Source organism: Lethenteron reissneri, chromosome 28 (assembly GCF_015708825.2).
Source record: "Lethenteron reissneri isolate LAM-NWPU_2019-01 chromosome 28, ASM1570882v1, whole genome shotgun sequence".
Lineage (NCBI taxonomy): Eukaryota > Metazoa > Chordata > Hyperoartia > Petromyzontiformes > Petromyzontidae > Lethenteron > Lethenteron reissneri.
In genome coordinates this window covers 9,316,668-9,460,846 of record NC_083806.1, presented here as the reverse complement: position 1 = coordinate 9,460,846, position 144,179 = coordinate 9,316,668, and the positions used below count along the sequence as shown (strand labels likewise).

The window sequence follows — 144,179 nt, the reverse complement described above, 5'->3', positions numbered from 1 at the left end:
GAATGCCGCTACCAAGGACAGTATCACGAGAACATGATGGGAGACTACATTTGGGGGCTGATTCGTGAAAGTGATTTACAGTATAATCGTAAATCTCGATAAACAACTCACTTCTATATATTTTGTAGTAATTTTTGTATTATTTTAGTATAAATACATGTTGTTTTTATCTGACTTTATGTGAACGACAAGACACAAATTAGCTCGTTTTCTCATTGAAAATAAGTAAATTTCTAAATATCACTGTCCTGGTCACAAAAGCAAAGTTTGTGGGGAATAATAGCCATTTTCTATACTTTTTAGGCATAAGCAATTAGGATATAACACTTAGTACCCAGGAAAAAAAATGGTGTTACATCGTGTTATGATCGGGCGGGAGAGGGGATGCCTGATTGTTAAAAATCGCCGGGTGATCACGACATCGTCATTGTTTAAGGTGGCTTATTTTTGCACATTCTTGTATGACATTAAGTCATATATGGTCAAAAATTAATAACCTACTATAAAAGTTATTGTTTTTACTGTACCCTACTTACCATTCCAAACTCGAAGACTCTGCATGGGATGATGTATATACGTGTAGTATGTTCATTGCTTAAGTAGTTGTACGTAGTGTATAATGTACTGTCTATAATATTTGACAATGAAATCAAGCGTAGCTCCTTCTTTTTGTCACGCACACGGTGCTGATAGCCGGACCTGGTTACAGCATTTGTAGCGATTTTGCCGTCGGATAAATGTTTGAAGCAGCTGGATAATTCGATAATCGATGATTGACTGTCGTAAAAGAGGCGGTCAGGTGATGACGAGGTCAGACCACTGAACTGTCACCGCTGAGATCCTGGGCCACGGCACATCCAGTCAGCCAATGGTGGAGCCAGGATTTCAGGTAAGGCCTGAGCCACTTGGTAACATTCGAGATGTGATAGGATTAGGCATCCTGCATTATGGCTCGCAGACGAATATCCGCAGGAAGACTTAACAGGGAGTATCGACTACGCTGGGATTAAACGGACCCTTCGCAGCGCGGCAGATAAACTGCGTGCGCGGATCAGCGATGGGAAGTTACAAAAAAAAGAAACAAATACAGTTTCGATTTAAAGCTTTCGTGACTGCAGGGATTCATCTTCTTGGTTCTTTCGGTAAAGTCACGTAGAATGGAAGTAATAAAATAATAAAAATAAAACATAATAAAATAAATCTCACGACGTTTCGGCCACAACGCAAGCAGCCGTCCTCAGGTGATGGTGTTTCATTTTTCACCTGAGGACGGCTGCTTGCGTTGTGGCCGAAACGTCGTGAGAATTATTTTATTATGTTTTATTTTAATTATTTTATTACTTCCCTTCTACGTGACTTTACCGAAAGAACCAAGAAGATGAAACAAATACAGCTTAGGAAACTCTTCTGAGCTTGCTAGAGTGTATTGTGTTTTTTTCAAATAGGTTTTATTCAATCTTGATTTGAAGCTTTCGTGACTGCAGGAATCCACACTCTTTGGTTCTTTCGGTGAAGTCACGTAGGTATAAAAAAAAAATCACGACGTTTCGGGCGCAACACAAGCGTCCATCATCAGGTAGGAAAGCATGGTCTGCTGCTGAGGCAGACTGTTTTATTTTATACCTACGTGACTTTACCGAAAGAACCAAAGAGTATAGGTGGTATTCAGAGACCCCCCCCCGCCCCCCCAAGTTGCTGTGTTTACGTGAATACAGTAAGCGAGTAAAGCATTTATTAGATCGACTTCCGATGTGTAGGCATGGTCGAATGCTAAAAATATATATTTTAAGAGCTAAAAAAACACGCTCAAAATTGATTTACAGAATGCCACAGGCAGTGACATTCTTGAATGTGCATGCCGTGTACGCGTCTCTCGCGAGCGCGCTCTGATGCAATAGAAACGGAGCTTCCGTGACTGCAAGGATTCATATTCTTAGGTTTTTTTCGGTAAAGTCACGTAGGTAAAAATGTTAAATTAATAATATAAAAATAAAATAAAATCACGACGAAGACGGAAGCTTGTGTTGCCTCCGAAACTTCGTGATTTTTATTTTATTTTTAATTTTACTTTTATTAATTTTAATGTTTTACCTACGTGACTTTACCGAAAAAATCTAAGAATATAGTAAGGCCAATTCAAAACACAAATAAAAAAAGGGCGGCGATTTTATTAGTAACGCAGGGCACATGACCTCTGTGCGAATGCATCGTGGGTGGTTGCTCATTCATGCGGTATCTTTCTCGACGGGCATCTGCTCCGCTACTCTGTCTGCCAGCATCATTGTTTGGGACACTGCTTGCCGTGCGGTTATCTTAATTTACCCGAATTGCTCTCAGTGTGTGTGCGCGTGTGCGTTTAGTGACCACTCCTTTATCTGCGGCCACAGGTTTCGGAGTGCAGCCTTGCTCTTCATAAAAAGTATTTGTCCCTACTTGAGTACGTGGAATGTTGAACTTCTTTCGCACCTTACGTAATTAACTGTGGTCATCGGAGTGCGGGTGGTGGTCAAGGAGATACACTGAGGTTGAGTGAAGTGATTCGTTTGATCGATGCTAATACATTACCTTTTTGGTGATGAGTACGATGAGATTTAGATTTGCGTCTTTTTGTGTGCGGCTATTGGCGGTTAGTGGACAGGCGTGGAAGAGAAATTTCGCGGAACTGCTTCTGAAATATTTGCAAGTGACTTCTTAATCCACACCAGGAGGCTCCGCACTAGTCCACGTGGTTTGCTGTAAAGGTTGTTTTATTTATTTATCACATTGCATTCAAAACGAGCATTTTTTCACGTTCATTCTCGAAGGGATTTTTTCTTCAAATTTAAGTTTTAAAAAAAGATTGTGTTTGTTTTGTTTACAGTCATTGGTGACTGTAGATTTAACAACGCATAAATATGTGCATTGCACGTACAAAAGCTCCCAACCCCTATGCAGACCACGACACAAAACGAACTGCACGCATGGATCGTTTTGTGGTATGAGACCACCAACTCTAAAAATGTAGAAAATGTGGCCCAAAATCTCACAACCTGCAGTTCATCTTGAGCCAGTGGTCTGCATAGGGCTGACAGTTTTTTGTGCGTGCCCACGTAGTAGCCCACGAGAGGAGGGGAGAACATTTAAATTGCGGGTGGGGGTGTTGGATAGTTCTGGAAGGATGCTCTAGCTGGTGGGAGTCCTAAAGAAGACAGAGGGTTAGTGTAGGGATATAGTTGAAAGCAGTGGCGGCTCCTGCAAAATCTCTCAGGGGGCGCAAATGTCTGGATGATTGATAAGGATAAGGTCCACCCATGCAATGGATAAATTAACAGCTTAAGCATGTAAAGGCAACTTCACTTCTTTAATATTAATGAAAAATAAAGTGACTCTTACAATACATCTTGTTTGTTTCTATACTCACTATTATTACAATCCACTCAGTTTCTTTCATTAAAGTTTCACTAGGTGGCGACAAATAATATTGTTGACTGAAACGTGCTTACGTATGATGACGTAAGCACGTTAGTGCGAGCCCTCCCGGAAGCCATAGATAATGCATTGGAGCGCCCGCCATTCGAAAAAAAACATCTTTCAATGTAAGTCTATGGGAACACTCTGGGCGATTCTCAGCCAGAGTGAAATCGCCCAAAAAGAGGCGGTACTCCACAGAACGTGACATGACGCTGATTGGACTATATCCAGAGGCACAGTAACGGCGAGCGTAACTCTGTGGTTGAATGACATTGGTGGTGCGTCGCCCAATCGCCCTAATGAAGAAACCGCCCCTGGTTGAAAGGTCTAAGGTGCGAGGTCTGTTGTTGCGTGTGGACGTGACTAATGGCGGACATGAGGGTGGTCTTCACCGTCTTGATCGTCTCTAAGTTCTCACGGAATTCCCACAAAATTTCTCGAATAAATCCCTTATGTAAAATGAGATTTAGGACAATTCTAAGCTTATGCACATTTCTAAAATAGTTGTAACTGCTTGGGCACTCGAGCCCCTGTTTTCTAAGCATGCAGAGTTACCCCACTGTGGTTCAATGTTCATCATGCTCTGTTGGTCTCAGACGAGGGCGGTGGTTAATTTAGCATGAGGCTGTTCACGTGACCAAAACTTGTTCATTGTGCGGCAAAAGGCCAAGACCAGATCACATTTAGAAATAAATTGAGTCTTTATAACACATATATCATCTGCGACTATAACTCAATGCATTTTACACTATGGGCACCTCATTTGCCAGTAAAAATATGATAATTGGTTCTTTACCCTTCTATCTGGCAACAAAACTGACACCTTTTTACTCTGATGGTGCATTGTCCTTGAGTTGTGCGCCTTTTGGCGTCATCTGGTCCAACCCATATGAGACTAGGCTCGAAGGAAAGCTGTCTCGGGTGTGGACCAATCAACTTCAAGGACAGTGCACATTATCAGAGTTATGTTCTTTTGTTTGTATTATGACTGCAGGTATTGCGGTCTATGCAAACATGACTCCTTGCAAAAAGGTGTCAGTTTTGTTGCCAGATAGAAGGGTAAAGAACCAATTATCATATTTTTACTGGCAAATGAGGTGCCCATAGTGTAGATGCTTGCCCCGAGCTCTCATACTCTGATGGTGCATTGTCCTTGAGTTGTGCGCCTTTTGGCGTCATCTGGTCCAACCCATATGAGACTAGGCTCGAAGGAAAGCTGTCTCGGGTGTGGACCAATCAACTTCAAGGACAGTGCACATTATCAGAGTTATGTTCTTTTGTTTGTATTATGACTGCAGGTATTGCGGTCTATGCAAACATGACTCCTTGCAAAAAGGTGTCAGTTTTGTTGCCAGATAGAAGGGTAAAGAACCAATTATCAATGCATTTTAATCAAGACAATGGTAACTGCTCCCTACAAAAACAAAGCAAGCATGTATTTATGTTGGAGAGGCAACAAAAAAAACATTGCTATTTATCCTAGCCACTGGTAAGTTTTCTCACAAACAAGCACAAACAATATGTTGCATTCCGAGGTATTAAAGTAATATTTATGACGCTGTCAAATTGAGGACTCCAATTTGGCCCGAGCTGGGAGATCTACCACGGTTAAGATATATCACGAAAGCCATTATTCACATTCCCACCTATTTACTTAAGACATTCTGTTCGTGCGGACAGCCATTAATCACAGCGAAGGGGTGGTTTTTAAAATAGAGCCATAAATAAATACAGAAAAGAGAATTATATATTTTTTTAATCTAAAGGGGGGGTTATGTTGGCATCCAGAGCATTTACCTTTGTCTCGGTTACGAGTGATTTACAAAGATAGAGAGATCGTTTAAAGCAGCAGTGGGCTCCGTTATGGGACCCACGTGAGCCACGGTACAGATGAAAAGCTACCTGAGCTCAGGTTATCATTCACACATCCAGCTCGCTCGAGCCGCTCACGTCCAGAGCCGTATTTCTTCACTCCAGTCCTCACGAACCTCTCTTACAATCCACCTTAAAAAAAATGATTATCACTCTTTTCTGTTCGTACGCAATTGAAGCCACTGTCAGTTGAATGCACCTGCTGGATGGTTGGAGATCGCTGAATGTATATGTACGCTGGCGGAGCCAGTAGGGGGGGTGGCACGTGCCCCCACAATGATCCGATCGAAATCCCTAATTTCGATCGTATCATTGGGGTTTATTAGTAATAAATCGGCATTTTGCGACCCCCACTGCCACTGTGTAGCCTATTATTACGTGACCAGGGACTCTATGAGATGATAGGACAGTAGTCTGAGTCCATAATTGGCAATAAGTAACGGCAAAGCAGTTATAAGTAACTCACAGAATTGTGCGCAGTTGCGTATACAGTACACGACTACCCTGAAGCATCAACACCTTCAGCGAGCGCTTGTGTTGCAGTCGAAACGTCGTGAACATTTTATTGTTTTATATTTTTATAATGTTATTGTTGCCCTTCTACGTGATTTTACCGAAACAACCAAGAATATAGTAGTATGTTTGCTAGTTCTTTGTCAATCAACTACTGGACGAGCGTCTTCCCGGTCGCGATGGGTTTGGTGAAGGGGGGTTGGGTGGAGAAGCGCGCGTCCAAATCAGATATCACCCGTCAACGATGTCAGCCATGGGCGGTAGTGGAACTCAGTTTTTGGCAGGGTAAGAGCGCAGTGCGTTTGAGGACTGAGCCACACCCCATCGTGTACACTTTATGTTCTAGATTTGAAGCTTTCGTGACTGCAAGGATTCATATTCTTAGGTTTTTTCGGTAAAGTCACGTAGGTAAAAAATAATTAATAAAAGTAAAAAAAAAATCAGCTATCGTGCTGACGGCTCCACCTGAAGACGGAGGCTTGTGTTGCCTCCGAAACGTCGTGATTTTTATTTTTTATTTTTATTTTACTTTTATTAATTTAAATGTTTACCTACGTACACTCTATGTGTTCATTTTTGTCAGGCCAGGTCACTCGGGGGGTAAAGTGAACGACTCACAATCGAAAGGCTGCGAGTTCAATCATGGTTGGGGGATGGCTCAGCCTATCATCCCATCCGGGGTCGATAAAAATTAACCCGTAAAAACAAAGTTTTTCACTCTAAATCCTTTATATGCGTGGCGGCTAGAGTCCTCTCGTCCTCTGGCTTGAGATGGCTGCCACCTATGGGTCAGATGATTGTCTGCCAGCATTAAGCAATTGGTAATTAAATATTTTAAAAAAATTCCCTAAACAGTGTAAAATTTTGGAAAAAAAATTTTCACGAAAATAAATTGTCAGCAACAACGAGTCTGTGTGGAAAATGTCAGCTCGATTGGATCACGGGAAGTGGGTTAAAAAACGACCGAAAGATTTGCACGGTCGTAAGCAAGCAAGCACGCAAGCACGCAAGCAAGCGAACTTAATATAAAGGATTTAAAAAGAACTCTCACTTCGTGGGGAAGTCAACAGCGGCTTAGTCTATGGATTAAAATTAGCGCCACCCACCAAGGGATTGTGGAATTGTCCACCGCTGTCTCAGGCTTGTACACAGGACGTAGGAGGCACCGCATCAATGCTCATTTGAGCGAGGGAATCTCTATGGTACACATTCAACACTTTCAGAGCTGAACTGCACTCTCGTGTCCGTAAGTGTGGCAATTCATCCAGCAGGGCAATTAACTAACAGCAGTGGCCTGCCAGTTTTCTAATAATAAATCACTCTTGTCTTTGAGTTTTTTTTCTTGGAACCGAGTAGGGCAGCAGGGGAAGTTGCCCGCTGTTGACCGTGAAGCGATTAACTGTAAGCGGTCATTCTTGGTACTCAGATCGCTTCGCACGGATCTGTTTATTGTGAGTGGGTAATTATATTGTTATCCTCGACCGTATGTTGTTCATCTGGTGGGTTGATTGCAACACTTCTCTGTTTTTGCGAGAGAAAAAAATGCACGTGGCATGAGAAACAAAAAAGCCCAAATTAGATTGGCCGAAATAAAAAAAAATTGCGTATTATTTTTATTGCATGTTTTAAAGTTGAACGTTTGTTTCAGATGTTTGATGGAAACAGCACCATTTTCACGTGTAGATGCACACACTGATATCGCATTCACTTTCGGACGTCAATTGTTGATTGGTGATGAAGGGTGACGAAAGAGTCCCGCGTTTCTCTCGCGTCTATTACACGAGCGGCATCATTCATCAAGGCTCTTGCTGCACGAACGTGGCTGGGTATCATCTTCCCATTACAGTCGAACAATTCACTTTATGGCGACTGCCAAAGCCAGCACCAGTATACAAGGTTACACCGCTGTTACAGTGTGTTGAGTAGTTCCGACGGACGTACTCGGAGAAAGAGGTGAGTTAGGGGCTTCCGCCAGGGTTTATTAACACATATCACTATCCCAGGTTACCTCTTACCCCTTCTACTATCCCCGTTCCTCCAGCGACCCCACGTCCCGTGAGGTCACCGCACCGGACAGCGCACACGACGCCACCACTCTCCTCTACTCCTCTACACGTGGCCTCTCGTGGCTAGCAGACCTTGACCTTGGCATTTAACATATTGCTGCCACCCCACGCGCAAGAATGAACATTTACATATTTTCTATCAACGCCATATCACTGTGCAAGCAGTACAATTACGTTAACCGAATAGCGTTTTAATTATGGTTCTTTTTAATTGGCTGAAACATTAGCCCACTCGAGACTTTGGTGAAAGGTGCCTAATAATTCTAAATTATTCTGATTGTGTTTTTTTAATGTAACAGAATAAGGGCAGCGTTGATTACAAATGTGGCCCCTTTATTTTATTTGTCCTTGTGTACAACTTCCAATGCAGTGCCCTTCATATTTGAACTTCAATTACCGATGTGACGGAGGGAGATTTAGCATTTCATTTAAGAATCGTTATCTGAAAAGCTTACACGTAATGCCGTGTATATTTTTCAGCTTGCATTTCTACAAACGTGCGGGAAACACTAAGGGTGATACAGAATTTGTGGATAATTTATAGAAAAATTAACGAGGAATTGGTGAGAGTGGATATAGTGTACTCTTATAACACCCTATTTAACACCCTATCATATATACAGGGTGCTTCAAAGAAAATGTTAACACTTATATGGGACTATAGTTTTTAATGGAAAATAAACGGATAATACACTTGTAACATGAGAACAAATTTCGATTTAAAGCTTTCCTGACTACAGGGATTCATCTTCTTGGTTCTTTCAGTAAAGTCACGTAGAATGGAAATAATAAAATAATAAAAATAAAACATAATAAAATAATTTTCACGACGTTTCGGCCACAACGCAAGCAGTCGTCCTCAGGTGGAGAACAGATCTGTCGAGAAGACAGAGTCTGAATGTTTGGGGTGTGTCATTCAGACTCTGTCCAACCATTATATAAACGGAGTGGTAGCTCCTGCAATCTCTCATTTACTTGATACAGCTGTCGTGGCTGTGACGGTTCCACCTGAAGACGGAAGCTTGTGTTGCCTCCGAAACGTCGTGATTTTTATTTTATTTTACTTTTATTAATTTTAATGTTTTACCTTCGTGACTTTACCGAAAAAACCTAAGAATATGAATCCTTGCAGTCACGAAAGCTTCAAATCTAGAAGACTCTGTCTTCTCGACAGACCTGTTCTCCACCTGAGGACGGCTGCTTGCGTTGTGGCCGAAACGTCGTGAGAATTATTTTATAATGTTTTATTTTTATTATTTTATTATTTCCATTCTACGTGACTTTACCGAAAGAACCAAGAAGATGATAACAAATGTCATGTTAATAGCTTTATAAAGTCAACGAGTCTCCACGTGTTCGCCATCGTTGTCAACGCGTGCCTGGAATCTTCTCCAGGTGGTCTCTCCAGAGCACATTTCTTGTGGTGGTGTTGCAAATTCTCAGAAGTGTTAAAAAAATTGTAAGCACCCTGTACTTTCTGGATTTGAAGCTTTCGTGACTGCAGGAATTACTCTTTGGTTCTTTCGGTAAAGTCCTCAGGTGAAGACGCTGTCTCCCCGACAGACCTGGTCTTCACCTGAGGACGGCTGCTTGCGTTGTGGCCGAAACGTCGTGAGAATTATTTTATTATGTTTTATTTGTATTATTTTATTATTTCCATTCTACGTGACTTTACCGAAAGAACCAAGAAGATGAATCCCTGCAGTCACGAAAGCTTTAAATCGAAATATTTGTTTGTGTTTCTCTCCTTGCGATGGGACTTTGTAAGATGAATGTCTGAATTTGTCAATAATAAGGTAAGGGCAAGGGGTTGACAGGTATGTAAACGTCGTACTAGAATTGTAAATGTCCATGGGTTTACTCTCCAACACACAACCGGTGTGCTCAACTCGTAACGAATCGGCACGTTCTGTTTACGTGACGAACCTTAGTAATTGGCTGTGTCCGGTGGTGTAGGATTTAACGACACATTTATATTTACGCGATCTAACCTTCCCCCCCCCCCAATAAAAAAACCGTATATTAATTCACAAATTAAGCCACTGTCAAATGAATGCGCCCGCTGGATGGTTGGTGACCGTGGAATGTATACGCACGCGTGTTGAACTTCTTTCGCACCGTACGTAGCCGACCGCCGCTAATCGGAGGTGCGGCGTGGTGTGGGGGTGGGGGTGGAACAACGAGTGAGAAACGCAACAGGGGAGAGAACAGGTCGGGGGATGCTGCAACTGTGTCCTCTCGAAAACGCCGCGTGGACTGCCCCTCGACACATTAGCATTCCGCAAAGAGTGCCCGCCCGCCCGTCCGCGCGCCCTGCAATGCCCATGGTGGTATCTGCCGGTGAGGATGCTGATGAGATTTCGGGCAGCAATTTATAATCGAGCGTACCGGTTAAAGCATTTTTTTTTATTGTCTCACAACCCCCACCCCTCCTCCCCCTCGAACCCCCTGCCGCACATCTCAACGTCGTGTGTGGATATTCAGCATCATTGCTTGAAATGCTGGAGAGGGAAACTAAAAATAATAATCATAATAACGTGGTTTCATTCGAAACAAAATACACATTTAAGTGACGTTAGTGCGCAGAGGGTAAGTGCACGAAAACCAAATGTACACAGGGCATGCGTCATAAACCACGAGCCTCGCTCGGTTGCATCGACACGCATCCCCTGTCGAGATCCCAGATGGAGTGGCTGGCTGCTGTCACGATGGCTTCATTCTCTCAATTGCCTGGTGCGTGGTGTTGTTTTTTGGGGGGCCAGTCGAGGGACAGCATGGCCATGAAGTGGGGGGGAGCAGGTAGGGTGCAGAAAAATCCCAAACTTGGTAGGGGATGTGGCATAGGGCCTTGGAAGGAAATGTGTACCGCACCGAACCTCACAATGGCTCCTCCCACCCTCAACCAGTATATAAACAAGGACTGTTTTCTTGGAATTTCTCTTACTTGATGCAGCTATCGTGCTGTGACGGTTCCACCTGAAGACGGAAGCTTGTGTTGCCTCCGAAACGTCGTGATTTTTTATTTTATTTTTATTTTACTTTTATTAATTTTAATTTTTTTACCTACGTGACTTTACCGAAAAAAACCTAAGAATATGTGGGGAGTTGTTTGCACCTCCAGACATGTACAGGACTCCAGTGCAGGATCTCTGCTGGGGTGGGCTTGCCCGCAGGTGCGCATCATTAAGTAATCTATCAAGTTCATGAATTAATTACCTTAATGAATGCAGTCATTAGTTACTTTTAATTAGGGTAATTGTAATTGCGTTTTGAGGCAGGAAAGGACGGATGGTTCGCAGCAGCCTCTCTAACTCTTGGGTGGTCTCCTGCGCGAACAGTTTCAGTTGTATTTATTTGCTATAGCCCTGTGAGCCATTCGGCTCTTGAATCGGGTGCAACCGCAACAAACAAAAGATAAAAACATGAACAAGAAAACATTAACAAGAAAACAAAATAGGGCGCTGCAGTGAATGATAGTGGCACAGTGTAGGGCAGAGTGTTCGAGGTTGTGTATCCACCTTCGCGTGAGATTGAATCTCCAATGGTGTTAAATAAAGTGTCATCACCTTCACTGTCACCATGGGTCGTTGCCTATTCGCTGCTGGACGCAGCGACAGTGCTGCACTCAGTTTTGACCACACGTGGCTTCATATCCTCGATTGTAGATTGGAACGCGAACTTTGGATGTGCAGGGATGTGCAGGGATGAGCAATATTACGTAGGCGATATTCACCGGCTCAGCATGCTTATTTTAAAGAATGCTACCGAATTTGCTTTGATATAAAAGTAGTTTCGGGGAGGGATGGGGGATCCATTTTGAATGCGGCATTTTGGGAAACGGTGCACCCGTTTGTGCCGAGAATGCGGTCTGAGATTTCGATGCTAATGTCTTCCGCGCCCCTCCCCCATTGAAATGTGTCAGCTGTTATTTATCAGCTGCAGTGACCGGATGCAGAGTTGAGATGCTGTGCCTGAGACCACGACGACGACGATGATGGAGGTTCCACTCTTATATCCGCAATGCCAGCGACGTTTTTGTTTTGTTTATGCGTGGTGCCACTATCCTGCATTTTGTGTGTGTGTGTCTGCAATGCCTTGTTATTCATGCTGGCGACTGGCTGGACGGCCCGCTGGATTGGTTCACGACATGCTACATGCTGTCTGTGACAATTCTCCTTTCAGCGGCGGGCGAGACAACCTCTGCGATGAAACTGCGCGGTGGAGCGCAGGACACGATGTGGGCCCCCCAGGGGTTGGTTTTTGGGGTGAAGGCCGAACCCACGGACAAGCCTTGCGCGCCGATAATTATCTTTCCGTCACTGCATGAAGCGCTGCAATCATCGTCTGCGGCAACCCCAAATACTTTTTGGTGGAAATCGGTGTCTTCGTGTTCTCGGCTCGTGTCCCTGTGGGATGTTCGTGTTTGCCTGACACGTGGAGTCGATATGCATCTTTGTGCTGTGATATGTGCCTCTGTGTCCTGATAGGTGACACCACTGCTATTCTTAACAGATGCATTCTACAACCTCGGTGTTGGCCCACCGATGCATGACCTCACTGCTGCTGCTGCTGCTGTGTCTTTCACGCACACACACAACGCACGCGCCCACGTTACCACCATTCATCGACTTTAGTGGGTGCTGGGACAAAATAAAAAAAACAAATAGGAACTGTAAACCTGACATTAGGAATTGGGATATGAATACTTTAAGGACATGCATTTATCAGGAATAATACTATTGGCATGTTGATGGAGTTGAGAAAGTGAGTGTGCTCACTTCAACACCTGCTAAAGGCAGGCAAATATTCGAATGGTGTGTCACGCCCAAACGCCATGCCATGTTGGCGATCGTTTTCCGAGACACCGAGAAAAAAAAGACATCGCAAATGAATGGGGTGCAACATCAACTGGGACCAACGCATCGGATGAAGGCTTTAGTTGTCCATAGTTTGTTTTGCCCCACTGATCCACGTGACGCTATTCTCTGGCCTGATAATAATGCACACTTTATAACGCGCACGCACACGCAATGTTTTTGTTTACGGACTGAAAAATGTACCCGTAACTAGTGAGGTGTGGAGCCAAAGCCCAGTTTCACTCGAAAGCCTCGGCGAAAGAGACCGGGAGACCTTAATCGTCGCTTAAAGGTAGACACAGAATTACTGCTGCGCGTGTATGCGGCGGTGCAGTGTTCCAGCCGGAGAGGACTGCAACAACAACAACAACAAAATCAACGTCTGACAGTGACGGTCTTGGTCCATGCTGTAGAGATTGTGTTGTGAGTTGCGCTGTGGAGAGTTCCACCATGAACTGTGGCAGCAGGGTGGCGGACATGGTGGATATTGTGGACAACCGAAAATAAATACAGCCGACTCTCGATTATCCGTGTGCGGTTTATCCGATTTGCGGATTGACCACGTACCTGAGATTTTGAAATAAATTAATAACTCGTGGGTTTTTTCCATCAGCCCAAATTTATAATCTAAAAACAGTTGTGCATTCGTATTCTTGGAAATGTTTTATTACAAGTTACATGATTAAACCAAAACAAATATGATTCTCCGGTTAAACCGAAATCCACGCGATCGCCTCTACAGTACAGTAGTTGCATATCTTTACAACAGTGGGCGGAGTTTGATTGTGATTGGCGTGGCTCTGCTATCCACTTAGATTCTTCTTGCGCGGGAGCAGGAAAGTGTTTCCACTGAGCACGTTAAAAAATGATTATGTTTGGTTTATCCGCGATTCTAAATTGTCCGTGGCTGTCCTCCCGGTCATTAGCGCGGATAATCGAGAGTCGATTGTGCACAGAACCGGCCCTAGACCTTTGGGGGCCCTAAGCAAAATTTGGTTGGAGGCCCCTTTGATGTATGATTATTTTCACCCACTAGCTAGCAGTGACTCTAGGGGGCCCTCTGCTGGCCACGGGGCCCTTTGCAATTGCAAGGCTCGCTTAGTGGCTGGGCCGGCTCTGATTGTGCATGTGTAGTGCTGAGCCTTGCTGGCAACGTGAATTTAACCGAGGATGACAGGTGCCGAGGTCAATGGGGACGAGATGGTTTCTCGAGGCTACTCGATGAAGATCGACCCACGCCGGGAGTTGCGGTAGTCGAGGCAACACCCGACGATTGCTACAGGCGAAGGATGTCGGCGATTCCGGTGGTGACGAGTGGACGTCAAAAACAGAAGTAGCAGCGTGGTGGAAGATGCGAGATGTGAAGATCTGTTTTAATCTCCTCCCAACTTCTTTGTCTTAACCGGATAATGGAAGGGCCCCGTGGTGGAATGGCGAGATGTGTTTGCATTCCGACGGCAGGTATTGTGGTCTATGCAAACATGACTCCTTGTATAAAAAGGTGTCAGTTTTGTTGCCAGATAAAAGGGTAAAAAAACAATTATCATATTTTGATACTGGCAAATGAGGTTCCAATGGTGTAAATGCTTTCCCCGAGCTCTCATACTCTGATGGTGCATTGTCTTTGAGTTGTGCGCCTTTTGGCGTCATCTGGTCCAACACCATGTGAGACTAGGCTCTAAGGAAAGCTGTCTCGGGTGTGGATCAATCAACTTCAAGGACAGTGCATACATGATCAGAGTTATGTTTTTTGTTTGCATTCCGACTGCAGGTATAGTGGTCTATGCAAACATGACTCCTTGTAAAAAAAGGGTGTCAGTTTTGTTGCCAGATAAAAGGGTAAAAAAACAATTATCATATTTTGATACTGGCAAATGAGGTTCCAATGATGTGAAGATCTGCTTTGATTTCCTCCCAACTTATCTTTGTCTTCCCACCCTCCTGCCCACTGCCCCCCTCCCCCTATCAGACTCTGCAGTTTTCATTGTGTCACAGGCCTGTTTACTAAGCAGGACATGATTTCTGGGCAGGCCCAACTCCTTTCACGTGGGGAGGGAGCAAGCAAAGGAGATGTTTTGTGTAGGGGAGGGCATCGAAACTGGAGAGTGACCTTGGGTGGCCCAACAGGACAGTGGCGAAGGGCCCCGCTCCAGCACCCAGCTCGCACCGCTCCTCCGTCAGCCTCTAGCCAACAACGCTTCACCAACTTCTTGGTTCTTTCGGTAAAGTCACGTAGAATGGAAATAATAAAATAATACAAATACAACAGAATAAATAATTCTCACGACGTTTCGGCCACAACGCAAGCAGCCGTCCTCAGGTGAAGAACAGGTCTGTCGAGACGACAGAGTCTGAATGACACACCCCAGGCTTGGAGCGTATATTTAAGCTGGGAGGGAGGAGGAAGAGCGCCTTGACAAAAGAATTTGCATATCAAGAGGAATTTTAGCATTTTTCCCCATAAATATGCTAAATTCCTCTTGATATGCATATTCTTTTGTCAAGGCGCTCTTTCCCCCCCCCTTCCAACCCAGCTTATATATATGCTCCAAGCACGTGTGCTATTTCATTCAGACGCTGTCGCCTCGACAGACCTGGTTTTCACCTGAGGACTGCTGCTTGCGTTGTGGCCGAAACGTCGTGAGAAGATGAATTTTAGCATATTTATGGGAAATGCAAATATGCGATTTAACGCTTCACCAACATCGTCGACATCAGCCATGATCAATCCACGACTGAATTGAAGACCTCCCCAAGTCGCCGCCATCTACTATAGTACGGTCGGCATTAAGCCTGCTTCACTCAGCTTTAAATGCACGTGTATGCATCTGATGCTTCATTGGCAGTCACGGCAACTACGCACCGTGAATGACTGCGTGGACTTTTTGAGATGTTGTTTGGTATCAAGGTTGTGGGACTGTTGCGACCGTCATATGCAGTGTTCGTTCAACGACCGCTTTTAATGTTTTTCTCCCTCTCACCAGAATGTGATCATAATAATAAGAATACAAATTCACAGCCACGTTGTCACTGCTGGATGAAGGTCTCCCCATGCCATGTCAGTCAGTCCTGGGGGTGGTTGGATCATATTTCATGATACGAGTCAGCTGGGACTGGTCAGGAGGAGGAGGAGGAGGGGGCCTCAAGACAACTTCGGGCATGACTCACCGTTGACATTTGCCACGGATGGAAATCACCAGGTTCACAGTGCCATGTGCGAACTACTGCAACCACTGCTCCCGCTGTCAACCCCATATGACATATAAAATACAAACCCCCACAAAAAAGGTCTGCATAATTCAGACACTGCTGCAATGGGTGTCCCTTGAAACAATGGCACGCAGTTCGGAAGGAGCCAGTCCATGAATGATGATCTCGACACACAAAGAACTCTGTGCCCCCTTAAAGGTATTCCTCTGGTAATACCCGTCATTTGTTGCCATCTGGTATATGCCCCGTGACACACGTGTGTAAGTGTGTGTGTGTGTCAGCCGTGACGTGCGTGCTTTAGGATGCGTTGCAAACATTTGGCGCACCTCTTGCAGTGTCTACGCTCAGGGCAGCCATGCTGGTCAACAAGCTCACGCCGGGCGAAGTCAAGGGACACATCTCTGAAATTCATAATAATGAGTGAATTTCGATTTAAAGCTTTCGTGACTGCAGGGATTCATCTTCTTGTCTCCCCGACAGACCTGGTCTTCACCTGAGGACAGGCTGCTTGCGTTGTGGCCGAAACGTCGTGAGAATTATTTTACTATGTTTTATTTTTATTATTTTATTACTTCCCTTCTACGTGACTTTACCGAAAGAACCAAGAAAATGAGTGAATCCTAATGTACACCAAAATTACCGCACGCATGCTCCCCTTGTTCAATGCAACTGAATGATTTGTTTGAATGCGGATAATTCTGACCACTGATGGAAATGGTAAAAAAAACACTTTTAAATGAGTGACTGTATGAAGTTAATTATAATTTCATCCCCATGTCATTCCAGTGTCGGATGACATCCGCTCGCCTGTGCCATGGCAGTCATGGAAATTGACCATACCTCACCCTGCTGGTCAAATCAGTCTGGTGTTAAATATCAATTTAAAATTCAGACAATTTATAGAAAATATAGCATATCTATATGCAAAGCAGGTACAACAATTGCAAGTATGAACAGTAATGAGGAGATAAAATGTAGACTTTGACAAGTCGGTAATATATTAAAATTCATGCCTGTCCCGTGTCTAAATTTAGGTTCTCGTACAGTAATCAGCATATAGTTATGTTTTATCCTAATTCTCCATGCCCAGCATGTTCAATAAACCAAAATGTAATAGCTTGTAGAGCAATTCGTTTTTATTTTAACTCACACTCATCGAGCATGGCGGAATAAAAAAAAAACTGCCAGCAGCAAATCAATTCCAAGGATCTAAATGGAGTTCAAAGATCTTGCTGTACACGCGCATACCAAAGACCTAACACAACTGTCAGAATAACCGAGCAGTGTTGGGGGGGGGGGGGTGTGAACGTTCCATTGTAAGTATAAATAACACGATGTCCCGCAGATTTTAGTTTTCACATCTACCGTTTTGGGTTTTTGTTTTTATCCGCCAACAATTCTCCCGTTGCGTTTACGACGGCAAAATACCGTCGACATTTTATACCGATAATGCGCCGGGTCTCGGCACGTTTTTCGAGCTTGAAACGATTCTTGAGCGAGTCGTTGCTATGCGCGCCTGCCGCAATGACACATTTGAACTCGACTGTGGTGAGAACAGGGGTCGCGCAAAACCCATCGCATGCAAGCTACGATCGTAAAACAACAGCAACTAAAAATCCCATTCTCGCGAGCACGACCCGATGCCCTGCGTCGCTAAGGCTTGATTTTGATAGACGAATCATTGAATCGTTACACTTTTGTATGCAATGTACGTTGACTTCTTTGGCACCAAACCGTACGTAGTCAATCGTGCTAATCGGAGGTGCGGCGAAAAGACAACCAAAAAATGTCAAAGTTTTGTCGCGCTTTGAATTTGTGTGGCAGCAGTCAAACACAGGGGGACAGAGAATAATTTGTATCAATTAGGGATTAATAGTTCACTCCAAAATTAGGCTTTTTTCAAACCCAAGCAGAACAACTCGTTTACTGTGCATTCACCCCCCGAGAAACCACATTCAAAACAAATGTGTGTCACCCATAAACTCAATCATCAACACGTCATTATTGCAATCTTATAAAGATGCACTAATATCCATCGGTTCCTGCAGTTCACATTTATTTCTTAGCCCTAGGCTTTTCCACAGGACGGATAGCGGTTGGCTTGTGAAAAGACTGTCCTCTGGTCACGTGATGGTTGAGGTGGTGTGGAAAGACTGTCCCGGCCACGTGATGGTTGAGGTGTTGTGGAAAGACTGTCCTGGTCACGTGATGGTTGAGGTGTTGTGAAAAGACTGTCCTGGTCACGTGATGGTTGAGGTGTTGTGGAAAGACTGTCCTGGTCACGTGATGGTTTGAGGTGTTGTATAACGACTGTCCTGGTCACGTGATTGTTGAGGTGTTGTGGAAAGACTGTCCTGGTCACGTGATGGTTTGAGGTGTTTTGGAAAGACTGTCCTGGTCACGTGATGGTTGAGGTGTTGTGGAAAGACTGTCCAGGCCACGTGATTGTTGAGGTGTTGTGGAAAGACTGCCCTGGTCACGTGATGGTTTGAGGTGTTGTGGAAAGACTGTCCTGGTCACGTGATGGTTTGAGGTGTTGTATAACGACTGTCCTGGTCACGTGATTGTTGAGGTGTTGTGGAAAGACTGTCCTGGTCACGTGATGGTTTGAGGTGTTTTGGAAAGACTGTCCTGGTCACGTGATGGTTGAGGTGTTGTGGAAAGACTGTCCAGGCCACGTGATTGTTGAGGTGTTGTGGAAAGACTGCCCTGGTCACGTGATGGTTTGAGGTGTTGTGGAAAGACTGTCCTGGTCATGGGGCGGTTTGGGGTGTGACGTTGCAGAGAGTGAACTAATTTCCCGTTCGTAGCAAGAATTTGCAGTTCAATGCCCAGCAATCACGCTGCAGGTGAATATTGTGGGCGTATTTATCAAAACAATGATTCACCGGCCGCTCCACGGCGGATGTCAATGATCCAGTGGCGTTCAAAAAGAGTCGGCAATGTTTGTCGGCATCACGGTCCAAATTTGCCAAATTCGAAAGTAACTCGCAAATGACATAGCGTGTCCGTCCACTCCCGTGAAACCCGCTGCAGATTATACTCGTCCGTGGAACATAGCGCCCTTGTGACGGCTATAAGAATCGTGCAAATACCAGATATAGAAACGATTTTTTTCATGAGAAAATTGAATTTCCAGCAGTGGCTCAAAGCAACCAGCGGAATTGAAGTCCACTCCATTTGTTCGCTTGACTCTTGCGATCAACGTATCTACTGCTAGACTGTTATATTAGCTTCAACACGCAGTGAACGATTATGAACGTTTTCTTTATTTGTTTTTCAGTGGACTCTTTAGTGGAGATATACATGTAGACCCCCCACCCCCCACAACCTCCTTCATACGCGATTGCTTATTGTTAATAATGCACGTAGCAAAACAAGGATATCTTTGGAAATATAACAATGTACTGTAATGCCCATAAATGAAGGTCACGATGAAACTATATAGTTATTGTACTGTACATCGTATGGTAAATACACACACAAAACACAAAACCACCGACGTGTTACAGCAATTGCATATTCAGTTAACCACCGACACGTTATTAATGTGCTCTGTCTCAGATCCCCGGAACACGAGATATGGATATGATGCTGATTGAGTCGCTCTGTATGATTTGGTCAATGCATTTTAATGTTTTAATGCACCAGGACAATATGTTCTCTCCCGCTCATTCTGGGCTTTCCAGGTCAGCGAATTAATCGTTGTGTTCAATGCCCCCCCCCCACCCCGTTACAGCCGATAGATTGTTACTTGTTAGACACGCATACGGCTGACACAAGTGCCCAGTGGGAGAACTGCAGTTGAAGAAATTGTCTCAAAGTTTCACGAATCGGGCCACGCGCACGAGGCCGCCCTGATTTTATCTTGCGGCCAGATTGCTCGCGATTGCCTACATTGTTGCAAATATTGATGGACATTTCATAATTGATCTATCGAGTGAAATGTGTATCGTAACCCTCCGCCATCCGACTCAGCCAATTTAATAAAGTTGTCACGTGATGAACAAGACGTGCCAATTCATGACTGCTTCAGCACGTGACCAACCGTACTGATCGCACTGATCGCACCTGCGATATGCACCAACATGGGAGCAGGCAGTGACAGGAAGTGATATCGAGAGTGTAAATGTATTCACGTGAATTATGTCACGCTATTTTAACAATAAATTATGTTCGGTATGTTAATGTGACGGTATATAATATATACTTACGTGGTGAAACAGATTAGTCGAAGTTAATTATATGTATAAGATGGTTCTGTTATATTCCCGCAATACACGGGAGTTTAATTGTTTTGATTACTTTTCATTTTCATCGTTTATATTAATTTCGTTTTGTTCGTTTTTCAATCTGCTTGCGCTGGTGAGGGTCGTGGTGGCAGCGTGTTGAGTAGTGACGGTCCAGACCTCTTCCTGGGGAATTCCCAGGTTTTCCCAGGCCAGCTGAGCGACATAGTCCCACCAGCGTGTACTGGATCGGCCCTGGGGTCTTCGCCTAGTTCTTTTGCGTTAATTGCATTTTTTTTAAAGGCACCAAGACTGGATGACTTTTTACATACTCTTAGTTTTTTCGGTAAAGTCACGTAGGTAAAAAAAATGAAATTAAAATTAATAAAAAAAAATATAGTAGCCACATTCTGATAAGCTCCCCCCCCCTCTCCTCCCCCTTAACTTGTATTTAAGAACTTGCATCTTGGAATCCCTGCCTCACTTGATACAGCAAATCTGGCTGTGACGGTCCCACCTGATGACGGAGACTTGTGTTGCCTCCGAAACGTCGTGATTTTTATTATTTTATCTTTTATTAATTTTAATTTCATTTTTTTTTACCTACGTGACTTTACCGAAAAAACTAAGAGTATGAATCCTTGCAGTCACGAAAGCTTCAAATCTAGACTGGATGACTTTTTCACAATTCTGGCAACTGCCTGATGGTGATGATGATGGCGCTGGTTGCAACTACCAGCCATAACGGTCCGTACCCAATTATTAAACGTAGTGGATTGCTCTCCAACATACTGGTGAGGAGCCGAAGCAGTAATATACTGGCCCCTTTGTTCATCACGTGATAGCTTCATTAATTGGCTGTGTCGGGTGGAGGAGGGTTTACGACACAACATTTTAGTCACGTGATCTGACCCCCCCCCCCCCCCCAAAAAAACTATTTTGGTTCTAATATCGGTCATGAAAGCCTCCGCATAAAATGTAGGCAAATGATTCTTGACACCATTCCTTGTGCATACATCATCTATGCTTTCCAATGGGTACGCGAATTGGGAATGTCAGTAAAATTGAAATGAAGAGTTGATTGAATGTAGCCTGATTAATTTTGTTTAGGGGACACCCAGTCATTTGTTTAGTGGTGCCCAAACACCAATACCTCATTGCAGCTTGCCTTTTTTTGCCTGCGACACACGAATACATTCGGTTTCTTTCTTGAACAGGTTGCTGAACGATTGAATACATTTTTGCAAGTAGCAGATTAAATAAATTGCGACTGGCTGTGCAGCTTTGGGGACCATCGTTGTAAAAGGCACGGCGCGCACACGTTCCATCCGTTAACCAATCGAACAAAGACGGCCACCACACCGCGCGCTCTCAGATGCGCTTCTGCGGCCGTCTGGAATGCTCTTCCTTCCGATATTAGGAAATCACTGGAGCCCATGCACTTTTATATCATTATCTAGATTGAAAGCTCATTTCTTTGGACCTGCTTTTTGTGTGTTAGTCCGTTGTCCCCGCCACCGCACCTCCGATTAGCACGTTTGGCTACGTACGGTGCGAAAGAAGTTCAGCACATCTTCTTGGTTCTTTCGGTAAAGTCACGTAGACGGGAAATAATAAAATAATAAAAATAAAACATAGTAAAATAATTCTCACGACGTTTCGGCCACAACGCAAGCAGCCGTCCTCAGGTGAAGAACAGGTCTGTCGGGAAGACAGCGTCTGAACATTTTATTATTTCCCCATTTACGTGACTTTACCGAAAGAACCAAGAAGATGAATCCCTGCAATCACGAAAGCTTTAAATCGAAAGAAGTTCAACACACATGCACACGTTACACAAGGGGCAATACACAGCCACTTTCTACCCGTGGTCTCTCTCAAACGCTGCTCCGCACGAGTCACATGCGGCACGCTCTCGTTTTCATCGATCGCAAGACGCGTGCATTGTTACAAAACTACACGTAAACGTGCAACAGCGTTGGCGAAAATGGTAACAATGAAGACTGCAGCAGGCTCACAGAGAATTGGGCTTGAGAACTCCAGGTTTTGCCGCCGGAATTTTTCCTCCCGTTTACAGAGCAGACATCGTACACGGCTTCAAAAAGAAAAATAGCCAACACGGAGAAATGTCTCGACATGTTCATTGGAACAAGATCATAAATAAAGAGATTTACGGCACGTAGCTGCTGGTGCTACTGCATAACATCAGACATGAAATTCAGTGGCTTGGATACATAATATTCATACACAGTTCATTCTGTGAGTGGAAACCCAGGTTTGAAGCTTTCGTGACTGCAAGGATTCATACTCTTAGGTCTTTTCGGTAAAGTCACGTAGGTAAAAAATAAATAATAATAATAATAAATAAAAGAAAAATAATATTAGAAATAATAGAAATAAACTAATAAATCACGACGTTTCGAAGGCAACACAAGCTTCCGTCTTCAGGTGGAACAGTCACAGCACAATTGCTGTATCAATCGTGCTGTGACTATTCCACCTAAAGACGGAAGCTTGTGTTGCCTCCGAAACGTCGTTATTTATTATTATTTTATATATATTTTTTATTATTATTTATTTTTTACCTACGTGACTTTACCGAAAAGACCTAAGAGTATGGGACCCCAGGGTTTCGGAGATGAAAAGACAACTCGCTGCGTGCAGAGTGCACGACTGCTCAGTCTGTCTCTCTTGACCAGCTGTGATGTTTCGCACAAGATTTCACATCCATCCGATGCTGCCAAGCTACTCTCCATCTGTGTTAAATGCGAGCTGTCACTTGATGTTGGAACAATTCGCTACCTCTCAGTGGATTCCATTACCCGCAATTCTGGTCTCTGATTCAATTCAGGAATCAATTGTTTTTAACATTACAGTGAATTCTAGTGCCTCTAGTAGCTGCAGAGATAAAGCATGCATTTTTTTTTGTCAACATCCATTCGTGTCTTTCAGACAGACCTGTTCTTCACCTGAGGACGGCTGCTTGCGTTGTGGCCAAAACGTCGTGAGAATTATTTTATTATGTTTTATTTTTATTATTTTATTATTTCCCTTCTACGTGACTTTACCGAAAGAACCAAGAAGATCCATTTGTACATATGTGAGTTGATGCAGAAATCGTGAGCTTCAGAATCGGTGTCTGTGTAAGAATTCATGTACTTGTATCGTTTCAACCCGGAATACTTCTTCCCGAAACAAACCGCATGTATGCCTGACTGCACGTCTTTATGTGTATTTAACGCATACATATATTATACATTTACAATTAACTCCTGGACACACTCTGCGAGTTTTCGTCTTCTGCGCCTGATCCTACACAGCAAGCCCCCATGGTTAATGATATATTGGGAATTCTTTTTTTTACACAAGTACATTAATTACGGGCAAACTTCTCAAAGGTCAAACAAAGTTCAGGAAGCAAGCAAACTTAAAGATAAACATCTGAAGCAGCGCTCATTAGCGCACTTGGATTGTGTTGTTGTTGTTTAAACAGGGCCAAGAACGCACAGGACACTGGCACAATAGATTCCCACTTGATCATGAATGATTAATGTGGCCCAATCCGAGGCCTGTCGGGAGATGCAATATTGATGCGAACGGCAAAAAATGGTTGTGGCCTCGTTACTTTGATTTTGTTTTATCTGCCTGCCCATAAATAATACTAATATAACACGAGTGTAGGGTCACCACCGAAAGTCATCACTGATACTTTTCAGCATCCGACAGTGGCTGTTATTTTTGTATCCTCTTGAAGGACGTTTGGCCAGTGATGTTACTGTAACGGGATACATAGATATGTATTCTTAGTTTTTTTCGGTAAAGTCACGTTGGTAAAAAATTAAAATTAATAAAAGTAAAATAAAAATCAAATAAAAATCACGACGTTTCGGAGGCAACACAAGCTTCCGTCTTCAGGTGGAACCGTCACAGCACGATAGCTGTATCAAGTGAGAGAAATTCCAAGAACATAGTCCTAGTATATATACTGGTTGAGAGTGGGAGGAACCAAGGTAGGCCCTGAATATAATTTTTGTGAGGCTCGGTGCGGCTGAAGCTGCTGTTAGGAATGAGCCTTTGTTGTGTAAACTAGGTGCGGATGATGTAAAGGTGCGTGTAAAAGGGACTGAGCCTTTTTGTTATGTAGAGGTGATGCGGCTGAAATCTCTGCCAGGAATGTAGTAGATATGTGTTTGATAATGAACCAAGACAAGAGTGGAATGAGTAAGCAAATTTGCGGGGCTACACGCTTGACTTTTGCGTGCACGGGAGGAAAGAGACTGATTTTTTTAAAAAAAAATGTAGGCTTTAATCTTTTTGCTGCTGCTGTTGTTTGACATTGTCGTGAATTTGAGTGCCTCTCGTGTCTTGCAGAGGTCACAACGTAGCACGGGAACTAGAGTAGAGTAATACAACTGCAATATCTTCTTGGTTCTTTCGGTAAAGTCACGTAGAATGGAAATAATAAAATAATAAAAATAAAACATAATAAAATAAATCTCACGACGTTTCGGGCACAACGCAAGCAGCTGTCCTCTTGCGTTGTGGCCGAAACGCCGTGATAATTATTTTATTATGTTTTATTTTTATTATTTTATAATTTCCATTCTACGTGACTTTACCGAAAGAACCAAGAAGATGAATCCCTGCAGTCACGAAAGCTTTAAATCGAGACTGCAATATCACCAGTTCTGACAGGCCCGATGCGATGCGCGTGTCGTGATCAACGTAAATCGTGAGCTTTAATCGAGACATCGATGCACATCACGTGTCTAAATGTACAGCATATGCATAAAGTATACACGCAGTATATACAACTGATGTACTGTATAAAACTATATTTTATGATGAACAAAGGAACGATACTGTTATTGTTTTACTATATTGATAAAAACACACTTGTGATTGAAGACAAGTCATTACGATCTACAACTGTATACAATTATCACTGATGACTTTACAACGTACTTTAAATAATGAGCGGATTTTTATTGCTTTATTGCTTTTGGAGACTCGGGGCATCTCGATGCACGTTTAACATCATCACCACCACCACCACCACCACCAACCAACCAGCCATCATCACAGCGACTTCTTCATGAAGAACATCTTTCCCGCAGCAGGGGAACCTCCCAGGACTTGTTAATTCTGCCCCAGACTATGCCGCGTGTTGACATTGCGGAGGAGCGGGGGCGCAGCGGTTAGCGCGCTGCGCTCACGGCCACCCAGCCACCGGTGACGATTTTTCCGAGCCGGTGCCTGGGTCGACTCGGCCTCAAGTGAGGAGCCGGTGCGGTGCGGTGCGTGTAAAACGTCGCCACTCGGGAGACAAACATGCGATCTGTTCGTGGTGTGTGGTAGGCGTTGGCCAACTCAAAAACCCACTCGTGTGCCGTTCTGGTGGTGTTCGAGCACGTGCCCCAACGCTCTGTTAAAGGATAAGAAGGATGGGGGGGGGGGGGGTCTTTGTACCTTTGGCCATGTCATCAGTGGCCTAACGTTTGTTATTCGTGTTGTCTCTGGGTGTTCAACGAGGTCTCAACTCGGCCAACTGGTTCAGTCTCAAATCACAGTGCTGGCAGACACGGTGACAAACCGTTGTGGCTTTGGTCTCCAGCACACAACCGGTGTAGTGCTGTGCTAGGAACGAATTGACACGTTCTGTTTACGTGACACACCATACTAATTGGCTGTGTTGGGTGGTGGTGGATTTAATGACACATATTTACGCGATCTAACCCCCCCCCCCCCAAAAAAAAAACTTGGATTATGGATATTGGTCGCAAAAGCCTACGTGTTAAAAAATTAACCCGTAAAAACGAAGTTTTTCACTATAAATCCTTTATATGCGTGGCGGCTAGAGTCCTCTCGTCCTCTGGCTTGAGATGGCTGCCACCTTATGGGTCAGATGATTGCCTGCCACCATTAAGCAATTGGTAATTAAATATAATTCTTTTTTGTTTCAAAAATGTTGAAAATTTAGGAAAATTTTCACGAAAATAAATTGTCACGCACAACGAGTCTGTGTGCAAAATGTCAGCTCGATTGGATCACGGGAAGTGGGTTAAGAAACGACCGAAAGATTTGCACGGTCGTAAGCGCGCAAGCAAGCAAGCAAGTGAACTTAATATAAAGGATTTAAATAAAGATGCCAATCTGTCAGCTGATAATTAATTGCCAATTCGCTTTGCCCAGAAACAGGACCAAAAACTCCCCGTATAGCCTTCACTGACCGTTGGGGCAAGTGCTGTTAGCGAGAAGCGCCTATGAAGGCCGGCACGTCACACGAACGGGGTGGGTGGCCCACACACCGCACTCGGCTACTCATTTGAGGCTGAGTCGACCTAGGGGAGGCCCAGGACCGCTTCAAATAATCGTCTTTGGTGTTGGTGGCCGCGAGCGGGAATCGAACTCGGACACACGCGCACACAGAGATACGTAATAATATATTAGCCTCGCGACGAAAAGCAGAACAACTAACGTAATAACCTCTCGAAACGGGTTTTTTGTTGTCAGAAGTCTTGCAAATTATACAGCAAACATCCGGTGGGATTGTTTGTTCAAAGAAAGACCCTTGATATGAACATTCCATTCTAAAACAATGCAAACGTGTCTCATCGTAGCACTGATGTATATTTATGTACTTGAAATAAAAGTGTGATCAGGTTCTTGATGTACGAATATATTTCCATTTTAATCGTCGCTATTGCACGGCGACCGTTCAGTGTCACCCAAGAGTTGTTTGTGTGGAAATTTCTGCACGCGTGTGACGTGAAACCTGTCGCTCGCCGTTATTGTGCCATCATCGTCGTTGTCACTCGGAATCTATTTAACTCAATGTTTTGTTTAAAAAAAAATAATAAAGTGAAAATCACGCTTGAAATTTCATTCGGGAGAAGTTGCACCGAAACGGACGTTTAAACGGTGCGATGCAAAGCCGAGCTCTTCTTAAGACGCCTCGCGAGAAATTGCGTTCATCTGGAGTTGTAATTGCTTCCCGAACGTTTTTCGACACAAAAAAGTTAAATTCGACTTTGTAGCCACATTCCCCCCCTCCCCAATTTGATGCAAGAATTGAGGATGTGAGAGTTGCCACCACCACCTGATTTTAACGAATTTCCACAGCAAGAGAAGATTTATAAAGTGGAAGTGCATCGACAGTGAATGCCAATTATGCTCACAAAAAGAAAATGGGCATTACTCCTTATTACTGTATTAGTACCAGTGCCCGATTATCCTCGTAGCAAAAGTAGCTACATATGCAACGGGCCCCGCACTTTCAAGGGCCCCGCGCTTAATGCTTTCAAGCTATCAATTCTGGTTCAGTGATTCTGCACTTGCTCTATTACTATAGTATTATACTGCCTTCAACTTTTATGAGCGACTGGGTGTTTATGGTTAGCGATTTGTCGTATTATCTGGCTGTATAGCAGATGAAAAAATACAATTACTTTACTGTGCAAGTAAAAAAAATTGTGTTTTAATATTTGTGCGTTTTCTTATTTAGAGCCCCTTTATAACATATGCTACAGGCCCCGCACTAGCTTAATCCGGCACTGATTAGTACCAATAGATGCTGCCCCTGGAACTCTACCGGGCAGCAGCAACGTCCCACTGGGCGAAGACCCCCAGGACACGCTGCTGCTGGCGGGACGACGTCGCTCGGCTGGCCTGGGCAACGCCTGGGAACTCCCCAGGAATAGAGCTAGAGTCTGTGTATGGTAGTGCATCGTGTAGTAATGTAGTGTATAGTGTGGTGTAATAGTATATAGTAATGTAGTGCTGGAGTCCGTCGCCGCGACCCTCACCAGGACAAGCGGATTGAGAAACGAACGAACGAAGGATGACATCGAAAGAAATGTATACAACAATTACTTTTAAAAATACATAGTGAAGTTATTGCTAACAAACCATGAATCGCCTTTTGACTCTACGAGTCAAACTACCCCTGACATTGCTCCAAACCTGACAGTTCACGGTGTCATCTATTCTGTTCGTTGTTTTTCAAACTTAATTTGCGTTAAAGTATGAATATCAAGAATAGGTTTTATTCTTTCTGGCAATACAACAAGTGTGTTAAGATGTTCAACTACCAAATGGATGCCTTTTTCAAGGAATCAAGTCTGCATTAACCACACGTAATTGTGGTAAACGTGCATTGTCTTTGAAACTGATTGGCCTACACCAGAGACAGCCTTCTTTGTGGCCTAGTTTCACCAGCTGTGTCAGAGCAGAGAACGACAAAATGTCAACAAAACAAAGACAATACCACTATCAGAAGATTTATAGCTCGGGGTGAGCAGCTACATCATGGGAGCTCTTTGCCATTTGTATCAGTTTCTTAAATTAAATACAATGTCAAATTATCTCAATGTAACACTGGATTTCGGGATGTCGAGCTCTCATGTCAAATAGACCACCACACTGGAACATATATAAACTGACCATTCCACATATTCTTGGTTCTGTCGGTAAAGTCACGTAGAAGGGAAACAATACAATAATAAAAATATAAAACAATACAATTCTCACGACGTTTCGATTGCAACACAAGCACTCATCATCAGGTGTGAAAAGTTTCTTGCTGTGGTTTTCACACCTGATGATGATTGCTTGTGTTGCAATCGAAACGTCGTGAGAATGTTATTGTTTTATATTTGTATCATTTTATCGTTTCCCTTCTACGTGACTTTACCGAAAGAACCAAGAATATGAATCCCTGCAGTCACGAAAGCTTTAAATCAAAATTTGACCATTCCAGTTTTAAGAATGCACTTACACGCAATTTGACGCTTGTAACTTTGGTGAAATCAATTTCCTTTCCCTATGAGCGACGTAAAATGTGTAAAGTGGGCAATAAATGTAATATTTAGCACGAGTATCAATGTTTTGCGAAATTATCCCCGGTGTTCAACTAATCTGGTAAATGTGGAGTCTCGTTATATATCATTAAATATGTGTTTGATCGTTTTAGCAACTTGAAAAATTGCGAAATAAAAAAGTTGTAAAAGACTAATACTAATCGAGGGACATTTGACCCATGTAAGTAAACTGCAACTGATTTATCCAAGCACACAGGGGCTCGTAGCCTTACGTTCCACAGGGGATGAAGAGGCGTGAGTAAGTAACACTAGGGCTCACCAGGTCCTTTCTGGGAACAAGTATAACCCGTAAAAACAAAGTTTTTCCACTATAAATCCTTTATATGCGTGGCGGCTAGATTCCTCTCGTCCTCTGGCTTGAGATGGCTGCCATCTATGGGTCAGATGATTGCCTGCCAGCATTAAGCAATTGGTAATTAAATATAATATTTTTGTCCTAAAAAGTGTAAAATTTTGGAAAATTTTTTTCACGAACATTAATTGTCACGCACAACGAGTCTGTGTGGAAAATGTCAGCTCGATTGGATCACGGGAAGTGGGTTAAAAAACGACCGAAAGATTTGCACGGTCGTAAGCAAGCAAGCGAACTTAATATAAAGGATTTAAAAAAAAGAGCGGCATTTCGCAGACTACTGCATCAAATCATGCGTACGATTCCGTGTCTAGATTTGGCCACGCCAGAGGATGTCATTTCACAGAGAGGGACGCGTGACTTTATCACGATGCTAAACTTGTCAGCAAATGTTGCGAGATTAAAATGGCACCTTGAAGCTACACATTTTGAGTTGCCCACAGAGTACACGCCACACTGCCGCTCATGGATCTCCAGGTTGAGATGACGAAACACTGTAACTTGGGTTTCCCCAGTCTCAGGCAATGAGGCGTGCCCGATGGGTGCATTGATGATTGACACGTGGAGGCAGCTTGCGATTAATTGGTGGATGATTCACTGATGATTCAGCAATGCTGGGTTCCTACAAGACAATTTCACTGGCGGAGCGAGCTGTGGGCTGGCGTCTCTCACAAGGGGGTTGCCTCAACAGCGTTGCTCGTGACACGATATCAATTGCCACGATATGAAAATTGTCACGATATGAGTTTCCCATACACGTGTAAAAAAAATGTTGCGTTCAGTTTCATTGTCTAGTTTTTACGATGCTTTTCGTTGTACTTCCGGTGCAAATGGAGATTTACTTGAACGTTCTTAAAATGCAGGTCACTCAACATCATCATCCTGCCCTGGGGGGCCGTCCATAAATGACGTCACGCACCTAGGGGGAAGGGGGGTCAGACATTTGTGACGATGTATGACGAGGGGGGGGGGGTGAGAAATATGACGTCACATCAAAATGCGCAACTTTAAATAAATATAGAATTGTTATAACAACACTAATTGTTATAACAACACTCACTCCTACAACATCAGAGTGCAGCGCCACATTAAATACGCACTACAATGCCAATAGTTTAAAGCGATTTGAAGCATGTTTTATTTTCAAAATGGAAATATGGTTTGGGGGGGGGGGCAGAGCGTTGTGACGTCATAGTTGAGGGGGGGTCTGACTTTTTGTGACGCCGTGTGACGAGGGGGGGGGGGGGTAAAAAATCGTCCAAAATCGCGTGACGTCATTTATGGACGGCCCCTAGGTATTTTAAACGTTGCAACGTTGCAGTCCGTCATGCTTCTAGTGCGCATGCTGTCAGTTACACGTAAATCATTAAGCCATTGAGTGAACTATGAAAACTACGCGGTCCTGTCACTGCCATTCAATCATATACTCCAGAAAACATTTGTCAAATTGCTAATTTAATGGGTAAGAGCTATTCCGTTTGTTAAAAAAACATTCTAATTGTGCTTTTGTTATTTCAGAAGAGAAAATGTTAGGCAATAAAATCTGCAAAAAAAACCTATAATCACTACTTTAACGATATTTAGAAGAAAAAAAACGGACGACACGGTGATCATGAACCCTAAATCACGTGATACAGCGTAGTAGTTTGTAGTGGTTAAGCATTGCCGTGTCACGGGAAAACCCTAAGCTGTTCCCACGGGGTCGCTCGCTTACTCCGTCAGCGTCTGAATACAACAGCCCCCCAAACCCCAGTGCCTTGCACCAAACATTTAAAACTCCTTACGCCACTCGCTCACCACTTGGCCCTCAAACCACCTGATGTCAACACCCTGAATGCATCATGGGACCTCCTTTGCCAGTACCAAAACATACTATTAGTATATTTATATACTATTATATATAATAGTATATAAATATACTAATGGTACTGGCAAAGGAGGTCCCATGATGTAGCTGCTCACCCCGAGCTCTCATTACTCTGGTAGTGCGTTGTCTTTGAACTGTGCGCCTTTTGGCGTCATCTGGTCGAACACCAATATGAGACTAGGCTCTAAAGAAAGCTGTCTCTGGTGTGGACCAATCAGTTTCAAAGACAATGCATAAATGATCAGAGTATTGTTTTTTGTTTGCATTTGACTGCAAGTATTGTGGTTAATGTACGCATGATTCCTTGCAAAAGGTGTCCGTTTTGTTGCCAGAAAAAATGGGAAAACCTCTATTAGTGCCCTGAATGCTGCCAATCTCGTCCGAGGTGTTGCGAGCAGGATTGCGCCAGGCTAGCTAACACGTGCCGAGAAAATGCCAGACGTTGAACGTACAGCTTTAGAGAGTCGTGATGTGGCCAGGAATTGAAGGATTTTGCACGGCCGCATTTTGAGTGATTAACTCCGTGCGTACGCGCGGGTGCTCCGGATTTCTTCCCACGTGGCCAATTTTTTTTTGAACGAAAAGGGTCAAACTTCGCCACCCGAAAAGCCGCGAGGCTTTACTCGATTGAAGGGCGTCATCATACAACCGATCAATCCACGGCAGTGTTTGTTTTGCCTTGAACGGAGGGGCCGCCACTGCCATGCGGGCGGGGCCCCGTGTCACTCGCTGCACCGTCGAATGGTGTTGGCGAGACTTCTTAAACGAGTGAGACCCAGGGGATGAGCCGGTCTAAAACACACGCGCGGAACGAGCTACGCAGATTCCCCGTGTCGAGTCAACAGTGTGCGAAAAGACTGAATGAGATCGTGATTGAATGTATACGTCATTAAATGTCGTCGTGAATTATAAATGCTTAATTTAAACATATTCATGGGGGGAAAAGTGAGCATTAGGTGCATATAATTATGAATGCCCGCAATTAAGCTATCCCCTCCCCCCAAGTGTAATGCTAGCCTCGCTATTGTACACATCGCTAAAGTCTTCACCGGAGGTTGACAATCGTAATATTGGAAACACAGAATGCATATCCGATCGTCGTGTCGGGGAATGTAAGGAGAGGGTCCCAGCTATTGGAACCACCGATACGTGTCCATCGCTCTTCACCACGCACACGGAGAGGGCCACGTGGATACACACACACACAGCACGTGTCTTTAAGTCGTCGTCACTAGCAGCAGCAGTAACACACACTTGTTATTGCACTGAGCGCACACACACACACAAATATATATATATAAACACGTACCATAGCGTCGGCTAAGAAAGAGATCTGTCCTGGAAACGTGGATACAAGTTAGGACACGTTTTTTTTGACAATGGCTGGTGTGAGTTATGTACACGTACTGCGTATATACTGTGAAGGGTTCACTTAGAACGAACATGCACAAGTATGAGACGTTGCTGATACATACCTATTACGTGATGCAATTGACTGTTTTAAGCCCTTTTTCGTATGTGTACCCCGAAGCACACAATGTATTTACATCACGCAGTATATATATGCACATACTTGAAATGTACATGTATATACACTAGACTGTAGGGTATTACATGTACATTGTACGGATATATTACACGCACCGTGCTTTCAAAGCTCAAAAACAGAACGTAGAAATTGCAAAGCATGAATTCTCTGTCTATATATTTTGCAAAGCCTAACAAAGTTAATCTTTGAGTGAGCGCACAGTGCGATGTATTACTTATTTGCACTGTTTTTTTTTAAATCTTTAAAACATGTTTAACCCTACATCATTATGAAGTCAGGCAGCTATTTAAAAAAATGTTTATTGCATGGATTTTTTTGTTTAAGTCAATATGATACAATATATACAGGTGCAGGCAACCTGATTAATAAATAATAGTCACGTTAAGTTATAGTGCAATCATAGGCTACAACTCAACTTAAAAAAGAGCTTTTCTAATCAATTTGAGCCATCGAGTTAAAACATTCCTGCTGATGCTTTGTTACAGTACCTCCCCCAGAAATACCCATGAACAGCAGTTCACGTGAATGTCATTCCAGGGAATTGCCATCTCTTTAAAGAGTTATGTAATAAAATGTATGTGTGTGTCTTTTAAAAAAATCTATTCATATCATCTAAACATTTCATAGTCTATAGTTGTATCTTTTCTACGTGTTGTAAGTTTTCTGTTTGACCGGTCCTAGAAGGATCTCCCAGTGGAATGAATCGAACAAAATAACTTAGAATTTTGTTCCGGAGACAGAAGAAAAAGCAATATTGCTCTTGGTATACTGAGAAAAAAATTGTTGTGGTAATTGTTTTGTTTGAATCAATTGATTCACGTTACATTTTCCCATTTAAATAAAATAAACCCTTTCTAAGTGCGTTTGCTTGTATGTTCCACACCTAATCTGTCATTGACAGCTTCACTCGCTGTATTTCACAAACTAGGTCATCGTTTTTTGGATTCTTCAACGTTTCAGCAACCCGATAAACACCGCTGATGGTTTCTGCCCCCTCCCTCCCAACAAAAAAAACTAATGGGATAATATTACACCGTAACAAAAAAAAATCTAACAGCTAACACTTATTATTTTCTACAAAATATTGTGCAACATATCTCTTTTTTGTTAGTTGGCAAACCAATTTTTTTCGTCGTATAATCTTCCAAAGGGGCATTCGATAAAGACCTTGACGGGGTGGCAGGTTTTTTTTTACGCGCGGAAACATCGTCGGGAATTTCAGAGACGTTAACTTTATCAACTGGGATCAATGCAAAGTAACTCTAATTAGCATCACGTATGAAGTGGAGAAACTTGTAACTTACGGTATTTATGCGTACGTCTGTTGAACATTCTCTGGGTTGCATTTACGAGTATTTCATAAAAGTGGCGAAATGTACTTCCATTTGTGTTATTACTACTACACGTGTTATTAACACACGTCATTTATATATATATTTTATAAACTACATTTCTACGCTTACTTATTACGCCGGTGAGTTTCATTATCACGTATTTAGATTTCCACGGCATAGCAGCCGAGAGAAACATAACATGGATTTTTTGTTGTTGTGCTGTTCTACAAATGCGGGATCTGTATGAGCTCTGACTGACTGCCTTTCGTCAACCAAATTGTGAAGCAGCCAACACGGCACCTCTGGCACGCCAGCTTGACCTCCTCCGAGTTTAGAGATGCACACAATCGGCGGGTGGAAGGGTACCCACTGCTTGGGCCCAGGTTGTTTCGATTAAGAGGTCAGTCGACGCGGCCCCCTTCCCCTCTCTTCCCTCCAGAGCCGCATCCAAAGCAGCACCAACAACAACAACATCATCAACAAAGCTCTGCTGATATTTTCTAACGCACGCGCTGTTGGATGCGATAAGGCGCGTTCAAGTTGGTCGACGTGAAATGAGGGCAGCTTATAGAAATATACACTTGTGTCTCCAAAGAGACGGGTTTGGTTAAGCAATCATAATTCATTTAATGAGCATAACTCACGATTGTTAAGAAAATATTAAAACAAAAACAGAAATGACGTTGACGCACAATCCTCTGTGTTCTTGAAGAGTTGTCCTATCGCAGGTCGTTTTTTGTTGTTGCAATGAGCGCAAGTAGCGTTGGTCACAGCAAACCTCCAGCACCTGCTGCTGTTGGTGGAGCAGAAATGAGTTGCATGACTGGCCCTGAAATGTAGACCTCGTAGCTTCGAAGCAATGAGCCGGGATCCAGTGGGCTGCATGCACTTGCGCAGTGTGCACATGCAGTCAACACAGCGCACTGTGGAAACAACTGCATTCGGCATCCTCACCGTGTGAAATCCCAGTCGCTCTTATATACAAACATTGCATATTCCCTTAGATAAGTAATACATCCAATCCACACGTGTTCGTCTTCTTTTTGTTTTGTTTTCCCGGTGTATTAAAGTGTGCAATTTCCACGCAAACGCTGTCCTTGGCGTCAGCAGTTGTTGTCAGTAGATAAACACATCTGCACGCCACCGCCGCCGCTGCCTGTCTTGTTTATAGTGGACAAACCACTGTGGACTACAGTGAGTGATCCCGCCGGCTCTGGGCAATGAGAGCTGTTTAGCGCGAGATATTCCACGCCACCAAGGCAGCCAGCATTCTCACGCTCGCTCAGATTCCTTGCTCGGAGCACACGCAAAACAAAGAGTCTAATTCAGGTCAAGTGTGCCACAACGGTGCGTTTCACCAAAAGCATGTTTTTTTCGTGTTTTTCGTTATAAATCTAAAAATAAATACTTTACTTAATCATACACATTTAGGAAAACGAAGGTGATGCTGCGCTGGTCCCGTTGATGACGCCTCCCTCGGCTTGAATTGCTCGGCGGGCCTCTTGAGAGAGACCACGGATGCTGGTCCACGACGTTTCCTCCGACCCACGGCAGCCGGGGTTCACTGCATGCCGCTGCGCAGGATCTGATTGGCGGCGATGAGCATGACGCTGATGATGAACGCCACGGCGAACGCGCAGATGAGGCTCTTGCGCACGCACGTTTGCCTGTTCCGCCTGCCCGGGTAAACTGCAACAGAAAGAGACGTTTTTTTGTTTAACGCTCAACGTGTTCGCGGTCAGACAACAAACGCTCACAGCGGACACACTCCACTTGGCTGGCGGGTACGCGCACAGAATTCATGTGACAAGTGGATGACGGAGGAGTGGATTGTGGGTAAAGGTGGTTGTGTGCACGTGATCGCGCCCTTTGCCAACGAGTGTGTAGGAAATTGCGTTCAGTCGTTGCAGCACGGATGGGACTGAATTTTGTGCAATAGCGGCGTGAACACCGCTGGATTGCGATTGGCTTGTGGCGGGCGGGAGGTCGTTTAGTCCGCGTCCTGTCCTCCAGACACACATGCAAGGCCGGCACATGGCTCACAGCTTAGAGCCGCGTGGAGCACTGAGAGGGTGAACAGGAGTGCTGTATCTGTGCTCGTGTAGCGGTTAGCGCACTGCGCTCACTAAACTATTTGAAACTATTTTTTTAGTGTACCAGGTGAGGCGCCCACTGAGCTGTATAGCTCTTGTTCAGAAACGACCTGGCCACAAATGATAAACGAAGTGGCTTGTCACGTGGAAATTAATAGCAACCAAATGCTCTTTGTTTTTTTCGGTAAAGTCACGTCGGTAAAAACACTTGTAAGTGTGCGTGTCTTTGGCCGCAACCAAGAGTCTCTCCATCGACCAGCTCCGTCCCACCTCGCCGATCAGCGGCGTACCGGCTTCTACAGACACAAATCAACTCCCGACTACGACCCGTGCGTGGCTCGCGGCGACCCACGCGCTCTGCTCGCGCGTAAAACCTCGCGCGTAATACCGCCAGCTCACTGCGAAAACAACACCGTCGCCTTTGGCGAGTTTGGACATTTGCACCACAAAAACATGATGATAATGATGATGATGCGTTCAACCACCTCCTCCAACCGCTATGTCCTCACTAATCCACTCTATCCACAACTTTCCACGAAGAACATTCACGCAATTATTATTTTTTAAACAATACGTATAAAAGAAAAAATAAGGAACATCATGATAAGAGATTGTTCATGGGTTTGGCCAATAAAACTCTAATGCAATAAGCAAATCGTGCCAGCTTTGCCCTTGTTTATTGATCGTACAGATTGTGCATTAATAAAGATATCAGCACAAACACGAAAGAGTGCAGAGGTCCTCATTACACACCTTCACGAGACCACAGAGCATCGATCGGGGTCACTCTTGGGAATGATCCCAGCAGTTTCCACTTTTTAGCTAGGCCTCTCTTACCACACCCACAAGCATGGCTCCCTGAAAGAGTTTCATTTTGTTTAATATGTGTTGAGAGAAATGTTCATCCAAATATAATAGAACTGGGGTAAAAGGGATTATTAGCTGTAAATACATGACTGTGATTATTTGATGGTATTTTTTGTTCAGCAATTACTGACAGTCCTGAAAACAATCAAAGAAGTCACTTATTAAGATGGGGTGACTTCTAGAATTGAAGCTTTCGTGACTGCAAGGATTCATACTCTTAGGTTTTTTCGGTAAAGTCACGTAGGTAAAAAATAAAATTAATAAAAGTAATAATAGAAATAAAATAAAATAAAAAATCACGACGTTTCGAAGGCAACACAAGTCTCCGTCATCAGGTGGGACCGTCACAGCTAAATTTACTGTATCAAGTGAGGCAAAACATTTCAAGATACAGTAAATCTAGCTGTGATGGTCCCACCTGATGACGGAGACTTGTGTTGCCTCCGAAATTTCGTGATTTATTATTTTATTTGATTTCTATTATTACTTTTATTAATTTTAATTTTATTTTTTACCTACGTGACTTTACCGAAAAAACCTAAGAGTATGGGGTGACTTCACGTGGTCATCTAAGCACTTGAACCAGGAAAAATATTTCAAAATCGTTTGTCCCTGTGCTGTGACAATGGGCATTACGCCTGAGCCACTCGCTCATGTTTAACTTGCGCACAATTTTACCACAGCGCATTCAAAAGATCACAATTATATAAATCTGAGTAAAGTTCAGAAATGCATTTTACCAAAATGAGCACAATGTTTCAGGGCTGATTTAACTTTCTCTTTCCGGGACGCAGTCAGCAATGAATTTGAATTCGTGCGCTCTGGACTGTGTAGCACTTCGCGAAAATGCCCTTGGCAATGCAAGGTCACGCGAGGAAACATACAGCAAGCTGACTCCTGTACTTTTTAAACGTACGTTCCGAATGCGTTCTTTGTATTATGGGCCAAGTAAAAATACATATAAAATGTATTTTTGTGAATGGAGGGCTCTAGCAAGGTATGTCCGTGGGATAAAACAGAAAATAAGGATGTATTGAGCCACTATTGGGAAAAAAAACCCACTTTCAAGGTCCAAGGCACACATTTTTCTTCATATCTGTAAGTTATATAACAGCTCTGAAGAATAAAACAATATACATCTCACGAGCGTCACGCCTGTTCATCTGCATTCAAGTAAATACGAAGGTGAGACGAGATTTCGGCAGAAAAGTTTTAAATGCAAAAGGGCCCCTTTGCACCCTTTCCCAGATCCCTTTGCGTCTCAGCTCACAGTTATGGGTGGTGGTGGTGGGGAGGGGCACGGATGTTGGCTCAGAGACATCGCCCACCACTCCCTTTCCCCTTGAAACGAAGTCTCCCCACCCTGTTCACTCCCCCCGCCCCCACTTCACAAAGCGCACCGTTCTTAATTTTGGAGCTTTCGTGACTGCAGGAATTAATCTTTCGGTTAAGTCACGTCTAAAGATAAAATAATAAATTAAAATAATAGCAAATTACGACGTTTCGATTGCAACACAAGCAATCATCAGGCATAAAAGAAATAGCAACAAAAAATCTAACTAGAAAACTATAGACAGACATACAAGCAGACAGACATCACAAGGACACACAGAGAGAGGACACATATTGGCACAAAGAGAGGGGTCGTTTATTTAAGGGACCGTCACAGAAACGACCCCTCTCTCTGTGTGTCCTTGTGATGTCTGTCTGCTTGTATGTCTGTCTATAGTTTTCTAGTTAGATTTTTTGTTGCTATTTCTTTTATGCCTGATGATGATTGCTTGTGTTGCAATCGAAACGTCGTAATTTGCTATTATTTTAATTTATTATTTTATCTTTAGACGTGACTTAACCGAAATAACCAAAGAATAAACCGCACCGTGTTTAGATTATGCGCGTCCACTCCATGAAGCAATTCCTTCAGCTGTTTGCAGTCCTCCAGGTCAAACAAAACTGCGAGGGGGTGTAGAAATGCATTAAATTAATTGTTCAAATGGAATTACCGATTTATCCATTAAAGCCGCAGCGAGTCGTATGAATCCTTCAGGAGGGTCATGCATTGTCTTTTTTTATTATTGTAAGCTGCTTTCAATAAATTAACGATTAGTGTGTTCATTATATCAGTGGGAAGAAACCGGAGCGCCCAGGGAAAGCTCACACGTGCGGGAAGGCAACATTCTATCCCCGTACAGATGGAAACAGATGGCGATTAGTCCACTTGCTGTACCGAATACTCTTTGTTTTTTTCGGTAAATATCACGTCGGTAAAAAATTATAATAAATTAACTCACGACGTTTCGGAAGCAACACAAGCCTCCGTCATCAGGTGTAACAGCAATTTGACCGGAGCAGTTACACCTGATGGCGGAGGCTTGTGTTGCTTCGAATCGTCGTGAGTTAATTTATTGAAATGTTTTACCTACGTGACTTTACCGAAACAAATCAAAGAGTATGAATCCTTGCAGTCACGAAAACTTCAAATCTAGAATTTGCTGTACCGCCTACGCCTGAAGAGCCAAGGTGATGGCACCTCGATGCCAACAGGAAAGGGAGTTTCACAACATTTGTGTGACCCACCAAACCCTCGCTGCCTCTAAAAGTGATGGTTTACAGCAGCGGTCGGGAACCTATGGCTCGCGAGCCATATATGGCTCTTCCAGTGACGGCATATGGCTCCCAGACAATTTTGAGTTGAAAAAAAAATTAATAATAAAAAAATCAGTTTGGAACTGATTTTAAAATACTTGTGATATTGCTTAATAATACTGTGTCATTTTAAAGTAAACAGAAATTAGTTTTGAAGATAAATTTCACGGGTCACGCCTGCATGAAGCTCAACCTCACCACGTATGAACCAGACTACAAGGCCATCAGCAAAACCATGCAGCACCAGAAGTCGCATTAAAAGTAAGACATATTTAATTTATTATACGTAAAAAATACTATATGGCTCTCAATAAAATATATTTAGAAATATTTGGCTTTTATGGCTCTACCAGTCAATAAGGTTCCCGACCCCTGGTTTACAGGCATGTGCCACCACCAATGGGGATAGGAGAACCAGATGTGAAAACACAAACAGATGACGTCAGCACGTCTGTTGGTGAGGTGGTACCAAACATCGCCTTTCGAGCAAAGCGTCCAAACTCTGGAGAACGAGTGAATCGGAGGCAGGGGTGTGAGGGGAGTTTTATTTAGGGAGATGACGGGGAGAAGGGAGATGTGAGTCGACTCAGGGCAGTGGTTCCCAAACTGCGCTCCATGGAGCTGTGGTGGGGCGTGAGGCTACTAATACATGGGGGGGGGAGGGGGGGGGTCCGTGTAAAATAAGAAAATAACATCTTCTTGGTGCTTTCGGTAAAGTCACGTAGAAGGGAAATAATAAAATAATAAAAATAAAACATAATAAAATAATTCTCACGACGTTTCGGCCACAACACAAGCAGCATTAAAAAGAAAGATTAGATTTAAGAAAAAAAATGTAATTGTCAGCCACACTTATGAAGCAGGATAAACCCAGTCACGTGGTCCTCTCATCGCCAGCATCGCAAGGGCAACACGTGACACACCACAAATAACCAACGCGAGTTGGTGTAGCAATGGGAAGCTTCGTAGCATTTCATTATCTCCACGTTAGCTGCTGGCTTTACACCAGATCTTGGGAGCCATTTGTAGCAATGGTCCCGATGAGTGCACTAAAATGACAACACAATGCCATATGCCATCTTCGGCAGCTGGCTAAGAACATTTTCAGCCTCTGGCCTCCTTTGTCGCACAAACATCCGGGTCAATGCCTCAGTTTTGTACTTTCGCAGCTGTACCCCTGGCTATGTCTTAGAAAGTTTGACAAAAGTATGTTCTTTCTGTTCCACTTTAGTGAACGACGATTGAAGCAAACTCCCCAAATACATTGTAATGCTTACAGCCACAGTTTTCTCGTTGGAACATTCTAAAAGCCTTGAAGCAAAACCCTTTGCACAACAAAAGTTAATTGGGGCGAGTGAATTATGCAAAGCGTTTCCAACGACGTGGGTTATTGTTGAGGCGATGTTCGGCTCTGCGATGTGGTTTTTAAATCCTTTATATTAAGTTCGCTTGCTTGCTTGCGTGCTTGCTTGCTTACGACCGTGCAAATCTTTCGGTCGTTTTTTAACCCACTTCCCGTGATCCAATCGAGCTGACATTTTGCACACAGACTCGTTGTGCGTGACAATTAATTTTCGAGAAATTTTTTTTCCTAAATTTTACACTGTTTAGGGGAAAATAAATAAATATTTAATTACCAATTGCTTAATGCTGGCAGACAATCATCTGACCCATAGGTGGCAGCCATCTCAAGCCAGAGGACGAGAGGACTCTAGCCGCCACGCATATAAAGGATTTAGAGTGAAAAACTTTGTTTTTACGGGTTAATTTTAAATCCTTTATTTTCGGGTTGCGTCGTGTGCTGTTCGCTCGTTAGGTCTGACATTTGGCCACGTGGTGCTGGGAGCTTTTCTTCAGGAGCTGTATTTAATGGCATTCAACCGAATTCACGGTCAATCCCCGAGATTTCACTCCACGTGCTCGGAGCTTCTTCAAGTGGAATTCAGTTCCCGGAGAAGCTCACACAGCACGTGGAGTGAAAACGTTTGGACACCGCGCTGAAGAACCGAAAAAGCACGTCACGTGTACGTCACCATATGTTGAACTTCTTCCGCACCGTACGTAGCTAATCGTCGGTGTGGGGGAAGGACAACAAGCGACGGCGCGTTCGTCACTTGCTGTTGATGCCTGCAGTTCGTTTCCGGCAGGCCACCGTGGTTATCACTGCAGCTGTGTCCGCGCCACCTGCTATACAGTGATCGTGAAAGCTCCCGTGACCTCATTCCAAAAAAGTGGGCCCATCGTGTGCCATGGTCACGGGTCCAAATGTTCCAATATTAGAAAAATAAATCACCCGCAAATTACTCAGTTGGGATTTTACTCACAGCAGCATCGCCCCCCTCCCCCCCCCCCCCCCGCCTGTAGAACTACCACAGACTGTCGGTGGAACGTATAGCACCTTCGCTTGATAACACATTCCTGTGGAGGGAGCTGGTAGGAACGTTGGGTTGCTCGGTCAATGGCCAGAGTCAACGGCGGCGTGGTGTATTCCGCAAATATGCCCAACTGTGAGGGCGGGCACAAGCCGGCGTTAGTAGGTTAAACGTTGAGTTTTATAAGGGCACCACGGGGTGACCAGCCACCCCCCACTCAGCCCCACCCTCCCCACCCAGCTCCTCCCCACCCCACCCAGCCCCTCCCCACCCTCCCCACACAGCCCCTCCCCTCCCCACCCTCTCCACTCAGCCCCTCCCCACCCAGCCCCTCCCTGCACGACGGACACAATAATCCCCTGTGGGCTGGTGTAACCAGGAGGTTCCTACCAGTAAAAGCACGGCGTGAACACCATACGTACTAAATCATTATTAGCAAAACATCAGAGAGATAAAGTGTTCGCACTGCACCCTGCCTGTGCGATCCAGGCCGGGTTTACAGGTGGGACAGCCTCTGCATGGCAGGCGATTCTGCCGCGCGGAGTAGCAGATGCAATCCCCGTCTCTCTAACCCATCATTCTAATCCAGTTCTGGAGCACAGATGGACTGTGCAATTCTCTAAGACGGGACCAGCACGTTCAGCACTTGGGCAAATCATAAAGTCGGGTCAAGTGCATCCATAATGTATGGTTGTTATCGCTCACATTGCAGCTGTCGTTAATTTGAGCAGTGATGTCTAAATAATGAGGCTTTGCCTTGTCTGTGAGCTATTCATTCGGTCGGATAGTAAAGAGCTCAATATCTACCCTCGCTTCACTGCCAGAAATCAGTTTCTCAGCCTCTAAATAATGAGTTTATGAATATATTATGGTTCACACCGGAACAATTATTTATAATCGGAGGCCCCGCGAACGATTTGAATGTCAATGGCACTCTTTACTGTAGATGCGCAGAACACGTTAAATATTTGAAGAGGGTACTACATCGTGGTAATCACACATACAACAACAACAACATCATCTACTACACATTTTCAAGGTCAAGTTTGGGAAAGCAATACTATACATTTTATTAATTAATATTTACACAAATATGACTGCTTTTTGGTGGGAGCAATTTTGTTTCTCAAATACATTTTAGAGCAGGGTCTCTCTACGCTTTGTGATATATTGCACCCATAGCTATCGTGCAACAGTGATGGTCATTCCACAACGGGTACATTTTCTGGACCCACAGGACCCATATTTCTATCGAAATAAATGTCTCATTCGCCACTGCTCGTGCATGTCATTACATGTATCATTTTCTATCAAACCCAATTCAGCCGAAGCGTGATTTCCAGTCAGAGTTGTAATTCCATGTAACTTAAACATAATTATATTCTTGGTTCTTTCGGTAAAGTCACGTAGTAGGGAAATAATAAAATAATAAAAATATAAAACAATAAAAATGCTCACGACGTTTCGACTGCAACACAAGCAATCATCACCTGATGATGATTGCTTTATATTTTATTTTAATATTTCTCTTCTACATCACTTTACCGAAAGAACCAAGAATATGAATCCCTGCAGTCACGAAAGCTTTAAATCAAAATTAAACATAACTGTTTATGAACGTAAAAAAAACAATTGCAAAGTGAGAGTGCTGACTAATGTAGCTCAAATGTATCTCTACAAAGGCGAAACGTCTACTGCTTTGGTATTATTTTCCAAGCGTTGCCAGAGTGTACATTTCTATATTCATCTTCACATAACACATGTCCATTGGCACAGTCTCGGCCAATACATTTTCTCCGTGGTAGCGTTTTGATGAGCAAAGTTTATCGTGCATTTCAATGGCATGCACGAACATTTTTTTTCCAAAAAGAAATCTAATTTTTTTTCCAAAAAAAAAATGTGATCACTCACTTTTATACGACTGGATGTGATGTGATGCCGTGGCCTGTATGTCAGCAGCTCATCACAGAGTGCCGCCACATCCTAGTGTATTTGTGTTACACAGTCGGGGTTTCAAGGTTCATCAAGCCCTCCTCCAAGGGATTCAGGGTCACAATTCGATTCAAGAATTGATTCCGTTTCTCAAATTTAAACAATTTTTTTTATTTTACCAGGTAAGGCCCACTCAGCTATAAGCTCTTTTTCAGCTGTCATTTAGCCACAAATGATAGCTCAACGAAGTGACTTATCATGTGGACATTTATATCTGCCAAATAATCTAAACACGTTTCTAAATGTGGGAGGGAAAAAAATTGGAGGACTTGGAGAAAAATCTACGTGACCACGGGGGGAACATGCAAACTCCAAATATACAGCAGGCGTCAGAGTCGGGATCGAACTCACGACCTTCTGCATACCTGGCGAGGTAGTTAACATCTCGCCACTGTGGCGCCCTTGTGCTGAATGAGTGGCCACTCGTGGCTGATGGAGTATTGTGACCCCATTACATGCAATGGTTATAAACTGAAGAATATGTATTCGTACACATGCAAAAATATGCATGTATTGTTAGCTTAGAAATAATATTAGTCAATTAAATTATGAATTATTATTCCCTCGTATGCAGTAAATATAATGGAAGCATTCCTATTTTGCTTTTGCACTGATGCCAAGTATTGGTTTACTGATTTTTGTAGTATATAACAATAATCCAGGTCTGGTAAATTATATCTTCATATTAGACATTGGGAAGGAGTGGTTGTGCAGTGCTTCCTGCCCTGTCATATGAATCCACAACAACTCTGTTCAATTCCTGATCAAGGCTAACGCCAGCGGCTAGTAATCGCTGAATCCATCCTGTACCCTGTTCACCAGCCCGCACCGATAAGCGCGGTGAAGTATGGTCAAACAACTTGCACGTCACTATGGGAACCTCATTTGCCAGTAAAAATATGATAATTGGTTTTTTACCCTTCTATCTGGCAACAAAACTGACACCTTTTTACAAGGAGTCATGTTTGCATAGACCGCAATACCTGCAGTCATAATACAAACAAAAGAACATAACTCTGATAATGTGCACTGTCCTTGAAGTTGATTGGTCCACACCCGAGACAGCTTTCTTTAGAGCCTAGTCTCACATGGGTTGGACCAGATGACGCCACAGTGCACATTATCAGAGTTATGTTCTTTTGTTTGTATTATGACTGCAGGTATTGCGGTCTATGCAAACATGATTCCTTGTAAAAAGGTGTCAGTTTTGTTGCCAGATAGAAGGGTAAAAAACCAATTATCATATTTTTACTGGCAAATGAGGTCCCCATAGTGTAGATGTTTTCCCCGAGCTCTCATACTCTGATGGTGCATTGTCTTTGAGTTGTGCGCCTTTTGGCGTCTTCTGGTCCAACCCATGTGAGACTAGGCTCTAAGGAAAGCTGTCTCGGGTGTGGACCAATCAACTTCAAGGACAGTGCACATTATCAGAGTTATGTCTTTAGTTTGTATTTATGACTGCAGGTATTGCGGTCTATGCAAACATGACTCCTTGTAAAAAGGGTGTCAGTTTTGTTGCCAGATAGAAGGGTAAAAAACCAATTATCAAACTTGCACGACTGACAAGGCGTGAGCAGGGCTGGATTGAGGTTCTTGGAGGCCCTTGGCACTTCTGTTTCGTAGACCTTCAGTGATAACTTCCGTGATAACACCTTGTTATTCCTTGCACTACGACTCTCTATTGTGCATGGGATTGTGCGAAAAAACACAATTTTAAGATGTTATTTGCTAATTTTGCACTATAAAAACATCTCCAAGAGCTCATCTCCGGTGTTGTTAATTTATCTCACCTTTTGAAAAAAAATATTGACATGACCCTGTCTCTTTGTATTTACACCGTGCTTAGCCTTGCTATGTAAAAATATTCTTTATTCAACAAAAAATACACGGTCACATTTTTTTCGTAGGCCCTTTTAGTTTTCGTAGGCCCTAGCCTCAGTGCCGACTGCGGCCTATTGTAAAATATGTCCCTGGGCGTGGGCAAGCCTTCATCCAGCAGTGTATTGACAAAGCACGGTAAAGTGTTATTTAACATCATGCACTGTCCAAATGTGTGAATGAGCAACCCTGCTGTGAGCAGAGTGTGCACGTGGCGCATTGACTGAGCATTGACCCAGATGGGGAAGAAAACGAAAACAAAACCACTGAGCCCAGTGGGAAAGAAATCTCAAAGGAATAACAGTTTCAAACTTTTTTTTTTCGATTTAAAGCTTTCGTGACTGCAGGGATTCATCTTCTTGGTTCTTTCGGTAAAGTCACGTAGAAGGGAAGTAATAAAATAATAAACATAAAACATAATAAAATAATTCTCACGACGTTTCAAGCAGCCGTCTTCACCTGAAGACGGCTGCTTGCGTTGTGGCCGAAACGTCGTGAGAATTATTTTATTATGTTTTATTTTTATTATTTTATTACTTCCCTTCTACGCGACTTTACCGAAAGAACCAAGAAGAAGTTTCACACTTTGTAACCTTTTCTATAACCGAAGGAGACTTATTTTCTTTCACCCCAGCCCACCACAGCACTCGCCGTGCCTCTACTTAACTGTTCCGTGATCTCAGGGATCACACAACAAGACGGCGCGGAATTATGATACATTATGAGACCAGTAGTAGTAGGTTTTTACCCTTTTCAACTGGTACAAAACTGACACCTTTATTCAAGGCATCATGTTTGCAATAACCACAACACAAGTAGTCAAAAAAGCAAACAAAAAGATGCAACTCTGATAATGATAATAATATGCACTGTCCATGAAGTTGATTGATCCACACTCGAGACGGCTTTCTTTAGAGCCTAGTCCCCATTGGTGTTGGACCAGATGACACCAGAAGGCGTACAACTCAAACACAGTGCAATATCAAAGTATTGAGAGCTCGGGCTAAGCATTTACACTATGAGATCTCTTTTATCAGTGGCAAAATATAGTAGTATTTAGAGTAGTGCTCACAGCCCTAGGAAAGTGCGGACACTCTTTCGTTCTCAGGAGTTCCACACTTTACTCCAGCAGACCTCGTTCCAATCCTCTTTCTGCAAACTCTAAACGAATATCACTCTCGTGCCAAGTCGGTGCTAACCCAGGATTTGATCAGGCGTCTAACGGTCGGCGCTTGGTTCAAAAGGTTCTGTATGCAGAAGGTCAAATACTAAGGGGCCGTCCATAAATGACGTCACGCGATTTTGGCCGATTTTTGACCTCCCCCCTCCCCCCCTCGTCACACGGCGTCACAAAAATAATAAAAATAATAAAAATAAAACAATTAAATAATTCTCACGACGTTTCGGCCACAACGCAAGCAGCCGTCCTCAGGTGAAGAGGAGGTCTGTCGGAAAGACAGCGTCTCAGACGTGGCTGCTTGCGTTGTGGCCGAAACGTCGTGAGAATTATTTTATTATGTTTTATTTTTATTATTTTATTATTTCCCTTCTACGTGACTTTACCGAAAGAACCAAGAAGATGAATCACATATTCATTTTACAGAATGAAAGCCCTGGTAGAATCATTAGAAAAAAATGTTTAATAACAACCATTCTAAAAACTTACAAAATGTATGCTTATTTATTCTCCCATGGAGAAGCAAAATGCTCCTTCATGGAATACATAAAAGGTGACCTGAGTAAATTGAAATAATAAAATAGTTAATAATGCAAATTAATAAAAATGTGTGTTGTTATAACAATTCTATTTAATTAATATTTATTTGAAGTTGCGCATTTGATGTGACGTCATATTTCTCAAACCCCCCCCTCCCCCCCTCGTCACACATCGTCACAAATGTCTGACCCCCCTCCCCCACCTCGGGGCTTGACGTCATTTATGGAGTGTGAGAGACTCCAACAGCAAAACGTTGAAACAAAATAATGTTTTTTTCTCGAACGGGATGGCAGGATGTGTCTCATCTCCTATGCCTGCATTTTGGATGATGACAAAGACAAAGATCCCCCGTATAGCCTTAACAGACTGTAGGGGCAAGTGCTGTTAGCGAGCACCTATGAAGGCCGGAACGGTACACGAGGGGGTGGGTGGCCAGCACCACGCCCGACCGCCTTTGCCTCCCTAGCGGCGATGTTTACACACCGCACCAGGTACTCATTTGAGGCTGAGTCGACCTAGGGGAGGCCCAGGACCGGTTCAGATAACCGTCACTGGTGTTTGCCGTGAGCGGGAATCGAACCCGGGTCGCCAAGTTCGTAGTGCAGCGCACTAACCGCTACACTACCGCTCCCCACTTGGATGATGACACGCACGGCCGCACACATATATCCACAAGCGTGCGCGCACACACACACACAATGTGCCGGTAAATACAAAAAACTCTGGCTCTCATTCCACACCTCTGTGTCACACCTCCCCACACCTGAGTCGTGTGAATGCTGTCTGCTGACCAGCATCCGGAATGTACTGCTCCTTAAGTCAGATTGGAAATTGGGATGTGTTTACATGAACTGTCCACCTTGTTCCTACCATCATCCCTTGATGGGTTCTCCACCGACTTAACCCCCCCCCCCCCTAATGATGTTAGGGACATTTCGACTGACGATGGCTGATAATCTACTTTGCTGCAGTCGAAACATCTCACCAGTTAAAAAAAAGTTGGCATGCCCCATCTTGTTATCTTGTCAAGTGCTCATATTACCGACGGCTCAATAAGCGTTCCCTCTTGAAGTGAAATCATCAAGGGGATCCACGTCTCAGTAGCTCAATGAGGTCCACTGCATTAAAATGAGCAGCTGCGATGTAATTCCGTGGCTCAAGGGCCAGAGCACTTGAGTTGGACTCTGGCTGACATCCCGCCTGGGTTTGAATACGAGCAGAGCCATCCGTGATTGGTTAAGCGTAAGCTGTTCATCATGGTCTCAGCCCAGGTCACCACCAATGAATGCACAAAAAATCATCACGATAGATGTATATTTTTTTTGTTCAGGCAATTTGAGACTTTTAGTTGATTGACATGCAGGGCATGATAATGTGTGGGAGGGCATTATGAAAGCGGCTTGTTGAAGTGACTTCAAAAGTAGATGTCACATTCCAGGGCCGATCTCTAGCACAGGGTAATCATACACTTCTAGCCGCAGTTCCAAATGAAAATTGCTCTGTCTGATGCAATGATGCAGATACTACAAACTTTAAAAGATTAGGGCAGTTTTTTTTTTCTTTTGAGCTGTCACCACCGTCAGATAATCAGAAAATCCACCCGACGAGTGAATTAAATCATAACGATCCCCTCCGGCCAACGTACCATCCACCTGTGCACAGTAGTTCTCCGAGTTCTCCATGTTGCTCCCCTCCTCGTTCATGATGATTGTCTCGATGTCCTTCATCGTCACCTGCTCGCGGAACGCGCTGAAGATCACCTGCTTCAGCTCCTCCAACGTCATCTGCTGCACGTTGAACTGGAACACAGGCACAGGAGACGACGAGAGCTACTCTCAGTGCAGCTGCAGGTCACGTGACTGACGTGGGGCTGCCCCCCCTGGATCACATGACTGACATGCGGCTGCCACTGACTCACGTAATGTGACACTTGCAGGGCCCGGATTCGCATTTTTTGGGTGGGAAGGAAGCTTCTGGCAATTTTTCAGAAGGAAAGAGTCATATCTTCAAACAATATTGGCAATCTTCTTGTTTCTTTCGGTAAAGTCACGTAGAAGGGAAATAATAAAATAATATAAGTATAAAACAATAATGTTTTATATTTCCCTTCTAATAAAATAATATTAATATAAAACATTATTGTTTTATACTTATATTATTTTATTACTTCCCTTCTACGTGACTTTACCGAAAGAACCAAGAATATGAATCATGCAGTCACGAAAGCTTTAAATCAAAAAAATATTGGCAATGTTTAGCGACGCGCATGTTTCAGTCCTGTTTTCTTCACAGTAAAATGCTGACTTTCCCAATTTCAAGGGATGGAAGGTTTTAGTGTGAATTTCTGGGTGAGTTGCATGTTGAGCATTTTTTTCTCTCTCTCTAAGTTCTTGCCACACAATGCCGCGACCATCTTTATACGTTAAATAATCAATTCAAGTTGAATACTCAATTCAGCTCCCGAAGATGGCTGTAAGCAGTTGTCTATGTGGCGGTGGGGAGATGTTAACTCCCTCGCCTGATATACAGGAGGTCATGCATTCGATCCCGATCCTGACACCTGCATTTTTGGAGTTTGCATGTTCTCCCCGTGGTCGCGTGCATTGTTTTTATCATCCTCCAGTTTTCCCTCCACATTTATAAACACACGTTTAGAGTATTAGGTTTCTATAAATGTCCACATGATAAGGCACTTCGTTGAGCTATCATTGGTGGCCACGTCGCTTCTGAAAAATAGTTATATATATATCAGTGGGCCTTGCCTGGTAAAATAAAAATAGTTGAAATATAGTTTAAATATCCAGAGAAGGAACGCCCAACATGCGGCGCGACTTGGAAAACCATGCCGAGATTACAAGAAGCTGCGAAAACAGACTCGTTAATTGTGAATGCAAGATCATTCTTTTTTTGTTCTCACCAAAACGTACGGGTACTTAAATGTTCCTCGAAACAAGTTCACTTCGGTGAATGTAGGTCCGAGTCAAATCAATTTCTAGCAACCGCTCAATGTCAAATTTCCAAAGTTATATTGCTATCATCATTTGTAAACAGTATTCGCTTTTGTCACCATGCATGTGCCGGGCAAGTGGTCACGTATCGGTGTTTAGCAGTATTATCCTACGAATACATTTACATTTTATCCAGAAATCTTACGTGTAGACGATATAAGTTGAATATGAAATAAACTTTTTTTTAAATCATAACACGTAAAGAGATAAATGACATGTACGCTTTGTGCGGATACATGACAGGGAAATGTATTTTATAAGAGTTGAAAGTGTTTATATGTACCAGTGTCATATTTTCTGCAAAAGGCCAGCTTTAGTTGCTGCACCACGTGGCAGCGTCTGTCTAATTCTATGACCAAACACAATATCGCTAAGTATCTAGAGAGACACCATACACTGCTTTACTATTACACAGGCCTTTGCAGCTGTGCTGCATCCAGTTTCTATGGAAGCTCGTCGACTCGTGGAGTGAAAACGCCGGGCATTATGCCAACAGAACAAGCGGTACAAACCCGACAATACATCGGAAAGCCGTACATTGCATTGTATCTTGTGTGTTTTTTTCTTACTGCCTGGGGATGTGTCTGTCTCTGGGATATATAACTCTGTGATGTGCGCAAAGGAAGCCCTCCGTCTGTACACTAAGTCTGTGATTTGCAGCTTAAAGGAGATCGCCCGTTGCCCTACACCAGCGGTTCTTCACCTGCAGTGCATGCAAGCCCTAGGGTTGCGAGATGCCCTTTCTGGGGGTGCGCGAGACACGGCCAGATTTGTTGCATCTAATCTGGCTGTGACGGTCCCACCTGACGACGGAGACTTGTGTTGCCTCCGAAACGTCGTGATTTTTATTGTTTTATTTTTATTAATTTCATATTCATTTTTTTACCTACGTGACTTTATCGAAAGAAAGTATGAATCCTTGCAGTCACGAAAGCTTCAAATCTAGCTGCAGTAATGGTTAAGAACCACTGCCCTACATGTTCTGAGCAGTCACCGGTGTTTACAGTAACACACACTTACCCAGCAGTGACATGCGAGATCAACCACTTCATTTAAATCACCACCTAATGGTAAGTTAAGTTCATGCCATTATATATATAATGGACCGTGTGTACTTAAGTGTATATTGCGTTTAAGAAATGTAACAATTTAACCATCATGTCGTATAAAAATGTTATCGCGGTACTATTTTGTGTAATTGAAGCCAAGCCGTTTGATTGCACGTTGAGAGAGACGCAACGTTTTACTCAGACAGCTAAACCGTGGCTCTTCAAAGTAAATAACATCTACCACAAGATGTAACAACAGCGGTGACATTCTGCCAAGCTGGACAGAGCGATCTGGTGCATCTCTATAAATCATACCCAGACGCGCTCCCAAGTGGCACGTGCGTTCTTCCATTCAGGCTTTTCAATCTCCCCATTTAATTATACAAACCGCACCGAAATTGCATGCTACGTGTGTGCGTGTCTTCATTACAGCATAGCATACACGTGCACAATACGGAACATTAGCAGGAAAAACTTTGCCCGACTCATTTACAAAGTCCACGTTTTTCGTATATACGTTTACTGTTACTTCTGCCCTGTCTGGAAAAATCGTGTGCTAAGCATGCTGCCTGCACAGAGACATGGCGACTGCCCTGCTCGTAAAGTGACAGCCAGTTGCACCGGGCCTTCGCTTGACCTTTGCACTGGGACGAGGGGGCTTTCACGACGGACCGAAGATTTGTGGATTAGAAATATTAAAAAAGGGCTCTCGTGCAATTTGCGGGCGATTTCAGAAACGTCTTCGTGGTCGTCCGCTCGATGCCGAATTATCTGGAAGGTCGCGTGCAAAGGGGTCACTGTGACACAATATTTATTTATTTTAGCTATCAACTGAAGAACGGTGCCTTTTCCCCCCACCCAGCATTTCTAACGAGAATGCAATTTCTTTAAATGTTCCTCTGAACAATATTCTGCATTGGATTTAGAATAATTACTTTTAATGTTTTTTTTCTATAGCATTTATATCGATGTAATCATAACAGCTTAAAATCTTGATTATAATGATTAATTTTATTAGAAATAGCTACATTTTAAGTAAATTTCTAAAACTGAAGATTTAACAAACTGCAATCAAGTTCCGCTGTATAAATCGTATCTGGTGCCACAAATGATAAGCCGTAACTTTGGCAAATGTTTCCCATCTTTCGAGGGCCAAGGCTTAAATAATGTTCCCACCTCTACGTGACTCAGAGATGCAAGTCGTGGTTAACCATAACTCTGGTTGAACAGGCTGAAGTTGAGGCCCTACCTTCCAGAAGATGGTGTCAAACTCACTGCTCAGGAATCCGTCTGGATTGTCAGCTGCCGTGAGCTTGGGGCCCAGCAGAGTCATGAACTCCTCAAAGTTCACCTGGCCATCACCTGAGGAAGGCACAACACATCAGAGGTCGAAAACGGGTTTTGATTCCTTACCCGTACCCATACCCGGCCGCACCAGGGTCGCAAACGGGTACCCGGCAACCCGTACCCGGCCGGGTATGGGTACCCGTACGCTACCCGTACCCTACCCAAAATGAGTGACAAACGGTTACTCACCGGTGACTCACGGCCTACCCGTACCCGTACCCGGCCGCACCAGGGTCGCAAACGGGTACCCGTACCTGGCCGGGTACGGGTAGCCGGGTATCGGGTAGGCTACGGGTATCGGGTACCCGGTTGCGACCTCTACAACACATTCACAAGAACCATTGGCGCGATGGCCGCTACATTATTTTACTTGGCAGATTTGTGATGATTATTTGTTTTCTTCTCTCCTGTCATTTTCAATTAACTTTGGCTATTTCATAAATCGCGCTAACTGGTCACTTCACGTTGTCAACCAACTCTGCTTGAGATTTTTCAGTCCCATGAATAAAATCTGTGCAGCTGGCCAGGAATGAAATCTGTGCAGCTACCCAGGAATGAAATCTGTGCCGCTGCACATGAATGAGGGGGAGTTATACTAACGCACCTCAACAGGAAGCAGCGGACAGGCAGACCAGCCCTGTTCCTGTTCATTATGTTGATACATTTCTTTAGCCGACTCACGCTGATTTAATATTTTGTAAATACACGTGACCCCCATATTAAATTAAATGCACTTTGGCTGAAGAAAAAACAAGTTATTCTGTTTGTTTTTGTTCTTCTAATCCTGGAGCTGGTGTAATGAAGTGTTCACGTCAATATGGGATTAATTTATTGTGCATTCGTCGGTGGTTAGGCTGAAAATATCAAACCCCGCTGCTGGTTACAACTTGTTTCACCCCCTTAGGGCAATGCAAGGGTCACACTAAGGATTTAAAGCAAAGCTGCCTGCGACAGGACATTTGGGATTATCTTCCTGGTTATTTCGGTAAAGTCACGTAGAAGGGAAATAATAAAATAATAAAAATAAAACATAATAAAATAATTCTCACGACGTTTCGGCCACAACGCAAGAACCAAAGAATATGAATTCCTGCAGTCACGAAAGTTTAAAGTCAAAATTTAATGTAATGTTTATGCGAGCGCCGGGGGCTTATGGGATTCCGGGGTCCCGCCATAAGGTTCAAGTATAAACACAACAACAATAACAACCGCCATTCGCCACTAAGTGGCGGTGACGTCACCACGGCACTTGTGCCAGGCTAGGTGCACGTTAAGGCCACGTGAAGTGTTGAACGCCCGCCGGCAGAAGGTCACGGTGCAAACCCAGGTGCTCATGGGTCGACTGACTGAGATGACTGGCCGAGGCATCACTGTGTGCCCCCTACTGTGCCAACTGTGTCAACTTAACACACACACACACCTACACCACACACATCTCAATCGGTTTAAAATAATCCACGTGTTCATGGAACGATTTGGAATCATTCACAGGCTTGAGGAGGGGGGGGGAGGAACCCGCCATCAATGTTCAATGAAAATTCAAACAAATGTTCAATATTTCAAAACGAATGCATTTAAAGACGACATGTCACCGTGCGGGTCTGCGTATTCGCACCCTTAAATCCAGCATTCACATTCCACAGCTCATCCCGTGACTGTAATGAGTCTATACCAGCAAAATTGCATCTCTTTTAATGTTATCACCACCGATTATTGTCCAAATTAGCACCATCAGTATCACGTCTCCGGAGTGAAGGCACGACACTCGTGCGTTTTCACTTGACAGGTTATAGTCATATTGCCGCAAGGGAACAACCCCAGAGGATAAAACAGAAATGATTTCTTTCAGGTCTCCCTTCAAAAGCCCATTTTACCCATCAAAATCAGTGTAGTTCAGCAATCGCGATCGCTACGCCAGCCTCAGTGGGAATAAAAAATGTTTGATAGAGCTGCAAATCAACCTTCTTGGTTCTTTCAGTAGAGTCACGTAGAATGGAAGTAATAATATAATAAAAATAAAACATAATAAAATAATTCTCACGACGTTTCGGCCACAACGCAAGCAGCCGTCCTCAGGTGGAGAACAGGTCTGTCGAGAAGACAAGAGTCTGAAAGACAGAGTAATTCAGACAGGTCTGTCGAGAAGACAGAGTATGAAAGGCAGAGTCAGAGAAGACAGAGTCTGAAAGACAGAGTCATTCAGACAGGTCTGTCGAGAAGACAGAGTCTGAAAGACAGAGTCAGAGAAGACAGAGTCTGAAAGACAGAGTCATTCAGACAGGTCTGTCGAGAAGACAGAGTTTGAAAGACAGAGTCAGAGAAGACAGAGTCTGAAAGACAGAGTCATTCAGACAGGTCTGTCGAGAAAACAGAGTCTGAAAGACAGAGTCAGAGAAGACAGAGTCTGAAAGACAGAGTCATTCAGACAGGTCTGTCGAGAAGACAGAGTTTGAAAGACAGAGTCAGAGAAGACAGAGTCTGAAAGACAGAGTCATTCAGACAGGTCTGTCGAGAAGACAGAGTCTGAAAGACAGAGTCAGAGAAGACAGAGTCTGAAAGACAGAGTCATTCAGACAGGTCTGTCGAGAAGACAGAGTTTGAAAGACAGAGTCAGAGAAGACAGAGTCTGAAAGACAGAGTCATTCAGACAGGTCTGTCGAGAAGACAGAGTCTGAAAGACAGAGTCAGAGAAGACAGAGTCTGAAAGACAGAGTCATTCAGACAGGTCTGTCGAGAAGACAGAGTCTGAAAGGCAGAGTCAGAGAAGACAGAGTCTGAAAGACAGAGTCATTCAGACAGGTCTGTCGAGAAGACAGAGTCTGAAAGACAGTCAGAGAAGACAGAGTCTGAAAGACAGAGTCATTCAGACAGGTCTGTCGAGAAGGCAGAGTCTGAAAGACAGAGTCAGAGAAGACAGAGTCTGAAAGACAGAGTCATTCAGACAGGTCTGTCGAGAAGACAGAGTCTGAAAGGCAGAGTCAGAGAAGACAGAGTCTGAAAGACAGAGTCATTCAGACAGGTCTGTCGAGAAGACAGAGTCTGAAAGACAGAGTCAGAGAAGACAGAGTCTGAAAGACAGAGTCATTCAGACAGGTCTGTCGAGAAGACAGAGTCTGAAAGGCAGAGTCAGAGAAGACAGAGTCTAAAAGACAGAGTCATTCAGACAGGTCTGTCGAGAAGGCAGAGTCTGAGGCTTGGAGGCCCCCTGGCAGTCCGAGGCCCCGGGTCACAGGCCCCACTGGCCCGGTCCATAATCATCCAGCCTTGGCCATGATGCTCCCCTGTGACACGAGTAGCCAATCGCAATGACGCAACGGTGTTGGTTATTTATTTTTTATGGAATGAAATCCTTTCGATTTACAGCTTTCGTGACTGCAGGGATTCATCGTCTTGGTTATTTCGGTGAAGTCACGTAGAATGAAAATAATAAAATAATAAAAATAAAACATAATAAAATAATTCTCACGACGTTTCAGACTCTGTCTACTTGACAGACCTGTTCTCCACCTGCAGACGGCTGCTTGCGTTGTGGCCGAAACGTCGTGAGAATTATTTAATTATGTTTTATTTTTATTATTTTATTATTTTCCTTCTACGTGACTTTACCGAAAGAACCAAGAAAATGAAATCCTCTTGAGCGCCAAATTGTGCGTTGCCCAACGGCAGTTGCCGCCCAGACGTAACTCTTGAAATTTCAGTACGAGTGCATCATCATGTATATATATAAAAGTACGTGTATATATTTCAATAATTTGTAGAATTAATGATGGTGGGAGTTAATTTTGATCTCGGACCGACGCAACCTCTGATTAGCACGGTTGGTTACGTACAGCGCGAAAGAAGTTCAACACACATACGTACAATAAATGCATAATGAAGCAGACAACAGCCATCATCAAAGAAAAAAATAATTCCTGGATGTGAGCTACATTCTAGATTTGAAGCTTTCGTGACTGCAAGGATTCATACTCTTAGTTTTTTTCCGGTAAAGTCACGTAGGTAAAATAAATAATAAAATAATAGAGAGAATAATAGAAATAAAATAATAAATCACGACGTTTCGGAGGCAACACAAGTCTCCGTCATGAGCGACATGTCAGTGACACTCACTTGAAGCAGGTGAAGCATTTTAACAATTTAGGTAGCGTGAGATAACATGCTACTCACAGATAGTTTTCAAAAAATGCGATCTGTGTTTAAAATATAAAATAGTTTACACACAACGAGAATTGGAGTACTGCAGTGCTACTACATGCTGCAGGTCTGTTTTCCTTCATGGATGCCATAGCTGGACAATTATGAACGCGCTGTAAAGCAAACCAGAAGCAAAAGATGCGTGTATTTTTTAAAAGAAGGATGTTAAAAAGTTTATGGGCAGACACAATTATTAACATAAATTTATTATGCCTTGAAGGTACAAAAAAAAGTTACATAAGAAGAATTATAGTCAAAAAGGCCAAATTAGATAGGCAATTCGACCGATTGGCTACCACTGGGAATATGAAATGTAAAGTTCTTGAAAGGACACGGTTCACATAGAGAAAGAGATATATTGAAAATTACAAGCGTCTAATAATACACCATCGATAGATTATATAAGCACACGTCACTAACGTGAAACGATTGTCTCACTGTATGAATTAATCTTTGTCGTTTGATGTTAATGTGATATTAGGTTATTTTAACATGGCTGTATAAGTGCGCACAAGCGCTGTGCCTCGTCACTTGATAAATGATCGTGCTCAAGCAATCAGCATCTGTTACAAATGAAACGTGTTAATTGATTCTCAGTGTGACTATAGTCACGTGTCGGCCTGGGATCGTGATGATTCGGCCAGTCAAATGTATCTGGTGTTTTGACTGTGGGAATTCACGTGAAATGGAATTCGCTAAGTAAATAAATACATCTTCTTGGTTATGTCGGTAAAGTCACGTAGAAGGGAAATAATTAAACAATAAAAATAAAACATAATAAAATAATTCTCACGACGTTTCGGCCACAACGCAAGCAGCCGTGCTCAGGTGAAGAACAGGTCTGTCGGGAAGACAGCGTCTGAAATGTTTTATTTTTATTATTTTATTATTTCCCTTCTACGTGACTTTACCGAAAGAACCAAGAAGATGAATCCCTGCAGTCACGAAAGCTTTAAATCGAAAAATAATTAGATACATTTAGTTACAGAGATTAAAGTGAGCTTCAAGAATTCAGCTCGTAAACTATCGGTAGATATTTTCCCAACATTGGATTGCGGAAACAAAGGCCTGCATTTTAATAGAGAAAACGTTGATGAGAACCATATCGCACTTGCTGACGTCTTATTAATTTATAACGTCGAGTGAAAACTAACCGCAGGATATGCTTAGAAGGATAAGAAAAAAAATAGGCTCAGAGGATACAAACTGAGAAAAACAAAGGTCATGGTACAACACATTTTTCTCCGTAACGAGAGGCATCTGTCAGATGTGGCACAGCTGCTGAGGATTGGCCAAAATGAAAAAAACCGAAGTAAACATACTCTTAGTTATTTCGGTAAAGTCACGTAGGTAAAAAATGAAATTAAAATTAATAAAAATAAAATAAAAATCACGACGTTTCGGAGGCAACACAAGTCTCCGTCATCAGGTGGGACCGTCACAGCCAGATTTGCTGCATCAAGTGAGGCAGGGATTCAAGATGCAAGCCCTTAAATACAAGTTGAGGGGGGAGGATAGGGGGGGGGGGGCTTATCAGAATGTGGTAGCCAATGAATGGAACGTTTCGGGAGGGGGGGGGGCTAAAAGTAAACAAGCAGGCAAGAGCAGGATGGAGTGCATTCTTTTTTTTTAAACTGGACTTTAAAAAAAGCGACACACACGTGCCTCGAAAAGGCAACGTGGAATCGTTGCCCGTGGCGCGAAGGTCGCAACCGGGTACCCGATACCCGTTCCCTACCCGATACCCGGCTACCGGGTACGGGTACCCGTTTGCGACCCTGGTGCGGCCGGGTACGGGCACGGGTAAGAAATCAAAACCCGTTTGCGACCTCTGCCCGCGGCGTGGCTCAGCAAAACGGTCGTTCATAAAAGATGGAGCAAGAGCGAAAGTGTGCAACGGAGCATGGGGATGGTGCATGCTAAGAATTGCGAGGCAGGAATAGGGGACACGTGGATTGGAGTTCATACGCAGGTTATAAGCATAATTGTAGCTACTTGATACAGCAAATCTGGCTGTGACGGTCCCACCTGATGACGGAGACTTGTGTTGCCTCCGAAATGTTTTATTATTTTATTTGTGTTAATTTTAATTTCATATTTTTACCTACGTGACTTTACCGAAAAAACTAAGAGTATGAATCCTTGCAGTCACGAAAGCTTCAAATCTAGAAATAATTGTAGCTGTGTTAAAGTAAGTGGGTTTGGGAAGGACACGTGACTAGGAGGAATGCATGCCGATGGCGAGATGGACAGAGCCAAGGAATGGAACACATCTGAGAGGGCATCCACCGAGAAGGCGATGGAGAGCTGAAATCAGCTCGTGTAAAGATGCTGGATTGTTCAAGTTCAAGTTCATTTATTAGGTATAATCCTGTGAGCCATTCGGCTCTTGAATCGGGTGCAACCGGAACAAAAAAAAAAACATAACATGAACAAGAAAACATCTTAAAGTTACTATGTGCAAACAAAAAATCCAAGAAAAGACAGCAAAATATTGCAGAAAAAGCACCGTACACCAACGATGTGTGCAAAAATCCCAGTGGGATGCAAGTCAAACAACAACAACAACCACAAGACAACTTAGATTAAGGCAACTTAGATTAAGATTGATCGTTACATCACAAACTCGTGAGAGATGGTGACAACGAAGGCAGGCTTTCATCCAGCCGTGGATCGATGATAGCCGACGATGAAATTGGTTCGTAAATGTAGTAATATTCTCGCCTAAACTATTTGTTTTACAAGCCAGTAACATGGATGGCAAAGGTTGCCAGTTCACCGTGTTGCTGGAAAGCTGCTGGCAATCACATCACCAGACTCAGGAGCATTTATTGAACATGATGAATAGACCTCGCTACAGAGACTCTGCGAGGTCATAACCAGAATAATTGCTTTTGGGGCACATTGATTATTGGTTGAGCAATAGACCAGTAGAATAGTTATATCTTATCTTGTTGAATGTAATCAACTTTTTTTTGCTTTATGGCAGTTAAATTTTTTTATTTAATGAATGTATATGGCGATGAAGGGCAGTCAAACACGTTTGCAAAATATGGCGCTCAAATGTTTTTTTTGTCGATCCAGCATATGGCTTATGTTAACAACTCCATCTGTACATACTCATCATACAAGTGCGCCTTTAAAAGTTACCCACTGAAAATTAAAGAAAATAGTAAAAACAAGTTTGTGTGCACCTTAAATATCCCTCACATACACGAAAGCGGGCCATAGCCCTAACCTCAGTCTGATATATATATATACTTTCTTGCTCTTTTATGAGTCTGTGTATCTGATGATGCCGATGTGTTTAAAGTATATGGACTGTATAAAGATGTTTCTCGTAATGTAAAGTTACACGCGATTGATTACGATACACACCTGGGGCAGGACAAAAACAAGTAAACCCGTAAAAACAAAGTTTTTCACTATAAATCCTTTATATGCGTGGCATCGGGGCGGCTAGAGTCCTCTCGTCCTCTGGCTTGAGATGGCTGCCACCTATGGGTCAGATGATTGTCTGGCAGCATTAAACAATTGGTAATTAAATATTTTAAAAAAATTCCCTAAACAGTGTAAAATTTTGGAATTTTTTTTTCACGAAAATGCATTGTCACGCACAACGAGTCAAAATGTCAGCTCGATTGGATCACGGGAAGTGGGTTGAAAAACGACCGAAAGATTTGCACGGTCCTAAGCAAGCAAGCGAACCTAATATAAAGGAGTTTAAAACCCACACAGAAGATGACCTTACATTTCGATTTAAAGCTTTCGTGACTGCAGGGATTCATCTTCTTGGTTCTTTCTTTAAAAAATACTGCTAATCCTACATAATACACGAGCATAATATGACTTTGAGACCCCCCCCCCCCACCACCTACACATTCCACAAGGAGTGACTAATCCCATATCTGCATTTTCCATCAATATGCTTAATTCCGGTGTTGATATGTAAACTCCTTTGTCAAGGCGCTGTCCTCCTCCCACCCAGCTTAAATATACGCTGCCAAGCTTGGCGGTGTTCATTGGGACGCTGTCTTTCCGAGAGCTCTGTTTCTTCACCTGAGGACGGCTGCTTGTGTTGTGGCCGAAACGTCGTGAGAATTTTCTCCAACCATTATATAAACGGAGTGGTAGCTCCTGCAATCTCTCATTTACTTGATACAGCTGTCGTGGCTGTGACGGTACCACCTGAAGACGGAAGCTTGTGTTGCCTCCGAAACGTCGTGATTTTTATTTTATTTTACTTTTTTATGTTTTTACCTACGTGACTTTACCGAAAAAACCTAAGAATATGAATCATTGCAGTCACGAAAGCTTCAAATCTAGAATTAATTTTCATTTTATTATGTTTTATTTCTATTCTTTTATTATTTCCCTTCTACGTGACTTTTACCGAAAGCACCAAGATTAAGATGACCTTACACTTATTACATGCATCGCCTTACATTCATTCCGTACGACATTTTCTTCCAGAGCAGATTGGCGAATTTTCCAGCCACCCAGAGACACTTGAGAGAATGGGGAGCTTTCAAAGCAAAATTTTAACCCTCAACTCCTAACTTGTGTCGTGAATCCATGCACGCAGGTATTTGAACCGAGGCCGCTGAGAACACATCGCACACCAGACACAGCTATCCTACAAGTGAACGGCTCCGTCGTCAGCTAATGCACCCACAGCGGATGTGTGGGGAGCGGTGAATGTGTACGCGTCTGAGTTATACGCACGCTATGTGGAAGGAGGCTCGTGAAGGACGCTGCTGCTGCTGCTACCGGGCAGACGGAGGCAGTCGCCCTCCAGCAACAACAGAGTGAGCGACGCTCACAACGAGCGGAGCACGTTGGCACAGTAGGGGGCACAGGTGGCGCATCGGCCATTCATCTCAGCCAGTCGACCCGTGGCACCTGCTGGGTCTGACCCGTGACCTCCTACCGGCGGGCGTTCGACACTTCACGTGGCTTTAAAGTGAACACAGCCTGGCACAAGCCCCGTGGTGATGTCACCGCCACTTCGTGACGAATGGCGGTTGTTGTGTATATACACACACACGCAGGGACCCGAGTTCGATTCCCGCTCATGGTCAACACCAGTGACAATCATGATCCGAACCGGTCCAGGACATCGCTTCGATGTCCTTTGCCACCGCACCTCCGATTAGCACAGTTGGCTACGTACGGTGTGAAAGAAGTGCAACGTGCGTACAAATCAAAATCGTTGACAACAAGAGTTGGAAAAGGGACCCCCCCCCCCGAGGAGTGTTGTAGACCACCCAGAAACGGAACAAAACGAACGCCGATTTACGATCTGCCTCCTTTAAATTCATGCCATTTACAGTTAGCAAATAATTGCACTCGCGTTTATCGCATCGCGGCCGGATGTGCGAATTATTTCAGGATTAGAAATATCTGCACGGATCTTGTTTTAGAGCCGAAATAGGTTTTAAAAAAAACGATACAAGTTTTGAATGCGCGCACTTTTACTTGCACTGAAAAGCAGTGGCGGCTCGTCAATAGAGGGCGCAGGGGCGCCGCCCCCACCAATATTCAAGAAATATACATATGCAAAATTTATATAAAAATACATAAATAAAATATTTTTTTCATTCGATGTGCCGGCTGGTAATAAGAAAAGCATCAGCATTTAATAAAAACTGGCTTTAATCGGTCAACTATTTTCTATGTTTTTCAATGTGTTTCATGCGGGGCGCCGGACAAATGGATGTCTATGTGAGACTTTACATTTTCGGACAGCATGTGACCTGAAGCTGGTCTCTAATTGGTTTCTTAAAGATTCTCCTCGGGGCGCAAGTCGTTGCGTCCCTGGCCAATCAGAATTGGATACATGTTATTTTATCCAATCTGATTGGTTCTCGTCACCTGTCATTCAAATTTACGCTGTAGGCCACTACTGCGAGTGCGAAGGCGACACCACTTTGACACTTGCTAGGCTGATCAAATTTTTTGTGTAAACAATGGCAGCAGTTCATCCAAATTCTGTAATTTATTTACAAAAAAACCCTTTCACAAGGCTTTCGCTGGAAGAAATAAAAAAGATAAAGGATCTCGGACCGGACCAACCCGATTAACAAATCCAGCAGCAGGCCAGTGACAGAGGACGAAGCTACACACGAAGCTTCACCCGCGCTTGTTATGAGAAACGGAGGTGGCTGGCTGGATGTGATGTTAGCAATTCTCTTTTTTGTTTTCCCTGTCTTTTATTTCAAAGTGTCGGCACTGAAGTTTTGTGGACAACGACGGGGGTAAGAGACCTCAAACATCTCTCTGACAAATGCAAACGTCATGAAAGTAGCCGCAGCCATATTGATAATAGCATGAAACTAACGTTTTTATGTTCAAGTAGGAAACATGCTTTTTGGTACTTTGGTCTGAAATGTATATAAAAGAGAAACATTTATGTTCAAGTAGGAAACATGCTTTTTGGTACTTTGGTCTGAAATGTATATAAAAGAGAAACATTTATGTTCAAGTAGGAAACATGCTTTTTGGTACTTCTTTTGGTCTGAAATGTAAATAAAGATCATCAAAATTTATATTCAAGTAGTCAAAATGGTTTTTGGTACTGCTTTATATTTATTTGCCCCCCTCAATAAAATAAAAAAAATGCGCCCCCCCAAAAATAAATATCACCAGCCGCCACTGCTGAAAAGTATAAACTAGATTCGTTTTGACCCCAGAATAAATCACGTTTGATGTGTGCTGCGTATAAAGTGGGTGCCTTGCATAAAGAAAATGAAACATATCGAAAGGAAGCCACCCACTTTTATTGAGCACATCAAATGCGATTAATTCTGGGGTAAAAAATAATTTATGTTGTACTTTAGTGTGCATATAAAAGTGTGTGCATTGAAAACTTCGGGGTTTTTTTTTTACACCTAAACATTATTTTTACGACTTTAAGAGTCAAGTAGGTCACATGGTGTCGTTCGTCGCGAAGTCGGAATGGCTCTCTGTCACGCAGCGTATTCTACTTTGCAGTGGTTACCTCTGCTCACATTTGCAAACTGCAGATAAGTCTTCTTGGTTCTTTCGGTAAAGTCACGTAGAAGGGAAGTAATAAAATAATAAAAATAAAACATAATAAAATAATTCTCACGACGTTTCGGCCACAACGCAAGCAGCCGTCCTCAGGTGAAACCAGGTCTGCCGAGGCGACGTCGTGAGAATTATTTTATTATGTTTTATTTTTATTATTTTATTACTTCCCTTCTACGTGACTTTACCGAAAGATTCTTTGTTTTTTTCGGTAAAGTCACGTATAAAAATAAAATAATAAATTAAATAATAGCATACGACGTTTCGATTGCAACACAAGCAATCATCATCAGGTATAATGAAATAGCGACATAGAATATAACCAGAAAACTATAGACAGACATATAAGCAGACAGATATCACCAAGATACATAGAGAGAGCAACCCAGGTACAGAGAGAGGTGATCGTCTCTGTGGGGTGGCCTTAAATAGACAGAGGGGGGCGGAGGCAGAGAGAGGGAGGGGGTAGGGAAAACATTTACATGTCAATGAGTACGAAGGGAGGGGAGTAAGGTAAGCAGGCTTAGAGGGAGACAGAACACACTAAATTAAATAACCTAGCAAAGTATCGAAATGTTATGTAAAACGACACAGAGAGTCGGTCAACACACAATTAACGCATTGCCTGGTCGATTACGTATTTCAAAGATTGCTAAGTTAGAATTTAAGTGTGAAAATTCCAAAGAAAGACCGACTCTCTGTGTCGTTTTACATAACATTTCGATACTTTGCTAGGTTATTTAATTTAGTGTGTTCTGTCTCCCTCTAAGCCTGCTTACCTTACTCCCCTCCCTTCGTATTCATTGACATGTAAATGTTTTCCCTACCCCCTCCCTCTCTCTGCCTCCGCCCCCCTCTGTCTATTTAAGGCCACCCCACAGAGACGATCACCTCTCTCTGTACCTGGGTTGCTCTCTCTATGTATCTTGGTGATATCTGTCTGCTTATATGTCTGTCTATAGTTTTCTGGTTATATTCTATGTCGCTATTTCATTATACCTGATGATGATTGCTTGTGTTGCAATCGAAACGTCGTATGCTATTATTTAATTTATGATTTTATTTTTATACGTGACTTTACCGAAAAAAACAAAGAATAATTCCTGCAGTCACGAAAGCTCCAAAATTAAGATTTTACCGAAAGAACCAAGAAGATGAATCCCTGCAGTCACGAAAGCTTTAAATCGAAATTTATGCAGATAAGTGTTTTTTTAACTTGCACTGGCAGATGCAAGGCAAACACGTGAGAAGAATCTGTGACGAACAGATTTGCGTTTTCATATTTTTCTAACGCTGGTTATCGGTGCAAGTCGCATTTCCCGGCTGTGAATTCCCCGATGAAGATCGAGCAGAACGTCGTTTTAGCGTCCAACAAGGAACAATGCTTTCACTGGGCTTTCTTTAAGTTGCAATCATAGCCCCAGTGCAGTACTCTTTATACTGGTAGGAACCCACTGGTCCCACCAGCTCACAGGGGATTATTGTGTCCGTCCGTCCGTCGTGCAGGGAGGGGCTGGGTGGGGAGGGAGGGGCTGGGTGGGGAGGGGAGGGTGGGGAGGGGCTGGGTGGGGAGGGACTGGGTAGAAAAGGGCTTGGTGGGGGGTGGGAGGGGTGGGGCTGGGTGGGGAGGGGCTGGTCACCCCGTGGTGCCCTTATAAAACTCAACGTTTAACCTACTCACGCCGGCTTGTGCCCGCCCTCACAGTCGGGCATATTTGCGGAATACACCACGCCGCCGTTGACCCTGGCCATTGACCGAGCACCCCAACGTTCCTACCAGCTCCCTCCGCAGGAATGTGTTTTCTGCAGACACGTAAAAGCGATTGCTCGGTGCGCTAACCGGGTGGTTGGACGACCGTTGGTGACGTTACTGGACTAATTATAACGTGCAAAATGTGCTTCTTTGAGGGCCTCATCATGTAATAATTAATCGATTAAATTTGTATGCTCTTAATAGTACATCGATCGAACAGTCCTTCTATGCAAGTAATATTGTTCTTCAAATACATATAAAAATACATGTAAATTTTTCTTCTTAAAATACAGTTTTTTCTTGCTGTGGTTGTCTCACCTGATGACGATTGCTTGTGTTGCGTTCGAAACGTCGTGATGTATTATTTTTCTACCTACGTAACTTTACCGAAAGAACCAAAGAGGATGGATTCCTGCAGTCACGAAAGCTTCAAATAAAAAAATGTTACACTTTTAAGGCTAATGCAACAAAAAAATAAGACGACTGAACGACGTGAAACGGACTACAGGAAATGGACAGAGAACTGTGACCCTGACATTGTGACGATCACCAAAATCTCCGAGGGGAGAGAGAGAGAGGAGTTGTTAAATGATGAGAAGGCCACAGAGCCTCAGTGGTGCTGGTTCTGAGCCTTGGTATGGACGCAAAAGACATCTGTGGAAAATGGCAATTTCGTGCCAAGCTGTCGACAAAAACGTAATCTATAAAAATATTGGCCATTTTTTTTCAGCAATAGAATATTATTCGTAGGCACTTGGAAAAAATGGGCTTCTTCTTAGCTCTTTAAGTTTATAATTTATCACACTGCTAGCATCTATGAAGCGTAGCACATTTTTCAGGCCAAATTACAATACTTCAGAAAGTGCAGCTCTTGTATTTGCAGCATTAATGCATAACTGTGCACCAACATTTCAATAATATATTTTACGCGCGCGCGCGCGTGCGTGTATGCATGCAATATAATTTGGGGAAAAAATAAAGTGTAAAGTGTGAAGCGTAAACTATGGCTGTTTCGTGTTGCTATACGCCTCTTTCCAATTAAAGGCGTATTGTTACGCGTGCCTATGTCAACGGACTACTTTATTTCAATGCATAAACCAGAGAAAATAATAGTTGCCAAGTATATATATCCAATGAAAAAAATACAGTCTGGTATAACAAACTCACATTTGCAGCATAATACTGAGCGCTATTTCAAAGCCATTTGGCCCATAGCAAGCATCGAGTCAGCGTCATTACTAAAAGTTCACAGAGACAAAGATCCCCCGTGGGGCCTTAACGAACTCATGGAGCAAGTGCTGTTAGTGAGCACCTATTAAATGTCCACACGTACATGTGCACTCTCCAGCTATTCGATACAAAAGCTTATGGTTTTGTGTGTGCAATAAATTGAAATTCTTAATTACATTGATTTAAAATTGTTATGTTAACGTGTGAAGGGCTCGTCGTGGTCGCGTCGGTCACAGGGGTTGTATGACCATACTTCACCGCTCTGGTCAATGCAGGTTGATGAAGGAGGGTGTCCAAGGCCATATCAAATATCTCTTGCCACTGGATGTTAGGATTTGGCCTGAATCGAACTCAGGATTCTGGCTTTTTTTGCGCAGTGTGATGATAACCGCGATCCCCACTCTTCCACTAAGCTGCAGGGACATTCCTAAACTAGGCAGCCCAAAAAATGCGACGACTTACGCGAAATTCCCACGGGACCAAAAAGTAACAAAGCATTTATAAGAAGGGAGATTAGGCTACCGCTTCCAAACAGCATCTTAATCTCATCTTAATTAACACCCAACAAACCTGCCGTCCTTGCTCTTTTCATTGTTAAACAAGGGTTCTCTCTTCCACACAGGCTCCACCGAGCCGCGCACAGCTCGCTGGGCGAACCCAGCAAGTGCGGACAGTGATCGAGATACGTGTGCGTGATGCCAGCGCACATCAAAGGTCGCAATCGGGTACCCGATACCCGTACCCTACCCGATACCCGGCTACCCGTACCCGGGTGGGTACGGGTACTCGTTTGCGACCCTGGTGCGGCCGGGTACGGGTAGATCGTGAGTCACTGGTGAGTCACCGTTTGTCACTCATTTCCCAACGTCTTGTCTCTTCTCACAATTCAAGTTGCTAGAATGAACCCACCCGCGCCTGCAACATGGCTTCATCCCAGAGGTCGCAATCGGGTAATCGTACCCGTACCCTACCCGATACCCGGCCGGGTACGGGTAGCCGGGTATCGGGTAGGGTACGGGTACCCGATTGTGACCCTGGTGCGGCCGGGTACGGGTAGGGGTAAGGAATCAAAACTCGTTTGCGACCTCTGGCACATATTGCCCGGCTCCTCTGAGGACTCCAAGTGAGTCGTTTGTATTTGCGCATCCCCCCCCCCCCCCCCAAACACTGGACGTCCAGACACGCGCACAGCCTCGCGATGCAGCTACGGATGGAGAAGACTAACAGGTGAGAGTGGGGGGTGCAGGCGTAAAGGATGAAGGCGCAGCCCTGCAATTGCTTGCTCATGCTACTGCCGCCAGACGCACCTCCCACGAAGCGAGAAGCTTTGGAGGAAGTCATACTCTTTGGTTCTTTCGGTAAAGTCACGTAGGTATAAAAATAAAATAAATCACGACGTTACGGGCGCAACACAAGCGCACACAAGCGCACCTGATGATGGACGCTTGTGTTGCGCCCGAAACTTTGTGATTTATTTTATACCTACGTGACTTTACCGAAAGAACCAAAGAGTATGACTTCCTGCAGTCATGAAAGCTTCAAATCAAGATTTGGAGGAAGTGTTTAGGCCTACTCTTCCACGCTGGCCGGGCAGACAGCCTTGGAAGAGGTGACGGTAACCACAGTTTAACCCACCAGATGCACGTGCCCTGCCCATTGATGACTTGTGGCTGAGCCCATTTATACTGTTGGGATGACAGAGGTTGGTTAGTGGTGGTGGACCGGGGTGGGTGGGGGGTGGTTAAGAACCTTGCACCCTATTCTTATGCTTTTTCGGTAATGTCACGTAGGTAAAACATTTAAATTAATAAAAGTAAAATAAAATAAAAAATAAAATACAAAAATCACGACGTTTCGGAGGCAACACAAGCTTCCGTCTTCAGGTGGAAACCGTTCACAGCACGCTTGCTGTATCAAGTAAAGCTTGTGTTGCCTCCGAAACGTCGTGATTTTTTTATATTTTATTTTTTATTTATTTTACTTTTATTAATTAAACTTTTTTTACCTACGTGACTTTACCGAAAAAACCTAAGAATATGAATGCTTCAAATCTAGAACCTTGCACCCCTGTTTCAAATTGCCTTTCCAGGAGATCGAACCAAGGGCGACTGAACTGTACGCAAATGGGGGGGGGGGGGGTGGGTCGGTTTTTGTTGTCGTTGCGAGGAAGTAAGACGAATGGAGGCGTATTCAATTGAAGTTGTATAAGCCGAGTAACCATCCGTTTCCAAGAATCGAATTATTATTTCTCTCCCACGACCACTGCCCGTGCCGTGCGCTGTGATTAAGGACGTCGGGTTTCGAGTCGTGTCCTGATTGTGACAGTGATTGTCTCGACTGTTTTAACTTTAAACGAATTCACGGTGTGCTCTATGCGTTTATTCAAGACAATATGAAGGTCATATACAGCTTTAACTCGTCCGTGAGTAGGATGGGACATGCGTAGTTTAATCCTTAGGGGCCGTCCATAAATGACGTCAGGCATCTGGAGGGGGGGGGGTCAGACATTTGTGACGATGTGTGACGAGGGGGGGGGGGGGTGAGAAATGTGACGTCACATCAAAATGCGCAACTTTAAATAAATATAGACAACACGTTCTACTTAATTAAATAGACTTTTTAATAAATGATTTCTCCTACAACATCAGAGTGCAGCGCCACATTAAATACGCACTACAATGACAATAGTTTAAAGCGAAAAACAGTGAATTCGTAAATCCAGTCACTGCCGCACCCGTGTCGCACTTCAGAGATTAACCTCTCAGTGCTCTGCAGGGTGGCTGCTTTTATCACGTGATGCAAAGGTATTATATATATACACGTTGCGTATGTGCAATATATCTGTTTCTTTCGTGGGATATATGCGGCATATATCCCACACAACCTTTCACAAGGTATTTGTGAGCTCTTTTGAACTCCATTCAGCTCCACAAGCTTCATCGGGGGGTTGAAGTTCAAGCGCACGGGTCCAAAAGGGCTTGTCGTGACTTTCAAGCGATGACGAAGGGACGCGATTGAGGTCTTGATGAATGGGAAAAGGGGGCGACTGCTTCCCTCGATTCGCCGGGACTTCCCGAAGAGTTGCAGCGCAGACATGCGGCGGCTGGGTGGGGAGAGAGATTTGTGACAGACCGGTCAGCCGGGGTGTTAGGGGGGGGGGTGCTACTCGAGGGTTTCAGTGATGTACCGCAAGGCAGCGTTCAGTAGTGGACATGGAAACGTCGAATGGTGACTGCTTCTGGTCCACACCGGTGCACAGAATGCTGCTCGTGGCCCCAGCACGGGCTGCTTGGCACCACATCCTGACACCGGGCTAAAATATGCGTCACAACCCCGGGGGGCGCAGGGTGTCACGGAAGAATTGTCCGACCTCTGGGCCACGGGGCCACTCCAGTTACCAAACGCGTAAGTGTGCATGCATGTAGAGGTCACTGGGTCGTTTAGAGGTCACTGAACGCTGAGCCAGAAACCTGGGTTTAAATTGGGGGGGGGGGGGAGGGGGGGCAGTATGAGATTGTCAACGCAGCTCGTAAGTCAATGCGAGCGAGGGGAGGAAACACTCGATTCTCGATACGATGACGTCACCGCCACGGGGTGACGTCACCAAGACATCTGGGTCAGCCAGATGCGATGTGACCCCCAATGAATTGACCCCGAATGTGTTTTCTCCCTTTGCATATTTTTTTTCTGTTTTAAATAAACCTTACTTTAAAAAAAATACCTTTTAGAGAGTTAAATTGGGGTCACAAGAGATCTGGACGACCCTGTACACGATCAGAATCTGAATCAGAATATGTATTGATACTGGAGGAATCCAGATTTGAAGCGTTCGTGACTGCAAGGATTCATACTCTTAGGGTTTTTAGGTAAAGTCACGTAGGTAAAAAATAATAATACAATTATAATGAATGAGTTATTTTCATTTATTATTATTTTGTTATTATTATTTTACCTACGTGACTTTACCGAAAAAACCTAAGAGTATGGAGGAATACAATGAGCGATACAGATTTTTGTTCACAGATGTCCAGTAGATGCATGTTATTAAACCGGGTTCTCAATTGTCGTCAGTTGGTGTTTTCAGTCGAGTCACTAGTTTGTGCACACAACAAAAAAATTTCACTTCATCATGGAAAATTCAACTCTGAGATTTAAATGTCTCTGTCTGTTTTGCGACGAGAATCTCCATAGTGAGGCACTGGGAAAAGTGCAGTGCTTTCCAGCTCGCGGAAAAAGAAGGTAACTTAAAGGGGCCTCAAAAGTACTTCTGTGATATCTGCTTCACGTGTCTTTTTATTCAAAAAGAGAATGAGAATGCTACGCTTCGTTTCCTGATGACACTGATAATTAATGAACAGCAAAAATACCATAAATCGCTGATTAAAAACAAGTAACTTTTCCAAACTCGTACGGTCCTTGAACAGATCTTTTTGTGCCAAGGAGGTCCCACAGAGACAATCTAAATAACGTGCCAGGGGATCTCAGCATTGTAAACTGAATTCCTGCAGGACACAACTTAATAGCCTGTGTGGCACCCAAACACAAAAAAATAATAATAATGGAACAGCAGCAGTGCTGATGCCTGGCACATAGCACTGTGTGGGGACATCTTAGTGTGGAAAACTCATTTAAGGAGCAAATTAAATCTATCCCTGCGGGCACATCCACTGGAAGTTTGTCACCTTAAGCCAAGCCAACAAATTTGTTCTTAATACCAAATGTCTTCACATCTTCAAAAGAGAACGCTACAACTTAGTCTCTTGATATGGTCACTTCCAACATGCCGTTGATTTTTTTTTTATCATAGGCGTAGATGCGGGGCTAAGACAATCCGCAACCGAGATGACAAATCGTTTTAACCGTGAGTGAGATGCTTTAAACACAGACAGTTATATATATATATCAGAGCTGGGATTCCCAGATGTGGTGTTAAAATAAGCACATGTTCTTTGGTTGGTTCTGGTTTAATAACCGCAAGAAGAAAATAATAATAGCACATTTTTTTCCCAAATTATCTACAATTATATACAGGCAAACCTCGACGACCGTGGGGTTACGTTCCTGGAAAATTCTGTGTTGGGCAAAACCGCGTTCGACATATAATATACCTCGTGGGAAAATAGCGTTGCGTTCCTGGATCTGAAATGATCACACGCTCTCCATTTGTTTAACTAATTTTACATGATTGATGCCTGTGTTATTAGAAAAAATGCGTTTAGATTATTTTTCTGTGAAAAATTTCCACGTGATGAGCCACTTGGTTCAGCTATCATTTGTGGTCAGGATGCTTCTAAAAAAGAAGCTAACAACTCACTTGGCTCTACCTGGTAAGATATAAATAGTTAATATAACAATCGTTAATTAAGGCGCACGCAATGCGCACGAGGCGGTGGGTGGCCAACACCACGCCCGGCAGCCTTTGTCTCCCCAGTGGCAATGTTTACACGTCACGCCAGGTACTCATTAGATGCTAAGTCGACCTAGGTGAGGTCTAGAACCGGTTCAGATAATCGTCACTGGTGTTGGTGGCCGTGAGCGGGAATCGAACTCGGGTCGCGGTGTTTGTAGCGCAGCGCACTGGTCGCTACGCCACCGCATGTGGGACGATGTAGGTGTGCCCGGAGTGCACGAAGAGGTCACACTCAACATTGCCGGGACACCTCGCAGGCGCACACCTACAACACTTGACATGCCCTCGCCTAGGGGCCACCCATCCAAGTACTAATCAGGCTTCATATGCTTAGATTTTTCGGTAAAGTCACGTAGGTAAAAAACTTAAAATTTAAATTCATAAAAGTAAAATAAAAAAAAATCACGACGTTTCGGAGGCAACACAAGCTTCCGTCTTCAGGTGGAACCGTCACAGCACGATAGCTGTATCAAGTGAGAGAATTTCCAAGAAAACAGCCCTTGTATATATACTGGTTGAGGGTGGGAGGAGCCAAGGTAGGACCTGAATATTATTTTTGTGATATAGTCCTTGTATATATACAAGGACTGTTTTCTTGGAATTTCTCTCACTTGATACAGCTATCGTGCTGTGACGGTTCCACCTGAAGACGGAAGCTTGTGTTGCCTCCGAAACGTCGTGATTTTTATTTTATTTTTATTTTACTTTTATTAATTTTATTTTTTTACCTACGTGACTTTACCGAAAAAACCCAAGAATATGAATCCTTGCAGTCACGAAAGCTTCAAATCTAGAACTAATCAGGCTCACGAGAAAAAAATCCTGCTTAGCTTTTGAGATCTGATGAGTGCAGGCCATTCAGCATCGAGTTGGCCATAGGCAAAACAATCGTTGTCTATCAAAAGATTCATACTCTTAGGTTTTTTTTTCGGTAAAGTCACGTAGGTAAATTTTTTTTTTACTAAAAGTAATAATAGAAATAAAATTATAAATCACGACGTTTCGGAGGCAACACAAGTCTCCGTCATCAAGGTGGGACCGTCACAGCTAAAATTACTGCATCAAGTGAGGAAAAAATCCAAAAGACCAGCCCTTAAATACAAGTTATGTGTATCAAAAGACCCAACGCCATCTGACATTAAGATGCACCTCAAATAGATGAGCAAATCTGTTTGAGAGTATGAAAACTTAAGCCGTGCAGCCGTAGTTTGTGCCCACCTGTACCCTTGCCTTCCAATGCCATCGAGAAGCCGAGCTGTGATTGTGGAATTGAGCTTCAAAAAGCCGCGAGCACTGCACGTTCTGCAGTCTGCGTCCATTTGTTTGGGCTATTTTATTTCCATGAAGTGCACCAGCCATTTATTACACTTACAATGCCTCCTCATTCTACTGGCTATCGTTAATATCGTGCTTTTTGTAAACGACATTAATTCTCATTATGCAGTTACAATTTTAAACATCAATAATATTAATATGGCATTATGAAGTACCATTCCGTTTGGAATAGCAATACCGGGCAATATATGCTGCAATAATTAGGTGGCTAATTATACAAATCTTCATGGTCTCATTTACATAACTGAGTTTGTATAAAATGCTTGCTTGGGCCAATAAATATTTTGCAACACAGGCATACATGAGAATTATAACCCATTTCAGTCCGAATTGTACTGATAGTGATAGTCATACACTGTAACGCGTGCAAAAATAATTGCTTGGATAAAATGTAACAGATGTGGTTACGTTCATGATACACCATGCCCTCTTAGCGACGGATGCGTGCGGGAATTTGCATGGCTGCTTGCAAATAGCTTCCAGAGTTTTCGCAATAGCGACACGAACACCCCACTGGGTCGCGATTACTTCATAGGCCCTGCCTCTGGACACACAATAGAGAGCACGTGATTCACAGCTCGGAGCCACGTGGGCAAACCGAGTGGAGTGTGAACATGCCACAGGGCGAGTGAATAAATGGACGCCACAACGGCGTCAAATCAGCGTCGCCTGGAGACTCCCACGTGCGCAGAGATGCGATGGTGAGAGTGTGCGGGCGTCGTGCGCCAAGGAAGAGCCATAGATCCGGAGCAAGAATATAACGCAAGGATATAACGACTGAACGCTTGTCAATTTATTTCCAATGAGAACCAGCAGAACGAGGGCACAGTGGGTGGGTGGGCGCGGGTTACGTAAACACGTGAGGAATTGTTGCGGCTTTTGAAATCCTTTATATTAAGTTCACTTGCTTGCTTGCGCGCTTACGACCGTGCAAATCTTTCGGTCGTTTTTTAACCCACTTCCCGTGATCCAATCGAGCTGACATTTTGCACACAGACTCGTTGTGCGTGACAATTTATTTTCGTGAATTTTTTTCCTCCAAAATGTTAAACATTTTAGGAAAAAAAATATCTATTTAATTACCAATTGCTTAATGGTGGCAGGCAATCATCTGACCCATAGGTGGCAGCCATCTCAAGCCAGAGGACGAGAGGACTCTAGCCGTCACGCATATAAAGGATTTATAGTGAAAAACTTTGTTTTTACGGGTTAATTTTTTATCGCATCAAAACCTGTCCAATGACACCTTCGAGCCTGCCTGTAATTTAACTCCGGCAGATATCACAGCTATATATGTCAATACCTCCTGTTAAAAATCAAAACCTCATACAGCGATGGGTTTGAGATCCCGGGAACAGCTTGGCCAGTTGCCCTCCCCAACTATCGGGCGAGGGAAACGGGTCATGCGCTGTGCCCCCTCAACATCAATAACACTGGTCAACAACAAAAAAAACGTTTTTTTCTGGCCTGGACTTTTGCAGCTGTTTTAGACTAATTTCAGGGTGCTGATTCCAAACCTGATCTCAGATTTGCTCTATCACGTCTCATTTTTATGCTACCGGCATACCCCATTTTCATTGATTTTACCCGAAATTATCTGTCACTTATGATTGCAAGTTGTTGCGAGTCAGTGACTGCTTTAGTGTTAAAATATGGTGCTGTATTTTTAGGATAGTGTTTATAATATCATTTTATGTAGATATCCACATTTATTTAATATTTGTCTTCTTCAGTTTTTATTGAAAATGCAAAATTTGATATCTCAAAAACCTGATGTGATAGACAAAAACTGATGCCAGATTTGGAATCAGCACCCCAAAATTACCCTAAACTCATTGGAATACCCTATGCCAGAAAAAGTGTGTTGACCAGTGTAATTAATGAGCCCCTTGGCAACTATACTTGACATCGTTCTCCTTGGCTACCTGGCCATCCAACTTCAATTTGACTAGCATCAAAAATGCCGAAAAATACGCCAGATATTATTGGATCTCAGAAGCTAAGCATATTCGAGTCTGGTTAGTCATTGGTATGAGTGACCACCTGGGGCTTGCCAGGTGTTGTAGTCATGGGGGCTTTGAAGTGGCCGTGAGTTGGCAGTGCTAAATGTCAGCCCCCTGGGATATGCGTTGGGTTTTCTCCATATACATTTCATATTTCTCTCCGAGTGCAACAGAGTGACTGGTTAGTGCACAGCATTATGAACCCGACAACGTCGATTTAATCGTTGGCCACTGCTAACATCAGTGGTGAGTGAAATCTGACCCCGCCCCCACTGCCCCCATTTTTTTACCAGCCTGCGCTGACCTGCGTGCTGAAATTCAGTCAAACACATTTCTCCTGCGGAGGGAGCTGGTAGGAACGTTGGGTTGCTCGGTCAATGGCCTGCAGGGTCAACGGCGGCGTGGTGTATCCCGCAAATATGGCCGACTGTGAGGGCGGGCACAAGCCGGCGTGAGCAGGTTAAACGTTGAGTTTTATCAGGGCACCACGGGGTGACCAGCCCCTCCCCTCCCCACCCAGCCCCACCCCTCCCATCCCCACCCAGTCTCTCCCCACCCTCCCCTCCCCACCCAGCCCCACCTTCTCCACCCAGCCCCTCCCCACCCAGCCCCACCCCTCCCACCCCCACTCAGCCCCATCCTCCCCACCCAGCCTCTCCCCACCCTCCCCACCCAGCCCCTCCCCACCCTCCCCTCTCCACCCATCCCCACCCCTCCCATTTTTGGATTCACGACGGATGGACGGACACAATAATCCCCTGTGGGCTGGTGGAACCAGGAGGTTCCCACCAGTAAAACAACCCTCGCGTCCTACACGGCAATGGGAGGCCGCCTTCTTTCAGCAGTGGACTGCCAAAGGACCTTGCATTATTATTTCCTTCAAATTTATGCAAAGGCTGGTACACCTTTCTCATGACAACAACTTAAATTAAAAGCAAGCACCCACTAAATTCACACGGTGACTCTTATACGGCCCTGCACATGGTATTGATCCAAGTCTCCTGTCCAGCACACTTTACCCGTGTGTTCAACAGGGCACATTGTGTTCACGAGACGCTGAACGTCCCTACAGCCCTCTGGTGTGTGCGTGGAATGCCTTCAAAACTACAACTCAACAAATTATTTTATTTTACCAGGTAAGGCCCACTGAGCTACATAGATCTTTTATCAGAAGTGACCTGGCCACAAGTGACAGATCTACAAAGTGGTTTATCACTCGGACAATTTTTTAGCGTGCAAATACACTAAACACTGCATGTTATTAAATATGGAGGGAAAACCGGAGGACCCGGAGAAACCCCCACGTGACCACGGGGAGAGACACGCAAACTCCAAATATACAGCAGGCGTTAGGGTCGGGATCGAACCCACGAGCTCCTGTAAACCAGGCGAGATAGTTAACATCTCCTAGCCACCGTGGCACCCGTGTCGTGGAGATAGAGGGGAATAGGCGAGAAGGTACTCGAGTAGGATGATGATGGGATTAAGAAAGAGGTACAATATGAGGGGTGGAGACAGGGTTTGGGTTACGGTTGGGGGGTTGGCCTCTATGAGGTTTGAGACTGGGCAGAGCGCTTCCACATAACATGGGAAGCAGTCTAGGCTCTGCGTGTGGGTTTCCATGCCTGTCAACCCCATATCAGCGCCCTACCTTGTTACAGACCGATTCAGACCTTATTGGTCACCCCGTGCCCCTTATACATCTCAACGTTCATCCTACAAAGTCACATCACAAGGGAGAAACGCAAACACACAGACACATTTTTTTGTGCCCGTATAGAAACGGCTGTACGCTGTACGGACCTGAAAACTCAATTTCCCTGGACAAGCATACGGGGTCAACCGTATGGGTTGACAGCGATGGTACCGTAGGGTGAATGGTGCCGAAAGGCCCCCCCCCCCCCCCAACTCGTCTTGTCCTGCGACGAAACGTGACCCGAACATAGTTTTTGTGTAAAGTCGGGCAGAGGAGCGTCTGCGGATGGCTACTTGCGTGCGAGGGGAGAGTGGACACTTAGGATGTTCGTGTGGGGCCTCGGGAGGAGGCCGATGTTCACGAGAGACGAAGACATTGTTTGTTTGTTTGCTTGTGAAAGGTTTCGGCCAATCCCCGAGGCATTTAACTGTGTTTTTATTTATTTATTCCGCCCTTTAAATCCAACAGAATTGCCCGGGTCTTTCCTTTTTTTCTTATTGCGTTGCGTGTGATGATGATGCGCAGCATTTCCTTTCAGTTGAATTAAACTCAACACGCACGTATTTGTTTGTTTCCTTTCCTATAAAAACAAGAAATTGGTTTATTACGAAGACAACAATTGTTGACGCGTGTGTGTGTGTGTACGGCGCGATTTGATGCCTGCGTTGCAAACTTGTGGGCTAATATTAACGATCGTGACAATGAACCCCGTGCTCACGTTGAATTTCTTCAGGGGGACACGGAGAGATAAGACGTGTGGCCCTGGGGGGCGGGGGGGCGGGGGGGCGAAAGGGACAGGGTGGGGTAGTTGTGGACCTTGCGTGCAGCAACGATAGCTGGGGAAAGAGGCTGTCGAGGCTGGGAGAAGGCTGGCCAGAGAGCAGTGGTTCTTATTCTTGTGTTGCCTCCGAAACGTCGTTAAATTATTTTATTTTTTATTTTATTTTACTTTCATTAATTACATTTTTTTTTACCTACCTGACTTTACCGAAAAAACCTAAGAATATGAATCCTTGCAGTCACGAAAGCTTCAAATCTAGAAGCAGTGGTTCTTCTTCACCTTTACTGGAGCCTCTGCACCCATTTGGTTCTCGATAGTTAAACAAAATATACGCAGTAATGTCAATAAAAACGTTGGTTTGATGAATGAATGTAAGTTTTAACGTACGTGTCCGTGCTTAATTTGTGTTTTCGATTAATTATTCACCTTCTAAAAAAAAACATCTGGCCGTGTCTCGCACCCCCAAGAAAGGGCATCTCGCATCCCCAGGAGATGCAGCGTGCACCCCAGGTTAAGAAGAAGAGGAACCACTGCCTTGGTGAGCCCGGGACGATGGCTGCACCACGCCTACCCAGGCCAAGGGATGAAGAGGGATGATGGATGGACTAAGGAGGGCCAAGATTTACCGAGCCCTGCCTTGGAACACGTGGCAATCGTTGTTACCACCACCACCTGCTGCCGCTGCTGCCGCCACACGGGAGAGTTACCGTTGCCATCACCATTATGGACAGGCATATCTTGGAAACCCGAGCAAAAATATGGAGTATCAAGCTTTAAGAGGAGTGTCTGGATGTGTTATTTTTTTTTATCAAAATCCGGTTCGCATGATGATCCCCCCCCCCCTCAATCAGACACGGCCATGCCATTCTTTGCAAAGTATGAAAAGTAAGAATAGGTTTTAACCCTCTCTGGCAATCAAACAGGAGGTGGTAACATGTTCAAGCACCAAAATAGATTCCCTTTTGCAAGGAATCGAGTCTGCATTAAACACACGCACTTGCAAATGTCGCTATTCGAAATCCAGAAGGTTCCGCTCGGTTAGCGGGCGTTGAGAAAGCAGGAAGCAAACTCTCACGCGACCACGGATCGTTTGCTAGCGACATCGTGCGAGCATTTGAGTTCTCTTTGTTAATTTGAAGTTGCGTTTGTTTGTTTTAGAACTGCCCATGCAACTACAGTTAATTGCAGGCGTAATGTGACTCAACGGGTTGACCGCCTCCGCCGAACTAATAAAGCTGCTGCTGCCTGTATTTGATTCTATCGATTTCCATCACCTGAAGTGAACAGGGAGAGGAGAGTTCCACCTCGATAGAGACCGCTGCATCTCTAGGCCTCACCCCCCTTCCAGCACAGCCGGAGTTCAGTGGCGGGTTAAGCTAGTGCGGGGCCTGTAGCATATGTCATAAAGGTGTCCAACATTAAAAAAAAGCCCACGTAAATATTAAAACACACATTTTTTACTTGCACAGTAAAGTAATTGTATTTTTTCATTTGCTATACAGCCAGATAATACGACAAATCGGTAACCTTAAACACACAGTCGTTCATAAAAGTCGAAGTTGGTATAGTACTATAGTAATAGAGCAAGTGCAGAATCACTTAACCGAAATTGATAGCTTGAAAGCGTTTAGCGCGAGGTCCTCGAAAGTGTGGGGCCCGTAGCTACTACATATGGAGTAGCTACTTTTGCTATTAGGATTATTCTAGTGCCGGTTAATCCTAGGAGCACAATGTGTAGTAGCTACTTATGTAGTAGCTACTTGTGTGGTAGCACAAGTAGCTGCTATAATGTGTAGTAGCTACTTGTGCTACTAGGATAATGTGTAGTAGTTACTAGTAGCACAAGTAGCAGCTACTACATATGTAGTAGCTACTACATGTGTAGTAGCTACACTAGTAGCACACGTAGCTACTGCCCCCGGAGCCCCTACAATGACTTCCTCCTTAGGCCGCAGCCCTTTCTGTTTAGGCTCCGCTCCTTCCGTCTGGTGGAGGATGTGGTGGAGGGGGTGGGGTGGAGGTGGTGATGGGGTGAAGGTGGAGTTGGTGGTGGCGGGTGGGGTTGGTGGTAGTGGAGGTCGGGTGGGGGTAATGGTGGAGGGGGGTGGTGGTGGTGGGGGTTGGTTGTAGGGGTGGAGGTGGAGTTGGTGGTGGGGGTGGAGGTGGGATTGGTGGTGGGGGTAGTAGTGGGGATGGTGGTGGTGGAGGTTGGTTGTAGGGGTTGGGTTGGTGGTGGGGGTGGAGGTGGGGTTGGTGGTGGGGGTGGTAGTGGGGGTTGGTTGTAGGGGTGGAGGTGGGGTTGGTGGTGGTGGTAGTGGGGGTTGGTTGTAGTGGTGGGGGTGGAGGTGTGTGCACGTACACTAGTGGTGGTTGTGGTGGTGGGCGAGGGACAGGAGGGGAATGGGGGGGGGGTGCTTAACGACCAACAACATTCCAGCAATATCATAATAGACAGTCGTTTATTTCACTGGGTGAGATCCTGTTGAGATGTATTATCAAAGCAGCCCCAAGGTATGCCTCGGGGAGAGCGATTTGTGATATTTTATGATTAGGTGTTTAATAATAATGACACTTATAACGCGCCGGATTTTGCAGACAAGCCAACAACTCAGAGACGCTTGACACACAAAGAGAGAGAGAGAGGTGTCCACGTGTCAACCCACACCCAGAGGTCGAACCCAGCCCATCGCAAATGTCGTCTTGGCGGTCCATGAAACAAGCGCAGGTGGTCCCCGACTAACGATCGTGCTTGACTTGCGAGCCGCCGCCTTTACGACCTTTCTCATAGAAATTCAAGCGACCCCCTTTACCGCCACAGCGAGGACCAAAACTCGTGTCTACGACCGCCTAACGACTGCTACTCGACGCCGCGTCGACGGGCGCTGAGTCTCCGCCCGTCATGCGTAACATAACAGTAGGTTCACTATTGGAACCTCATTTGCCAGCAAAGAAATATGATTATTGTTTCTTACCCTTCTATCTGGCAACAAAACCGACACCTTTTTTTACAAGGAGTCATGTTTGCATAGACCACAGGTTCCAATGGTGTAAATGCTTACCCCGAGCTCTCATGCTCTGATGGTGCATTGTCTTTGAGTTGTGCGCCTTTTGGCGTCATCTGGTCCAACCCATGTGAGACTAGGCTCTAAGGAAAGCTGTCTCGGGTGTGGACCAATCAACTTCAAGGACAGTGCATATATTATCAGAGTTATGTTTTTTGTTTGCATTATGGCTGCAGGTATTGTGGTCTATGCAAACATGACTCCTCGTAAAAAAGGTGTCAGTTTTGTTGCCAGATAGAAGGGTAAAAAAATCTATTATAACAGTAGGTTGTTGTACACCCTTGCTGGCGATAAAACTCGGTGTGAAGATGTGATCAAACACTAAATAGAGAGATGTCTTTCGCAAGGAATCGTGTCTGCATTAACCACACGCGGTACTTGTGATGAACATGCAAACGACACGAAAAAACATGCTCTGATCACAGTACGGGCATGTCTGTGCCGGATAATGCTGCTTTGCTCGTCCGCCGCATGCGTAGGAACCGCATAGCCCCACAGTCTGCAGCCGCGCCGAGAGCAAACGCAGCGGCGTCTCTTTCTCAACGCTCTTCACTTCTTTGTAAAAAAAATCTGCACAGTTCTTTAAACAAAATCTTCGCCCTTCGATACGTCCGAAAAGAGGAAATGTGATGCACATGGAAAAAAAGTACTTGATTATTCTTCTTGGTTCTTTCGGTAAAGTCACGTAGAATGTAAATAATAAAATAATAAAAATAAAACATTAAAAAAAAAATTCTCACGACGTTTCGACAGACCTGTTCTCCACCTGAGGACAGACCTGTTCTCCACCTGAGGACGGCTGCTTGCGTTGTGGCCGAAACGTCGTGAGAATTATTTTGTTTTATTTTTATTGTTTCATTATTTCCCTTCTACGTGACTTTACCGAAAGAACCAAGAAGATGAATCCCTGCAGTCACGAAAGCTTTAAATCGAAATTTACTTGAGTATTTTCAAATGTAAGTGTTGGTTTTTACACTATGAGACCTCCTTTACCAGTGGCAAAATATAGTGATAGGCTTTAATCCTTTCTACTGGTACAAAAACTGACACATTTATACAAGGCAACATGTTTGCAATAACCACAACACAAGCAGTCAAAATGCAAACAAAAAGAAACAACTCTGATGATAATGATATGCACTGTCCTTGAACTTGATTGGTCCACACCCGAGACAACTTTTCTTAGAGCCTAGTCTCCATTGGTGTTGGACCAAATGACGCCAAAAGGCGTACAACTCAAAAATAGCGCACTGCTTGTGTTGTGGTTATTGCAAACATGATGCCTTGTATAAAGGTGTCAGTTTTGTACCCGTTGAAAGGGTAAAAACCTATCACTATATTTTGCCACTGGTAAAGGAGGTCTCATAGTGTAAATGAGGTGAGGTTTGTCACGTAAACAGAACACGTCAATTCGTCACTAGTGCAGACCACCGGTGTGTTGGAGAGCCAAGCCACAACATTTACAATCTGAGTACGACGTTTCGCCAGTAATTACAACCGGCATCATCAGGCGACAGCCAGATTCGTGGAGAATTCCTCCGCTTTCGTTCCTTAGAGGGGTAGGTGCGATGACGTCACTTGTGAGCCCTTCACGTGCGAAGTTTGGGGGATTAATGAATGAATATAAATTACAATGGGTATCCATTGCCGGTTGAGTTATTCATATGGTAATCAACGTACATTCTGCATGCAGATTGTTCTTGTACCTCCTGTCGTTTGCGTGCAATAAAATAGCAGTACCCTGTTATTGTCTGTGTACACGTAATCCCCAATTGATGTATGGTGACCTGTATAGGCATGCAAGGAGTGTCTAGTTTATGGATGATACTGGTAGGAACCTCCTGGTTACACCAACCCACAGGGGATTATTGTGTCTGTCCGTCCGTCGTGCAGGGAGAGGCTGGGTGTAGAGGGAGGGGCTGGGTGAGGAGGGTGAGGAGGGGCTGGGTGGGGAGGGTGGGGAGGGGCTTGGTGGGTAGGGTGGGGCTGGGTGGGGAGGGGAGGGTGGGAAGGGGCTGGGTGGGGAGGGGCTGGTCACCCCGTGGTACCCTTATAAAACTCAACGTTTAACCTACTCACGCCGGCTTGTGCCCGCCCTCACAGTCGGCCATATTTGCGGAATACACCACGCCGCCGTTGACCCTGGCCATTGACCGAGCAACCCAACGTTCCTACCAGCTCCCTCCGCAGGAATGTGTTATTGGTCGCGAAAGCCTACGTGTTAAACGGAGTATACAATGGTTCCAATCTGCTAAATTAACATTCCATGGTCCAACATCAACTTTCCAACGGGTGGCAACGTTTGAGGAATGCCCCACAGATATTACCAAACAGCCGTGAGATATCAAGGTATTTACGAAAGGGATGCGTTCTTTAAAAAAAAAACACGTTGAAAAACTAAATGTCTTAAATTGGAATGGCTCCTATTTCTTGAAGACAAAACACAAGCATATGTTTCGGACAGCTATTCCCACTCTACTCGTAACCTCAAGATATCCACCTATATCACTTTTTCGCAATACACAATCAATAACCATGATGGAGAACATGGATGTTAAAACGATTGAATGCTACTACTAATAAAAATTAATTTAAAACTAAAATAATTAACCTTTGTGCGTGTAGTGGTGTTAAGTACTCGCTGTTCACAAACTGTGAGAGAGCGGATCGTAAATAAGGTTCTCCCGCTCAATCAAACGGTCAGGGTCAAATGGGGTGAGGTAGGATCCAAACGCCAGATTGGGAAGGACCAATCGGAGGGTCCCACAAGGTGGCCGGGGATTGGACAACCCGGCCACGAACAGGTATACAAGCCAGAGCGCTGAGAGCTCTTGGCCAGTTCTGCTACACGAAGACCCAAGTCGGCCGAAGACATCTAGGACCCTGGACCAAGCCCTCCATCCCTTGTCAGGGCTCGGGCTCAGTGTAACCAGTGGTCGGGAAGAGATCCCCTAGGTCCAGCCAGAGGACGCTGGGAGAGCAGGGAGATTAGAGAGCTGTACAAGGTCCGGAGCTGTACCTCCTCAGGGTAACGGGTGAGGGGACCATATACCCCTTTGTGTGATAGGGACTGTGTATTAAGATAATACACAGTGTGTGCCATAAAGAAGATTAGAAGTCCGTCCTTTACAACACTACACGCGGAAGCCCACAAGAGATCCTGCTGCAGGGGACACCACCGTGATGATGATGCCACCTCCCGGAGTGTCCTTCTCGTTGATGACACCGTGATGACGCCTTCTCGTTTGATGACCTCGCGGCGCGTGGCCGTGGTGGCATTTCATTTACGCGGCTAAATTCTAGTTTGTCCATCGAAAAGTGTCCACAATTTGGCCATTGCGCTCACGCAAAAAAAAACTATTAAAATCGTAAATTGACCGTCCGTAAATCGGGGAGCACCGGTATAACATGCCTACTGTCTGCACGGTGGCCTATAGGCATGCAAATTATGCATTGAATACAAATGAATCTTACCCGCTTGATGCATGCATGTAAGATTATAATATATAGTTTTCCATTTATGGAAATGATTGTGCATTTGCCCTTAGGCTCGTGTAATAAATGAGACAGAATACACACAATAAAAAAAATACAAGAGTGACGGAACAAACAAGACCAGAAAGAATACATTCTTAAATAATATCACAACTGGGACAATCTACGGTGTCGCAGAGGAAGAGTGAATTTACTGCATACATTCGGGCGAGTGGCAGGCTATGCTCCATCCTCTGAGCACATTCTGAATATCAATGATGAGCTCAGCTCAGAAGTAGTGCAGTGTCCAAATTACACATGAATCATCATCGTGTTGAACACAGAGGAGATGCGCTCTTGTTTATTCAGTGTGTGAAAATAGACGCGGTATGTGAAAAGGTTTTGAGAATGGGACATCAAAATAGCATATTTTCCACTTAACATTTAGGACTTTCCAATACAATAAAGCTACCATACTTTTTGGTTCTTTCGGATGGATTCCTGCAGTCACGAAAGCCTCAAATCAAGATAAAGCTACCATATATGCAGTTAAGTAAATAATAATGCCAAATACTATTCGAATTATCTTCCCAGGAAAGCCTCAGCGGATCTGCCGGATGTTTGGGCTATTTACATTCGTGAGTGTTTGATATGTGGGAGTCAAATGGAGAACCCGGAGAAAAAAAAGTCGACGCATAAAGAGGAAGAGACAATAAACACTGGCATCTCGTGACCTCCTCGCAGCTCCACATCGACAACACCTGAACAGGTCCCTGCGGGGTGGGCTGATAGGAACGAACAAATGAATGGCTATAATAAAATGAAATGGCGGGGGTACGATACAAAGGGAGAGTTTGAGGCCTAGTTCTAGGCCTTAGGCCTAGCTGTAGGCTTTAGGCCGCTGTGAGTTAATTTTTAATTTAAATGTTTTAATTAAAAACTATCTCAGGGAATTATAAGGGAATGTTACACTTGTTTAGCCAGGAAAGCGTCACTGAGTCTAAAGGTTTTTGTAGGGTCCTGCCAAGTGTTTGCAGTAGGGGGCGATGTTGCTACACCTAATCGGACATCGGACGGACGGACGATATAATCTATTGTAGGCTGGTTCACTTCGTTCCTACCAGTATAAGCCAATTTAACACGTAGCAGGCTTTCTCGACCAATATTATTCATAATAAACGTTTTTGGGTTAGATCGCGTTATTTATAAATGTGTCGTAACCCTCCTTAGTGCGGCCTGGAAGCGTATTATTGAATAATACTGTATTACAATTCCTTATAGGGGAAACAAATACTAATTAACTGATTACTAAGCTAGCATATAATTACAATAGCACACAATACAACTGATTACTAATCTACAACTCACATCGTAATAATTGCCTGATTACTAATAATTACAATAACCCCCCCCCTCAAATCGTTGCACCTGATGAGTTAAATGATGACGTCATCCTGCTGCTGCTCTATTTAAGACCGGGAGCAAGAGCAGAACCATTCTGGCGAATTGCCCGATGATGCTGGATGCAATTACCAGCGAAACGTCGTACTCAAAAATTGTAAATGTTGTGGTTTCACGCTTCAACACACCGGTGGGCTAAAGTAGTGAACTATTTGTCTTTTGTCAACGTGACACTTTTTTACTGATTGGCCGTGTCGGGTGGTGGAGGGTTACGACACATTTATAAATAACGCGATCTAACCCAACAACGTTTATTATGAACCTGATAAGCCACAGGTGGTCACCGATACGAGTGCATATCAGGCCAAATTTCTGCTTGGTACCTGCGATTAAACAAGATCGGGTGCATTGAAATGTGATTTGGTGATGTCAGTAAATCAAAATATCCAAGGGTAAGGCAATCAAAGTGCAAAGTGATGGGATTTCACAGATGCCTGATACTGGGGTCGTGGTCATTTTCCACGTTTAATATTTATCGAAATGTGTCTGCGGTTACTGGCATCAGACATTACTAGCAAGGGAACTCTGTGTAAAAAAACACATTTACATTTAATGCAACTTTGTCGAGCTTGTTATATTTCTTGGAATTATTTCAAACTGTCAACCGCTTCCAGTCCCCGAACACAGATAAATATTACTTTGCCGTCGCGGTCTTAATTCGATGCACGGCTCACTTACAAGGAGCCGTGTGTATTTTCACTCCGGTAATTATTACGCGCTGGGGCAAATGGGGCGGGGGTGTGGAGGAGACACTTTGGACCGATCTGCCCAGTTTTGTTTTTTTTTCTACAGAAAATCCTAATGAGATGCCTTTAATTAAAAGAGCAGTTTATGCTCTTCCAAAAAATTAAATGTTAACAAGCAAACTGGGCACAGACTGTCCTGTTTCACCCCAACTCTACATCTCTGATCTTGAAACTCCACCCCGCAAACTCTATACTCCACGTGACCTTGACACACTTTATATACCGCACCAAAGACAAATACAAAGATCCCCTGTATAGCCTTAACAGACTGTTGAGGCAAGTGCTGTTAGCGAGAACATATGAAGGCCGAGACGGTACACGAGGGGGTGAGTGACATGCTTACTTCACTGAAACTGACGAACAGAGCAGACGTCAGCATGTGAGCATGTTTTAGAGTGAGTGGTGGTAGTGGTGGTGATATCGTGATCATCGCAAGGAATCGACATAAACTAGAGGAAAGAGTGTGAGAACCGACTAAAGAACGCTGCCAAAGCTTGGCACAGGATAATTATGAGCAAAATAAAAGTAACGTTCAACAAGTTTTCGAAACAATGAAAGAAAAATGCAGTCAGTTAAAAGGGTACGCCTGGAAAGCACAGCAGAGTATGGATACCGAGGGCAGTTATTGACATTGGACAGGAATCGAAGTGATACAATCAAAAAAGTCTTACAATAATAGGTTGGAGCGGTTTTGGAAAACCGAAATAATGAAAATAAATCTACCTATTCTTTGATTCTTTCGGTAAAGTCACGTAGGTATAAAATAAATTAATCACGACGTTTCGGGCGCAACACAAGCGTCCGTCATCAGGTGAGAAAGCAAAAAAAACATGCTTTCTCACCTGATGATGGACGCTGGTCTTGCGCCCGAAACGTCTACCTACGCGACTTTACCGAAAAAACCAAAGAGTATGGATTCCTGCAGTCACGAAAGCTTCAAATAAAATATCCCTATTCTTTGGGTCTTTCGGTAAAGTCACGTAGATGGGTTCAAAGGAAATAACCCAACAAAATATATTTGTTTAACTACGACGTTTAGATCGCAACACAAGCGTTCGTTATCAGGAAGAAAAAAAGCGCGTGTTGTTGTTGTGATGAATAAACATCGTTGCCTCCTAAATAGCGTCTCTGAATGACTCACTGCAGTGACAACGACCTGTACTCTGTGTGTGCCCTAAGGTGCCCGCATTCCATCACAGCTGCGTGTCACCACTGGCCTAAACCATCATCCCATCTCTGCACGATCCATCGACACCTACTACCTGGGCACAACTCGCTCTAGATAATCATCGAGGCGCGTCGCGCAGCTTTGTAACCGGCCCGTTGTCTGCAAAATTAGCATGCGCCCGACGCGATCGAGAAAACTCGTGACGAGAGTGCCGTTTGCTCAAGACGGCGTAACGAGCGTGTGGGTTCTGCGGCATGGAGCCCGGGGCATGCATAGCGATGCGCGCATTTGGTTGTCGCGTGCGTTCACACGGCCGTGAAAGGTAAAAAAAACTAGATTTGAATTTTTCGTGACTGCAAGGATCCATACTCTTTGGTTCTTTCGGTAAAGTCACGTAGGTGAAAAAAATAATTTAAAATAATAATAATAAAAATTATTGCTGTGGTTGTCACACCTGATGACCATTGCTTGTGTTGCAATCGAAACGTCGTGAATTAATTAATTATTTTGTAAAAACTATTTATTTCCCTTTTTTCCTTCTTTTTTTCACCTACGCGACTTTACCTAAGGAACCAAAGAGTACAGGTAAAAACTGTCGGGGTTTGATAAATTAAGTACCATTTTTATGACGTAAATAGCGAGTATCGTCACGGATACGCCGCCTCTTCCATACAAATGTGGACTTTCCACACGACCGGCTCTGGACTGTCAATGAAGAGCACCACAGGTGTGTAGCACAACTCTCCGATGTGTTGTTCGGCACGATGTCCGACGTTTCGACCCCACGTGCTGGGAGCCAAAAACTGAGTATTCGGTTCCTGAAGAAACTCCCAGAGCGCGGAGTGAAATGTCAGAGGTCACGCAAAACCACAACCCAAAAAAAGCCGCGTGGTGAAAATGTTTTCATTGTACTACCCCGGGCCAATGTGAGTGTGTGTGTGTGCGAAAGATGGCTTCCAATCCCGTGACCCTCTCCTCCCGGCCTTTGATGGTAGATCAACTCCCTTCACAAGCAGCAATCCCACCCAGAGGGAGCTCACGGTAAAACTCCTGCTGCATTACGCCTGGACCTCTGAGCAGTTCTTAGCCTGAGGTGCACGCATTCCCTGGGGGTGCGAGATGCCCTTACTGTTATAGTTTTACTGTCTGTCTCTGGGATGTATAGCTCTGTGATGTGCGCAAAGGAAGTCCTGCGTCTGTACACTAAGTCTGTGATTTGCAGCTTAAAGGAGATGGCACGTTGCCCTACACCAGCGGTTCTTCACCTGCGGTGCATGCAACCCCTAGGGTTGCGAGACGCCCTTTCTGGGGGCAGCGAGACACGGCCAGATTTCTCTTCTTGGTTCTTTCGGTAAAGTCACGTAGAAGGGAAATAATAAAATAATAAAAATAAAACATAATAAAATAATTCTCACGACGTTTCGGCCACAACGCAAGCAGCCGTCCTCAGGTGAGGAACAGGTCTGTCGAGAAGACAGAGTCGGAAGATGAATCCCTGCAGTCACGAAAGCTTTAAATCGAAATTTACGGCCAGATTTGTTTAGAAGGTAAATCATCGAAAACACAACTTAAGCACGTGGTAAGTACACCTGCTCTGTTTCATCAAAGCTATGTATTTATTAATACGATCACTTTTTTTTTTTTGGTTTTACGATCGAGACCCAACGGGATGCAAGGCTGCAGCTAAGGCTATAAGAACAGCTGATCCACGTAGCGCTCAGTTCCACATAGCGGACAGGCGACCCGTCCGGAACTTTTACAGGGCAGCAAACGTTTTCGAATAGAAACAAACGTCGTGGGAGTGGTGAGTGTTTTGTTTTCATTGAATCATCAATGATTGACCCAAAAGGACCGACAGACTCACTACGTTTGAGAGAAGCTAGTTTCTAGCCACGTGACTTTACCGAAAGAACCAAAGAGTATGGATTCCTGCAGTCACGAGAGCTTCAAATCAAGATAGAAGCTGGATTGCTTCTGCGATCTTCATGGATCTGAACGGGGGTTGGGGGGATCTTAGCAGTGTCGTTTGACCATACTTCACCACATCGGTGCGAGCAGGTTAGTGATGGGGGGCTCAGGAATGATGCGCATTCGTAGCCAAATGCGCCAACCGATACCAATCACGCACGCCTACCGCTTCGCCGGAAAAGAAAAATATGAATAATTCAGTGGTAATGCAATAAAGCGTAACTGATGAGAGGGATAGAGTCTTCAAATTAGTTGACGATTCTATACAAGATATTAAATATGCAAACGAACAATAAATGAGACTGTCTTTCATCACTGTAAAAACAAAAAATGTTAAATGTACTATAGACGACACATCACCGTACAGCATTTAAAATGTTACACAGACTGCATAACATCATCCGTACAATATTCAAATAAATTACGCATGCAATATTATCACGGCACAGCATTTCAAATGTATTCATCATCTCACAGCTTCGCTGCGCGCAGCATTTAAATATATATGGTATGCGTTATGTAACACTGCTGCAACAGGATTTGAGATGCGAACGACACACATGTCGTCTCGCGACACGTGTCTCGCGACACATGTGTTGCCTAGGAGATGGAGCCGCGCGCACAGGCGCGGCTCCGTCTCCTAGGCAACACATGCGTCGCGGCTCCGTCTCCTAGGCAACACATGCGTCGCGGCTCCGTCTCCTAGGCAACACATGCGTCGCGGACAATAACATTACGGGTAAGTTAAGTATATACATCAATGCACCCTACGTTTATTGTACGAAGTTATCTTTTTTTTTGGGAAACGTTAAAACGTTGAAATACATAAATGCACCCTGAGTTTATTGTACAAAGTTAGATTTATTTTTTTAGGTAAACGTTAAAACGTACAAATAGGAAAACAAAAAAAGCTTTCGCATTTGAATTCCCCTGGGATTAAAAAGTGGGAAATGTCGATGGTAACTTCCTTCTTAATTTTTGGAGCTTTCGTGAGTGCAAGGAATTATTCTTTGGTTCTTTCGGTTAAGTCACGTCTAAAGATAAAATAATAAATTAAAATAATAGCGACGTTTCGATTGCAACACAAGCAATCATCATCAGGCATAAAAAAATAGCAACAAAAATCTAACTAGAAAACTATAGACAGACATACAAAAAAAAAGTGTCGTGGTTATTCAATGGGGTCAAAATCATCGTTTTATTGAGTGGATACCAACCCTACAATTACATATTCAATCTGCTGCTATGAATCCATACGAAAGAAGAACATTGACGTCATCTGCCCAATTTGTATTCAGATATTACTTTTCTCTCCAGCATGAATATCGCAATAACAAACAAAAAATATACTTGAAAGTGCCAATATACTCATAACAATATGACAATTGCGGCGTGTAATAGTGGGGAGCCACTTTATTCATAATGATTACATATTGTGTTCAAAATCTAATACGATGCATACAAATGCATGGCACTCACAGGAGTAAGCAAATCTAAATTTGACGATCGGGATAAAAACAATTCAGCTACTGATTATTTCGTGAACAAGCGTTTGCAACATTTTTATTGTTTTGTATCTTAACCTTCACATTCTCGTACTTTAGATTTTTATTTTATTTTTCCTTTAGTTTCCTTGGTAACAGAAGCGTGTTATCCCCTCCGGATTTGTTTCCAATTTGGGACATCGCAAAAGAAACCCAGTTAAAGTAGTTCTTTCGGTAAAGTCACGGAGGTATCAAATAAATCACGACGTTTCGGGCGCAACACAAGCGTCCGTCATCAGGTGGGAAAGCATGGTCTGCTGCAGAGGCAGACTGTCACAGGACGCGCACGCAAAGACGCGTTCTCCCGATGAAGCGAGGATCGGAACTCAACTCTGCTCTTAGGTTTTTTTCGGTAAAGTCACGTAGGTAAAAAATTAAATTAAAATTAATAAATGTAATAATAGAAATAAAATAAAATAATAAATCACGACGTTTCGGAGGCAACACAAGTCTGCGTCATCAGGTGGGACCGTCAAAGCTAAAATTACTGCATCAAGTGAGGCTCACTTGATACAGTACATTTCTATTATTACTTTTATTAATTTTAATGTAATTTTTTACCTACGTGACTTTACCGCAAAAACCTAAGAAGTATGAATCCTTGCAGTCACGAAAGCTTCAAATCTAGAACTAAACTCTGCCCTAGCGTTGCATGCGGAGAGACATCGCCTCGAGTGCATAGTGGGCAATTCAGAGAATGACCTCTCAATTGCCCCTTGTGGCCACTCACCGCCCTCAGAACCACATCGCCTCGAGGGCACGTGATCACGCGCCCTGCCTGGGGAGTTGTGTGACTGTTGCATGGCAATTCACCGGACAATTCGATGTCCCCCACTCCCCCCTCTCTGGTGTGAGCCACGTGGCAGGCGGGAATTTGGGGGTGCGCGGTCACGTGTGGCCTAGGGCTGCCACCCCTCCTGAGGTTTCCCCCATGATCCTCCTCTTTTTGACGTACTGGAAGCGAGGCAAGCCGACGGAGTTTGGACGACTGTATCGTAAACGGCGCCGGTTGGTTATCTCGGCGGCATCGGCCGTCCGTCACGGCATCTCCAACGAAACAAATGTAGCGGCGAGGGCTGGGCTGGGTGGAAATGCAGTGCGATTTGGAAATGAAGGGCACATTTCATTTCAATCGGTGCCGACAACGTCAAGGCCAATGAGCAACATTTTATTTATTTGTTCGTGACTTGAATTCGCAATGACGCGCCGCACACGCGCACACTACAACAAGTGTTGTGGACCGACGCGACGAGTCTACCTTTTCTTCCAGGAGAAGCTACCCTTGAACGCTGTAGTTTATCAACAGATGTTTTTTTTGTGTGTGTGTAGAACTTTCCCATCGCAAAATCAAACGGCGTGCGGAGCGAGAGGTGGCACGGTGATTCACGCGCCGAGCTATGAACGTAGCGACCCAAGCTGAAATCCGAACCACAGCCGACATCAGTGGCGAGGGATCTCTAAATTGTCCCTGTGCCCTGTGCCCCCTCCCCGTCCCCACCGCCCCCACAACCCTATCACCAAATTGCACTGACCAGCGTAGTGAAGTATGGTCAAAACTCCCCACGAGCGCTATGCCTTTCATCTCACGGTGGATTGACTGTAAATTAGTATATTGATGTATAATTCACAACAAACTGAAGCCGATTTGCAGCCAAAGTCATTAATCGACTGTTTGTGATAATTTCGAGATCTCTATTGGATCTAAGACCATTGAGATACACAATTAGGTGCTACGTAATTTTCCCCATGACATCACCGTACTGTCAGAAGCGGCGTTTGATGTCTCTTTGAAAGGGTGGTGCAGCAATGCTTAATGGTTACCAAACATTCGTGATGGCTCACGCCATTAAGTGTCGACTCAAAAGCAGGCTTTACAATCAAAGCCGCTCTCTCCGTTCACGCACCTGCGTAGGGGCATTCCCCAGCCAGTTGTAAATTCCACCTTTCTATGACAGGGGGCCAGTCTCTTGCTAGGATGACCTATTAGTTCTCCGATGCGTTTTTGGCTTGTACCGCCGCATGTTTGCACGGACATCAACAATGCAGGGGTACAACTCTAAGATAAATCGGTGGTGATCGTTGACCTTTGACCCAACGGTATCACAACACTTCAGTGCTCGTATAACCACCACCACCCATGCTAGCCGGAACATCCACGTCTCTCTTCAGCCAAGCCTTACAACGACCCCCGTTCGCGTGCATTGCGTGCATATGTTGATTGCTAAGATTCTAGATCACTTCTAAAATAATTCCTTTCGAACCGCTTTGTGTGTTCAGTCTGTTGTGCTTCCACGGCGCCTCCGATTAGCGCGGTAGGCTACGTACGGCGCGAAAGAAGTCCAACGTGCATACGGTATATACACGCGAGACGAACGTGAGCTCGGCTGTCGAGAAAAACTGTTCTCAGACACCATAGCCACACAGATGATCAACTTTAGTGTCACGCGAATCAGTAAAGCACCGTTTTGGTGGGCGCAAGTGCTCCAAAGCACTACTACCCTCGCGGTGTTCTGTTCGCAAGGCCCCAAAGTCAAGGTTCAATTTCTGAACTCTAAAGCCAGGGTCATATTCACGCCTGTCAAGTCTCCTGCACTGCACACAAAGGTCCCCCGTATAGCCTGAGCAGACTGTTGGGGCAAGTGCTGTTAGCGAGCACCTATGAAGGCCGAAAGGGACACGAGGGGGTGGGTGGCCAGCACCACGCCTGACCGCCTTTGTCTCCCCAGTGGTGATGTTTACACACTGCACCAGGTACTCATTTGAGGCTGAGTAGACCTAGGGGAGGCCCGGGACCGGTTCAGATAATCGTCACAGGGTGTTGGCCGTGACCGTCGCTCCCTCGACCCTCCGTTGTTACTGGAGGGTGACTGCCTCCAACTCCCCCGCAGAATCATTCACAAACCTCCTCCACAGTGGCCCATCTTGACATTGCTGGTAGCAGTCATCGGCAAGTCCAATTAGCTCCACATCCATACTCTTTGGTTCTTTCTGTAAAGTCACGTAGGTATGATGATTGCTTGTGTAGCAATCGAAACGTCGTGATTTAATTTATTTTCTTTTATACCTACGTGACTTTACCGAAAGAACCAAAGTGTATAGATCCCTGCAGTCACGAAATCTTCAAATCAAGATTAGCTCCACATCCTTCTGTACCACATCAGTCCATGTCTTCTGTAGCCCGTGTCGCGCCCGTGTAGCCCCCTCTATTCAGCCGAACAGAAGCTGCTTGGGCATACCGTGACTAGGCATGCGGGCTACATGACCCACACACACACACACAGACAAAACTATCACACATTCAGTCAAATTCACACACACCACCACCACCACCACCGTCACCGCCACGCACAACACCCGTGCATCACCAGCCCATCACTCCGGCAGGCAGCTCCCCTCCCTCTGCTGGCCACCGCACTTGACGTCCCTGCCATCAGCAGCAAGGGGCACCAATGGGGAGGCGGTCATGCGTTGGGCAAAACCCCCGCAAAATTTGACAGCCTCGCAAATTGTATTACCGCTCCAAAGCTGCCATCACCGGCCACAATTAGTTTTTTTTTCTTTTGAAACCCGGTAGAAGGACGAGGGGGTAACGTACAGCAGCAGCAGCGGCGGCGGCTTCTGAGTAAAGAGCCCCCTGACCGGCAAAGCCGACGAGGTTCTCCACCTGACTTCGTGTTTTTCTATTTTAATGACCAAGGCGATGAGCGACGAACGGGCTCAGGTCTGTGCTTGTCTGTGCTGCTGCTTCTGTGTGGACAGCGGCACCCATTAGAGAGTGAGTCAGCCCCGGCCTCTCTGCGCGTGAGCCACGTGGGGTGGCGTTGGGCAGGCGGGAATTTGGGGGTGCGCGGTCACGTGTGGCCTAGGGCTGCCACCCCTCCTGGGGTTTCCCCCATGATCCTCCTCTTATTGACGTACTGGAAGCTTCTTCTTGGTTCTTTCGGTAAAGTCACGTAGAAGTGAAATAATAAAATAATAAAAATAAAACACAATAAAATAATTCTCACGACGTTTCGGCCACAACGCAAGCAGCCGTCCTCAGGTGAAGACCAGACAGCTGTCTCCCCGACAGACCTGTTCTCCACCTGAGGACGGCTGCTTGCGTTGTGGCCGAAACGTCGTGAGAATTATTTTATTATGTTTTATTTTTATTATTTTATTATTTCCCTTCTACGTGACTTTACTGAAAGAACCAAGAAGAGGAATCCCTGCAGTCACGAAAGCTTTAATTCGTACTGGAAGCTCTCGTGGGAAATAAGTAAATACTTTCCGGGACGTTAAACAACAACGACAACAACAGAATCCAGTTTGTGTCAGTTGTGCAATGATACACTGCCCAAGACAATGTATTTACGTGCGGTCATCTTCTCTTTCGGTATTAATCTTTAGTCCTGCCCCCGCACCTCCAATTAGCGCGGTTGGCTACGTACGTACGGTGCGAAAGAAGTTCAACATGCTGCGACGCAATCACTTCTTGTGAGTATCACAGTTGTTGTTTGTGGCGTGTCGCGTACCGTCCATGTCGAGGCGCTGCATGATGATCGCGAGCTCCACTTCGCTGGGCATGTGACCCAGCGACCTCATCGCCATGCCCAGCTCCTGCTTGGAGATGAAGCCGTTGCCGTCTCGGTCGAAGACGCGAAACGCCTCCCGGATCTCTGCACGCGCACCGCACCGCATACGAACGCCGCGTAAAGCCATCACGCGGTTTGGGGGGGGGGGCAAAGCGGTCGCAAAACCGCGTGGGGGTGCGGCCTTTAATTCGCTAAAGGATGAACGCAGCACAGAGGGGGGTCGGGGGGTCTCGACGCTGTTTGGCAGGAGGGCTTTCTGTCATTTGGATGTTTGGCCAAGTTCATTGATAATGGTTTAGAATTTTAAGTGCAGTGTTAACTTGTGCGTGACTGGTATATTCAAGAGTCCACAGCTGCACTGGCATGTTCTAACCGCCGCACAACACAAACCTACAAGAGGCAGTCTCCCCAATCAATGTGTTCATCTGGCTCAGGCCTGATTCGCTTTCGAAATCCGATGACATTGCGTGCATCCGGGGTGAATAGGTTGCAATGCGAGTGCTGGTGCTGGTGGGATGTGGGCAATGACATAACAGAACAATAAATAAACACTTTATTTCCACCACGTAACCAACGAAATTATTCAAAATCTTGGTCTATCAGGCGGTGGGCCTTCTGGGCACACTGCTGATGATCGGCTACAAGGTTGAAACCGGTCCGGAGTTTTCTGCTCACGCAAATGCTCCTAAAGACAAGAGCGAAAAAGGCCAAGAGGCCGGTGAATTATATTATTTTATTATTTCATTCTACGTTTTGGATGAAACGGAGACAAAATATTGTTACGTATTAATTTACTTACATTAACACCAACACATTTTAGAATGTATTTGTGTTGGCGGAGAACAGTAACTTTGGAATTCATTGCATTTTACAGATTCTATAAATATCTGCCTGCTTCAATGACATCAAGATTGATATTCCACCAATGAGAACATTTGATAAGGCCGCGTTAAAATCACAACCAAAAGCATGAAACGAGGGCCATACTTTAGAACATTTTAGACCACAATTGCAATTGAATACACGTGAATCCAAAAAAGTAAACTGCACCTTCAAATAATTGTACAGGGTCAGTGACCGTGACATTTTAATCGCCGTTCAAAACCGCGAGCCCATATCCAAGCGCTCTTTTCCAAAGGGGTTTGGTACCACGCGCAGGGAGATATACAGAAACCGGAATCACACTCAATTGAGACCCGCGGCATGTGGATAGCCCACACTCTGTGTCTCAACACGGAGAGCTTCCAATCTTAATCAACCCTCAAAGTGGTCCAGCAGCAGCAGGAGCAGCAGGAACAGCAGCAGCAGCAGGAACAGACACTTGTTAGCCCCCCAGCAGCAGGGCCCTATTCATCTGCAACAGTCATTTTCAATTTGTAAGTGGGGTGGCCCCTTCAGGAGCGGGGGCAGGAACCTGTCACTGTAGGGGAGGGGAGGGCCCCCCCCCCCCAGATCGTATCGTGGCCGCGTATTTTTAGCACGAAATTTTTTGTTTGGGTGGGGGGGGGGAGAGTTTTTTTGCGTGCAAATTTAGTTCAATTTATCTTCTTGGTTCTTTCGGTAAAGTCACGTAGAAGGGAAGTAATAAAATAATACAAATAAAACATAAGAAATAATAATTATTTTACTATGTTTTATTTTACCGAAAGAACCAAGAAGATGAAAATTTAGTTCAATTTAATTTGGGAGCTTCACTTTTGCGAGGTAACCTTCAGATTAGGCCGCGACTCGATATTGAAACTCAGTGGCGGAATGGGAGGGGGGTGAGTGGCAGGGTGGGTGGCAGGGTGGGTGGGTGTCAGGGAAAGCAAAGGGGCCTGTCTCGTTGAACATTGGAATTGCATCGTTTTAAATTCATTAACCGTTGCCTGCGTGGGCGTCGGTCGCACAGCCAAACATCTCTGTCTCATTCCAGGGAATTGTTTTTTTTTACTTCCGCTTTTAGTTGAAGAAGGAGAACAACAACAACAACAACAGAAACAAACAAAGCGCTGTGCCCTGCGAAATCCCACAGTGAGGGGAAATGATTCGCTGAGAACTGTCCCTTACGAACGGTGGCACGACTCAACGTCTTGGTTCTTTCGATAAAGTCACGTAGAATGGAAAAAATAAAATAATAAAAATAAAACATAATAAAATAATTCTCACGACGTTTCGGCCACAACGCAAGTAGCCGTCCTCAGGTGGAGGAGAACAGGTCTGTCTCCTCCACCTGAGGACGGCTACTTGCGTTGTGGCCGAAACGTCGTGAGAATTTTTCTTATTTTATTATTTCCCTTCTACGTGACTTTACCGAAAGAACCAAGACGATGAATCCCTGCAGTCACGAAAGCTTTAAATCGAAAAGGTGGCACGACTGTTGCTACCGTTGCGCACATCCGTATGCCACGATCCATAAGGCCGACGAGGCTGTCGCGCGGGCACTAATTGTGGCGTGTGGATGATGCTAATTCTGTGAATGCAAAAAAAAGAGGGGGGGATGTGTGGAGGGGGGAGCGGTAGTGTAGCGGGTAGCGCTACGCTGCGCTACGAACCCGGCGACCCGGGTTCGATTCCCGCTCACGGCCAACACCCAGTGACGATTATTTGAACCGGTCCTGGGCCTCCCCTAGGTCGACTCAGCCACAAATGAGTACTCGGTGTGGTGTGTAAACATCGATACTGGGGAGACAAAGGCGGCCGGGCGTGGTGCTGGCCACCCACCCCCTCGTGTGCCGTGTTGGCCTTCATAGGTGCTCGCTAACAGCACTTGCCCCTACAGTCTGTTCAGGCTACACGGGGGATCTTTGTCTAAAACTTGAACTTCTGCCGTGGACGTAATTCCCACCTCTCGTACCGCCACCTTGGCTCGTGCCCGAGACGTCGCCCCCCCCCCCCCCCTTTGCCGAGTGACGCGCGCGCCTTCGCCAGCAATCACATCGCTATTCCACGGACACGCTCTTACGCTTTAACAGGCGTCTTTAATGCACCCACGTGTTCTATGATGGGCTGACATATGGGCCAATGCCCTGATATTTACGGCGATGCCGTGCGCGCACTTAGGCATTCGAATGTCTCCACACACACGTTGGCGTGTCCTTACGTGAGCCCCCCCCCCCCCCACCACAACACGTGGGCCCTTTTGCCCCCAGGGCGCTTATAATGTAACACTTTTTAAATCCTTTATATTAAGTTCGCTTGCTTGCTTGCTTAGGACCGTGCAAATCTTTCGGTCGTTTTTTAACCCACTTCCCGTGATCCAATCGAGCTGACGTTTTGCACACAGACTCGTTGTGCGTGACAATGAATTTTCGTGAAAATTTTTTTCCAAAATTTTACACTGTTTAGGGAATTTTTTAAAAATATTTATTTACCAATTGGTTAATGCTGACACACAATCATCTGACCCATAGGTGGCAGCCATCTCAAGCCAGAGGACGAGAGGACTCTAGCCGCCCCGATGCCACGCATATAAAGAATTTATAGTGAAAAACTTTGTTTTTACGTGTTAATTTTTTTAAGTTTCACGTTTGTTTTTTTGTTTGTGTTGTTGTTGTTGTTTAGCCATGAGGTGAGAACTCAGGAGAAACGCGGGGTGCCGTCTCATCGGCAAAGAGTCACCTGGGCGGAGGGCGGTGGTCATCAGAATAACAAAAAAGCCAAAAAATTCGAAATAAAAGTACAACGATTCAAGCAAATTTTTGAATGGGAGCCAAAACAATTTCTGCCGCATGAGAAATGGAATTCTTCTTTATATAGCACAAACATAAATCAATGTTCGAGATCATAAACTCCCTCAAGCATTAGTCGACTCAGGCAGATTATGTTTCAGATTGTTCCTAATACGTTTTAGAAACATTAAACAGATACAGCGTGACTGTTGTCACCAACGAGTAAACAGATGTTGATGTATGTCAAATGCAATTGCAAGTGAAGTTATCATAAGGAATCGACAGATTAGCATCACGTGGTGATTTCGACATGAGGGTAACCGAGGACATATTTGAAGAGATGGAATTCCAGGCGCACATGTCCCTGTTCTCTGCCACGTGCCATTAACTTACGTTCTGACTCCTATATATATTTACAAATTAACGTGACTAGCTTGACGAAAGTACATTTGCAACATTATAATTCAATAAAAGATGCGTTGCTATCAAAGTGGAGCAATATTCGCATAAATACTCTCATTTGTTTAGGCTGTTTCGCCAAGATGAGAATCTGGCTCTCCGTGTCCTGCCTAATGAGGCTTTTCTGAGTTAAACAAGTGGCAATGTCTCCCAATAAACATCGGCAAACGTGCAAAGGACAATGTTTATTATAGTGCAGCAGCAGCAGCAACACGAATCATACATCCAGGAAAGCACCATTCTCAAGGCTATGGCACAAAGGTCCTCTTACGCTGCTGCCGGAGGAACGCAGAAACATTTGATACATTTTTCACATCCACGTGCTAGACGAAGATCCCCCGTGTAGCCTTAACAGACTGCTGGGGCAAGTGCTGTTAGCGAGCACCTATGAAGGCCGGCACGGCACACGAGGGGGTGGGTGACCAACACCACGCCCGGCCGCCTTTGTCTCCCCAGTGGCGATGTTTACACCCCGCACCCATTGGAGGCTGAGTCGACCTAGGGTAGGCCCAGGACCAGTTTAAATAATCGTCACCGGTGTTGGCCGTGGGCGGGAATCGAACCCGGGTCGCCAGGTTCGAAGGGCAGCGCGCTAACCGCTACACTACCGCTCCCCACCACACACACGTGCGCATCACCCCCCCCCTCCCCCACCGTGCCCCCCCCAAAAAACTAAGACAACCCCCCGTTGAGGCCACCCACGCCCCCCCCCCCCCACACACACCACACACACACACCACACACACCACACACACACCACACACACACACCACACACTACATACACACACACCATACACACACACACCCCCCACACACCCCCACACACCACACACACACACACCCCACACACACCCCACCCCCCACACACCCCCCACACACCCCCCGCACACACACCGCACACGTACCTTGCACCTCGTCCTCCGAGATGTCGGGCGGTCCCTCGGGAAGTTCGGGAATGCTGCAGAGGCCGCGGTACATGAGCCCCGTGCTGACCGGGTGCATCGGCATGACTGCCACGTGCCACAGGTGCGCGTGCCACAGGTGCGCGTGCCACAGGTGCGCGTGCCACAGGTGCGCGTGCCACAGGTGCGCGTGCCACAGGTACGCGTGCACGACACGTGCCGGTTTTCCACGCGCGCCGGGCCGAGCCGAGCCGAGCCGAGCCGGCCGCCACCCTCACCTCGGCCACACCTGCACACGCGCCGGGGGCCACGCCACGCGGTTATTATTGTTGTTGTTGCCGTGGTTGTTGTTGTTGTTGTTGCAAGTTCGTACTTTTGACAGTGCTTGGTAATTGTAAGCCGGCCGCTTGGGGGGGGGGGGCTGTGTTCATTTGATGAGTTCGCATCACGTTCGACGACGACGACAGGAAATATGTTGGTCAGCTAAAGGGGAATTGGCCACGACGGGTGGACTTCGTTCGTCGAGAGTTTGAGTTTTTTATTTTGTCGATTTGCTACTCCTAAATAACGTCGGAAGGAGCGCAGACTTACAGAGTCGGTCCAGATGCGTTGTGACCCCCCCCCGCCCCCCGCCAAATTAACTGACCCCTAAATTAGTTTGTTTGTATGTTTATTTCAGTTTTCAATTAACTTTTTTAAAATATATATATGAATTTCGATTTAAAGCTTTCGTGACTGCAGGGATTCATCTTCTTGGTTCTTTCGGTAAAGTCACGTAGAAGGGAAATAATAAAATGTTTTATTGTTATTATTTTATTATTTCCCTTCTACGTGACTTTACCGAAAGAACCAAGAAGAATATATATGAAGTTTTAGAGAATTAAATGGGGGGGGGGGGTGGGGGGGTCACAAGACATCCGGACCACCTTGTACAGCGGTTTTTCTTATATGGGTCCATAGTTTGTGTTGCGTGACCACAATCGCACCACTCGTGCCTTTGAACGTTCCATTTAAGAAGAAGGAGTGGCGCCCGCCGGCCCGTTGACGTTCTGATGCGGTCGGTCCCACGGTCAACACCGCCAGTGTCTCGGGGCACTGCGCTCATGAACTTAGAAAAAAATAAAATAAACAAACAACACACGCCAGCCGGAGCCTCTTACCCAGCGGTGACGGGGGAAGAGCTCCCCCCCCCCCCCCACCGTGCCCCCCCCTCCACCGTGCCCCCCTCCACCATGCCCCCCCCTACACGATGCCCCCCCCGTCATGCCACCCCAGAATGCCCCCCCTCCGTGCCCCCCCACCATGCCCCCCCCACCATGCCCCCCCACCACCATGCCCCCCATCATGCCCCCCCACCATGCCCCCCACCATACACCCCCATCATGCCCCCCCACCATGCCCCCCCCACCATGCCCCCCACCATGCCCACCCACCACGATGCCCCCCCACCACCATGCCCCCCATCATGCTCGCCCCACCATGCCCCCCCCCCACCATGCCCCCCTCCACCATGCCCCTCCCACCATGCCCCCCCCCACCATGCCCCCCCACCAAGCCCCCCCCACCGTGCCCCCCCCACCATGCCCCCCCCCCACTATGCCCCCACCATGCCCCCCCCACCATGCCCCCCCACCATGCCCCCCCCACCGTGCCCCCCCCCACCTACTCCCCCCCGCTCCCTGCCAGGTGGCAAGAGGAGATTTAATCGCTGCCGAGTCGTCGGAGAGGGAATTTTGAAGACGATGGGTTTTGTTTTTTTTAAAGGTTTTTTTTTTTTTAAAGGTTTTGTTTTTTTTAAAGGTTTTGTTTTTTTTAAAGGTTTTGTTTTTTTTAAAGGTTTTTTTTTTTACGGTTATGAAAAAGTAACGTTTACGTAAACACGGTGTCACGGTTTGTTTGTTTTTTTACAATTTTTTTAAACAAATATTTTAATTAATCACTGCTGTCACACACATTTGAAGTTACTTCCATGTTAATCAAGCAACGGGGAGCGTTCATCGTTAAAAAAACATTCTCAACAGCCTCAGCTGAATGCAAAGGCGAGTGAATGAAAACGGAGCAATATTCAGAATTCCACACGAGCAGCAAGTTCGATTTGTACAAAAGTTTGCCTGCAAAGTCACCACGATACAGTTTATACATTTTAGTATGAACATCCAATGCCGGCCAGGTTATGTTAGCAGAGAGCAGATCATAACATGATCGTGGTCAGTGAAGACACGAACCAATAAAGTCCAAAGTCGCGTTCCACTCAAATGAGAAATGAACGATACTCATCTCCCGGTTACAGCTCCTGGGCCACTGGTGACAATTCCACATTTCCATGGAGAGGACAAGTCTGTTAAAAAGGAAAGACAGCTGCCGTTGCCTTTCCACAGCCTGTTACTCGTTTGATCAAGCCGAGAAGAACGAAAGGCTGAGATGAAAGACAAATACTCTGATTGTAAATGTTGCGGCTTTGCTCTCCAACACACCGGTGTGCTGTACTAGTGACGAATTGGCACGTTCTGTTTACGTGACAAACCTTACTAATTGGCTGCGTCGGGGGGTGGCGGGTTTAACGACACATTGATATTTTCGCGATCTAACAAAAAAACTCTCTATTATGGATGATATAAACTTGGAACATTGCAATTACAAGATGCGCTCTTCTCTCTAAACACATGACCCCCCTCCCCCCACCGGTCCCGCATGCACACATCTAATCAAAGCATCGTGATTGCATTCATCTCCGAGCAGTTTCCAGCGCGTTCGGCTACTTACGGTGCAAAAGAAGTTCAACATACGTGCAATAGAACTGATTTTATTTTTTGAAATCAGATGCTATCCAGGGTGAGTTCGCTTCAGGTCACTTACGCACTACAGAAGCAAATGGGCATGACCCGGACACAAACACGAAGATCCCAAAATACCAGGGGGTGGTCAGGCAATAACTTAACTCTCCACCGGAGACGTCGACATGCCACGCCAAGAACTCATTGCATGCCGAGCTGACCCAGAAGAAGTCCAGGTCAGGTTCAATAGCACCTAAGTGGCGATGACGTCACCACGGCGCTTGTGCCAGACTAGGTGCACTTTGAGTGCCACGTGAAGTGTCCAAAACTGGCTGGTAGGAGGTCACGTGACAGACCCAGGTACCGTGGGTTGACTGACTGAGATGACTGATAGATAAATGCATCACCTGTGCTCCCCACTGTGCCGACTTGCTGTATTTTAGCTGCCCGGAGCTCCGCTACGTTGTTGTGAGCGTCGCTCCTCTGCGCTCCGCTGTTGTTGGAGGGTGATTGCCTCGAACTGCTCAGTCGCGTTCCAGTCGCACCAAAACGCACAAGACAAAGATCCCTGTAAAGCCTTAAGAGACTGTTGGGGCAAGTGCTGTAGCGAACACCTATGTGAAGGCCGGCACGGCACACAAGGGGGTGGGTGGCCAGCACCACGCCCGGCAGCCTTTGTCTCCCCAGTGGCGATGTTTACACATCGTACCAGGTACTCATTATATGCCGAGTCGATCTAGGGGAGGCCCAGGACCGGTTCAAATATTCGTTACTGGTGTTGGCCGCGAGCGGGAATCGAACTTGGGGTCGCCGGGTTCGTGGCACGACCGCTCCCCACATACACAATACACACGCAGAAAAACCACACTTCACGTGTCAAAAACGAATGGCTACAAATTGGTCATTTTACTTAATTGTACGAGTGTGCCAGTTTACTTTGCAACCTCAGTGGGCTCTCATCGGGCTAACACAAGGGCAGGAGAGTTACTGGAAGCTTTGTAGAATTGAGGCTCGTTGCAAGTCGTGTAGCCACCACGCACAAGCAGCCTCGGCTTGTGGGCATAATGGTGGAGGGTTGTGGGAGGTGGATGCAGCAATATCCTTGCTGCTCTGCGCTCCACCGTACCGTCAACAACAACCCACACTGACCAGGGTGGTCAAGTATGGTCGAAGAGTCTTTCACGGCCCGCGATGCACAGAGTAAACCCTCGTCCGTCATTGAATTGATAGAATCTGGCTCTGTTGGTTGAGTGTGCTTGTCGATTACTGATTTGGTAAAAAACAAAGTTTTAAAAATAAAAAAGTGGTTATAACGAAGAGACGGAGTTAAATAAAGGCAGAGAGAGTAGTATGGTGCGGAACACACACACACACGTATACAGGGTGCTTTAAAAATGTTAACGCTTATATGGGACTATCGTTTTTAATGGGAAAAGAACGGTATAATGCACCGTAACATGATAACAAATGTCATGTTAATAGCTTCAAAAAGTCAACGAGTCTCCCACTTGTTCGCCATCGTTGTCAACGTGTGGCCTGGAATCTTCTCCAGGTGGTCTCCAGAGCCCCGGAAGCAGCACATTTCTTGTGATGTTGTTGCAAATTCTCACAAGTGTCAACATTGTTTTGAAGCACCCTGCATCATGAGAGACGCGTGCCGTGCTGAGCTAAACATGACGCAGGTGGCATCGGCGGATTGAAATGAATACTTGTGGAGAGAGGGCCCAGACTGGCGCGAATGAATGGTGATAGGGGGTCGAGTGTTCCACAACGAGGCATTTACCGAGGACCTCCCCCCCCTCGGGACCCAGGGGAAAGGCAGAGAAGGGAGGCTTAATCGGCAAGAGGGTACACAAAAAAACACGCATGGTGCAGGCGCGGAATTTGTTTTAATTATGGCAGAAGCAGGAGACCAGAGGCACGGGTGGCACGAGATGCGCGGTTGAACACGCGGGGGAGGGAGGCGAGGTGGCTTCGTGAGTACAAAGACAAAGATCCCCCGTATAGCCTTAACATAGTGTAGGGGCAAGTGCTGTTAGCGAGCACCTATAAAGGCCGGCACGGCACACGAGGGGTTGGGTGGCCAACACCACGCCCGGCCGCATTTGTCTCCCTAGCGGCGATGTTTACACATCACACCAGGTACTCATTTGAGGCTCAGTCGACCTAGGGGAGGGCCCAGGACCGGTTCATATAATCGTCATCGGTGTTTGCCGTGGGGGGAATCGAACTCGGGTCGCCAGGTTCGTAGCGCAGCGCGCTAACCGCTACACCACCGCTCCCCCGTGAGTACGCACGCGACAACACAGGAAGTGGGACTCGAGCACTCGTCGGCTCGAGTTTTGTTTGAGGTTTTTTGTTGTTGTTGTTGTAAATTTGTAAACAACAACAAAATAAACGCACAGCCCATTTCGTTGCGTCTCATCGTCGCAAGTGTGCGTTTTTAATCGGAGCGACGATGTCCGATCCCATCGCCCTCCCGCGAAGGCACGCGAGAGCTCATTCGGTTTCATAAACAAAGAGACAAAGGGAGCCTATGGTTGCACAGAGGACGGTTCGTTCCATGCGGGGCGCGCAGCAGGCAAGGACTTTTGAAGAGCACCCTCCTTCAACGTGGCGTCCGATCTACAAGCACGCGCGAATTAATGACCACGTACGGAGTGATTGCTACAGCGTTGACGGATAACATTTGGCACGCGCTCGCCCCCCAAAAAGAGGGTGCCCCTCGATTTTGCTGCTCACCGTTGGGCCCCCTTCCTATTCTTGGTTTTAAAAATAATAAAATTAAATTAAAATACAAAAATAAACATTAATTGAAAATTGTGGGGTTTTTACTTTCATTATTTTAAATTTATTTTAAAAAAATTATCTACGTGACTTTACCGAAAGAACCAAGAATATGAATTCCTGCAGTCACGAAAGTTTAAGGGTCAAAATTTGGGCCCCCTTCCTGTTTGCAGTCCCGCTCAAAGTTGTGCATCACAACACCCGTGGAACTTCGCAGCGCTCTGGATACTTTTGATCCAAGTAATTCATACTCTTAGTTTTTTCGGTAAAGTCACGTAGGTAAAAAATAAAATTAAAATTAATAAAAATAAAATAATAAAATTCACGACGTTTCGGAGGCAACACAAGTCTCCGTCATCAGGTGGGACCGTCATGTTAATTTTAATTTCATTTTTTACCTACGTGACTTTACCGAAAAAACTAAGAGTATGAATCCTTGCAGTCACGAAAGCTTCAAATCTAGAATTGTTCCAAGTAAATTTGGAAATTTGCCGCGCGTTGTTTCGAGCGTGCAAGCTTAGCTCCTAGCAACTCTAATTTACTCCCCTGCAGCATAGCAAAGGATGTCATTAATCGGCTTAACTTAGCTTCCTTATCAACCAGCTCAACTTCTGCCCCCTGCATCATAAAGCTTCAGTTTTAACTCCTTGCGCACCTCCCAGCCCACACATTGCCCCCACACTCACGCTGGCCCCTCCCCCCCCTCCCCCCCCACCCAGGTATATAATCCCTCGTCACAGCCATCTCTTAGGCACACTTAAGCGGTTGTTCTTTCGCTGTTTGTCCCCACCTGAAGACGGACGCTTGTGTTGCGCCCGAAACGTCGTGATTTAATTGAGTTGTTTTCAATTTAATTTATTTTATTTTTCATCTACGTGACTTTACCGAAAAAACCAAAAAGTATTGATCCTTGCATTCACGAAAACTTCAAATCTAGAATGTTCCAAGTAACAAAAAAATTATCCAGTGAAAACTTGACGGGACCTCCTGAAACAAGAGTCCTCAAGGCCCAGCGAGGATTTCTGGCGCAACAAGTGCGGTGATAATACTAACGACGGTCGCACAAGGTGACCCATTTATAGACCGATTTCTAATGACGCCCTCTATTCGCAACGGCTGATTGAATGTTATGAAAGTGATAGTTCCATAGCTCGCAGAGGAGACGATTAATTAATTATTTAATTCGTGTGTTGAGTTTGCTAAGGTGGCATGTTGAGGCTTTGAAATAAAATATTTTCTCTGAACAGGTTTCCCTCGCTTTATGCGGGTTCCGTTTGTGCAATTTCGTGTATATGCGGGGAAAGTATTTCTCCTGAAAAATAATTGCCGTATGCTGTTGGAATTCACTCCTATGTGGCTATGTGGTCGGACGTGGGACAACATTGCGTGTGTTCTGCTCTATACTCATTTGAAGGCATGTTATATATTCAGAATTTTATGCGATTAGTTGATAACACGTGTGTGTATTTGCTTATGCTTGATAATGGGGAGCGGTAGTGTAGCGGTTAGCACACTTCTTTTCCGAACATAGATAGACTCGTCCATCTGAACAACTGCCAAATCGCTGTCTGTGGTGCGGACGTTAGGAAAACCCGCCACTTTTTTTCAAATTTTCTTGCTGTGGATTTCACACCTGATGATGATTGCTTGTGTTGCAGTCGAAATGTCGCGAGAAGTTTATTGTTTAATATTTTTATTTTATTGTTTCCCTTCTACGTGACCTTACCAAAAGAACCAAGAATATGAATCCCTGCAGTCACGAAAGCTTTAAATCTAAATTTAAAATATACAATAAACTGCCGGGAAATTCCGTAACATCATACAAACCAACACACTCTCTGGACACCTCGAAGGGAAAACATAAATCTAACCAGATAAGGTTTTTCCCCCTTGTGCAATGTGCCGCACACGCATAAAAAAAAAGAACACTCATCAAAAGATACCAATCAAACATATGTAACATATATTATCCTCCACAAGTTACAGAAATAAATCAACTTATACATCTAGACTGCAAACTCATTCCTTCTTAACTGCTTTTTGTGTTTAGATTGTTGTCCTTCCCCCGCATCTCCGATGCGCATGCATCACAATTCAGGACTATAGGAACAGTTACACTCGAATAAATGTATAAGCCTTTTTAAAACGAATTGCTGCATGAAAAGCCTCCCCATGCCATAGTTTTTATTTTTATTCAAATGTTCGTTGTTGATGTCAATACTTTTATTCTGAGCTATGTAACCGTGGATAATACGCATTCATACCAAAATAAATCAATCTGAGGATAAACACATGTTGGAATTCAGTAGAGAATCCATGCATAAGTATGATTTTTCACCCTTGTTTAAAACAATGTGTTTATCTTGTATAAAAAAGAAAAGTAATCCTTCAACAATTCAAGTTATTAGTGAATGAAATGCATTGGCCACAACTACATTCCAACACATTACTGTGTAGTCACCAAGGGATTTCCATTGATTTTTTTGTTTGTTTGCTCCCTTCTCATTCGCATGTCATTAAAACCCCAAAATAAACATGCTTTCTCTCAACAGGCTCTCTCATCTGGCTATGAAGCAAAATTAAATTACAGAAAATAGAAAATGTATAAAACTTTGTATGCAAATCCAGGTACTGCACACCACTTACATTGCTGTTGACAAATGATTCATCATCACAATAGTAATTTAGCATAGCCTCTTTTTAACCACGCCTTATTTACACTCAATACAAGCGATATTACACCATGCAGAAATATGTAAATTAACCCACGATTTCTAGCCATTGCGTATGCCAACTCCAAAATGCAAAGTGCATTATTAGCTGAAAGCACAACATTCAAAGGGCCGTTGCTGTCACGTGTTCGCTGTGCGTGCACTGTTACGTAACGCCAGGACACTACGGGCAAGGCTCCCCATTTCTCTCTCTCTCAGCAGTACAGCTCTTCGTCCCCGCATCATCAGCGCCGCCGTGGCTCGCACAGAGCCAGTGCTGCGATGTTCAGGAGGTCGCAACCTCCACGGGAGACGGATAAACAGGGACGTTTCCCGGCTTGGCTCGGACTCTATGTACGTGTGTTGACTTCCTTTTCAAATCCTTAATATTAAGTTCACTTGCGCGCTTGCTTGCTTGCTTACGACCGTGCAAATCTTTTGGTCGTTTTTTAACCCACTTCTCGTGATCCAATCGAGCTGACATTTTGCACACAGACTCGTTGTGCGTGACAATTTATTTTCGTGAAATTTTTTTTCCAAACTTTTACACTTTTTAGGACAAAAATATTATATTTAATTACCAATTGCTTAATGGTGCCATGCAATCATCTGACCCGTAGGTGGCAGCCATCTCAAGCCAGAGAACGAGAGGACTCTAGCCGCCACGCATATAAAGGATTTATAGTGAAAAACTTTGTTTTTACGGGTTATACTTGTTTCAACGTACGTAGCCAACCTTGCTAATCGGAGGTCCCGTGGTGGTGGGGGGAGGGGGGAAGGACAGCAAACTGACAAAAAAAACCAGTTCGAAAGAAATGCATTTTCAATCGAGATTTGAAAGTGCGTCGCTCCGGTGGCTTCCTGATATCGGAAGGAAGAGCGCGTTCCAGACGGCCGCAGAAGCGCATCTGCAAGCGACCCGCGATTCGATGGCCGCTGTTTGTGTTCGATGGCCAGCAACCAAAATCTGCTGCTGTTGCTGCTACAAGGTTGATCGGAGTTCGCGTGATGATGGTTTATGCTCCCCGGCGAGGTGGTGTGCTTCTTCTGTGGCAAGCACTTTGTGTGTAATGAGTGCGACCCTGATATAATGTAATTCGTTCGGCAACCAGAAGCCGATGTTGGTCGGCGACCACTGGACGCTCATGGTCGGATCTTGCACTCATCATCATTCACCATCACCGACACCACTCGGTCGAGCAAACGACGTACACACGCCCCATCGGCCTCAACGCGAGATATCGCTGAGTACAAGGCTGGTCACCCCGCAAGGTACACAAACAAAACAATCCGGAACGCACCGTGTGATTAAAGACTATCTCACAATAGTGCAGAGGAAGAAGGGATGAACCAGGGCGAAAAAACGTAATGTGTCTTTGCACAAATAAAATTACTGCAAACCGCAACTTTGAATGACCCAAAGAGACCGACAGATCTGCCGGAAGCACCGCAAAACGGTGGCGGACGCCTCAATCCTGGAGGAAATCCAAAGGCGGGCTGTCGTAAAGATTGCCCTACGTGTCAAACAACAACAAAAACTCCAGCCACGAGCGTTGTTTGACGCGCTGCTGAGCGGTTTTGCGGTCCATCGAGTTCATCGCCCTTGCGGAGTCGACAGAGGAGGGGAGCCCTTGCCAGAGGTCGCAACCGGGTACCCGATACCCGTACCCTACCCGATACCCGGCTACCCGTACCCAGCCGGGTACAGGTACGGGTACCCGTTTGCGACCCTGGTGCGACCGGGTACGGGTACGGGTAGGCCGTGAGTCACTGGTGAGTAACTGTTTGTCACTCATTTCCCAACGTCTTGTCTCTTCTCACAATTCAAGTTCCTAGAATAAACCTACCCGCGCCTGCAACATAGCTTCATCCCAGAGGTCGCAATCGGGTACCCGATACCCGTACCCCCTACCCGTACCCGGCCGGGTACGGGTAGAGGGTACGGCCGGGTACGGGTACCCGTTTGCGACCCTGGTGCGGCCGGGTACGGGTAAGGAATCAAAACCCGTTTGCGACCTCTGGCCCTTGCTGGGACGTGGACAACGGTTGCCCGAGGATTGTCACTGGCCATCGGGTCACATGCCTACAATTTTACTCTCTCATTAACAAAACATCTCACCGCATTTCGATTTAAAGCTTTCGTGACTGCAGGGATTCATACTCGTAGGAACCTCTGGTTACACCAGCCCACAGGGGATTATTGTGTCTGTCCGTCCGTCGTGCAGGGAGGTGCTGGGTGGGGAGGGAGGGAGGGGCTGGGTGGGGAGGGTGGGGAGGGGCTGGGTGGGGAGGGTGGGGCTGGGTGGGGGGTGGGATAGGTGGGGCTGGGTGGGGAGGGGCTGGTCACCCCGTGGTGCCCTTATAAAACTCAACGTTTAACCTACTCACGCCGGCTTGTGCCCGCCCTCACAGTCGGGCGTATTTGCGGAATACACCACGCCGCCGTTGACCCTGGCCATTGACCGAGCAACCCAACGTTCCTACCAGCTCCCTCCGCAGGAATGTGTTATTCCTGGTTCTTTCGGTAAAGTCACGTAGAAGGGAAATAAAAAGTAAAACAATAAAATTCTCACGACGTTTCGATTGCAACACAAGCAATCATCATCAGGTGTGAAAACCACAGCAAGAAAAAAAAAAAACGTCGTGAGAATTTTATTGTTTTATTTTTATTATTTTATAATTTCCCTTCTACGTGACTTTACCAAAAGAACCAAGAATATGAATCTCACCGCATGTGAACGTATCGGCGGTATTTTACGCAATCATTATATCATATATTTCCAGCTATTCGCAAGGCCGGTGGCTAAATCTTTGCAGGCGTGCGTCACAGTCGGTTATCGTGATGTCGAAGCAGTCGGAAGACGAATGCTACACGAGCGGCTAAACCACGAAGCTTCGCAAGTCTGTTGAACGTATCGCAGTACCCAGCCTGATGACAATAGGCTGGCTCCGTAATTCCAGGGACAACATTTGACTCCACGTGCCCGAGACTTGGTCGGTCGGTTCCTCGGTTCAACGGGACCCAAATCAACGGTCAATATGGACCCCTTTTTTTCGCAAGTCTCAGAAGACTGAATAAACCTTCGAAGCGCGTCAAACTTGGCTGCAGAGTCAATTAAAGACCCGAGACGACAGAGTTGCTGATTCAAATGCTGATTTTAGACGGTCTTATGAGGTTCCGGTGTGTTATGCTGCATCGGTGTACCCCCAAAATATGTCCACATGTAGACATTATATTATTTTGTATGGTGGCAGCAATATGATGCCTGCGTCTAGGTCTGCTTGCCACAAGAGAGCTTCAAGAGTTCGTTCGTGTGGATTTGCTGCTCCTCCTCCGTTGAAAGAGCGCAGACTATGAGGCCGTCCATTAATGACGTCACATGATTTTGGACGATTGTTGACCCCCCCCCTCCCCCATCGTCACACGGCGTCACAAAAAGTCAGACCCCCCGCAAATATGACGTCACAAAGCTCTGCCCCCCCCCCCCCAAAAAAAAACATGCTTCAAATCGCTTTCAACTATTGTCATTGTAGTGCGTATTTAATGTGGCGCTGCACTCTGATGTTGTAGGAGAAAACATTTATTTAAAAAAAACGTCTATTTAATTCAGTAGAACGTCTTGTCTATATTTATTTAAAGTTGCGCATTTTGATGTGACGTCACATTTCTCAAACCCCTCCCCCCGCCCCTCGTCACACATCGTCACATATGTCTGACCTCCCCCCCGCCCCCCAGGTGCGTGACGTCATTTATGGACGGCCACTACGGTGGCTTACGATACGGTCCATAGATGCGGGGTTTCTTGGCCAGAGTCGCACTGCTGTGGCGCATGTCTGCGTGTCTTTCATTTTTGCACTCATGAAGAAGATGTGAGCACATCGGCCTGTTGATGATCTGATGCGCTTGATGTCAGAGACAGGGGGTGCAATGTGCGCGTCTCGAACGAGGTGTTCGTTCGATGCATTGAAATGTGGGCAGCGTTGGTGAAGTGGTTAGTGAGCGCACTGCATTGATGGGCAGCGAACAGGACTTGCCTATGCAGTTCATCTGGGATAGTACGGTATATCGCCTTGTGTTTATGCAAATAGCATAGAGAAAACAGTACACACTTTAATTGATAAAGCAGTGCACCAACAAAGGCTATAAAGATACTGCAACAGAGGATATCTACATGTGCAAATTAGTTTAACATTCGTGTAGTAATAATAATCTACAACTCTCTTTCCTATTCAGCGTTCACCCCACACAGCTAATAACTAAACACACATGGGTGGTAGAGACCATTATGATCATCAGTGGAAATATTCCAAATCCTAAGCTTAAAAAATATATACAGTATAGCGAACTGCATCGCACGAATTCACATAATAACAGCGATGCTCTGGATTGTCTCGCTCGGGGAAGCCAACCCGAGCCTCGAGGTTTCCCTTCAGGAGAGTCGTGAACTGAGTGGCCAGAGAAAAAACACCCCCACGGCTTTCCCAGCGTAACGCTCAGAGCTTTGCAAAAAATTATTGAACACCCATAATTGATTGAACACTCATAGCACAGGTTTTTGTGTGTTTTAAATCGCGTAAATATATAAATGTGTCGTTAAACCCGTCACCACCCGGGTGGTGGCGGGTTTAACGACACATTAAACCCACGACACGTTTATATATTTACGCGATCTAACCCCAAAAACCTCTATTGTGGATGATATTGGTCGCGAAAGCCCCGGGAAGTGTTAAACAGATTCCACGCTGCTGCTGTAATACCATCTGCTGACCACCTCGCATCAAACGCCTATTTGGCACTTGGTATTCCAGGTACTTACTCTCCCATCCAAACAGTAACCAGGCTCGATACCGCTTAGCATTCGGGCCCAATTCGGTGAGCACAAGACAATGCCGCCGCTGCTGCTGCTGCTGCCACCCAATCAGCGATTACAACGTCTCCCAGGGTGTCATTTGAGGGATGGATTACGAAGTCCATCCACAATCGGCGTCGAACCGAGTCAACATGGGACGCAATCATTGTGCGAGCATAGAGGTCTGAATTAGGTGCGAGGCTACAGGCACAGGCAGTGCGTGTTCAGATGCCCAATGTGGAGCGAGCGGGGGGGGGGGGGGTACACAGCGTGTGATGCGGGGGTAGGGGACATGGCATGGGGGACACTGATTGTGGGGGGGAGCGGTGGCGCATCGGTTAACGCGCTTACACTGCAAACCCGGCGACCCGAATTTCTATTCCCGCTTACGGCCAACACCCAGTGACGACTATCTGAATCGGTCCTGGATCTCCCACTAGGTCGACTCAGCCTCAAACGAGTACCTGGTTCGGTGTGTAAACATCAGCACTGGGAGACAAAAGCGGCCGTGCGTGGTGTCGCCCACCCACCCCCTGGTGTGCCGTGCCGACCTTCATAGGTGCTACTCGCTAACAACAGACTGTTAAGGCTATACGGGGGATCTTTATCTTTGTTTGGGGTGCGGTGGGGAGGGGGGGGTGACACAGCACGGGGTGTGGGGTGCCACGTGGACGCTGCTGTCCGCGGTGCTGTTCGGGTCGCTGTTACCGTGAATCTGTGGCTGAGCAAAGCGACACGTGACCGCTTCACTGGTCAACACACTTTTTTTGGCATAAGGTATTGCAACGGTTTTAAGGTAATTTTGGGGTGCTGATTCCAAATCAGGCATCGGTTTTTGTCTATCACATCGGGTTTTTGAGATATCAAATATTGCATTTTCAATAAAAACTGCAGAAGAAAAATATTAAAAAATGTGGATATCTACATAAAATGATATTATAAACACACTATCCTAAAAATACAGCACCATATTTTAACACTAAAGCAGTCACTGACTCGCAACAACTTGCAATCATAAGTGACAGAGATAATTTCGGGTAAAATCAATGAAAATGGGGTATGCCGATGGCATAAAAATGAGATGTGATAGAGCAAATCTGAGATCACATTTGTGAATCAGCACCCTGAAATTAGTCTAAAACAGCTGCAAAAGTCCAGGCCAGAAAAAAAAAATGTTTATTTTGTTGTTGACCAGTGATTTATTAACACCCAGCGTGCGTGCGTGCGTGCCCTAACCCGCCTAGACGCCCGTGTCATCAGGGCGACTCTTGCGAATATCACTCTCGCGCCACCGATCGCCCGCATCAACTTTTAATTCCACTCACAAAAAAAAACCTCTCCCTCTCCCCCCGCGACATTCTCTTCCCTGCTCACGACTGCGCTTAGTGATGACTTTACGTGTCGCTATAAATAGCGTGTCCGTTACAAAGGTTTCGGATGACGTGGGTTTGTGAAGGTGCGCGGCGCGCGCGTGTCCAACGCTTGCTTATAATAAGGCGGACAGTCGCAGGATGATGCAAATGTGAATTATAACGTCCCAGACGGGTTCGAGGTCTGACACGTGGCACGCGCGCACATATAGGGTGCTTCAAAAAACAATGTGAACACTTATATGGGACTATCGGTTTTTTTATGGGAAAAGAAACGATAATAATACAACTGGAACGTGATAAAAAATGGTAAAAAAAAATGTTTGGAAATGTTGTGGAATCACTCTTCAACACACCGGTGGGCTAAAGTAGTGAACTATTTGTCTTTTGTCAACGTGACACTTTTTTACTGATTGGCCGTGTCGGGTGGTGGAGGGTTACGACACATTTATAAATAACGCGATCTAACCCAAAAACGTTTATTATGAACAAATGACATGTTAATAGCTTCAAAAAAGTCATAGAGTCTCCCGTCATTGTCAACGCGTGCCTGGAATCTTCTCCAGGTGGTCTCTCCAGAGCCCCAGGGGGCACACTTCTTGTGGTTGTTGTCGCACATTCGCAGCAATGTTAACATCTTTTTGAAGCACCCTGTTTATAGTAAAACCCTCTACGCTTGTAACAGTAGACACCCAATAACAGCAAATTTGCCCACGTGAATCCCCCAACAAGTGACGCTACTGCCATCCAGGAGGTTGATTGGTTTCAGTCATGGAGCAGGGTCGGCCTTAAAGTTCCACTTTAAGTCTTGGGCTACACACTGAGATATCCCCATTATTCGTGAACCGAGTAATTTGCCTTCGTGAGTACGTGTAAAAGGTCCACTACGAGCTACTGATTGAAAAAAGAAATTCCCCCTCCATTAGCGGCATAACAAAAACCAACTCCGGTATAAAACCGGTTCCTGCTTTTCTGAACCGCTAATCGATTTTGAAAACGCGAACCGGACTAGCGGCTATTGTTTAACGCCCCTAATCAATATACCGCGGAACATGCAACGTGGAAACTAGTGGAAGAAACTGCCTCCGCCTTCATCCTACGATCCTGGTTCGATTCCAGGGCACGGACACCCGTGGTAGCTGCTATCTGAAGCGAGCACGCGTCTCCCTTTAGGTAGACTCGGCCCGAATAATGCCACGAGCTGCTGCTGCTGCTGCTGCTGCTGCGGTATATTCAGCAGCAGCAGCACTGGGTCACAGAGAAAGCTGGGGACTGAATAGATCCGATCAACACCATCCTCCGTGCGCGTCGCAATATGGGGCCGAGCTAACGGCCATCGCCCCGTCGAAGATGAGCAGACAAGGTCTGCTCAATGTTGATGTCCATAATCTGTCTCTCCACAGACTCGTTTTAAGTAGTTGTTCCACGACCCAATCGGCCCAACGGACCCTCTTCTGGGAGTGAGATACATTTTTTCCGGCAGCATTGATTCAGCACAAGCAAACTCTCAAACTCAGCCCGCCATACCCTGCTGTATGGCGCTCTGCCAATTATTATAAAGTTTCCAATTGTTTAAACAAAACAGAGAGAGTTTTTTTTGTAAAACGGGGAGTTGCCGTCCCTGTGACGGTTAGCAACACCGGACTTGCAATTGAGAAGTCTGGAAAATCAGAACAGGTTTTTATATTTTCTGCCAACAAAACAGACGTTAAGATGTCCGGACACCAAATAGAGACATTTTGCAAGGGATCAAGTCCGCATTGACCACACACAGTACGTGTGGTGAACATGCAAACAAAACATTGCTCCGATAACATACGGGCGTTGTCTTGCAAACCGGTTGGCCTACAAAAAGGAACCCATGATAATTAAGAAGTCGCCGGATCGATTCGATTTCCCGGAGCGGCAGTTGTGACACGAGCAGGTTGCTCAAAGCCCGCACCTCTGTCCAACCAGTAGTTGACATTGGGCAGTCGATCGGTGGCAGGTCGCGTGGTGGTGGTGATGGTTGTAAAGTGTGGGCACGCCGTATCTTCACCCAACAACGTCTGGTTGAACGCGGAAAAGTAGACCAAGCACGCCCCCCCCCCCATCCTGCTCGAGTTCGCTCTAGTGCGGAGGCCCTTCCACCAACAGGGCTGTGTAGCAAGCAATTGCGGGGCTGCGCTTCGACCTTGTCATTTCGTAAAACAGAAAACCAAAAAAGTAGTTCGAGTCGTAAGGCGGCAGGAGGCAGGCGCACTGCGCCGTGATCCGGCGACCTCAGGGTTTGATTCCCGGCCATGGTTTAAGGTCAGTGAGACGCTACATATCAACCGATCAACCCTTCACCGCCAGCCCGCCATGCCCAGCCGGGTGAAGTATGCGGTCAAACAACCACGGCGTTAGGAGGCCATCCATCACCCGGTTTTAGCGGATTGCCAGAGGCCCGTAAATTGTTACATTCGTCAAGGCAAATGTGTGCGAATTATGAGCCACGAATGGGTAGCCTCGTTTGGCGAACGAAACAATTCATAACGGGGAGAGGGCGCATGAAGTGCTGTGTCGTGATCTGCGAGCCACGCGATCATCGCCTGGGTAAATATGCGACTGCACGGACACCCCGTGGCCAATGCTGTACGCTCCACGCGTGTGTGATGATGCATCAGCGTGTGATGATGCATCAGCGTGTGATGATGCAGGATGTGATGCAAGGAATGTGTGATGCATGCGTGTGTGATGACCAGAATCTAAGAGGGGAGCAAAACATCGATTCATCTAATCATAACGAATTATTAAGCTCAGGATATGTGCATTGGACAGAGTGCGTGAGAATCGATTTTGTACGCAGTGGGTTCGCGTGACTCACTCCAGCCGATAGAGGCCGCTATATTAACACAAATGACAGCATTTTTTTAAATCGATTTTTTTTATTTTACGAAATTAATTCGTGACCCTGCATCGTGAGTGAGCAATTGCGAATCGTTGAACGCCGACCCATATCGGCCCCGCTATCCCTTGAGCATGTGGCTAGTGCGAGATGCATTACGCAAATCCCAGACGCCAGCGCGCACATCTACCGCACAAACGCATGTCCTGTGCCACGTTGCTGTTACTCTGTACTCTCAATGGCCCAGCGTGTTGGCACTCTTCTCTTCCTGAGCATGATGGCAGCGATAACTTCGGGAGCTTAAATGCCAGTGGCGAGGTCTGTTTGGCCGCGAGGAGGGGGGCTTCGGGAGAAAGAGTTCCTGGACGTTTTGCTATTTATTTTCTCTTCTTGGTTCTTTCGGTAAAGTCACGTAGAAGGGAAGTATTGCAATAATACAAATAAAACATTATTTTTTATGTTTTATTTTTATTATTTTATTACTTCCCTTCTACGTGACTTTACCGAAAGAACCAAGAAGATGAATCCCTGCAGTCACGAAAGCTTTAAATCGAAATGTATTTATTTTCTGTTGAAGGAGCGCAGACAACGGCGGTTTACTATGTGGTCCATCGTGTCTCGATTGATCTGGCCAATATACAAATGTATGGACAGCTTATTAAGATACGTCCAACAGTCCACGCTCTGCTGATGAGACTCAGAGAAGGCAACACCGGTGCAGGGTGGTTGTCTGCTGAAACAAACGCTGATGGCCTAAATGTGATTTGATTCTTACGTGTTGATAAATTAAATATTCGATAACTAAGACAACTTGCAGACAGAGTCAAGTTCAAACGTCAAGTGTCTCACTGCTCACGCGAGCAGCGAGGCAAGGCTCATTTGCATTGCTGGACCTCAACCAACGGTGGAAATTCCACATTCCCACGACGTCCTCTGGCTTTCCACGAATTGATGGCAATGTTTGTCGACTCTGGAAGGGGCTAGTGCGTAGCATCCGCCAGATTTGCATTTACACTTTAGACTATTCGATAGTGAGTTGAATGCATGAATGTAGTGTATACACAGGTGCTATTCGTTACACGTACGCAACACGTGACGTTAATCGTATATGACACGCGTGTGAAAAATTATGGTCACTCCGCTAAAGATATCGTTAATATGGGAAAAAAACTCGTGGAGTTTGCGTGGGTAGAGAGCCGCCCTCGGAATAACTCGAAGAGACACGGGAAGAGGCGCATCCCTTGGGGCAATGCACGTGAACATGTGGCATCACGCTCACTATTCAGACCGAATGCGTGGATGTGTGTGTGTTTGCTGCTGCTGGACACTGTGGCTCCGCACCGGATGACGAGCTGTGGTGAAGAGCTCCGGACAGATTTGGGCAGCCAAGGACGGAAAACGCGTGCACGGGGACGCCGGGAGAGAAATGATGAAGACGGCACAGCCACGAGATGGTGATGATGATCATAATCATCATCATCACCATCATCATCATACGAGTTTGCATCTATTGCGCGTTTAATTGCTACATCTCAAACCAATGACGATAAAAACAATCTCATTGTCACGACAAGGATTAAGATAACTCTGATAATCGATGAGGATGAAGATGGTGTCGATGGTAAGATTGATGCTACTGATGATGATGATGGGGATGATGATGGGGATGATGATGAGGGGGGTGGTGATGATGATGATGATGACAAAGTGGAGGACAATGATGAATAATAAGACGTAGGTGATAGCGATGACTGTGCTGATGATGATGCTGATGATGCACGCACAGTAATGAACTAACCTGTTTATCGTCACGCAGTGTCGCCGCACATGGACACACGTGTCCGGAACACACGCTCGCACACACACACACACAACAAGCAGGCTACAGTCATCCTCGGCAACAGCCAGCCGACAGCACGGGCGCCTTCGCTCGTGACTGTGCAGGTCGCCCCAATGCGCATTCTATCTGAGCCGCACAACAGAAAGGCTCCCTCATTTTGTACCTACGGATGTGAGCAATTTCACAGAGTCTGCACCGTCTTCATTCCTGCCTAGAGACGGACAAACAATATATCATCTGTATATGCAAATATATATTTTCGTTGTAGACCAAGCATCGCCCTGCGTTCGTTTGCCCCAGGTGTATTTCAAGAGGGACGCCTGATAACGACAAGCATACATGAGTGGGTTGACGTCGTGATTACTCCCAGCGAAATTAACAATTACCCGCCGCAACTGGAGTACGGAATTACGGCCGCGTGCATCAGCGACACGCATCGCGCGTCGAGTAAACGCGGTGCGTTTTGAATTGAGCAAACGGACCCAGACCGGACTAGAACCGGAGTCCGTGAACCTCAGAGGCAGGCGCGCAAAACCGCAATCGGGGCTTACGGCACGAGTCCGCGTAAATGCAATAAACACGCACGCCTACAACAACGGCGACGAGAACAACACACAAAGCACACATCCACACTTTCATAGCCCCCCCCCCCCCTTACAAATTTAGAACAATTTGCCATCTCATCACCATCACGACACGCAACGAGGCACGCTCGTTGCCTGGTGCGTGCAGACGAGAGGGATGGAGAGGAGAAGAAGAAGAAAAAAACGTGCTATCTTAGAAAGGAGACGCCTGTTGAAACACAATCAGTCCTGCGATCTTACACACACACACTAACGGACGGGCAACAGATTCGCGCAACAGCAGCGGGCAAACCGCAACTGCACGGAGCAACGCAGACAGATCCTCGCTCACCTTATCCCTCTGTTATTATCCCTGCGTCTTGGCGTCCGTTAAAGTCCCGGGCTCGCTGTGCCGCCCGCTCCCGGAGATGCGGACGAGAGCGAGAGAGAGGGAGAGACACACACACACACTTGCTGCTTCGGCTCGGTAGCCTCTCTGTGCCCCCCCCCCCGTTACGCGGTAGGAGCTCAGGCGAGACGTGACGGCGCGTCTCTACCTCACTGCGAGATGCCGTCGATGCACTCGAGAAATCGTCCCGGAATCCGGAGCGGCTGCCGCGCGCATGGCTCCTCCATCCTTCGCCGTTCCACCACCCGCACCGCCAGTCCGCTAGCAGCCGCCGAGAGCTTCACGAAGCACGGAGCGCGGACTCTCAGCGCCTCCAGAGCTGCCACCGTCACCGTCACCGCCACCGGCGTGGACGAGACGAACGTCGCGGGCGAGGGGGCGACAGACGAGGCGCCGTTCGGCACCCTGCCGAAAAGAGAGTTGAGCGGCCACCAGCCCCCAGGACCTTGTCTCTGCGCGCGAGCAGCAGCTGCCCATTTAACCGTTTATGTTCACGAATGCACCTACGCCATTCGGCGAGGTCTATTTATTATAATGATGATAATAAAAAAAAATATTGTTTGCTACTACAGCAATGTCCTTTGTTTGCACGAGAAATCCAGACTGAGTCCCATTGCTCTATTTTTGCAAGAGGGGTCCTCCTCCTGCATTGGGGAGATGTGCGGTCAATTCCATTAATGTTTGGTTTCGTGTGCGACGAAACCAGAGAATCAAAAGAAAAGCAATGAATGCGAGGGGGGAGGCGTAGCACCGAAATCTCTGCGCTGATGGCTTCAATAATCCATTGTTCGACCACCTCTTGGCGACGTCGTGACAGCCATGGACAATGCCATTGTTTTTTGCACCATCAGATTGAAGGCATGCAAACGATCCGAATACAATTTCACATTATTGTTTTTTTTTAAGAAGATGCGTGGGGGTTGTTTACAAAGCCGTGATTTGAGAGGTCGTTGGGCCAAGTGTCGAGTTGGTGGTAGTGGGAATTGCGGGTCTCGTATTAAAATAAAGGCTCATTCAACGAGCGAATGGATAAACCACCGGCGGCGCCGGCTGGTGTGAAACTGTAGAGCTCTGTGGAAGTGAAATACAATTCACACGGCTATTGAGATATAATAATCATCTATGCCTCGAGTTTCCGGGCGGTCTACCCCGGCGATAATGTCGCTGTTTAGTAGTTGCTGTGGGTCGTCGCCAGCGAAGCTAGCCGGGTAGCTGGCTGCACGGCCTCTTCCTTGTAACATTTTAAGGAGTTTGGAATACATCTAATAGATGGCGACACCTGAAAACGTGCGACTTTAACGAATACAAAAGACTGACACGGTCCATTTAACATTTCTCAAACTTAGGATTGTGTGGTCCTATTAATTTAATAATTTTTCTCGGATAATATTTTAATCCTGGAGATTATAAAAAAGTAATTATTGGCTGTTTAATGACCTAACTAAAAGCATTACTCTTACGGCTCCGAGTACAGCATTGTGAGAAGAGTATGAAAGATAAAGCCGTATATTTTTGTCCATTAAAGAGCAACGAGTTATCTACGAGTTAATACTAATTATTAATGTTGTAATCATCGTACTACTATAATGAAGTGAGAATTTGTCGCTCACTCTGTATATCCAGAATTATTGTAACTTCTTAAACCATTCTTTTTGAGCGTGTAACATTAGTGAAACGTTTATATTCGATCAAGTATTGATTTGGATAATTTTTGTTTAAATGTTAGTTTAAAAAATATAACTTTCACAAGTTTTCAAGTTATAACGCGTAAATTTATAAATGTGTCGTTAAACTCGCCACCACCCGACACAACCAATTTAGTAAGGGTTGTCACGTAAACAGAACATGCCAATTCGTCACTAGTTTACGTGACCAACATTACTAATTGGCTGTGACGGGTGGTGGCGGGTTTAACGACACATATATTTACGCGATCTAACCCCAAAAAAAACAAATATTATGGATGATGTTGGTCGCGAAAGCCTACTATGTGTTAAACAGTTTCAATGACAATGCATATATTTATTATCAGTTTCTTTGCATGTTTTGCCACATGCATGTGTGGTTAATGCAGTCCTTGATTCCTTGCAAAAGGTGTCTATTTGGTGTTTGAACATCTTAACACCTGTTATTTATTGCCAGAAAGGGTAAAACCTATTATTCTTTCATACCAATAATTATTTAATGTAATTGTGTTAGTTCACTTTTTTGAGTCCAGCGGAAAGTACACCAAGGTGGCAAAACACAGGAGGGCGCGTGTTGATATGGGTAGCATCACATGTGGCCAATATCACTGGCCGCTGGGAACCTGTGCTGGGCATCACCGAGGTGAACTCGGCCAGAAATGAGGCCTTTCCCTCTGATGGGATGCGTGACCGTCCCGTAAGTACTCAGAAGGACGAGGGCGATGTGGCCACAGCACCCTCGAGTGTGTGATATCTAGACTGAAGAAAAACATTTTTTCTTTAGAACTCCTTTTCTGTGTTTAGTTTCTCATCCTTCACCCGCACCTCCGATTAGCAAGGTATGGCTACGTACGGTGCGAAAGAAGTTCAACGTGTATATCGGCCTTGATAGGTGCTCCCTCTCTCTGCCTCCGCCCCCCTCTGTCTATTTAAGGCCACCCCACAGAGACGATCACCCCTCTCTGTTACCTCTGTTGCTCTCTCTATGTATCTTGGTGATATCTGTCTGCTTATATGTCTGTCTATAGTTTTCTGGTTAGATTTTATGTCGCTATTTCATTATACCTGATGATGATTGCTTGTGTTGCAATCGAAACGTCGTAATATGCTATTATTTAATTTATTATTTTATCTTTAGACGTGACTTTACCGAAAGAACCAAAGAATAATTCCTGCAGTCACGAAAGCTCCAAAATTAAGATTGCTTGCCCCCTATGATTAGATAAGACTCAAAGAGTAGCTTGCCTTTGTTTTAAGTCGTGTGTTGTATTTGAGTACTCCGACTTTTGCACATAAAGGTTTTTTTTCTTTCCCAAAGGTTATTAAAGTAAAATACTACACTTGTTTCGTTGGTTTGTCCATTTGTTTATTAACCTGTTTACAATTATATCTGTGCGCAATTTATACGTGTACCACAAGAGGCTGATCTAACTGTAGTTATTCAAGTCTGATGTTTCGCCCCGTTTTAACAAAGGGATGATTTGAGACAATCAGTCTGTGATTGCAATATGTTTTTTCCGTGCAAATGTTTCGTGAACAAGTGCACAGAGGGTCCCGTTGTTTAACAATGTCCAGTTATACCACCTGCTCCACGAACTTTCTGCTTGTGTTGCGATCGAAACGTGATTTTTTAAATAATTATATTATTTTTCTATCTACGTGACTTTACCGAAAGATCTTCTTGGTTCTTTCGGTAAAGTCACGTAGAAGAGAAATAATAAAATAATAAAAATAAAACATAATAAAATAATTCTCACGACGTTTCGGCCACAACGCAAGCAGCCGTCCTCAGGTATTTTTATTATTTTATTATTATTTTATTATTTCCCTTCTACGTGACTTTACCGAAAGAACCAAGAAGATGATTCCCTGCAGTCACGAAAGCTTTAAATCGAAATTTACCGAAAGACCCAAAGAGTATGATTTCCTGCAGTCACGAAAGCTTTAAGTCAAGATCTTCCAATCATTCTAGATTTGAAGCTTTCGTGACTGCAATGATTCATATTCCTTAGGTTTTTTCGGTAAAGTCACGTAGGTAAAAACATTAAAAAGTAAAATAAAATAAAAATCACGATGTTTCGGAGACAACACAAGCTTCCGTCTTCAGGTGGTACCGTCACAGCCACGACAGCTGTATCAAGTAAATGAGAGATTGCAGGAGCTACCACTGCGTTTGTTATGCAGTCTATTCTTAGTCTCAAGCCTCACCTTACCTATATTAATAAAAAGTATGCGGCCCTTGCCCCACCACCTTCTCCAACCATTATATAAACGCAGTGGTAACTCCTGCAATCTCTCATTTACTTGATACAGCTGTCGTGGCTGTGACGGTTACCACCTGAAGACGGAAGCTTGTGTTGCCTCCGAAACGTCGTGATTTTTATTTTATTTTACTTGTTAATGTTTTTACCTACGTGACTTTACCGAAAAAACCTAAGAATATTTTCCAATCAGTGTTGTGCTGCGCTTTATCTGTATCATGTCCCCCATCTTGGTCTTGTTTGTACTTCGTTTTACCCTCCCCATGTGGCTCACCTTGGAAGTGCCGACTTTGCATCGCCGCCCGTCTCTCCGATCGCCTTCTGCGTTGGAATTTGTTGAGGACGGATGAACGGTCTCTTTGACGAGCTGGGGTTTGCCAATAGAATCCACGTCAATCTTGGTCCTGATGTCACCATTTGAGATTTTTTTTCACGTCCCTTTCCGAGATTATTTCTTTCTCCGAAACATATATATATATTTTCCACTCCGTCGTGCCTTTGACGGATGTCATCTCGAGCAGACGCTCGCCCTCGTCGTCTCTCCACGCCAGCGCCGAACTCGTCAATCGAGAAATCTCGTCCTTGGATCGCTGACCTATTTCGCATGAAGGTCTTCAATTAATAAAACATTAAAATTAATTTAATGTTTTACCTACGTGACTTTACCGAAAAAACCTAAGAATATGAATCCTTGCAGTCACGAAAGCTTCAAATCTAGAATTAAGTCTTCAATTAAGATTTTCAAATGCTCTTTACTCTCAGTTCGTTGTTGGTTAGTTTCCTCGTACATTTGGCCCACACACATTCATCGTGGAGTGTTATTGGAGCAAATACTTGCATGCCATGCAACTTGTCGTGGTTGGCGAGCATTAGTCCAACCTGGTGACTCTTATCAGATTGATTATTGAACCCTAAAACTCGATTTTTTTATTTCCGAAGAATTCAAGAATCCCACTCCACAATCATTATCAACTCTCCCTAATAGAAAAGTTGCCACCATTCAGAAGCTTGGAGTTGCCCCATTCTCCTTCATATCCGGTGATTCCTAGCACCCTCTTTGCTCTTTCACCTTCACAGCTGACACCACTTTTTAAATTCTTTATATCAAGTTCACTTGCTTGCTTGCTTGCGCGCTTACGACCGTGCAAATCTTTCAGTCGTTTTTTTAACCCACTTCCCATGATCCAATCGAGCTGACATTTTGCACACAGACTCGTTGTGCGTTACAATTTCTTTTCGTGAAAAGTTTTTTCCATAACTTTACACATTTTAGGTAAAAATTTTTTATATTTAATTACCAATTGCTTAATGCTGCCATGCAATCATCTGACCCATAGGTGGCAGCCATCTCAAGCCAGAGGACGAGAGGACTCTAGCCGCCGCGCATATAAAGGATTTATAGTGAAAAACATTGTTTTTACGGGTTAAAATTTTTTGTGGATTCAGAGATCGCTGGGGACTGGGGTCTGTGGTTTAAGTGCATCGGTAACGGCTGGGGATGAGTTGCTTGACCATACATCACCATGCCCGTGAATGTGGGTTGGTGGAGGGAACAACGTTTGGCCTCACGTCTTTTCAGTTTCATTTTTCAGTTTCATTTATTAGGTATGGCCCTGTGAGCCATCTTGTCAGGTAGCGTCTTGCCGAGTTACCTGGCTGGTTTGGGGGCTTCAATCCAGTACAGCTACTGGGGTGTACAAGGCTCTCACGCCTGTTAACAACACGCAGGGCCATGTGCCAGTGAAGAGGGTTCATCAAAGTGTCCCTACCATGGAGCACACACAGCGCTCCTGATCATAATATGTACATGAACAATGGCGGACAATTACCATAATCATACAAGCTCTTACAAATCAATGCCCGAGTAAAAAAGATATATATTTAGATAGAATACAATCGATGTTCAAACATAGAACAGCCACACGAAGAATGCATGAATAAAGTACCGACAGACATTTTAACAGGCGTGCGCGCTTTCACCGAAGTTATTCACAACAATCGAAGACCTTTCCGGAAATTGGACTGCAGAAACAAGGGGATAACACATTCGGCGGAGAAAACATGAGCTGTCTCGGATACGCCGATGAGATAGTCGGTTATAGCGTCAAAATGGGAATGAACTTCAGGGACATGTTAGAAGAGTCGCGGAGAAAAGGCTGCAAAGTCGCGCTGAGGATAAATGAGAAAATCGCAGACCATGCACAGCAAGTCCACTACACAGATGGAGATGTCTATCGGAGGGACGCACCTGGAACGCAACAGACTCTGTGTGTGTGTGTGTGCACCTAGCCTGGCACCAGTGTCTCGGTGTGTGTGTGTGTGCACCTAGCCTGGCGAGCGATAGTGTAGCGGTTAGCGCGCTGCGCTATGAACCCGGCGACACGGGTTCGATTCCCGCTCACTGCCAACATCAGTGACAATTATCTGAACCGGTCCCGGGCCTCCCCTAGGTCGACTCAGCCTCAAATGAGTACCTGGTGCGGTGTGTAAACATTGCCACTAGGGAGACAAAGGCGGTCGGGCGTGGTGCTGGCCACCCACCCCCTCGTGTACCGTTCCGGCCTTCATAGGTGCTCGCTAATAGCACTTGCCCCTACAGCCTGTTAAGGCTATACAGGGGATCTTTGTCTTTGTCTAGCCTGGCACCAGTGTCTCGGTGTGTGTGTGTGCACCTAGGGCAGCGATTGAAAACAGGCAGACATCAAAATTATTCCATCAAGAAGTGGACGAGAGCAGAGTGGAGTGTTTCTGGACAGCCGCAACTGGATCGTGAATACATCCATCGCATTGTGTGTCCACAGCCCGGATGCGTTTAATCAGTGCACACGCCTCGGTTTGATGCGTGCGTTCAGAAACACGGTTTTTCACGGAAAATATCGAAACAAATTCTGAAAAGTGCTCCGAAGAAGCGTGGAATGATGCTCGGAATAGCATTGAGGGACAGAAAGAAGGACACGAGGAAATCGAGAACGTGTGTTGGTTCATGCCAGAATTCAAACTATTAATTAAAGTGGGCATGGGTAGGACGCCTCAACGGAAGGGATGATGGATGGTGGTCAAGCATAATAAAGGAGTTCAATCTAGATTTCAGGTTTTCTTCGGTTCTTTCGGTAAAGTCACGTAGGTAGAAAATAAAATAAATTACCTACAAAGCCTCTTGATACAAGCACCCTTTTTGCGCACTTCAGCAATTGTTTCTTGCTGTGTTGTCCCACCTGATGACGGACGCTTGTGTCGAAACGTCGTGATTTAATGTATTTTATTTTATACCTACGTGACTTTACCGAACGAACCAAAGAGTATCTACATCATTAGACCTCCTTTGCCAGTACCAAAATATAATAATAGGGTTTTTCCCCTTTTTTCTGGCAACAAAACTGAAAACTTTTTCAAGGATTCCTGTCTGCATTAACCACAATACTTGCAGTCAAAATGCAAAAAAAACACACGATGATAATATAAAAATTGGGTCGAGGCTCAAAAGAAAGCCGTCCCTTGGTGTGGTCCAATCAGTTTCAAGGACAATGCATATATTATCATAGTGTGTTTTTGTTTGCATTTTGACCGCAAGTATATTGGTTAATACAGACATGAATCCTTGTAAAAAGGTTTCAGTTTTGTTGCCAGAAAAAAGGGAAAAACCCCCTATTATTATCACTAAAGAGTAATAAAGGAATTGCAGCCGAGGGACGGAACGCGTCCGAGAGGACGATGACCCTCAGAGATGGTGGAGATGAGATCGGTGTGTTGTGTGTGCAGGGGGCCTGGGTGGATCGCAGGCTCGTGAAAGGTGGTGTGGCACCTTGAGGAGGCCTTCCTCCAGCGGTGGATTGAGCGTGACTGATAATTAGATTGAAAGTAAAATAAATATGAATTCACGGCACTTATTGTTTTAATTCAGCGCTGAATCAAGGCTCCCCACGCCGTTTCGGTCATGAGGGCTGTTTGACCATACTGCACCATACCGGTCAATGCATGTTGGTGAAGGGGAGAGGTGGGAGAGGCAAGATCGATTCAAATATCACTCGCCACTGATGTTAGCCTCGGTCCTTGAATTAAACTAAGTTCGCCAGGTTAGCTGTGAAGTGCGCTCACCGCTGTGCCACCAGTCCCCCCCCCCCCCACTCCATTACGATGTGTAATCTTGTTTCAGTTTCATTTATTAGGTATAACCCTGTGAGCCATGCGGCTCTTGACTCGGGTGCAACTGCAACAAAACAATTTGGCACGACAACGCACACGAGGTGGCTAACGCTTGCAAACTATTGTCATACGGCGTCTTCAACGCCCCCCCCCACCCCCAGGATCACTGGATGTGCTGACGGTCACCAAACCAGCGAACCCTCGCAACCCACACAGCCTCAATAGCCAGAACCAGCACGGCGCATGACCACACGGGCGTAATCAAACACAACGACCCCCCCCCCCACTCCCCGCAGGCAAAGTGCTGTTCGCGAACAGCTGATGGGGGGCACACGAGGGAGTGGAGGTGGGTGGTCAAGCCTCCATGACCAGGCACCTCCTGTTGTCTTACAATCACACACACGCGCGCGCGCACAAAGAAAAAAAAATTAACCCGTAAAAACAAAGTTTTTCACTATAAATCCTTTATATGCGTATCAGCGAACTTAATATAAAGGATTTAAACATATATTCGCCTGTGGAGGACGCGGGGATCGATCCCGCGACCTTTGGCATGGGAAGCGAGGGTGCTACCAACTGCGCTACTCCGCCACGGCCTGTGGAGGGGTTACGCTCTGGGCTCTTGCACTGTGATGTTCAGCCAAAGCCATGAATGAGTTCTATTTGAATATATGTAAAATAAAATAAAAATTGCCTAAAAAGTGTTACATTTTGGGAATTTTTTCACGAACATTAATTGTCTCGCACAACGAGTCTGTGTGGAAAATGTCAGCTCGATTGGATCACGGGAAGTGGGTTAAAAAACGACCGAAAGATTTGCACGGTCGTAAGCAAGCAAGCAAGCACGCAAGCGAACTTAATATAAAGGATTTTAAAAAGACCAAAAAGATCTCCCCGTGGTGGTCTGAGCGGACAGCCGGGGCAAGCGCTGTCAGCGAGCAGAACCTCTGAACCCCCAGCACCACGGACGAGGTGGTGGGGTGGGCCAGCAACAACGCTCAGCCGCATTTGTCTCCTTCGAGGCGATGTTTATGCATCGTAGCCAGGTACTCATTTGAAGCTGTGTCGGCCTAAGGGCAGCTCAGGAATTGGTTCAAATAACCATCACCGGTGTGGGCCGTGAGCGGTGAATCGAACTCGAGTTCACAGGGCGGCGCGCTAACCACTATACCACCGCTCTCCACCATCACACAAAAGTAAATACGCACACACACACACACGTGTTATCAACTAATCGCACACAATTCAGAATATAAACTATGCCTTCAAATGAGTAGAGAGTACTGTGATTTTAATTACAATTGTGTGTATATGTTGGTACCCGAGCCACAAACCGATTCACAATAATACTGTAATGTCCTTCATTTATCTGGGAAATCATCACTGGGTCTCAAGATTAGTTGTTAGGAGGGTAGTGCACTGGGGATGCTTGCCCGATTTATAATACACATATGCGTACAGAATGTTTGATTGCCTTTTTAACATTCGCGTGTGATTTCCCGTATACACACACACAAACACACCAAGGTAATGTGCTGTAATTAGGGTTCTAGTTTGTAGTTGTGAGATATCCTCCGCATTGTTTAAGCTGAAGGCAATTTGACAGCACAATAAGGTGGCTTTGAATTAACCACCTCATCACGTACACTGCCAGGGATTTAAATATTTCCTCCAGCAACGATGCTAAATACAGCCGCGTAATTTGTGGGCTGTTCGTCATACACCGTTCCAATTATTCAAGGGTAATCTTAAATTCTAAAACACATCATGGGACCTCCTTTGCCAGTACCAAAATATGAGAATAGGTCTTCCTATTTTTTTCTGGCAACAAGAAAAAGTGGGGGAAACCTATTCTGCTAAAACATACTTTCTGTCACGCACTTGTCTTACCGACGCTTAGAACGATTTTCTACTTCCACGTCGGACAAATTCGCCGTGACATGCAGAACGACACGGGTTGTCTCTGCACCTGATGAGTTAATCAGTTAATGATGACGTCACCCTGCTGCTGCTGCTCTATATAAGAACGGGAGACAGAGGAGAGCCTCACCATTCTGGCGAATTGCCCGATGATGCTGGATGCAATTACCAGCGAAACGTTGTACTCAAATTGTAAATGTTGTGGTTTCACGCTTCAACACACCGGTGGGCTAAAGCAGTGAACTATTTGTCTTTCGTCAACGTGACACTTTTTTATTGATTGGCCGTGTCGGGTGGTGGAGGGTTACGACACATTTATAAATAACGCGATCTAAACCAAAAAACGTTGATTATGAACATTACAGTGGCTCTGTCTTTCTGTTTGTCGTCATTCTTTGGAGGAGCGTGGTCAGCCAGGCGTAGTGTTGGCTGTTGTGTTGGCCGGTCCTCTGTGTTGTGTTGCATTGTGTTTCTAAGTTGACTATGTTAATTTTTTTCTCATTCATTCTTACCTGAGATGACGGTTGCTTGTGTTGCAATCGAAACGTCGTATTCTATTAATTATTTGATTTGATTTTCTACGTGACTTTACCGAAAGAACCAAAGAGTAATTCCTGCAGTCACGAAAGCTTCGGATCTAGTTAGAATAATTGTATATTATAATTTTTTCCCCTTCCCACGTAATATTTAAAATTATTTGTTGTTTTATGCTTCGCTACGTTTTACGTATGCAACTGCGATGCACTAAATGTACACGTCAAATCAGTTCGCACGTGTAATTCGCATTGCCTGCCGAAACGCATTTACCGGCATTTGAAGGTTACAATGAAAAGTCACAAAAAACACCCCCAAAAATTAGACGCAATGAGCTCGAATGGCTCAAAAAGCCAGTCATAACCCTCTGAGGGCTCAAAATGTTCCTCGTATTCAGAAAGAGTGATGCCCTAAACTTCCAATGGACCTGCTCCCCTTATTTGGTAATGGAACATACATTTCCGGGTACAGGGCACATGTTAAACAGTTAACTATTTGAACTAACAATTTTTTTGTATTTTACTAGGCAGGGCCCACTGACTATATAGCTCTATTTCAGAAACGATCTGGCCACAAGTAGTAGCCCAACGAAGTGGCTTATCGTGTGGAAATGTACAGCAGCCAAATACTCTAGAGGCGTGCTCATGAATGTGGATGGGAAACCCGGAGGACCCGGAGAAAAAAATCCACGCGACCACGGGGAGGACACGCAAATTCCTAAATACACAGCAGGCGTCATGGTCGAGATCGAACGCACGACCTCCTGTATACCAGGCGATGGAGTTAACATCTCGTCACCCTAGAGCCCTTATGACCCAAATATCACCCACTCACAGACTCGCCATCTCCGTTTCTAAAACCCATACTTTTTGTGACGTTTGAAAAAAGATTGCTTTGGGGGGGGGGGAAAAACGTCAGAATTGATGACTGTGAAATATTGAATCAGCTAACCCTATCATTCTTGCACAGCTCCTACAGATATCTCTGTTATTTGGATGATTGTAAAAACCAGCATATTCGAGTGAGGAGGCGTCTCCATGCTCATGCGAGTGCTGGGTTGTGCTGATCTCTCCTGCCAGCCTGAGACAGTGGTTGACATTAATGTGGCACCAAGGAATGGGCCCCCAATCGAGACACGTGTCCATCCATCGATGACCGTCCCACAAAGTGGTAACCGCTTTAATGACGCTGAGAGATGATGGGCTGAGTTGGCTGTTGACTCGGATTTGACCTCACAGCCTTCTGACTGTGGCCAGATCAAACCCACTGTGTAGAACAAGAATATACAGTCAATCCGCTGATGGATGAAGACCTCCTCTATATGTGTAAGGCCACAGGAGGTTGCTTATCCATATCTTAATTTTGGAGCTGTCGTGACTGCAGGAATTATTCTTTGGTTCTTTCGGTTAAGTCACGTCTAAAGATAAAATAATAAATTAAATAATAGCATATTACGACGTTTCGATTGCAACACAAGCAATCATCATCAGGCATAAAAGAAATAGCAACAAAAATCTAACTAGAAAACTATAGACTGTCTGCTTGTATGTCTGTCTATAGTTTTCTAGTTAGATTTGTGTTGCTATTTCTTTTATGCCTGATGATGATTGCTTGTGTTGCAATCGAAACGTCGTAATATGCTATTATTTAATTTATTATTTTATCTTTAGACGTGCTTTTCCATACCTCACCGTGCTGGTCACAGCCGGTCGGTGCAGTGCATAAAGGAGGCATCGGGAGAACCAGTGAAGGATAGCGATCCGGCAGCTCCCCAGGATGCCCTGCTCTGCGTTCGCGAGAAATTCTGACACTCGTCATTAAATCGCTCCATGGCGCTTGCCCCACCTCATCCCGCCTCTGTCATCTCCTTCCATGTCCCCTCCTCTAAGAATCTTTGTTCCCAATCATCTCTCTGTCTCTCTCTCTGTCCCTCCTTCTCCCTGTGCACAATCTCGTTTTAGATCTACCCTCCCCCCTCGCACCCCGCCACTGGAACAAACGTCCCCACTCCATGAAGCGGCACTGCCTATAGATTCAACACTGCCCATAGACTTAACAATACCCATAGACTCAGCACTGCCCATAGACTCAACACTTTCCATATTCTCAACACTGCCATAGACTCAGCACTGCCCATAGACTCAACACTGCCCATAGACTTAACACTGCTCATAGACTTAACACTGCTCATAGACTTAACACTGCCCATAGACTCAACACCGCCCATAGACTCAACACTGCCCATAGACTCAACACCGCCCATAGACTCAACACTGCCCATAGACTCAACACTGCCCATAGACTCAACACTGCCCATAGACTCAACACTGCCCATAGACTTAACACTACCCATAGACTCAACACTGCCCATAGGCTTAACATTGCCCATAGACTCAGCACTGCCCATAGACTCAACAATGCCCATAGACTCAACACTGCCCATAGACTCAACACTGCCCATAGACTCAACACTGCCCATAGACTCAACACTGCCCATAGACTCAACACTGCCCATAGACTCAACACTGCCCATAGACTTAACACTACCCATAGACTCAACACTGCCCATAGACTTAACACTGCCCATAGACTCAACACTGCCCATAGACTCAACACTACCCATAGACTCAACACTGCCCATAGACTCAACACTGCCCATAGACTCAACACTGCCCATAGACTCAACACTACCCATAGACTCAACACTACCCATAGACACAACACTGCCCATAGACTCAACACTGCACCATAGACTCAACACTGCCCATAGACTCAACACTGCCCATAGACTCAACACCACCCACAGACTCAACACTGCCCATAGACTCAACACTGCCCATAGACTCAACACTTGCCCTATGACTCAGCACTGCCCATAGACTCAGCACTGCCCATAGACTCAACACTGCCCATAGATTCAACACTACCCATAGACCCAACACTGCCCATAGACTCAACACTACCCATAGACCCAACACTACCCATAGACTCAGCACTGCCCATAGACCCAACACTACCCATAGACTCAACACTGCCCATAGACTCAACACTACCCATAGACCCAACACTGCCCATAGACTCAACAGTACCCATAACCCCAACACTACCCATAGACTCAGCACTGCCCATAGACTCAACACTGCCCATACACTCAACACTGCCCATAGACTCAGCACTGCCCATAGACTCAACACTGCCCATAGACTCAACACTACCCATAGACCCAACACTACCCATAGACTCAGCACTGCCCATAGACCCAACACTACCCATAGACTCAGCACTGCCCATAGACTCAGCACTGCCCATAGACTCAACACTGCCCATAGACTCAACACTGCCCATAGACTCAGCACTACCCATAGACCCAACACTGCCCACCTAGACTCAACACTGCCCATAGGACTCAACACTGCCATAGACTCAGCACTACCCATAGACCAACACTGCCCATAGACTCAACACTGCCCATAGACTCAAACATTGCCCCATAGACTCAGCACTACCCATAGACCCAACACTGCCCATAGACTAAACACTGCCCATAGACTCAACATTGCCCATAAACTCAAAACTGCCCATAGACTCAACATTGCCCATAGACTCAGCACTACCCATAGACCCAACACTGCCCATAGACTCAACAGTACCCATAGACCCAACACTACCCATAGACTCAGCACTGCCCATAGACTCAACACTGCCCATAGACTCAACACTGCCCATAGACTCAGCACTGCCCATAGACTCAACACTGCCCATAGACTCAACACTACCCATAGACCCCAACAATACCCATAGACTCAGCACTGCCCATAGACCCAACACTACCATAGACTCAGCACTGCCCATAGACTCAGCACTGCCCATAGACTCAACACTGCCCATAGACTCAACACTGCCCATAGACTCAGCACTACCCATAGACCCAACACTGCCCATAGACTCAACACTGCCCATAGACTCAACACTGCCCATAGACTCAGCACTACCCATAGACCCAACACTGCCCATAGACTCAGCACTGCCCATAGACTCAACATTGCCCATAGACTCAGCACTACCCATAGACTCAACACTGCCCATAGACTCAACACTGCCCATAGACTCAACATTGCCCATAGACTCAGCACTACCCATAGACCCAACACTGCCCATAGACTAAACACTGCCCATAGACTCAACATTGCCCATAGACTCAAAACTGCCCATAGACTCAACATTGCCCATAGACTCAACATTGCCCATAGACTCAGCACTACCCATAGACCCAACACTGCCCATAGACTCAACACTGCCCATAGACGCAACACTGCCCATAGACTCAACACTGCCCATAGACTCAACACTGCCCATAGACGCAACACTGCCCATAGACTCAACACTGCCCATAGACTCAACACTGCCCATAGACGCAACACTGCCCATAGACTCAACACTGCCCATAGACTCAACACTGCCCATAGACTCAACACTGCCCATAGACGCAACACTGCCCATAGACTCAACACTGCCCATAGACTCAACACTGCCCATAGACGCAACACTGCCCATAGACTCAACACTGCCCATAGACTCAACACTGCCCATAGACTCAACACTGCCCATAGACTCAACACTTCACCTGTACATTCAGCAGCCCCCCTCCTTAACCTCCTACCGTCCCTCTCGTCAAGCCTCACCTCTTCTCTGTTGCCCATTCTCATCCCTCCTCTCGCCCCCCTCCCACCCCTTCATCACCCTCCTCCTAACCTTGAGTACTCCCTATGCGCCCCTCTATCGCTGTCACCCAATCCTCGATACCTCTTAGCGTGCCCCCTGCCACCTGAATCATTCCATCCTGTCACCGTTCCGTAAGCTACGTCAAGCGCCTTGAGTGATTAGATTATTCAGTTGTAAAACCGGCACATAAAAAAGCATTAAATACACACCGTGCACTGCTTGCGTAACACTATTGAATAGCATTTCATATTAACCCTAGTATTGATTTTAATCATTGTTCAACATTTGTTAAGTGCCTTTTGAAAGTATCGCAGCACACTGCACACATTGTGCGAACATACAACTGTAACTGCACTTTAATAATTGAAACAAAGTAAAGACAAGCTTAAGCAAACCAACGACTCCGCATGAAAGGCAGACATACTTGGTTTATTTTATCCAACCTCCCTCTCTCGCTCTCTCGATAAACGTTTCGGCATTCACTCATTCAAGCGGTGATCAAGTTGTCAGAACCACGTCCCGTTGAAGACCATGTCTCCAGGTTGAGAATGCAGACAAAGGACACCTCCACCGTCGGACAGTTCCAGGCGACCACGTGCTCGTTGGAGCAATCGACGATTGAAACTTGGGAAGCAGCGACTGACGGCGACGATGATCGACTGGTTACGCACACCCGCCGACTGGAGAAGAGCTGACCATGAAGCCACTCACCAGGGTATCACGACGACTCCGTGGATCCACCCGCACGCAATGACCACCTCGGACTGCAACACCCACGACGGTGGAGTGTTTTTTAGCCTCCTCAACCTGAGGCCGTGATTCACCAAATGGCCATCAACGCTGAGTCCAACTGCAGCGGCAGTTCCATTCCTGCCTCAGCAGTGTTATTACTCTGCAACAAACAAAATAACATCTACATATTGTGCCCTTATGAAGGACGTAGTACATAGACAGGTGAAGGTGCAGCCCCTGCAATTGCTTGCTCCCACCACTGCTGGAAGAGAGACCTCCACTGGGGAGAGGGGGGGGGGGGGAGCTGGAGAGCACCTCGCTATTTCGTGGCTATTTTGGCCTCCTCTTCCACGCTGACCGGACATCTCTGACGGCAGGTGGGAGCAGGTGACACTTTACCATACCACACTTGACCTGTGGTGAACCCCGTTGACACTCCTGGGTGGACAAGGGCAACCGGGGGGGGAGGATTTGAAGACACTTGCACCCATTGGTTCAACTGCCACAGTTCGATCTACTGATTATTATTTTTATTTAGCGAATGTAAAGTCCCTCGGGCAAGCGGTTACTTCTGGTCCTGTACGAGTTGAGGGTTAGGTAGGCCTCCACTGTGTTTGTGGATTGGGAAGGCTTCTAGGATGTGGTTCATGGGTTTGCTCCACCCCGCAGGCACATAGGAGGCTTGCTCTTATGCCCCATCGGTGGCAGTTGGTGAGGCGTGGGTGGAAGTTTAATGAAGGTCTGGGTGGAACTTTAATGAAGGCCCTGTAACACAATGGGTTTGTTTGTGTTGTTATTGTGTGTGTGTCAAACTCGGGCCCATGTCTTGTAGAGACGGTGCTTTTCTGGCAAGTTCAGCCGCGTTGGTTTGTAAATGCCGAGGCGGGTCCAGAGCTCGCTTGCATCGAGCCAATTGTTGCTAAGTTATGCGCTCCCAGAGGAGTCGTGTGGCTGATGGGATGTGTGAGTGAGGCTGCCGTTATTTACTCATTGAGTTTGAGTGGAGGGTACATTGCCTGTGTTTCGATTTAAAGCTTTCGTGACTGCAGGGATTCATCTTCTTGGTTCTTTCGGTAAAGTCACATAGAAGAGACATATTAAAATAATATAAATATAAAACAATAAAAATTCTCACGACGTTTCGACTGCAACACAAGCAATCATCATCAGGTGTGAAATCCAGTCGAAACGTCGTGAGAATTTCACACCTGATGATGATTGCTTGTGCTGCAGTCGAAGCGTCGTGAGAATTTTTATTGTTTAATATCTTTATTATTTTATTATTTCCCTTCTACGTGACTTCACCGAAAGAACCAAGAATATGAATCCCTGCAGTCACGAAAGCTTTAAATCAAAATTTAAGTGGGAGACTCTTTGACTTTTTGAAGCTATTATACATACATTGGTTATCATACTCTTTGGTTCTTTCGGTAAAGTCACGTAGGTAGAAAAAAATAATAGATCACGACGTTTCGATCGCAACACAAGCAACCTACGTGACTTTACCGAAATAACCAAAGAGTATGGATTCCTGCAGTCACGAAAGCTTCAAATCAAGATTTGTTATCATGTTACAGTGTATTATCATTTCTTTTTCCATTAACAGCGATAGTCCCATATAAGTGTTAACAAAAATGTTTTGAAGCATCCTCTAAATGCATTCTCAGTTCAAGGATAAAGGTGCAGCCCTGCAATTGCTTGCTTGGTCACACCACAGTTGGCGGAAGGGATAGAGTCATCACCGGGCCAGTCCCCTCGACAGCAGCGGCATAGTTTGACCGCGCTCTGAAAGCGCCGTGTAGCTACTACCGTGGATTTCCATCCATCACCGCCGGTGGTGCATCCTGGATCCTGGGGTTGGAGGGGTTGGTGGTGGGGGGGGGTCTCAAGGGGGCATTAACGCGGGGGGAGGTGCCTTCTTCTCGAATGGAACTGCTAATTGTCGGCGATGACGAGCGGCATTAGCCCCAAACGATGGGAGGCTTTTCTGGCGTCACACGAGGGGCAAACGTGTGAGTCATTAACGCGCCACTCTGCGCAGGCCGTAATTCGCGGCGGAGCAACGGTCAATGGATTTTTCTCAAGTCTCCCCCCGACAGAGGAGACACTCGTTGTCTCCCTGGACTGTCGCGCGATTCAATAGACCGCGGCTACGTGTTCTTGGGTCTTTCGGTAAAGTCACGTAGAAGGGAAATAATAAAATGATAAAAATATCAAACAATAAAAATTCTCACGACCTTTCGACTGCAACACAAGCAATCATCACCATGCTTGCTGTGGATTTCACACCTGAAGAACATTTTCTTGCTGTGGATTTCACACCTGATGATGATTGCTTGTGTTGCAGTCGAAAGGTCGTGAGAATTTTTTTTGTTTGATATTTTAATTGTTTTATTATTTCCCTTCTACGTGACTTTACCGAAAGAACCAAGAATATGAATCCCTGCAGTCACGAAAGCCTTAAATAAAAATTTACACGGCTACGTGGTTAAGCACGCTGTTGTCCGGTTGTTTATGAGAGAAATGCCACACTGACCAGCAGAATGGACGCATTTTTTTTAAATGAATAAATAGACAGATTGGACCCACAGAGACTTCCCATTGCGTTTTGGCAGCCTCTTCATGGTGAATTAAATCACTGTTTTGGCACTCAAAAAATGCAGCTGTCTCTTTTGAAGACCAGGTCTGTCGGGGAGACAGCGCTGTCTCCCCGACAGACCTGGTCTTCACCTGAGGACGGCTGCTTGCGTTGTGGCCGAAACGTCGTGAGAATTATTTTATTATGTTTTATTTTTTTTCCCTTCTACGTGACTTTACCGAAAGAACCAAGAAGATGAATCCCTGCAGTCACGAAAGCTTTAAATCTGTCTCTTTTGAGTTGGTGGTCCAGACGAGAAAATGGCCGCACATTCAGTTCCTTTTGAGTTGGCGGTCTGGATAAGGCTGAGAGCTTTTGTACCATGCATAACGTTCATCTTCGTGTGTTTTTCAACGTATCTTGCACGTGAGTGCAACTTCAGTGTCCTTTTTCCCAATGTCTCATACACATTTGTACGATGTTGTCTTTTACGTACATGCTGTTCCGTATGTAGTCAGGTGGTGCTTGCGATTAGAGTGCTCAAGCCAGCGTTGTCGTGTGGATGATGAAATTCAAATCCCAGTTGGGGGTCTGTCGTCCCACCATCCTCTCATCACCGTAGGTTGATGAAATGAAGACACATTAGTGGGGCATAAATCGTGATAATCTTGTGCATGCACCGGTTCCTGCCAGAGTCCATGTTGAATTGTCACCTCTGGATAGAAGCCGCATGGAGGAGAGCGAACGCCTGTGTGCTCGTTTGACTTGTTGACTGACCTTCGATGAATGGCTGCGAGACGTGGAGAGACGGGAGTTTCTACATAGACAGACAGACAGACATCCCCGCCTCTCCCTGTTTTGAACGTGGACTTGCCCAGGTGGAGGTGTCAGTGGAGTAAAAGCACGCAACAAGCTGTCGATACACATTCATCTTTACACTAATAATGCGCCTCTGGAGTCGTGCGCGTGACAATCGATGATTTGCAACGTCTGCTAAATTGCACGCTGTTACATTTAGGCGAATGGAGTGGACAAAAGTGTAGCAAGCGAAGACAGAATAACCCGAAGACAAAATAAGCGAGATGGCAAACGTGAGACGATGCTTTGTTACTACGATGTTGTTAAATCAAAACACTGAATTGTCACAAGCCTCGTGTTGTATATCAACAAATCCATAGGCTATAGATCAGACGAGAACCAGCATGCACAACTACCTGGCAGGTATTCAAGAGTTCGATGTGCATTCACAAGGACGCTCGCTCGGTCCACAGCTACAAATGGCGAATCCTGCAATTATTGTTGTTGTTGTTGATACGTCAAATTATTGTACAGTGAGGGAAAAAAGTATTTGATCCCCTGCTGATTTTGTACGTTTGCCCACTGACAAATAAATGATCAGTCTATAATTTTAATGGTAGGTTTATTTGAACAGTGAGAGACAGAATAACAACAAAAATTCCAGAAAAACGCATGTCAAAAATATTAGAAATTGATTTGCATTTTAATGAGGGAAATAATTATTTGACCCCTCTGCAAAACATGACTTAGTACTTGGTGGCAAAACCCTTGTTGGCAATCATAGAGGTCAGACGTTTCTTGTAGTTGGTCCACCAGGTTTGCACACTGTACGTGTTGATATGTTATAGCATTGCTGTTAATGCCGTGCTTATCGCTGATTTCTCATAATATATGTTGTTGTTGTTGGAAAGTCGGCCAGCCGATCGTAGTGATGGTGGTGGTGGTGGTAACTCAAGTTATATCCCGCACAAATGCACGGGCAGAGCTAGGCCTGCAAGCAAGGGTACACGATGAACCAACGTATTGGTATCGTTTTACGAGGTTTTAAAAATATCAATCTACAGTGCGTTTGGGTGTATGATTCATAACACTTGAAGTGCAACGTGGGTTATTTATTTATTAGCTACCGAACGCATTACGTGCTGGAAGATACGTTCACAATGTTTGCAACACGCTGGCAAAGTGATTGCTGCATTGTACTCTGCAGCACAGTACATGCCCTTTAAAAAAAAACAATGAACGATGCGCTTAATTAAATTACCATGAAACATAATTGCAAATAATGTAGCTTTTGGCCATTATAAATTGTAAAGGAATGTTCTGCCCATCTAGCAAAACGTTTCAAACGAGACGCACACGTGTGTTAAAGGCGCATGGTCATTTGTGTGTCTGTGCAAATAAATAAAAAACATCAAAAGTTCCTTAAGAACTACACTGCGTTCCTCGTGCCTTTGATCACCGGCAAAATACATTTGAGCAAATGTGGCCGACTGACAGAAGCGGGGACTCAGCTGTTTGCCGAGTTGTATTTCGGGCATTCGATCTCGTTGCTATGCTGTACTGAATAAAACTCACCTTAGTTGAGTATAAGTTCTGAAGAGTAAGCCTTGTCCAACTCCAGGCATCATACCTCCCGTCGTCTGTCCACGTCTTCCAACCAAATAACGCGGTGCATTTTTGTTAACTACTTATTTAACTATTTATTTGACCGGATAATGCCCACCGAGCTATATAGCTCTTTTTTAGACGCGGCCTGACCACAAATTATACCTCTTAGAAACGACTCATCATCATGTGGGGCCTTTATAGCAGCCAAATACTTTAAAAGCGTGTTGATTCTGAATGTGAAGGGGAAAACTGGAGGACCCGGAGAAAAATCCACGCGACCACGGGGAGATAGACACGCAAACTCCAAATATAAAGCAGGCATCGCCAGGATTGAGATCGAACCCACGATCTCCTGTCTACCAGGCGAGGTAGTTAACATCGCCCCAATTTCAAATTGAACAGGGCGTAGTGTAATAATTTACAAACTCCAATCGTCAATCCACTGCTCAACGTAAGCCTGTTGCTTACAATGGTCATTTGATTCGTACTTTAAACTGATTGCCGTGTTGGTCAGAGCGAGGGGGGCCAGGCAGCGAATCGGATATCGCTCAGCACTGACGATAACCTTTGGCCAGAACTCTGGCGAAGGGCTCCACGGCAAAATGCACTCAACCACTGCGCCACCGCTCTCCGAGAGACATCGAGGCTACGACACTGCGCCGTGACCATCGCTTTCGCTGTGGCGTCTGAGATGCGATGGGAATCGGGAGGCCTCAGTTCATGGTGAGTTTGTTTTGCAGGTTCCAATGCCACCCCCCGTACCTTTGCGAGAGTAGCGGAGAATGTGGTCTTTTCGATTTAATGCTTTCGTGACTGCAGGGATTCATCTTCTTGGTTCTTTTGGTAAAGTCACGTAAAAGGGAAATAATAAAAATACAACATTTTATTTTATTATTTCCCTTCCACGTCACTTTACCGAAATAACCAAGAAAATCTGGTCTTTCTTTTTAGAATCGTTGGACGGGTTATTGTGTAATGTCAACACGTTTGCGTACTCGATGGAGTATGAACAACGGAAGGCTGTAACTAATAATCGCTCAACACAATAACAACAACAGCAGCAGCGCGTGTTGTTGATATGTTTTTACCAAAATAACACCGCATCGTTTTTGCTCATTCAGGCCGTCAATTATAATTGATCTTTTACGTTCCACATTAAATGCGTCGAAAGTGTGTGAGAATGGATTTGTTTAATTGGCGAATGTTGCAGTGGTGCCGCGTGTATTCCCTGCGGCCACACGCGGTGCTAGAATGCACCCAACAATGACAATTGATCAAATCGTTTGGGGAGAAAATCGTTTGCACGCCTATTCGCAAATAGCGAGGACACACAACTTGAGTATTTTAAAAATATATAAATTTATACACATTAATAGTAGTGTGACACATTAGGAATGGATCGCTCTTTTAATTATTT

General features: G+C 45.2%; 1 protein-coding gene across 3 annotated transcripts; it reads right to left on the bottom strand.

The window, feature by feature from the left end:
• Positions 1-33,128: 33,128 nt before the first annotated feature.
• CABP7 (calcium binding protein 7) lies at positions 33,129-122,246 on the bottom strand. 3 transcript variants are annotated; one of them, XM_061562059.1, is made up of 7 exons: positions 121,725-121,787; positions 104,790-104,902; positions 101,612-101,897; positions 96,536-96,679; positions 53,049-53,161; positions 49,388-49,571; positions 33,129-35,866 (listed from the first exon to the last, which is right to left on the bottom strand). In XM_061562059.1, exons 3-7 carry the CDS (start codon positions 101,712-101,714, stop codon positions 35,739-35,741), a joined length of 672 nt encoding a protein of 223 aa, XP_061418043.1. In that variant the 5' UTR covers positions 101,715-101,897; positions 104,790-104,902; positions 121,725-121,787; the 3' UTR covers positions 33,129-35,738. The 3 variants fall into 3 exon arrangements, with proteins under 3 accessions (XP_061418043.1, XP_061418042.1, XP_061418044.1); XM_061562058.1 differs by lacking the exons at positions 104,790-104,902; positions 121,725-121,787 and adding an exon at positions 121,930-122,246; XM_061562060.1 differs by lacking the exons at positions 104,790-104,902; positions 121,725-121,787 and adding an exon at positions 121,930-122,246 and having other exon boundaries at positions 49,388-49,541.
• Positions 122,247-144,179: the final 21,933 nt, after the last annotated feature.

Excerpts from the sequence above, each read along its gene's own strand:
- CABP7 (XM_061562058.1), bottom strand. The coding sequence starts at position 101,714 with ATGCCGATGCACCCGGTCAGCACGGGGCTCATGTACCGCGGCCTCTGC. Across the intron at positions 53,162-96,535 it reads GCAGCGCCTCGACATGGACG|GTGATGGCCAGGTGAACTTT; the intron begins GTACGCGACACG and ends TGCCTTCCTCAG. Across the intron at positions 49,572-53,048 it reads TTGACACCATCTTCTGGAAG|CTCTCGTCGTCTCCTGTGCC; the intron begins GTAGGGCCTCAA and ends CACTGAGAGTAG.